We start from the raw sequence: 144,179 nt of genomic DNA, 5'->3' as shown, positions 1-144,179 counted from the left end.
ACCACAGTCACCCCCTCTGCTCTGCTCCCGTCTTTTACAAACCTATGGGCTTCATAATGTTAGTTTCATAAATGCACGCATGTAAGGTATTTGGAAGCTCTCTCAACATTATCTTAAAGCTACAGATTATTTACTCAGGGATTCACTCAGCCATTTTTCTTCCAGAAAGTGTTCACTGTTTGCCTACACCAAGCGCTGAGCAGCGGAGGACCGCACATGTGTTTGGGTGGTGGACTCTGCTCTCTGAGACCCCACACCTTCAGGGAGCCCCAGTCCACCTGTCTCTACCTCCTGAGCAGCTGGGATTATAGGTGCTCACCACCATGACTCTCAAAACTTCATTCATAGAACTCGGGAAACCATAGAAGGATGCTCTTCTTTCTTATGTCCTTCTCTCTTCTTCCTTCTGTTCTTTCTAATAGGACCATGAGGAAGCTACCAGACAGGCTCCTAGGGAGATGTGACCACTGGGGTATGTGTGTGTGTGTGTGTGTGTGTGTGTGTGTGTGTGTGTGTGTGTATGTGTGTCTAAAGGATAAGATCAAAATATTAAAATGTGAAATCATAACTGATTTAACAATCCTCTGTCTCTTTTCCCCAGTCCCGTGGCACAAAGATGATGCTGAGCTGGGCTCACCCACTGGCTGGGTGATCCCTGCTAGACACAAGGAGAATTTGTGTCCAAGGTGAAAGCAACATTGGCAGCACAAAGTCACATGACATGGCGGGGATACAACTGCTGGGGATCCGAAGATGACTTGGGAGCTCATTTCTGCTTCTCCTGGCATGTGAGTATGGTAACCGGGTATGCACCTGGCTTGCATCTGCTACAGAAAGTGTCTCCAGGAAGGCTTTCCTGAGCCTGGGAGGGGGGTAGTTGTTCAGTGCTAGTGAGGCCCCTTGTGCCCTGGTCACACCCAGGCACTGAGTTTGAGTGCTGAGTTTGAGTAGTGCAGAGTTTGAGGCTGCCTTGTGGTGGGTAAGGGGGAAATGGTTGGAGCAGCCTTTGCAGACACCAGAAGTAGACCTTGAGATTCTCTCAGCTCTCTAAACTCCACCCCACTTACTCTTTCCAGAAACACAGAGACAGCCTTGTCCCCACTCCCCCCATACCTTCGAGTCCAGTCCTGTTCCACATACATAAACTGCTCTGTCTTGTGGTCGCCAGACCTTGAAATCGGTTACCCAATGTATTATCAAATGCTTGTTCAAATTCATGGGAAGGCCCCAGCTCTCCATGCCTTCTAATCCCCAGTCCTTCGGGAATGAAAGGGAAACAATGGATTCATTTCACACGCAAAAAAAAAAAATCATCACATTTACATATTTTTATCATGAGCTCAAGGAATCATTTTAATTAAACCATTTTTAAAGAGGGTAGAGAGGAAGAAAGGCAAGATGGTAAATATTTAACACCTAATCAAGGGGAGAGAAGCGTGAAGCTGAAACCCTCATTAAGCTGCATGGGTGCATGGTGGCTTTGGAGGCGATCTGGGCTGCAGCCCCACCCCCTTTATCAGGAGATGACACCGTGCCAGCCACCCACCTCAACCGGGAGCGTCGGAGGGGTGCCAATGTCACGGAAGGATGCCCAGGAAAGCCTAGTGATATTCATAATAATAATGACCAGCATTGTTGTGGGATGGGACCTAGCACCAGGCTCTTCACCGGTGGTCACCTGAAGTCCTAGCAAGGCCCCTGCAAAGCATACATGACTAATTTCCTCAGTGTTCTTAAGAGTAAACCAATGCTTAGAAACTTACTGTCCACTAATAGCTTGCCAGGCTGGTCTTCATATCCTAGCAGTTAGGGCACACACACAACTCTAGCTGTTATTTTATTTGGCCTTCTCTGTAGTGCTTGAAACATATATATGTCTGTTCTCCTTTTTCCTAAAGTGCAGACCATAGAAGAATGTCTCCAAATGCTGTCCTGTTTCTGTTCTGGCTGGGTCTGCGGCTGTTACGTTTGCACTGGATTTTGCAAGGTATATTTGAAAATATCTTCCATCACACCTACTGAATATCTATGCTCTGACAATTGAGACGTGAGAGCCAAGATTCCTTCTTTTGAAATGATGGCAAGTCTTGCAGTACCATGTTTCTGTGGCCGAGCCACCTGCCTCCGAAGAGAATGAGGACCTGAGGGACAAGAGGACTTTTGAGATTTCATAGCCTAGAACTTGGGTATCCCCAGGTCGGTGGTCATAGGCAGCAGGTCAGCTTTCAGACATTTCTAGACTGATCAGATGCACGAAATTAAACCATGATGTAGGAGACAGGGGAAATCTTGAAGCACAGCCCTTTCAAGAGCTGAACTTGGTGCTCTGTTGAGATAATTGTATGGCTGTTTCTGCAATCAGTTCAGAGAAAATTGCTATCCCAATTAGCTTTTCCTATGCAATCCTTTTCAGTTGATGGCACTAAACTACTGTGTGTGTGTGTGTGTGTGTGTGTGTGTGTGTGTGTGTGTGTGTGATCAAGTACTAGACAAATAGCTTGAGGAAATACTAACAGAAACAGGTATTTCTTACATGTTTCAAACATATCTAAATTGCAGATACATACCAACACATATATATCCTAACAAATAATGGATTCCCTTTCTCTTTCTTTCTGCCTTTCTGCCTTTCTCTCCTTCTTTCCCTCCCTTGTTTTCCTCCCTCCCTCCCACTGTCCTATTTTTCCTCCTTTCCTTCCTTCTTTCTTCTCTTCTCTTTCCCCTTCTTTCCTTTCCTGCTCTTCCTCCCTCTTTCCTCCTTCATCCTCTTTCTCCCATCCCTCTCCCCCTTGTCTTTTTAATTAATAATGATCAGTATCCAGTCTTCTAAATCTGGGAGGCAAATTTTCTCTTCCAGGCAGAGTTCTACAAAGAAAGACCTCCCCCATGAAGCCTCTCCTTTAAGCGATCCTCCCAATCGTCTTTCTGTAGGAAGTGTCTCTGGTCTTCATACTCTCTACGGCAGGCTTGCCAATTCCTCCTGCCAGGAATAGGCAAAGGGAATGGATAGGAGGAAATGGACTCTTTTGCAAACTCTTCACTAAGTCCTGTATGACCAGGGATACAAGGGGCTTTGGCAGCACTGAACAACTACCCCCCAGGCTTGGGAAAGCCTTCCTGGAGACACCTTCTGTAGCAGATGCCAGCCAGAGCCCATGCATATCACGTTACCATACTCACATGCCAGGAGAAGCAGAAATGAGCTCCCAAGTCATCTTCGGATCCCCAGCTGTTGTGTCCCCGCCATGTCATGTGACTTCGTGCTGCCAATGTCACTTTCACCTTGGTCACAAATTCTCCTTGTGTCTAGCAGGGATCACCCAGCCAGTGAGTGGGCCCAGCTCAGCATCATCTTTGTGCCACGGGACTGGGGAAAAGAGACAGAGGATTGTTAAATCCGTTATGATTTCACATGTTAGTATTTCTTAGTTTAATTATTAATTTATTAACTTTAAATAGTTGTACAAAGGAGTTTCGACAACAAATCATGAGTACAATGTGTCCATGGTCAGCGTCACTCTTCCCATTCCCCTCCCTCCCATCTGTTCCAACCCCACCCATCCTCTCATTACTCAGTTCCATTTTCACATACACACATTGAGTATCGTGTTTATCTTTTATCCCCTTCCCCCAGTCCTCTTATTCCTCTTTCCATTTGTCTACCCCTTCTCTAAACCCCTGCCCTAGTGGTCTTGTTTCAGCTTCCTGGTATTTACTTTGTCAAACTGTCTGTCTAACTGTTTCAAAGAGTTAAACCAGGCCAGGCACCAGTGGCTCACACCTGTAATCCTAGCTACTCCGGAGGCTGAGATCTGAGGATCATAGTTCAAAGCCAGCAAGGGCAGGAAAGTCCATGAGATCCTTATCTCCAATTAGCCTCCAGGTAATCAGAAGTGGTACTGTGGCTCAAGTGGTAGAGTGCTTGCTTTGAGCTGAAGAGCTGAGGGACAGCACTCAGGCCCAGAATTCAAGCCCCATGTCCAACTCAAAAAAGAGTTGCACCAGGGAATCCATCCCCAGAGTATACTACCCTTTATTCATTACATGCATATGGCCCTGTATATATTTTATATGTGTTTACATTTTTAGATCTAACTTCCACATAAGAGAGAAAACATGCACCATTTGTCTCTCTGATCCTGACATTTAATTCAACCTATTTTTCTACAAACAACATTATATTGTTTGTCCTGATAGATAAATAAAATTGCTTTTAGAAGCCTTTGGATGCCATCAACAGTCTGACCCCTCACCACCTCCACCCACTCGCAGGACCACTGCTCTTTCCCTGAGCTGGAAGCTTTTGCATGGCAACCTTTGCCATGTGTTAGGAAGACAAGGCTAGTCCATGTGAGTAGCCACATAGCTAAGTCTGGCAATTTCTTCTTCCTCCACTACCCCTTAGCACATCTGCTTGGATTTCCTTCAGATCACAGCGAACCTTCCATTTTTATTTACAGCTTAAGGAAGGAAGACAGTGAGAAAAATGCCTCTTACTTTTTTGCAGTCTTGGGAAAGAATGGATTGAAATTGTGAAACATTGCTCATCTTGAATGGGAGAACTCCAAAGGAGAGAAAAAAATGGGTTGTGGAGCTCAGTAAGGATGCTGTTTGTCAAGTGAGACACTTCTGTGTTATTCCCAACAATTTAGCCTAAATTGACTTGTTCTTCATGTATGAGGTATGTATTTGTAAATGTACGTTTTATTTTTACCAAGAGATGTTAAGGGAATTTTATTATTGCTGTTGAACTATAAAATTTGAAAATAACTACAAATACTTTCTTCTCATTCTGTCGCCTCATTCTAGCTTTGTAACCTGTAAAACAATACAAGCTGTGGATTTGGCTATTTGGATACTAATCCACTGGACAGTCTTGAGGAATTTCAATAGTTTCACAAGGGTCTCTATAAAACTTCTCCTTGACCAGATGCCTAATTTATGAATGAGTAGCCACATCTACACTAGATGAAATTTGTCTTCATACACCTTCTAATCTATTGGCTGTCACCTAGCAACAGGTCAATCACACCAAGATGTTGCTGAAATAGATTAGTAACCTTGTTGCCATAACAACACCTCTGTTGGTTAATTAGATTCATTTGGTTCAGACTTGGCATTTGGGAACTATTTACATCATAAGAAGTGGTCATTAAGGCTTAACTACTGATTTATACTTAAGATGGTAACATCTTGCAAGGTGAGTCTAGAAATGGGATTGCTTTGAGTCTAGTTATAGTAGGCTACTTTCTGTTCACTTGCTGTCTGCCATTTCCTTTTTTCCAACATCAAGAGAGGGACCATGTTTCCACCTTGTTGGTAGAGGATCCACAGAACAGTATCAGGTTAAAATAATTTAAAGTCATGGGCAAGCGCCTGAGGAGTTCTAGCCAAAACCAATCTTATAAATTGTTGTGTGACTGTTTTCCCTGATAGTTTAGAAATCTGTTTGGAGGAAAATCCTAATTGCATTTTCTTGATAAAATATTAAGGAAATAGCTTAGGATAATACACATTTTCTCTGCCTGTGATTGACGTAAGCTCCACGTATAGTGGATTGCATGAATCTTCTTCTTTCTATGAGCAAGGACCTTCCAAACAATGCCAGGGAAAACAGCAAATGTGATGATTTATTCAGAATAATAAAGAAAAAGAAGTGAAGTCAGGACCAGACACAATGCTGTAAATGTCAAGGTGTTGTAGGAGGCAGTGCGAGGCACCCTAACTATTCAAGAGAGGAATCTCTAGAACTCTAATTCTGCTCACTTTAAAGCTATTGAACTCCCGGTCCGGGAGGAAAACAGTTATGCTTCTATTGATTTATTACGGATTTTTACAATTTCCAGAGCTTTTGTTATGCAAATGTGCGGTCTATTGAATGTCTCTGGTATGACATATGCTTTTAAAATACCTTGTGAAATCTTAACTACATGTGTGGAAGATAGCTGGAGGTATGGTAACCAGTCAGAAAGCCAGTGTGGTGTTGGAAACACATGGTGGGGTTCACCTACAAATCTCACCATAAGATTGCCCTAGGAGTGAAATGCCAGAAAGCCCTGGGTAACTAAGGTCAAGCATCATCCCACCGTACCCTGGTGGGACTCCTCCTCCCCCTGGCAGGCCTCCAGCAGCACCATCTGCTCCCAGAGGCTCCACCAGAGGCCTTCTGGATGCTGCTCTTTCTGAGTCCTCCAACCATGAGACTCCACCCTTGACTGTCTCCCTAGCCAGCTGTCTCCTATGCCTGCTACCCGACTGCTTTCTGAGTGGCAGTCATTGCTACACTTTCTCTCCATCATCTAATCTCCTGATCGAGCTAGACCAACAGGATTATTCTCTAGTGCAAATCTGATCTTAAGCGTGCTGCTCACGGTCTTGGAGAGCCTCAGTGGCTTCCTAATCCTCTTAACCTTCAGCCTGACAGTCCTACATCCCAACTTTCCCAGTACGGTTCCAATTTAAGCCTGCTGTCCATTGTAACTATAAACAACCTCTGCCCCCACCACCTCGAATGTCCTGTTTGAGGGACACATGCTGCTCTGACCCTCGTTTATAGCCACGTGAAGGCAGAGTATCCCTTTAGTCCTCTTCTTGTTCTGTCTGACCCTGTAGCCCCTTTGGTCCTCTGCCAGCTATTGGAAAGTGATCCTCTCCTTCCTGACTCCATCTTCAGTGCTCTGCTGGTCCCTGTTTACCCCTTCCAGATGCTGACCTGAGTCTCAGGCAGTCCATGGTGACACCTTTTCACCCCTGATTCTCCTTTGACCTCAAAATCTAATTGCATGCATTTTTAGCACATGTTAATTGAACACAGAATGGCTAAATCTGTATCCAGTATCTTTCCACCTTTTCACTGGGGTAGAAGGCTGATGAAGGCCTAAGTACAGAAGCCCCACACATGCTGCTTGATAGCACTGGGTGTATACATAGATGATGATCAATAAACAAATGGATAAATGCTGTATCCGTGAAGGCAGACATGACTGAATACATCATTGTACTAGGGGGTGAAAAAAATCTGTTTATATACCTTTACAAATGTATAACATAGCATGCCACCTTCTAGAATGATGTCCACAAATATTCATGTAGATTGGTTCATCAAAGAAACTATGAAAACCAGGCTGATGAGAAGGAAGGCAAGTCGAAGATGAAAGGCAAAACACGATGTGATACAAAAGTTTTCCTTTCCCACGTACAAAGCTGATAACGCTTGTCTAGGTTTCCAAGAGACTCTCAAAATAACCACCCAAAATGCAGAGGTTCAGGAAGAGCTATCTCCATCAGCTGTGGACCTAATGGAGTGAGAGCTACAAGTCAAATCTCAGCTGCCCATCTCCCCGGTCCTACAATAATGCCCTCCTAAGTCAGTAGTCGGAACCAAAATAAGACTTAGAAAGGTAGTTTGAAAACAAAGACAAAAGCTTGCACTGTCATGCTACACAGTCTGAGCTTTAACCTGTAACCACTGGTCCCTGAATCCCACCAGTGGGATTTATTCATTGAGAAATACGTGGAAACCAGATCTAGCTTATAAACTTACAAGTAAATGTGTTGGATGGTGTGCAGGTGTAGGAGTATACAAATATATTGACTGAAATGTGATAGATCCGAGGGAGAACACAAACAGTGTAATTCCTTAGAAAGTGAAAGTTCAGCAAAAGTAAACAGCAGGAAGTGGCTATTTGAAAGCAGTGGTGTCAAAGGAAAAGAGGTAGACAAATGAAGAGGAGAAGAGGGGGAGGATGCAGCCAAGATGTCAGTATGTAGACTACAAAATTAAGAGGAGTGAGGGCAGGGGTGAGTAGGGGAGAGATAAGTGATCATGTTGAAAGGGGTGACATTGACCCAGATGCATTGTATTCTTCAACTGCGTTCTTAAGTGTAACTCCTTTGTACAACTACCTGAAGATAATAATTATAAAGAAATCCTTCATAGTTGCAGGGCTCAGTGTAGTAGCTGCCCAACATGTATGGCCATAAATCCTTTGTAAGGCCACTTGTGCAAGTGAGGAACGGAGTTGCTGCAGCCTATTTTGTCTTAATTCATTTATGATAATTCAGTGGCTAAATATTGGACAGTTCAGGATAGGAAGCAATAATCTAAGCAGGGGTTGAGAAGAACTGGAACTAATACATGGATATAATCCTGGCTTCTTGGAATTGTAGAAAGGTTCTAAAACACAAATAGTTTGTTAGCCAGCAGGGAAAAGGTATACAGAGGAGAAAATGTGTACACACACACACACACACACACACACACACACACACACACACACTCACACACTTATGTCTATGCTTAAAGACAATTAATTCCACAGCCGGGAAGGGAGGGGAGGAGAGAGAACGAAGAGAAGACAAGAAGTAAGAAAGGGAGCCTATTACTTTAATGTAGTTTCTTGAACTTGATAAATTAGCCTTGACATCTGAAATCAGTGCAGTATTAAAACATGAACCCCAGAAACTCCTTTTGCTCGTGGGAAGAACTACAGGCAAACCAGAAAGGCCAGGAGAGGGGGGACTGTAGCTGCTGGGCAGCATAAATCAGAGATTAGCCATTAGGCTGCCAGGCTGAGACCTGGAAAGACCAAGAGCCATTCTATTAGCTTGTTAGAGGATGTGATAAGCGAATCACAGACATCTTTTGTCCAGGCCCTTGGCCACTTGTGTTACTGCAGGAGTGTTTTCCAAACTTGTGATTCTGGGTGGGCATGGTCCTGTGAATGGCTTGCCTTTCTCTTTGACCTTCCAAGACATCCATCACTAACCCTCTGCATCACAATAAAATGTGAGTGATAATGGTGTTGACCTTGTAGTATTATTATGGAAATTAAATATGCTATTTATTTCATACCTAATGCAGAGTTAGCTGCTTACAACAGTATGCATGTTTTATATTAGCTATATAATGTCCATTCATGAGCTTTATCTCTTTTCATTATGATAGCTATAATCTGTAAAGACATTACAGTGCTCCCACAGTACTGATATATAGACATAGTGCATGGAGGTAGCTAACAAAATCTTCGCCAATATGTATGAGTCATTAGGCAGGTAATTATTTTACTTTACATGAGATGATGGAAATTGTTAAAATAAATAACAGAATATGAAATAAGTCACCAGTGTCCCAGATAATAATAATAATTGTTAGCTATAATAGTATAATAATAATCATAATAATAATTAACAATAATGTAGCTCTTTCTGAATTAAGAAGATTTATTTTGAAGGCCATTTTCCTCAGCCCAGAGTAAATGAGTTATTTCACTAATTTAAAATTTTTCTTGCCTTTGGGTGGAACTAAAGCTCTGTGGCCAGAACCTAGCTTCTTGATTCTCTTTCTACTTCTCTCCCGTCCAGTCTCAGACTCTTTTCTCTGGCGGGTTCCTTCTTCACAATGCCAATACGCATGACTGCATATGCCTCATTTCCAATGGGCATAAGAGAACCTGCTTCCCAGTAAACCAACCAGCATCAAGCCCTCAATGCTCCTCCTCAGCCTGGCGACAGCCTATCCAGACTGTGGCCTGGGATGAGCCGCTTGAGCAGTCTAGAGGCCCAAAGAACTTGCCATTGAGGTGCAGGAGCATGTGTCGGGACTCCATTGTGGACTCCTCAGGACTACATCCATCCAGAAGCTCCGAGTTGATCTTATGGAGAATTAAAGCCAATGTAAACAAAATCAAGGTAAATATCAAAGACATGAGCTCATTTTGGAGCCTAGGTGTACACTAAATTGTCCTCATTAGAGATGGCAAAGCAGACCACCACCTGCAAGGCTCAGAGACATGTGAAGATAGAGACAGGGCCTGGAGTAAGGCAGCTGTAAGCCATGGAGGGTGTCCAGCCACCAAAATATGGAAGAGGCCAAGGGCCAGGAGGTATTGTCCATGAGAGCCTTGTGGGCGAGGCGGGGGAGGGGGTGAGGAGGGACCACAAGGATCAGAGCCCCAGTGACACTTGGATTTCAGACATTTATGGTGAGAGAATCAATCATGCCCATTGTCTTAGCCCCCCCCCTTCCCCCCCCCCCCACCAGCTTTGGAGTGAAGCGTCATCTCAGACTTAGCAAGTGGATGATGTGTTGAGGGCAGAGGAGTCCCAGGAGGCTGCAGAATCCCAGCCTCAAGCTCCCAAGCTGATGGGAACCAGATTAGGAGTAATTCACCTACCAAATAGCCACAAATACCTATACTTTCGATAGAGCAATCCGCAATACTAAGTCCCTGTCCTTCAGGGGTCCAATATTTAATAGCTAAACAAACTAAAGCAAGAAGGGCCCCAACACAACAAGAACAGTGCTGCGAGAAAGGCACATGCAGATGCAATAAGAGGACGGGGAAGTTCTCCAAACCCAGCCTCCTGGAGGCTACAGTATAGGGATGACGGGAAGGACACTAGCAAATACTGCCTGGGCCGGGAAGGGGGGAGTCTAGGTTAGTATCCAACTGGCTTGGAAAGAGTTAACCAGCAAATGAGAAAGCAGAGGATCTCCCCCGGGCTCTCAATGCTCTAAGGACCTCCCAGCTCTCCAAGGAGAAATATGTCAATCTCAGAGACCCTCTAGGGGAGCCGCCATCCTCCCTGCACCATTCGTTCAATGGGAGCATCCACACCTCATCCTGGGGCACACTGTGTCCCGAGGGCTTCTTCACTTGGAGGTAAACATTCCCCCAGCACACCTTCCTTTTGCTCCTGATTTTCTGCGCTCCAGCTCTTCATTCTGACAACCAGATCCGTTAAGGCCGCCGGCCTCCATTTGCCTTGGACACATCTTCTGCATATAGATTGATGAGTTTAATCAGCGAATCAGGAGAAACCCTCGGGCATCAATCACTGTCAGCATGCCTCCTTTCTAATTTCTGATTTGCTGCTTGCAGTTATGAAGGCAATAACACAGCTTCTCTTAAAGGTGAAGCTGAGATGCACACATATGCATCTGGTAGAAAAGTTCTAATAACAAGTGTTCCTTTTAATCAGTCGAGGAGAGGGAGGAGAAAAAAGGGAAGCCAGGGCAAAGAAAGAGGGAAAGAGGGAGATAAAAGGAAAAAGAGAGGAAGATAGAGAAGAATAGAGAGGAAGAAAATGAGGATTAGAAAGAGGAAGAAAGTGGGATTTGAAAGAGAAATAGGTTAGATAGAGAGGAAGAGGTTCAGAGAGGAATAGAGTAGGGGAAGGAAGGGAAGAGAGATAAATAAGGAGAGGAACAGGGGAGTGGAGATAGAGATGGAGAGGGAGAGCAAGAAGGAATAAGAGAGAGGAACAGAGAAATGAAGAGATAATCTTCCTCCATGGTCCTACTTTTCTTGAGTTTTTATGCTCCAACCACATTACTCAAGTTTCATCCTGAAGGAGATCGTGCTAGTGGTTCTTTAAATAGTGGAAGGGGAGGGTTGAAAGGGGTGAATGAGAATGTTGAAAGGGGTGACATTGATCAAGATGCTTCTTATTAACAAACTGAGATAGTGAATGGCAACTCCTTTGTACAACTGCTTAAAGATAGTAAAATGGCTTACATATATATCTATATACACACGTGTGTGTATATGTGTGTATATATATACATATATATATATATAGAGAGAGAGAGAGAGAGAGGTGGGGGGCAAATGTGTTTACTCTCATGATTCAAGTTTAGAAGAGCATTTTGTCAGGACATTTGAGAAAATACTCATGTTTCTTCTCTTAGGATAAAAATATATTTCCAAATATCTCTGGTCATAAAAGAAATTCAGATCAAAACAACATTGAGATTCCACTTTACCCCAGCTAGAATGTCCATAATCAACAAATCAATAACACCAGATGCTGGAGGAGATGTGCTACTACACTGCTGGTAGTTAAATCACTCTGGAAAGCAGTATGGAGGTTCCTCAAAAGACTAAACATAGAACTTCCCTATGACCCAGCAATCTTACTTCTGGGCATTTACACAAATGACCACAAACGATGACATACTAAAACTACCAGCACAACCATGTTCATTGCAGCATTATTTACTATAGCTAAGATATGGAACCAACTCAGATGCCCCTCAGTAGATGAATGGATCAAGAAAATGTGATATATATATATATGTATATATAATGGAATTCTGTGTTTTCATCAGAAAGAATGACACAGCCCCATTTGTAAGGAAATGGAAAGACTTGGAAGAAATTGTATTAAGTGAAGTAAGCCAGACCCAAAGAAACATACGTCCCATGGTTTCCCTTATTTATAATAATCACTGTATGCCTAGGATAGTCCTAGCAGATGAGCAAAATAGTTCAATAGCTATGTACATATGACCATATAAGATGATGCTAAGTGAAATGAACTTCGAGACATGGAAACATGAGGTTTTCTTTGTTGTTTTTAACATACTATGTGATTTCTTCTTTCTTTTGTGTGTTTTCTTTCTTTTTCCTATTGTTTATCCTCTGTTGTCACTGTATTTGATTTTGGTACCCTGGGTATTGTATATACATTTATCTGAATTAGGGAAGGGAAGTGGAACAACAAAATGGTGAGACAAAGGACAAGAACCTATTCGACAGTGATACTCACAAGACAATATGTTGGAAATGATCTGTACAACTTGGAGAGGAGGTCGGGGGGGAGGAAAAATGAGAGAAAATGAGGGAAGGGGTAACAAGTTGGACAAGAAATATATTCATTACTTTATTTTTTTTCAATGTTTTTATTGTGAAAATACCATACAGAGGGGTTACAATTACATGAGCAAGGTAATGAGTACATTCCTTTTTTTTTTTTTGGTCAGTCCAGGGACTTGAACTCTGGTCCTCAGTGCTGTCCCTCAGTTCTTCAGCTCAAAGAAAGCACTCTACCACTTGAGTCACAGTGCCACCTCCAGCTTTTTCTGTTTATGTGGTGCTAAGGAATCAAACCCAGGGCTTTATGCATGCCAGGCAAGCACTCTACCACTGAGCCACCTTCCCAGCCCCAGGTAATGAGTACATTTCTTATCAAGCATCGTTGCCTCTTCCTCCTTTGTTTCTCCTTCCCATCCCTTCCCATCTCCCACCTAGTCCAGCCCCCCCACCCCACAAAATTATAAAGTTCATTTTTCTACATAACATCTTGCACATCTCATTGTTGCAATGGGTCCACCTGTATCCCTATTTAAACAATTTGTTTTTTCCACTCCCCTCCACAAAGTATACCAATATCAAATACAGTGAAAACAGGGGTTATACCATGGGGGAGGGATGTACAAAGCAACAAAGAAATCATCTTATAAATATGTTAGAAACAATTGCAAGAAAAAAAATTTGAATCCTTATCTTGGGGTTCATTTCTCCTAACATCAACTTATCTGACCGTTTCTGCTTGTCTCAGACCTATACCAGTTATTGCAAATAAGGGAAACCATGGGACCTGTGATTCTTTGGGCCTGGCTTGGAATTCTATGTCTCCATCAGAAAGAATGACATTGCCCCATTTGTTAGGAAATGGAAAGACTTGGAAAAAATAATTACTTTATGTATGTAACTGTAACCCCTCTGTATATCAGCTTGACAATAAATACTTTTTAAAATTTATTTCCATGAAACCTTTTCAAAGGGGAAATCATGTTACCTATCTGGTTAGTACATCCCTGTTTCTTTCTCCTCTCTCTCTCTCTCTCCCACCCTCTCCCCCCTCTCTCTTTGTCTTTTTCTTTCTATCTTTCTCTCTCTTCTCACTCTCCCTGTCTCATCCCTCACTTGCAGCTTGAATTTTATTTAATTATTTACTTGTGCTTTAATTTTTTAACCTTTCTTAAGTAGCTGTACAAAGGGGTTTCAGTTCAACATGTCAGTTTATAAATATTGTGTATATGGTCGATGTCACCCCTTCCATCATTCTCCCCCACCTCTCCAGACACCACCCAGCCCCTCAAGTTACTTAGTTCCATTTTCACATGCATACATTAAATACTATGACTGCATTGACCTCGCCCCAGCAACACAAGGCCCAGCTTCCCGGCATTGATTCTCTTGTTGACAGTTCTGACACATGGCAACTACAAACCACTTCTAATGGCTACCACACAGCCACTGGGCACCCTCTGGAGTCTGAATCCATGGATGGCATGCCACAAAACCAGAGGTCGGACCTTGCAACAGAGTTCAAAATTCTTGCACTGCTGTCCTCGGTGATTTGTTCACAGAATCATTGCTCCATATGAGCTACTGTCTCTTAAAAATTAGTTTAATTTACTTCTAGATGCTTCTCCTATTGCCTGGAAACTAATTTTTAGGAGAATTTTGTATTTTCAAATATTTCCTCCCAGAGTTCACTGACTTTTTACTTCCCTCGTTGCTGCTTTCAAAACAACAGACGTGTTGTGGGAACAATAAGGCTAATACTAGAATGGCCCCTAGGAAGGATTGAATGCAAAGCTGTGAAGTATTTGATATCACTTTCAAAAAAATTCTGACATTTTAAAGTTACAGCTTTTCTAATGCTATGGTTTGTGTTTTAGTTTGTGTTTCCCACTGTAATCTTTGCCTCCTCTACAGATACTTTATCTCCATTCCTTCTAGATGTTTATGAGCTATAGTACACATTGCTGTCATAGTCGGTTCCGATTTGATTTTTTTTTTAGTGTGAGATAAGTATTCAGTTAGAAGAGCATTACTTTTTAAAAAGTCCTTTGGCAGTTGGGGTCCGGATGACAATCCGCTGTTGAAGTGCATGTGGGTTTATTTCTGGTTTGAGTAATTTTTTTCATTGATCTTGGCATCTGCCTCTTTATTATCATATCACCTTAGGTTTCTAAGAATATCATTTTTTGTAGGTGTGGAATTTTGGATTGATTTGTTTTTCCTTTTAGTACTTAAATATGATATTCAATTATCCTCTGGCTTGCATAATCTTTTGACAGAGATTCTACAGTTGTGTTTTAACTTTCTCCTTTGCACATGTTTTTATCTAACATTACTTTCTGGAAAAAAAAACTTCAAGGAAAGTAAAAGGGGTGAGTCTGAGGGAATGAATATGTGAAAAGGGCTAACACGGATCAAGATGCATTGTATTTATAAACTCCTTTGTGAAATGTCAATTCCTTTGTATAATACTTAAAATGCCAGTCCTGGGGCTTGAACCCAGGGCCTGGGTACTGTCCCTGAGCCTCTTCATGCTCAAGGCTAGCACTCTACTTGAGCCACAGCACCATTTCTGACTTTTTCTGAGTGGTTAATTGGAGATAAGAGTCTCACAGACTTTACCCAGGCTGGCTCTGAACCAAGATCCTCAGATCTCAGCCTCCTGAGTAGCTAGGATTACAGGAGTGAGCCACAGGTGCCAGGCTTAAAAATAACTTTTAAAAGAAAAATTTCACAAATTATTTTATTAGTGCTTTGTTCAGGACTTTTGTTTGTTTGCTTGTGCATATTCTGACATGCTTTATTAACTCCTTGTAATTATTATGTAAGGATCTTTATATATATATATATATACATATATATATATATATATATATGAAAATCAAATTTCCTTGGAATATGCCAGTGAGTTTGATAGATAAAACCTGTGCCTTCTGAGACCCTATATGCTAATAAGGATAGAAAATAAAATCCTAAAACCGCTTTGAATTTACAGAAGGTTTGAAAACCCAGGGCACAGAGTTTGTGGATACTCACTCCTGTCTTTCTTTACTATCAGTGCCTTAGTTAATACAGCAAAGTTACCAAGAGTAATGAGCCAATGCTGGCCTGCTCCTGTTGGAGAAGTCTACATTTGATTCGTATTCTCTCAGACTTTCCCAAAGCGCTTTGTGCTCTCCATGATCTCATGCATTAGACCGCAGTGTAGGCAGCCCCTCTTGACTGAAACAGTACTCAAACTTCACTTGTTTTGACCTTGATATTTTTGAGGACTACAAGTCAAGCAGTTTGCAAAATAACTCTTGGTTGGTAGTTCCCTAATTATTATTATTATTATTCATAATGACACGAGTGTTGTGATCTTGGGGGAGAAATACAGAGATGAAGAGCCATTCCCATCCCAGCCTTGCACGAGAGCATGGTGGCAGGATGAGCCATCAACGTTGACATCCGATGCCCAGCTCAGCCAATGTCTGTCAGATTGCTCTGCCTCTGTTATGGTTTATAATGCCAAGCGTGTTTCCACGGGTGTTCAATTCCTGCATCATCTGGATTGGTGCTGGAGATGTGTGCATGTTGCTGCAGCTCTCTCACTTCTCTGTCTGTCTGTCTCTCTCTCCGGTTCTATCTCTCTGTCTCTGTCTGTCTCTCTCTCTTTCCTGGTTTGCAAAGGTTTCTTGTCCTTCTAGCACTGTGATTTCAGAGAAGATGCCTGCTCATCTTCTGCTTCTCCTAACTCCCTCCAAATTCAAAGCAAGCTACTGGTCTGCTTAAATTTCTTTCACATGTTTCCATTTTATTGGGGGAAATGTTTAGAATAATTGCCATAGCCTATGAGACCAGGCCCGTTGGTATCCCTGCCTATCTAATCTCAGATCGTCCCCCATCTCCTACATCATCTGCATCTCCTGTAGGCCTAGAGCCAGCTTCACTGCTGGGGACTGGAATCCCTTATGCTATGAACATAGCACACTCTACAGCGCAGTAGATTGTGTGAGTTTGTGATGCCCTTGTATACAGGCAACAAACACTACAGTGAAATGTGCTTTTGATTACACAATAAGCATAGACTGTCCTAGGAGTGGTTGCCCACTGTATTCCATTCTTCATCTCTATTCTGTTCAGCACAATGGCTCTCCATGACTAGCCTTATTGCCTCCTGCTTCCAGGACGGCTGCCATAGCTCCACATATGATAGGATCACCCCAAGCCTAGTCAAAGATGGAAATCAAAGGATAACCTGAGTAGTGAAAACTGGCACTCCTCATGAGCCCTTCTCCTTTAATAATGGGAGACTTCTATTTCCCAGGAGCCATTCAATAGACTTTCCCTTATATCTTATTTTCTGTTGATTAGGTGACTATCTTCACTTGGCTAGGAAAGATTCTGAAAACATGGCATTCTCTAAACTCTATTGTGGGATATCTATGATCAAAGGTCCTGAGAAGAAATGCAGGATAGCAATCAGATGTGCAGTACATTGGGTGTAGATGTTGAGGATACAAGTGAAGCATTTGTTTAAAACACAGCAACACTGAGGATGATGTCAGGCTCCTCTTCATGTACATCATTGGTTATGCAAGTTTATTCATTGATGCTGGAAGCTCAGAGCTGTTGATTGGCTGAGATCTGACCTAGGTCTGCCTGTTGTTTCTAAGCCTTTGACTGTCCACACCCTAAGGCTGAGCTCTTATCTGTAGATTGAAACATGGCTGTCTTAGGTCTTCCAGAGATCCTTGACTTTGGAAGGCAGTGAATATTTGTTCGAGAGAAATTCTAAACACTGAACACGCTCAGAGCTTTAGCTCATTGCTGCATTTTGTCATCATTATCAGGCAATTCAAACATATTTCTGGCACCAGCTGAGGATATATTGAATGCAAGTCACTATAGTTGCTCTTGCAATTTGTGTTTTTAACTTTGAAAATAGTTCCTAGCTACTATGGTCCAAAGAAGGGTGTGGGTTTATACATAAGCAAATATAGCATTCGGGTCCCATCTTATTGTAACTAACAATAATGGCTTTACTCATGACCATGTTGATAGCCCCATGACAGTGGCCACTGGATTATACCCACTCCTACAGATGGAAAGATGAAAGGCAAATGATACGTGTGGCATATGACAATCATTTATATGCACATACACACACAAGGGCCCACACATAGCCTACAAGCACAGAGCCACACATACCAACACACACACTCATGCCCAGAGCCTCAGTTTGGCCACGTCATCTCACTTTGCTTCCTACACTTTCTTCAACCACCAACATTTTCCCCAGCCTTTTTCCAATCTGAAGGACTGAGGACTGAGTTTGAAATGAGCTGTTTCTTTGTAAAGTCAATGATCTTGTCTGTCTCCATTCTTTTCACATGCACTTGTCTTCTGCTTCATCTTACTTCTAGAAAACAAAACAAGTTACAGGCCTGCTTAAAATTCTTCCAAATATTTTCTGGTGCTTTTTTTATTAATATATTTTATTGCGATTGTATAGGTGATATACAGAGGGATCATAATTACATGAGTCAGGTAATGAGCACATTTCCTTTTGTACAGTGTCTTCCCTTCCCTCAGTCTCTCCCAGTCGCTCCCTCCCATCTCCAACCACATGTGTATAGTTCACTTCCATCTGTGCCCAGTGTGTTCCACTACTACACTTTTTCACTTTCTTCCCTCAAGTTCTGTGCCCTTCCCCCGCCCTTAGGAAGATGTACAATTGAATATACCATACATAAGGTAAAGACGACAGAATCATTAAAAACTAAAAAAAAAAGAAAGAAAGGAAAAAGGCACTCTTCTTTCCATATCTTGGAGTTTGCTTCAGTTTGTATACTATTTTATATAAATCTGAGAGTCACTTAGGCATTGCACCTTGGTGTTTTTCTCCTAAGAGTGTCTTCTTTTGGTCTCACTTTGTGTGAGAATCTAGAATCCTGTATAATTTATCATGCCTTCTGTCTCCCTGATCTTGGCTTACCTCACTTAACATGATTTGTTCTAGTTCCATCCATTTCCCTGTAAATGACCTTATTTTATTCTTTCTAATATCTGTATAAAATTCCATTGTATATAGGTACCAGAGTTTTGGATCCATTCCTCTATTGTGGATCATCTGGGTTGTTTCCATATCTTTGCAATTGTGAACAGTGCAGCAGTGAACATGGATATGCAGGTGTCTTTATATATCCTGGCTCATGATGTTCAGGTAGATGCCCAGGAGTGAGTGGTGTGGCTGGGTCATAGGAAAGGTCTATGTTTAGATTTTTGAGGAACCTTCAGACTGTTGTCCAGATTGGTTGTACTAGTTTACATTCCCACCAACAGCACAGAAGAGTTCCTTTTCTCCCCATATCCCTGCCAACATTAGTTGTTGTTCAAATTCAAAATGTTGGACAATGTTAACAGGAATGAGATGGAATCTCAGAGTTTTTTTAATTTGTATTTCCTTTACAGCCAGGGATGATGAGCATTTCCTCATTTGTTTCTTTGCTATTCTTACCTCTTCTTCAGAGAAGTCTCTCCTTAGTTCCCTTTCCCTTTAGTGACTGGTTTATTAGGTTTGGAAGGGGTTAGTTTCTTGAACTCTTTGTATATATTGGATAGTAGGCCTTTGTGTATTGCTGGTAAAGGTCTTTCCCCAGTTGTTTGGCTGTCTTTCTAGTTTAGTAACTATGTCCTTAGCTGTGCAGAAACTTCTTTGTAATCCCCCTTGTCAAGCCTTTCTCCTATTGGTTATGTCCCTGGAACTCTACTCAAGAAGTTTCTATCTATACCTATAACTTCTGATGTTTCTCCTGCTCTCTCTTGCAGTAATTTCAACATTTCTGGTCTGACATTGAGGTTTGACCCACTTTGAATTGATGTTACTGCATGGTGCCACACAGGGATCCACTTTTAGTTTTCTGCGTATGGAAGCCCACCTTTCCCAATACCAATTCTTGAAGAGGCTATTTTTTTTCCTACTGTAAGTCTTTGGCTTCCTTATCAAATAGCAGATGACTGTAAGTATATGATTTTATTTCTGAATCTTCTAATCTATTTCACTGATTTTCAGGTCTTTTTGTGCCAAAAACCAAGTTGTTTTTGTCAGTATAGCTCTGTAGTAGATCTTGAGGTCTGGTATTGTGATACTACCCACATTGCTTTTTTTACTCAGAATTGCTTTGGCTATTTGAGGATTGTAGTTGTTCCATATGAATTTTTGGATTGTTTTGTCTATCTCAGTAGAGAACGTCATTGTGATTTTGATGTGGATTGCATTGAATTAGTATATCATTTTTGGCAGTATGGCCATTTTCACAATATTGATTCTACCTATCCATGATGTTTCTATTTTGTTAGGGAAAACAGAAGAGCTTGGGCTAGAACTTGGGTAGAGAGTGAAGAAATGTGAGACAGGCTGGGCAAAAGAACTCTCTCATTTGTTCTGACTCCGGTGGATTAGCTGTGATCATAGAAGCCATTCTTTCCAGAGTCAAGAATCTCTGTGGGGCTGGGTGCCAGTGAACATCACCCACAATCCTAGCAATGCTAGAGGCAGAGATTGGGAGAATCATGGTTAGATACCAACCCAGGCAAAAAATTCATGGAATACCATCTCACCCAATAACTGGATGTGGTGGCATGTACCTGTCATCCTAGCTAGACAGGAAGCTGACACTAAGATCAAGTTTCCTGCCTAATTAAGGCCAAAATAAAAATTCTCAAGACCTCATCTCACCATCAAAAGCTGACTGTGTTGGTGCTCACCTGTCATTTCACTTATGATAAAAAGATAAATGGATTTTATCCAGGCCAACCCAGGCAAAAGTGAGACTCTCTCAAAAAAAAGAGAGAGAAAGAGAGAAAATGGCTGGAGGTGTGGCTTAAGCAGTAGAGCACCTGTTTGACAAGAACAAACCCTTTAGTTCAAATTCTAGTGCTGCCAACAAAAGAATCTGTGGTTTTCTGTGCGACTCTTCAGTGCCATCCCATGATGACCAGGTGTCTTCTGTGTCACCCTGGGATTCATCACTTTGACTTGATATTGTTGTTTATTTGTTCTTGTTTTCGTTGGTTGTGGGGCATGAACTCATGGCTGGGTGCTGTCTCTGAGCTCTTTTTTATTTTTTTTATTAATTTTTATTTTTTTGCTAGTCATGGGGCCTGAACTCTGGGCCTGGGCACTGTCCCTCAGCTCTTCAGCTCAAGGCTAGTGCTCTACCACTTGAGCCACAGCATCACTTCTGGCTTTTTCTGCTTATGTGATTCTGAGGAATCAAACCCAGAGCCTCATGCATGAAAGGCAAGCACTCTACCACTAAGCCACCTTCCCAGGCCAAATTTTTCTTAATTTTTTTTAATTTTTTTTTTGGTCGGTCATGGGACTTGAACTCTGGGCTTGGGCGCTGTCCCTCAGCTCTTCAGCTCAAGGCGAGTACTCTACTGCGTAAACCACAGCTCCACTTCCTCTCTGAGCTCTTTTGTGCACCACTTTGAGACACAGCTCAACTTCCAGTTTTCTGATGGTTAATAGAGGTAAGAGTCTCACAAACTTTCCTGCCCGGGCTGGCTTTGAACAGCAATGCTCAGATCTCAGCCTCCCGAATAGCTAGGATTACAGACATGAGCCACTGGCACCCAACTTGTTGGTCTTATTTTGAACAATAAAATGCTAAAACTGGGCTGGGAAGGTGGCTCAGTGGTACAGTGCTTGGCTTGTCTACTTGAGGCGCTGGTTCAAATCCTCAGCACCACAAAAGCAGAAAAGGCCAGAAGCAGCACTGTGGCTCAAGTGGTAGAGCACTAGCCTTGAGCTGAAGAGCTGAGGGACAGCGCCCAGGCCAAGAGTTCAGGCCCCACAACTGGGAAAAATAATCAAAGCCAAGTGCAATCAAACAAGGAACCTTTATCCCTGCACCAGCCCTCCTGAGGAACAAGGAGAGAGGATCCAGCTCCATCTACCCCTGCTCCACACTCCTGCTGCATTTCCCAACATTTAGGAGCAGACGCAGCCTCAGTGTTGTTCACGGTTTTCACAGCCACTGCAGGCTGACGAGTGCATATGCACACAGTGCTCCGGGCAATTTATGTTGCCATTTGATGAAATATATATTTAGAATGCTTAATATGCATATTAATTACTCCCTAAATGGCAGTGACTTTTTAAGAGCAATTTCACTCCATTGTATGAGAAATGTTTTTGAGGAGCCTGAAGAAAACTCGCTGAACACATGCTTTCTTTTCATTCCATATGTCAGGAACGAGTCCTGCCGTACCATAGAATGGTGACTCTGGATTTCAGGTTTTGCATCCGTGAATGGAAAGCATCAGCCCTCCCACACTGCATCCGTCTTATCTCAGACCCTAACTCTCCAGCCAGCCACATAGAGAGATCTTGGCAATGAATTCAAACTCAGAGAATATTTTTTTAGGGCAGAACCTCAAATGCACTTCTAATCACTTTTGTATGCATGATGGTAATTTCTCTTATTTGTCTAAAATTACATGGGATGGATATTTTTATGTTCATCTTATTCATGCAGAAACTGGGTCTCGGGAAGTCTATGTGACTTGTGGTGACTTGTGAGTCTTGCAGCCAGAATTTCAAAGCAGAACATTGTAACCTTGAAGACTGCATGGTTTTGACACTGGCAGATATGTTACAGCAGAAGAGTGGGTACCTGCCAGGCCTTTTCTGATAAACAGAGCCAATATAACATCCATGTACTCATTTGCTAATTTGTTTCAATAAATTAGCCCATGAAACAGTGACGGCTTGTAAGTCTGGAATCTACAAAGCCAGACAGCAGGAGAGACACCCAAACATTATTCTAAAACCTCCTGTTTTGCATTTGAGGTCTACACTTTAGGGAATAAAGACTCCTTAGTCAAGACTAACTGCAGAAAAGTGAATAGATGCCAATAACATCTTCAAAATACCTTATATAATACCGTTACAGAAATACCTAGACTCTTGTTTGATTGAATAAATAGCTGTTATTACCTAACCCAGTTTAAACTAATCATCAAAAGGCCCAAACAAACAAGAGAGCTACATTCTTTTTTTATTTTTATTTTTTTATTGTGAGAACACCGTACAGAGCAGTTACAATTACATGGGCAAGATAACGAGTACATTTCTTATCAAGTATTGTTGCCTCCTCTTTGTTTCCCCTTCCCATCTCTTCCCATACTCCCCCCTCCCCCCATCCTATCCTCCCCCTAACCCCTACCAAAGTTGTAAGGTTTGTTTTTTGACATAACTACTTGTACATCTCATTGTTGCAATGGGTCCACCTGTATCCCTAGTTAAACGATTTGTTTTTTCCCTTCCCCTTCACAAATTATACGAACACCAAAAATAAAATACCTAGGAATTAACTTAACCAAAGAAGTGAAGGACCTCTATAATGAAAACTTTAAAAACCTGAAAAAGGAAATCAAAACAGAACTTAGAAAGTGGCAAAAACTCCCATGCTCCTGGATTGGAAAGATCAACGTCATGAAAATGGCAATATTTCCCAAGGCTAACTACAAATTCAATGCAATACCTATCAATATTCCAACCTCATTCTTCAAGGATAGAAGAGGCAATCCAAAAATTCATATAGAACAATAAAAGACCCCAAATAGCAAAACGATCCTTAACAGAAAGAACAGTGCTGGAGGAATATCAATACCAAATTTCAAACTCTACTATAAATCCATAGTAATCAAAACAGCTTGGTACTGGCACAAGAACAGACCCTAGGACCAATGGAATAGAATTGAAAACCCAGAAATGAACCTTCAGACCTATAACCATCTAATCTTTGATATGGGAGCTTAAAAAGTAGAATGGAAGAAAGACTGCCTCTTCAGTAAATGGTGCTGGCAAAATTGGTTAACTACTTGTAGAAAACTAAAGCTAGATCCTTATATATCACCCTGCACCATAATCAACTCCAAATGGATCAAAGACCTCGGAGTCAAAGCAGATACCCTGAAAACATTACAGGATGGAATAGGAGAAACCCTAGATCTCCTCGGCACAGGCCGAAATTCTCTTAATAGAAACCCAGAAATACAACAAATCAAAGAAAGGTTGGACAAATGGGATTGCATGAAATTGCAGAGCTTCTGCATGGCAAAGGACATAGCTAGGAAGATCAACAGAAAGCCCACAGATTGGGAGAAGATCTTCACTAGCCATACAACAGACAAGGGTCTCATATCTAAAATATATCTGGAACTCAAAAAATTAAATGCCCCCAAAACAAATCATCAGAGAGCTACATTCTTGACCTTCATTAGAAGTCTTTGTAGTTTGAAAACAAGCTGGAAATGACCACAATTCTTTATTTTATTTTATTTTGTTTTGTTTTTGTCAGTTGTGGAGTTTGAACTCCGGGCTTGGGCACTGTCCCTGACCTCTTCAGCTCAAGGCTAGAGCTCAACCACTTGAGTGGTTTATTGGAAATAAAAGTCTCATGGACTTTCCTGCCTGGGCTAGCTTTGAACCTCAATCTTCAGATCTCAACTTCCTGAGTAGCCAAGATTACAGGCATGAGCCACTGGCACCCACCTGACAATTACAATTCTATCTGGCCAGGAACTATAGTGACACTCACACAGATCATCACCACATTATTCATGAATTTTAATGATTTGATAATAAATTGTGAACTTGTTTATGACTCTAGCACTGTCTTGACCAAAAAGGAATTCTATAAAACTTATATGAGAATTATAGAAGAATTATAAGATATTCTTCATCACTAGATAAAGCCAAGTGTAACTAATAAGACAAGGAAACTGCATTGGAGAGAAGTTAGCAGTGTGTCTTTTTGTTGAGTATCTCATGGCCAGTGACTTTTGCTCAGTGATAAAAACCTGTAGTTTATTTGCTTTCTGAAAAATTGTAAGGGTTTCCTTCAGTGCTCATTATATGTGGACATACTGGGATGATTCAATGGGTGTTTTAACAAAATGTATTTGGTTTATTGACTAAATATACTCATATATTTATATTTGTGAGACTATGTCTAATGTTTTGGTGTGTTTCACGTGATGTCTTAATTTCGTTAACTGTCTTCTTTTTTCATCTTTATTTCTATTTATATTTTGAACACGCATTCCATTACCTAACACAATTACATTTGTTGTTTTTTCCTTTATTCCTACTTGTACTATTTTATATTTTTAATCTATATAGCTAATATAATAAAGATTTATGCATGTCATATTTTTGGTGTATTGTCCTATTGATGTAAAATATCTCATTCTGGCCTGTAAAATACCTTCTATACTGGGTTTTAGTCTCTATTAATATGTCTGTACAATATATATCTGTTGTATATTTTCCTCAGTTTTCTTCTATTTTGTTTCGACTGTATCAACTATTAACTAAAGTTTAACTATTTAATTTTGTTTGCATTCTCTTCTATTTTTTATTTTTACTATCGTTAAGTCTCTCTACAAAGAAGTTATCCTTTAATATCAGTTTATGAGCACAATGCACATTGATAGATACCATGCTTTTGAAACATATGCACAATGTAATTATCTTCATCCATTAGGAAGAATGATATTATATAATTTGCAAAGAAATGGATAGATCTAGCCAGATGCCAGTGACTTTTGCCTGTAATCCTAGCTATTCAGGAGGGGCTGAGATTCCAGGATCTTAGATATGATATCAAAGCCAGCCTGGACAAGAAAGTTTGTGAGACTCTTCTCTCCAATTAACCATAAAAAGACTGGAAATGGAGCTGTGGCTCCATTTGTGGTAGAGTAGTAGCCTTGAATGCAAAAGCTCAGTGACAATGTCTAGACCCTGAGCTCAAGCCCCAGGACAGAAAGAAGCAAGCGAAAGAAAGAAAGAAAGAAAGAAAGAAAGAAAGAAAGAAAGAAAGAAAGAAAGAAAGAAAGAAAGAAAGAAAGAAAGAAAGAAAGAAAGAAAGAAAGAAAGAAAGAAAGAAAAGGAAGAAAGAAAGAATGAAAGAAAGAAACGAAGAAAGAAAGAAAAAGAAAGAGAAGGAAGGAAGGAAGGAAGGAGAGAGAAAAAGAGAGAAAGAAAGAGAAATAGTGAGAGAGAAAGAAGGAAAGGAAGAAAGGATAGAAAGTGAGAGAAAGAAAGAGAAGGAAGGAAAGAGAGAAAGAAAGTGAAAGAAAGAAAGAAGAAAAAGAGAGAGAAAGAAAGAAAGAAAGGAAGAAGGAAGGAAGGAAGGAAGAAGGAAGGAAGGAAGGAAGGAAGAAGGAAGGAAGGAAGGAAGGAAGGAGAGAGATAGGGAGAGAGAGAGAGGATGGACCTAGAAAAAAGTTAAGTGAATTAAGTCAGACCCAGAAAGACAAAGGACACATGATTTCAAGATCTTTTCAATTGTTAGAAAAGAAAAGAAAAAACAATAATCTGACACTAGAACAGTAGCTGCTCTTTCAGTGAACTTTCATGGAGGAGGAGGAGGAGGAGGATACCCCCAGCTGTTTGCTGAAAGACTGGTCGTGTTTCAGCACCATGGACAGTAGCATGCTGACCGGAGTCTAAGCCTTCTTAGCCTCCTGGATCAGAATCCTGAATCCTTCTTCAGTTTGCTGCCATAGGAGAGATTCAGAGAATGGCGGTAGGGGGGTGGGGGGGGGCCCAGAAGCCTTCACTCCAGAGCCATGTGACTTTATGTATGAGAGGTGGGATGCCTCAGAAATAGAAGCAGGCACCAGCACCAGAATACGTGTAAGAGACAAATCCAACTGGAAGAGTAGAACTCACTGTCTAGGGGGCAGCATGTTGCAAGGGTAGCTGTGAGCCCACTAATGAACTGTGGAAGAATTTCATCTTCAAAGCATTGCACTGTATTTGGGAACCATTGACTCGGTAAAATCAGAAGTTCGAAAGTGACCAAAGTCAAGTTCAGAGAAGCAAGCTGGCCGCCTGAGGAAGGGCAGGGAAAAGACGAATGGAAGAGGAGCTCTGCCCAGCATGAGAACCGAGGAGAGAGGTAGCAGGAGGGGCGTTTGCTACAAAGGCAAATGGCTTCCTTTCTGGTGCCTCTTTTGTAACCCCTTGACCTAAGTTTTTAATTTTTGTCCACGTTCATCCTCACTGTAGGATGTCCCCAAACGTGGGCTTCCTTTACCTCCTATCTACTTAATCATATTTAATCATTATTCCTGGCTGTTGGCTGGTTATTTTCCTCACCCAGGCAAAAAGTATTTATTCGACATCTTAACGTGCTAGAAATCCTTCTAGTCCCTTAAAGACTTTCCAAACCATAGACTACCTTGCTCATCCTTTATTTGCTCAACTATGACTTCAATCACTATTTATGGAAACATAGGGTAGTGCCCTGAGCCAGGCCCATGAGTTCCAAAGATGAGGGAGACATAGCTCTGCCATCAAAGCAAATGGGTGAGATGAGAATGAGAAGTGAGTTGGGATGAGTCACCTGGAAGATGAGAGAAAATTGACTGCTGCACGAAGAGGATTGGGAGAGGGGAGGCGGTAATGCCTTAACCATAAACCTACCTTGAGCATTTCCACACTATCGCGTGCTGCAGTCCTCCAAACACTTCTATGAAGCTGATAGACAAAGGGAAAAAGGAGAAGGGGCGGGGCCATTTTTCTCTAAATCACAGAGTGGAAACATAACCTCGTGGGTTGTTGTTTTGTTTTTGTGGGTTTTTTTTTTTGGTAAGACTCAGTCTCTCTGCAACCCAGCCCAGTTCCCTTCCCCAGGGCTCCTGTCGAGGTGGCATTTGAGATGATCCTTGAACAACAAGTGGGACTTTGTCACTCTGCCACCTGTGAAGTGGCGGGGAAGACAAGGAAGCCAAGCCAATGAGGGGCTGAGGGACCCTGGCCAGGTGATGAGCAGCCCCCAGCCGCGCCCCAGGGGTGTCTGTGTGTCTGTGATCCCCATCATGGCCCCTGGGCTCCAGGGCCGTTTCCCTGGCAGCATGACCCGCCCCACTCCCGGCACCCAGCCCACCTCTGCCTGTCTCATTCCTCTTCATAATTGGACCAGCTACTGCTCACTGCTTACCTGATTAGTGGGTTCACTAACCCAGCAGAAATGGGATCTAAGAGGATTAAAACGTGGGGAAATAAAAAAAAAAAAGAAGAAGATAATACAAATTGAAAACAGCAGCTTCTCCAGCCGAGTTTTGGATTAAAAGTTGAGAAAGTGAATCAGACAATTATTTAAAAAAAAAATTAAAAACATGAGGTTAAAATGGTGATGGCGACAAGGGCTTTTGTAACCAAGTATTCATGCGCGCTATTGTTTCTGTGTCCTGTGTCTGCTCTCTGGGGGGAGAGGGGGGCGCAGAGGGAGGGAGGGCAGCTCATACCTGTGCCTGGCTCTCTGGGGCCTCCTAGACTCCAGATGCAGCCTGGCGTCTCTGATCCTGCTCCCCACAGCCTCCCTTTCTGCTCTCTCTCTTGTCATGGCTTCCTTCATCCCTTCTTAGGTTAGCTCCCCAGAGCCATCTTTACTCCCTGCATCCACATGCTGAAGCACAACCCACTTGCAGAGCTGTCTCCCAGCTCAAGTCCTCGCCCCCTCCTCCCTCAGCCCCCGAATATGGTGAACTTTGTCTATCTCGTCTTGCCTTGCCACTTTTCTGCCTCCAAATAACGTGATTTATGTCTGCTCTCCCCTGGTGGATTGTGAACCCAGAGGGGTGGATAACTCGGCCCCTGCAGGCCCACGGCGGTCTGTCTGCTGTCGTCTAGCCGTCTCTGGTGTGTGAGTGAGTGAGAGAGGAGCCAGTGCTACCAGCTCAGCAATGACCCATGCAGGCAAGGATGGGAAGTCTCACAGCTCAGCTTGAAGCCCCTTGGAGGCACTCTAGCTGCCCTCCCCCCATGTGGCTGAAACTCAGCCTCCCTGAGGGAGCATCTCTGCCTCTCTCCTCCCCTTCCCCAGACACCCCTCACCAGAGCCTCCAGCAGATGCTGTGCATGCAGGCCCCAAACACTGTTCACACCTGATTCAGCTTGTCTGGAATTGTAATCCCCTCTCTCTCCCTCTTCCCCTTGTCCTGAAAACATACTCGTTATTATAGACTTGAGTCATTCCCCATGCCTCTCCCTCCTGCTGATTCAGGTGACCAGAATGCAGACTGACACTAGCCATGATACACAGTGAGCACACCTCCCGCTCCAGGGGTCATGCACACACCAAGCACACCTCCCGCTCCAGAGGTCATGCACTGAGCACACCTTCCGCTCCAGGGGTCATGCATGCACCGAGCAAGCCTCCCGCTCCGGAGGCCACGCACCCTGTGTGGCATGCAGTGCACTAGCTCACCCTCTTCTTTCACTAGGGCAGAACTGGGGCTGCCCTAGAGGCTGGCCACATTATTGTAGAGATGAGTAAACAGGTATCATCTAAGCTCCTTTCTCCATTGACCATGCACCAAGTATGTGCTGGTCTTTCCTTTCTTTTATGTATGGAGAAAATAGGGCTAAATGGAGGATAATTAAGTTGACTGAGGCCATGCAGCTATAAATGAGAAAGACCACAACCATACCCCAGCCTTCCAGGTTTCACAACCCAGCTTTTAATGTTTCATCAGACCAACCAAGTGGTAGTTTGTTTCTGCTTAATTCATGGAGAATTCCAACTAAATACTCAGGTGGTTTCACAAGACAATCACAGCTTGATGTCCAAAGAGGTACCCAGAGGCTCTTCTCAACACCTCCTAGGACATATGTCAGAGGTGAGGAGCCGCTCCTGCATGAAGCCACCTCCCAATGCTAAGAAACCCTCTTCCCAATAAGAGAGGTTTAGTTGCAAGCAAACATCTTCAGATAGGAACCAGGACCACCCCTCCCCAGGATGCTCCTGAGAAAAATCAGAGTGCAGTCCCGTGCCAGGGGGTTGGTGCAGGCCTACAAGCCTTCCTGGGGGTTATGTGGAGAATCAGTGGTGCACAGTGGCTCAGCCAGTCACTCTATGGCAAAGACCTCCTTGGTGCTCAGTGTTTTCATCTGTGCGATGGGGCCAATAGTTAAACCTCTGTGAAGACCTTGCTGGCCATCAGACCATGCGTATGGAAATGTGTTCTGGATCTTTAGATTCTACTTATGACTTGCAGAAGGAGGGCATCATCTTCCCAAAGCTCCTCTTTATGGTAAGGTGGGTGCAGACAAAAGGCCAGGGAGGCACACAATAGGCAGGAGACCCACATGACTGGGGTTAGGAATGATCAGGGCAAACCTGGGAGCAGAAATGGGGAGAATCTCACACCCAGAAGGGTGCTAGGGTGGAACCAGCATAGCCAACTTGCCCTGGGTAGGCATTCAAAAATTGAAATCAAAAATTGAATTGGGGGGCTTTGAGGAGAAGGAACTGGCAAGATTGAAGGCAGAAGGTTTATTTTGAGGCCAGAGCAGCCTCCAGCGAGACCTACTGGCATCCAGAGAGAGAACGTAACAGATCGCAATGACAAAGCAGTGAGATTCCGGGTGAGAGTGGGAAGTCAGGCCTGTTGCATGTCCCTTCAGCATACCCAGATGAAAGACTAATTAACTCTCCCTGGAAAACCGGGGATTAAAGGATCACTGCCTTCTGTGGTAGTGCAAAGTGAGACCGAGGTCCCTTTGTCCCCGGTGAACTCACGGGAGGGCACACATAACTTCATCCTGGGTCCTGAGATTGCAGACACAAGCTGCAGAAAGGGCTTTGGAGAGCACAAACCTAATGTCCCCATTGGCTCCTTAGACATGTGAGGTCAAGTCCTTTGGGGAGCCTTCCCGTGGGGAGTAGCATCATCCAGCTCCCGCCAGGCAGTCTCATTGCTTGTCCCACACATAACCTAAGGAGATGGACATTAAGGCCCGTGGATACCCAGACGCTCCATGTTCTCAATGCAGCTCAGATGGTATTCATTCACTCAACACCTACTGGAAATCCTCCAATGCACACACCAGCGCCTGTGCTGGGACACCCCCAGTGCACACAGCTGATCTGGCTCCTGCTTAGCTGAGTTTCATCAATGGCACCACACACAGTGTTCGGTACCTTCAATGCAAGGAATAGAAAAATGAGACGCGCTCAGATTCAGAACCCCAAGAAAGCCCCTCTGGCCTTGAATGAAGAACCACTCTGGGCATGGATGGAAAGGCTGAACAAAGTATCTGGTCATCATTTGAAGTCTCTGTCAGCTTGAGAGGGGTATATTAGGATTCTGGAGAATTCTATTCTGGCTCCGGGGTGGCGGGTTGGGACAACGCCATCCAACAGAAGTTCTGAGTTGAGGAAGGGAAAGGTCACAAGGACCTCCACCTTTGCTCTTGAAACCATTAGGAGTCAGAACATGGAAGGGTGGGCTGGGGCCCAGAGGGAAGAGAGGAAGGAGCGAGGAGGGGCAGGACATGGGAACAGGAGAGAAAGAGAAAGCCACATCCGGAGAAAGCGCCCCAAGTGAAACAGGAAGAAAGGTAATTTGAGAGCCCGGGCCTCCATCTGCTCAGACTCACTCTGAGGATAAAAGCAAAGGAGGATTAGGTGACCTGAGGGGCTGGGCTGTGGTGGGGCCTCCGGCCCCCACAAGCACACACAGGATAAAAATGCCATTTATGAGCCCCGAGCATGGTAATTATATTTAACACTGACCCCGACTCCTTTTGTCCTGGGCCGTCATGAAAGCGGCTCTGTCTGAGTCTGGGGACTTTGCCAAAGTGACCTGTGAGCATCCCCCTCTTTCCTGGTCAAAAGAGGGCAAGACAGACCCATGAACAGGAATGCTCAGGCTCTGTATGTGACTCACCCCTCCCAGAGAAGGATCTGGAATCCCACCATCTAATGTGGAAAGAAGATATGGCAAAGCAGAGACATGAACAGGGACCTTATGGCTTAGGTAATCTGAGTAGCCCTGAACCTTTATTTTTCAGCCTGATATTTCCAGTATAAAACCTCCCTTGCTGGGGCCTAAGGGCTTTAAGTGAGATGTTTTGGGGTGAGCGGAGGTGAGGGAAAGCAATGCCGTGGGCTTTGCCTCCTCCTGCATCAGCATTATGTCACCCTTTGCCTCTAGAAACCAGCATTCCCTCTCTCGAGTCTTGCTTCTGCAGGCATGGATCTTATGATCGGACAATTCACTCTTAGTTTTCCCTTGGTTTTCCTGTGATACCTCTGTTTGTGCAATGTTTATGGGCAATGCATGGATCTTTTTCTGCTCCCTATCAATTCAGTCTGAGAAAGAAGTATGGTGGACTGTCACCAGCCCGGAGAAGACAGAAATGAGAGGGAGTTTCTGTCACTGTTGCTGAGTCTGCAGAGCGACGAGAAGGACACTCACAACCCGTGCCCTGTTCCTTCGGCAGGGTTTGTGGGGAACCCATCAGGTTTTCCGGTTGAAGGTAGCTGGGGAAGCAGCTAGTGTGCCCCCAAATCACTTGCTGGGCTCATCAAAGTGGCTGCTGAGACCCGAGATGGGTTGAAAGCCGGCACTGGCAGAAAAGTCCTAGAAACTCAGTGTGCAAAATAACCACCAAGCGGGGCATCAGTGGCTCACAGATGGTGGTTCAAAGCCAGACCAGGCAGAAAAGCCCATGAGACTCTTACTTCCAATGAACCACCAAAAAATACAGAAGTGGGGCTGTGATTCAAGTAGTAGAGCATCAGATAAAAATAAAATGATAACAACAACAACCCAAATCTGGGCTGAAGGCATGGCTCAACTAGTAGAGTGTCAGTCAAGTAAGCAAGCCTTGTGAGCATGAGGCTCTGAGTTCAGACCCTGGTATTACAGAAAAATAAATGTAGCTGTTGGTGACACCGTAGTTTGGTTCCATTCATTCAGAATCAGAGTTACTGTAGGAAATTTTGAGTAAATTATTCTTCTAATTGCAAAATTAACACCCACTGTAGTGGAGAATATGTAAACTCAGAGGCTGGTGGATGTCAAAAAATACTGTGACTTCCAGACATCATCTTTGCTCATGTGTTTGCGCTCTCATCTCCTTTAAAGGATTTAGTGAAAGCATATTTTTAGTCTTAAGAGGTACCAGGGGCTAAAAAATAATTATTTTAAGGCTTTTGATTTATACTTTAGAGTCATGTATTACAACTTCATTTTATACCACCCACCATCTTGCAGAAGATTTATTTATCCATAATATCTTTTGGTTGTTTGTGCCAGTTCTGGGGCTTGAATTCAGCGCCTTGCACTCTTGATTGGCTTTTTTCTCAAGACTGATGTTCTACCACTTGAGCCACACCTCCACTTCTAGATTTTTTCTGTTGAATCAGAGAGAAGAGTCTCTTGGATTTATCTGCCCAGGCTGGCTTTGAACCACAATCCTCAGATCTCAGCCTGAGTACCTAGGATTACAGATTCCAGCACCTTGCCAGGCTTCACATAATCTCTTGTAATCAGCACATCATCCCTTTGAGAGGACCAGATCATCAGGTGTGTGTTACATGTAAAGATTGTGAAACTCAGAGAGCTCATTCATGTCCCTATACAACACACTCTTAATTGCTCAGGATGTTTGGGTACCACTGGTCCTTAATCCAAACTCCTCTTTTTGCTTTCCAAAACTGTTATATTCAAACGCAGTCATTTCTGGCAGGTGAAATAGCTCAGCTGTGAGGCCACCTTGTGGCTTGTTTCCTTGGATGTACTGAAGGGAGGGGTGGCATCCTGGATAATATGGGGTCCTGGGCCTTCTTTTTTTCTGGTCAGAAGGAAATTACACTGGATGAATTTACTAGAGCAAGTCTGATGTCAAGGTACATTTTCATGATCTTCTCAGTGAGAACTTTTTTTATAGACAGACTGTATCCCTTCTACCATGTAACCTGGAAAGAAAGATGCTGAACCTCACTTCTGAAACCTCCCTTTGGCCGCTCAGCTAGTCAAGGGCAGACCTTGACCCATGACCTCAACTTTAACCCTTCTCCACAAAGCTTGATGCAAAAATAATTAGGAATGAAAACGTATGTTCACACACAAACCTGGACATGAATACTTATCACAGCTTTATTTATAATTGCCACAATCTCAGACAATCCAGATGTCCTTCAACAGGTGAGTGGTTAAAGTCACTCTGAAGCATTCAGACTGTGAAATACCACTTTGCAGCAAAGAGAGATCAACAATGATCTGAAAAATGGGAGACATCTCAGAGACATTAAATTGTAACTCAGTATGGTTATATTTACCCAGCATTCTTTAAAAAAAAAAGCAAAGTGATAGAAGTAGAAAACCCCACTGATAAATTCCAGGATTTACTGATGGGGAAACAGGACAGAAGGAAGGTGACAGTGGTTGAACACTTCAGGGTCTTGAATACAGTGGCGAATATATGAGTTCATGCACCAGATAAAATTTTACACATGAATGTATACGAATCAATCAGGGAGCTATGGATAAGATGTAGATTGGATTAGTGTCCACGTCCTCATTGCAAACCTAGATAGCACTTTCCAAAATGTCCCCCCAGGAAGGATATGTAGCCTACATCAGATTCCTCTAAATTATTTCTCATGGTATTTTTACATATACAGTTCTCTCAATGAAACTATCTATTAGTTAGTTACAAATATATTAGAGGGATGAAACTGTTGAGTATTTTTATCTTCAGTGAAACTGATTTGAGTCATTCATTATAACCATGAGAACCTGACCATCCCATGCATTTCAATTTTGCTTCCCCAAGCTGGGGGCTCTGGATAAGCATAGAACCCACCCCAGCTGATCAGAAGGCCCAGGTAAGTTACCTCCTTGTCTTACAGCCCACCCATACCATTGCTCACAACCTTGAATTTTAAGAGGTTTAACCTATATATTTATATGTTATATGTGTGTATTGTATATGTGTGTTGTATATGTTTCCATTTATATATATATATAAATAAAAACACCCCATTGATGTATAATATATATATATGAGGATTCTGATTCAGTGTTTGCTGTAACTACTGCCAGCTGTGGGTTAATATAGAACATATTCCAAGAGGCATTCTGAAGCCTTTTCCTGTTTCTGAACTACCTCTACACCACCATGGTTAAATACGTGGGGAAGATGGGCCTTGGCTCTGCTTCCATCATCTCCAGAAGCTAGAGGGAAGGTTTCTGGCCCTGCATCATGGGGACTTGGCATAACTCTGGTTTCTGCTGCCTTCATTCAGGCAGCTGTGAACCAAACCTGAATCTTGATCAGTCATCCTGAGTTATCTGGGGGATGGTATACACCTACCAGGGCCCTTGGAGAAGAAGGAAGGGGAGGGGTGGGAAGAGGGAAGGGGAGGAGAAGAGAAAGGAAGGGAGGGGGAAAGTGAAGGGAGAGGAGGGGAGGAGAGGGAGAGGAGAGGGAGAGAAGAGAAGAAAAGGGAAGGGAAGAGAAGAGAAGAGAAGAGAAGAGAAGAGAAGAGAAGAGAAGAGAAGAGAAGAGAAGAGAAGAGAAGAGAAGAGAAGAGAAGGGAAGGGAAGGGAAGGGAAGGGAGAGGAGGGGAGGGGAGAGGAGAGGAGGGAAGAGGAGGAAAAGGGAGGGGAGAGGAGGGAAGAGGCAGAGAAGGGAGGAAAGGGGAAGAGAGGGAGGGGAGGAGAAGAAAGGAGAGGAGAGGGGAGGGGAGGGGAGAGGAGGGGAGGAGACAGTTGTACAAGAGGAATGAAAAGTTGCATGGAAAGCATTACTGGCCATTGAGCACTCTCATGGGAAACTCCTGCAGCATGGAGGGGAGGGACTGGAAGAGACAGTCAGCCGGCAGGAGGTGGCTGGCACCAGTGAGGCCCTCTCTGGTAGGCAGTGGGTTTTACCAGGTCACCCATCACCCCCTGGGAAGTGTGGTACCAGCACAGTTTCTCCAGATGAAAGGTATTGAATCTGAGCCTGGGGGAAGCTAATGTCTCAGCCATGGTCTGGAAGAAAACAAGAGTCCAGGTGAAGGGACCAGGATGTCAGGTGCGGCCCACCAGCATGGGTCACTGAGGGGTGCTCTTCCTTTCCTGAGTCAACTGAACACCATGCCTCACGTCTTAAATTGATGTGAATTCAGTCACAGGGCATGAAAGGTGTCTGTGCAAATACTCAGCAGGATGCCTCTGGGGCATAAGAAGATGGAATTGTCCACCCGGTTCCCAGGGCCAAGTGCAGCTCTCATGAGCGGTTGGCCCTGGGGTTGGGATTGGGCCTTGGGGTGAGTCCAGGGCCTGGTGTCCGCCCATCTCTGTGCCAGGCACACGTGTGCAGGGCGCGTGTGCATTCACCTCCTGCGTCTGCACAGCAGGCACTTGACTTGTTGCCTTCTGCACCCACCCTGGGGTGAGGAGGGGCACTGGCCGGCAGGCCTTTCCCTTCAGCACCCCTCCCCCAGGGGTCAAGTCACACACTCCAGGTCACATGCGCCTGCGCTCCTGCCAGGGACCGGGAAGTAGACACTGTTCAGGGTGCCACCAAGGTGGTGAAATGCCCAGAATGCCATCATGCATTCCTGCCAAGTCTCCACGCCTGCTTCTCTCTCTCCCCCTCTCTCTCTTTCTCTCTCCAGTCCTGTTAGCGCCTTTCTCCCCTGGTCATTCACAATGCCTTGATGCCTGCTGCCCCCTCACCTCTCTCTCTCCTCTTTCTCCTTTCTCCTCTCTCTCTCTCTCCCCCCCCCCCCCCTCTCTCTCTCTCCCCCTGCCTTTCATTCTCTGTCTCCCTGTCTCCTGGGGCCTCAGCCTGGGCTGTGTCTTCCCTGTCCCCTCCTCTCCGTGCTCCTCCTCCCTTCATACTGTCTGTCCTGCCTGCCTCTCAGTTGCTCTGCTTGCAGTGCAGCAGCCCTCCCCGCCCACCCCAGGGGATCCTTCCCACTCTACAAGGCAAGGCCTTTCATCCAGGCCCCCGCTACCCTGACCTCTGCACAATGTTTGCTTTGTCCTGGGGGTTCAGAGCCAAACAGAGACAGGGGCACAAGTGTTCATCTCAGCCCTGGCTCCCCACCGCCCCCCTCTTCAAGCCTCACATTGTTTTGTCTGTCTGCAAGTGCTGCCCCTAGGCAGATGCCCAGCCCAGCCAGCCACAAGCAGCAGCCCTTCCCAGGGAAAACAGGGCACCACAGAGCAGGAGACACACCACGGGGCCTACCATCCTGTGACTATTTATTTTTAAAGGAATCCCGTCCTCCTGCTGCATCATCTCTGAGTAGAGAAATAGTGACCAGGCCATTCTCCCAAGGATGATTTCCCTTTAGAACATGCCCAGTCCTGAAGCATTCCCTTGGGTGTCATGCTGGCCCAGGTAGAAACCTCCTGATGGGCCTTCCTTGGGACTGGAGGAGAGTCGCTGGCTCTAGCTGGTGATTCAAGTGTTGAAACTTAATGGCTAATGTGATGGTGGTGGTGGTGAGGTGCTGAGGTCATCAGGCTTGATCCCCAGTGAGAGGACAATCTTCTCACACAGGAGGATTTGTACAACAGCAGCCCTCTCCCTTCCTCCTCCTCCAGCCACCATCCTGCCCTCTAGACGACCATGTGTCCAAACACTGCTTGAAGTCAGAGACGGAGCCTTCGCCAGACAGCAGAGCTACTGGGCCTGAATCCCAGGATTCCAGAGTCCAGTAATGTAAGAAATAAATTTCTGTCCTGCCTTCCCTCCCCCTCTCTCTGTCTCTCTGTCTGTGTCTGCTTCTATGTCTGTCTCTGTCTGTCTCTCAATCTGTCTCTGTCTCTTTGTGTGTGTCTCTGTCTCTGTGTCTCTGTCTCTGACTCTGTGTTTCTGTGTCTGTGTCTGTGTCTGTCTGTCTATCTGTCTGTCTGTCTGTCTCTCTCTCTCTCTCTCTCTCTCTCTCTCTCTCTCTGCGCAGTGATGAGGACGAAATCCCAGGCTTTCCATATGAAAGACAAGGGTTCTACTGCTCTGCCATTGAGCTAAAACACCAGCCCTAAATGTGTGGCTACTAGCCAGCCATTAGTAGTTTTTATTACAGCCGCACAACATAGGCAAGACAGACTTTCTCCAGCAAAATGCCAACTGCCGTCATAGTGCTGCATGACAAAATTAACCATACATGAAATTTAAAAATTAAGAACATACTTGCAAGTAGGTGTTAGCTGTGATCTCAGTGTGAACGGAAAACACTAATAGAGCTCCTAGCCTGCTCCTAACAAGAGTCAACTGCACGTCACTCTGGGGTGCAAGCACTGACCCCAGGGTACTGATGAGAAATCTGACAGGCAGAGGGGAAAACCAACATGGCTGGGAGCCCACAGCAGGAAGCAGCAGCAGAACGCAGCTCCAGGTACACGGCTGCGGGACCCGGTCGGTTGCTTTGCCCTCTCCACTCTTTTGTGTATTTAACTTCAAACAAAGCTGGCTAGAGGACACAGCCACTAAGAGCCAGGTCTCACTGTGCCCTTGTGTCCTCCATGCTGGGTTGATTGTACATGAACTTGTCCTGGGAACAGGCTCGGCTGTGAATGGCCCTCCAGAATGATACCACAGGCCAGTCCCTGGTCTAGCGTGGAGAAGGGGATTCTGGCTGACTCTCACTCACTCTGAACCAAGTATAGCAGGAAACAGCACCCAAGGCTCAGTAGCCACATCTTCCCACATCTGCCCTCCTGAGAGAGGCTGTTTTCTCTCCAGCTCAGATTCCCACCACTGAGGGGGTTGTAACTGCCATCCCAGGGGGAATTTTTCTTCCTCTTCTCAAGTTGAGCGTTTCTCCTCTTCCGTTATCAAAACATCAAACCTTTGATCCCATCAGACAAATCCAGCTTAATTACCTCAGTGGGCCCAGGCGTGGAAATCAAATAACTCCCCGGGCCTGGAACACACCAAGTCCTCCCAGCCCCCAGGATTATGGACAGCCCCAGAGCCAGGAACAAAACCTGGTGTCCTGTCTGCTGCCAGAAGGGGCGGGGCAGGCAGGAGCAGGGCTGGGGCGGGGTGGGGGGGGGTACCTGTCACTTCTTTAAGGAGCACCTATATGGAGATGAGACAGTACAGGCTGCTTTCTAAATAACTATTTCACTGAGTTAAGAAAGACACAAAAGAGAAAAGGAAAAAAAAATGTTCAAAAGTTACAGTCAGCCCAATACAGTCACAAAAGGTAGAAACGTAGAAGCTGAGGTGTAGCTTTCACCCCTTCTGATGACAAGCTATCTTTGAAAATTATAATTGGCAAAAGCGTTGGAAAGCAGGCATTGTTTTCAAAGTTTGTTAGAGTAAAAACAGACATTATTTTAGAAGGGCTGCTTGGCTTTTCCATAAAAATTCAGGATATGTATACTTTGGGCCAAAACATTACATTTTTATTTTTTTTTAACATTTGAAAAGTAGATATGAGATAATACACAATTTGTTTTACAATGTTATAACATAAAGCACACACTTGGACGCTAGTTTCAGAAATGTTTGTGGAAATTGTAAAAAAAAAAAAAAAAAAAAGCAGAAAATAGGGAAATGGTTAATGAAATCTAAATTAAGGGATTGTCTGCTGCCATTAATTAAACCTAAACTAAGGGGCTATCTGCTACCTTTGTGAAGCGTACATCATAGTCCCTGACATGACAAAGATGACTGGGTCCTACTATTAATAAAACAACATTATAAACGAAAGTATATGCAGTAAATAATGCAGTTTGAGGGAAAACATAAAATATATGCAGTACTCCATAAATTAACTCACATACAGAGATAAGACCCTCAGAAGTGTGTCTCATATATGATATTAAAATGCAGCTATGAATCCACGCAATTAAACTCGTCCATATGTGTTTATTTGTTCATATTAAATATGTGCTAGCTTGGATACCAAAGTGTTTCTCAGGTTCATCTCTGTAGTCAGTTATAGGCTTGAGGAGTGGGTGGAGGAGAAGAGAACAAAGGCGATGTGGAGTTCCTCTGTTTGTTCCCCATATGCATCTTTAGAATGCAATAATGCACTCGCTTTCCACTCTGATAAAGTCTTTAACAGTCTGATTCATTTGCCTCTGTGAACAGATGCTTGCTGCAGTCATCCTCATACACGCCCATCCAGGACACATAGCTGACTCTCTGCTCATCTCTCATAGCCTCTCTGCAAACCTCCAAGGGTTCAACAGCCTTTTCTCGGCCCAACCCAACTCACTCGACAAGAAAGCTCCTCTGCTTTCCTCAGAGGTCCTGGGTTCTTTGTCCACAGCTTCCTCCTTACAGAAGGCAATAGGACATAGATCAAAGCCCTTCCAGAACAGAGACAGGAGCAGGACTTGAGACAGGCCAAGATGCCTTGATTCATAAGCCATGCTTGGACACAGTTATCTCAGACAATCCCCAACCCGTGCTTTCCTTGGAAAATACCCACCAGGAGTTGGTTGCTTCTGTTTTTGGAACTCTGCCTGGGAATTTCTAACCCATTCCCTGCCTTGCCTTGGGGCAAGTGTGTACCGCACAGGTTTGGAGTGTCTGATTGGTGAGACTTCTCTGGGCCCTGTGGCTCACTCCTCACCAGGCCAACGGCTTCACCAGTTGCAGTTTTAAAGCATCTCAGTCTGAGGTGAACGGCTTATCGTCCTGCAACCACGCCTCTTCCGGTGCAATGAGGTTCTCTGCTGGGCCTCCCTCAAACACAGACCGCTTCCCTACGTCCCTGCTCCAACTCTTGCCCTGGGACTCAGGGCCTTGGGGACAGAACCCCAGCTCCTCCACTCTGCCTCCAGACCTCTCACCGTGCCTCCCCTGCCTGGGTCTCCATCCTACCTGTGACAGCTGTGTGCAGTGACAGCACCAAGAACAGGTGGACCTGGCCTCCTCCTGGGGGGTTGCTCCTGCCCGATGTCCTCTCCCCTCTTCCCCCTCCCTGCCCCAACCACGGCATCTTCACGAGGGCCTTAATCTACCTGTCCCTGAGGACTCAGCTTAAATGTCATCACTCCTAAAAGCCTTCTCCAGGCTCTGGAGTGGATTAGAGGTCTTCATCTGTCCCCAAGCCCTCTGTCACCTTGTCAGTCTCCAGTACAAGACAGTGAGTGCCATAAGCATCACATGCCAACTGCCTGTGCTTGTCACCCCCAAATAGCCCAATCAACCCCATACAGCCCAGCCACCCCCATACAGCCTGGCTACTGTGTCTGGTACACCTTTGCTGACAATGTGAATGAACGAGCAAATGAAAGAAACAATGAGAAATAGGGCTGGGAAGGTGGCTCAGTGGTACAGTGCTTGCCTCGCATGCATGAGGCCCTGGGTTCGATTCCTCAGCACCACATAGCAAAAAAAAGCTGGAAGTGGAGCTCAAGTGGTACAGCACTAGCCTTGAGCTGAAGAGCTGAGGGATAGTGCCCAGGCCCAGAGTTCAGGACCAATGACCAACCTAAAAAAGAGAAAGTGAGAGATAAACTCATGCTTCACGTCACCCACACAGATCAGAAGCAACTCAGAGCACAGACCTGCAAAGGCACCTTCACCAAGCCAGACACTAGACTAAAGTAAGATGTACTGCCACCAGGAGCACTGATCCAAGTGCTGCCCTCCCTGCCCAATATTGCCACCTTCTGACCTTTTCCCAGGGGTAATCCTTGAGTTGTCACTTCAGATTCTCTCGGCATTCTCAGGGCCTTCTGCAACCAGAAAACTACAGTCTTCACACTCTGCCTCATTCTCTCTCCTCCTATCCACACTAAAACTGAATGCACCAGAATGCAGGCTTATCTGAAATCAGCCCCTGCTCAGTCCCAACGACACCAATGATTCCCACCACGCCCTGCCTTGCTCATTGGGTGCCTGAAATTCCTTCTAATGAGAACAAACTAAGTAAGAAACCAGGAAAGAGAGCAAACAGGGCAAACAATGCCAAAATGCAGTGCACCTGTGAATGAAAGTGGAAAATACGACCTGGAAAAATTATCTCGAGGTAAGTCGGGCTGACAGAGGCAAAGGATGCCTCTCCTCTGTGGAAGTTAGATCTGAATTACAAACATACATGAAACCATGACAGGGTCCTAGGTAAATATACACAAACATGTTGACTGAAGTATGGTCTGCCCAGAGGGCTATGCAGGGGTATAACTCCTTCAAACAACTAATGTACAGTTTAACACAATGAATATTGGGAAGCCTAGAGAGGTGTTTCTGGGAGGTGGTGAGGTCAAGGGAAGGGATGGAGAATTCAGTCATAATACCCAATGTATGTATGCGAGAAGGGAGCAGGTTACTTGAGAGGATGGGTAGAGCTCAGAGATATGGGAGAGAAGAGTAGAAAGGTGGCATGGATCAAGATGCATTGTTCTCATAAACCCATGTGCTGAATTGAAAACTTTTTGTAAAACTACTTAGAGAAATTTTTTTAATCACATAAATTATAATTAAAAAAGATTCCAACCGGGTGGCTCACGCCTGTAATCCTAGCTACTCAGGAGGTTGAGATCTGAGGATCAAGGTTCAAGGCCAGCCCAGGCAGGAAAGACTATGAGACTCTTATCTCCAATAAACCACCAGAAAACCAGAAGTGGTGCTGTGGCTCAAGTTGTAGAGCACTCGCCTTGAGCTGAAGAGCTGAGGGACAGCACCTAGGCCCAGAGTTCAAGCCCCATGACAGACAAAAAAAAAAAAAAAAAGATTCCAAAAAGAATCTCACTAAGAGCTGTAGGATGGAGGGCAGAGGGGAAAAGTGAAAGGAAGCAAGAGCTCACACTGATTAAATTACTGACTGTGTGCACGTGTGAAGTACCATGGGGAGATGCCTTTGAACAATTAACATACACTTTAAAAAATGAGTGACAGGAATGAAGACGGATGCTGTCAAGAGCTGGAGTGGGAGTGGGGAGGAAGAGCAGGCAAGAAGGGTTCATATGGTAAAAATATTTTATGTGTGTGACATACATGTGTGCCAATGAAGAGCTGAAGCTGTTGAGATTGGTTTGGACAGGAGAAGGAGGGTGATTGATAGAAGGGGTGAGGCTGGTCAAGATACATTGTGTGCATACATGGACACATCAGAATGAAATCTTCTTGCACAACTAATTGATGTGAATAAAAATGTTAAAATGTTAAAAAGAAAAGGTAATGACCCCATTGGTAGTGTATTCATGAAGCTCATCGTCAAGGAGAGTCAGAGACAAGTAAATAGAAACAAGTTAGAAAAACAAAAGTGTGCATGAGACAGCAAAAAGAGGAGAATTTAATCTGTAGGGAAATTTAAGCTGGCTGGGGGAATAATTGACACAATATAGACTTCTAGGAAAGAAAAGCAGGGAGGGGCCTGAGCAGTCTAGAACAGGAAGAGTTGAGAGGGCATGAAATGCACCGAGCCACCACCGCTGGCCAGAAATTCCACTCCTGGCATTTATTCAATAGATCACAAACAAGGTTACAGTAAAGCCACCAGCACAAACATGTTCACTACAGCACTTTTCACCATAGCCAAGATGTGGAAGCAGCTTAGAGGCCCCTCAGTGGATGAATGGACCAAGAAAATGTGATATACACACCAAAAAAATGGAAGTTTTACTCATCTATCAGAAGGAATGATATTGCACCTTTCATATGGAAATGGAAAGACTTGGAAAAATTATATTAAGTGAAATATGGCCTTTATGTTTAAGTACAAGTGTTCCTACCAACACATTTCAAGACAGTGAACTGTCTTTTGAGGTCCTCTTCTTTTGAGATAGCATGGATAGTGACTCCAAGTCTACAAAATTACTAGGATTCCAATGATCACAATTATTCTGTGGAGAAATTTGCTTAGAAGACTAATTTACTTCCACGTTGAGATTGACTTTTAAAGGAATGCTTCATAAGTATGATATTTGCCTCTTGAACATGCTGACCTTTTATGTGTTTGATTTCCTAACTCTGAACCTTTTGTATGTGTCTGTGGATGTGTGGGTATAAATTACTAAATCATAAAGAGATTTTTAAAACTAAATGAGAAATCAGCTAAATCTTCACTAGTAACTTTTTCATATATAATAATCCATTTGTTTTTCTTTCTCCTAAATGCAGCACCTGCTTTAAGGCAGAGTCCAGACAGACTGAGTTATTTTGTTCTATGCTAGACTCAAGTGTGTTGGCAGTGTGAGTAGAGATGGCCACATGGGCTCCACAGCCCTGCTGATTACTTTCCTTCCCAAGGCAGAGAAGGAATTTCTACATTCGATGTGCAGTAAGAACAGGTCTTGCAGAGATTATCCTGACACTCAAGATCCAGCAGGAACAAAAACACATCTTGTTAAACATTTTGAACTTCATAAACTTAGCTATGAATTCTAGAGCATTCAGTCCAACACAGGATTCCACTCAATACAACACGATAGTACAAATGACTTGCTATCGAAAGGAAGCTTTACTAAAGGTCTTTCTGGCCAACTGAAAACAGAGGGCACCCAGAAGGAGAAAGCTTCACAGCTAAAACGTAATCATGGAGTTCTGATGCCTCTTATAGTAACATACTATGATTTTAAGGGCTCAGTGTGTCTCTAGAAGGCTTCAGGAGATGTAAATACAGGTTGAGTATTTCTTACTTGAATCTCAGGTTAGAGAAGTTCGACCTCCATCACTCAATAACCAAGCCCAAACCCTGAATAGCCCAAGCCCTACTGGGGTGAGGATGCTGGCTAGAAGGGGATGTTGGACACTAAGGTACCCCGATACTGAGGAAGCACAACTGGCGCATTTGAGATACATTCTCCTGAACAGCCATTACTTCTGAGCTTAAACCAAGGCCTTTCTTAGCTTAGAAAGTAGCTCTCATGTTAGTGATCATACTTTGGCATCATCTAGTAGAATAGCAAGCTAGAGATCAACCCTGGAGAATGCCGCTCTTCCTCCTGCCTCCACCAGCAACAACTCAGCTCTCTCTCTGAAATGGATGGTGCTCATGACGCCAAGTCTGAATGTGACACAGAAACAAATCCCTTCCACCACAGTGCAGAGTGAGATGACATAAGGACTACTTGTGTGGGCAACCCTCACACTTCTCTGAGCCTTGGTTTTCTTACCTGTAAAACAGGAAGAGCAGCTTCTGGAGGCTGGGAGTTTTGATGTCAAGAAGAAATGTAGGGAAGAACACCATAAATTATAAAAGAAAACTGAGAGGCAAAGCATCATGATTATTTATAAGGACCCAAGGGTTGTCCCACAATGTATTTTTCCACATTTCAATTCTTCTTTGGGACACCTCATCTCCCCTCCTAAATGCCTCCCTTTGCTGGGATACAGCCTCCCCTGCTGGTCTTTAAATTAGCACACACCCCCTCCCACTGCCTCCTGAGAATTTCAATTCCTTTAATCCAATGAAATTAGAAGTGCAGGCCATCATCTTCAAAGAATAAGAATAAAATTTGGGGACCAAAATTATACCCATTGGGATTGCTTCTGTAGAAATACTTTGGAATTCCTTTTCATGCCCTATTAAATAATTAAAATGTTTCTTTTCTGCATTCAATGTTAGTTATTTAAACCCTACTCCTAAGCTCCATTAGCAACTCCTTATTAGCACAAAACTTCCTATGTCACTTGGATTAGTTTTATAGATTTTTGCATAGACAGAATGCACACAGATAAATGCAAGTGCGTGGCTATGGATAATATGCCACAATCCTAGGAAACAGGTTAAACCTAATCTGACATGATTAATTTTACTCCATTTAATAGCTTATTAGCATAACCAATGCCCTCCATTTGTGGTTGGGGGAGCTATTCGTACATCAGAATCATCTTGGTGGATGCTGGCAGCTTGCAATGGCCCCCACCCTCCACTTCTGTCTGACCATGGGTGCTCAATGATAGTGATTTGGTATGTCATAAAAAGACAGAAAACAGAGCCACAAACTATTAAGTCTGGAAGAAAGTTGGGAATATCCTAAAGGCACAAAGCCCACGCAATACACTTAGAGATTTCAGCCATTGCCTTCAATCTTGCTCCCAAGCCCCACTCACTGGGAAGGTTCAGGTCTAAGGTATTCCTGGAAGGTGAACCCAGAGAGGAAGGAAGAAGCTAATAAACATCCAAAACCAAGGAGGGAGGAGGAGGAGAGGAAGGTATTGGGGGAGGGGGTGTGGCTCATGAGGCCCATCCCTGGGGCCAGGTGGAGTAAGGGAACATTGGGCTGGACACACCTACCATGAGACCTCAACCCCCACAGGCAGGGTCTTGGAGGCTGAAGTTGGTCTACTGTGGGTGGGAGTTGCTACAACGTAATCTGCAGGCTGAGAAAACTCTAAGCCAAAGGCAGAGGCAAGATAAAGACTGAGATCTCTTGGAGCAGACCTGCCTAGAAGACCAAGCCAAAGGAATGACTGAGACTCTCCAGCACGGACATGTACAGGCAGGAAGCTGCCTGGCAACCTGTGCACGGGGGGCGGGGCTGCAGCTGTGCAAAATCCCCAGCAGCCCCGGCCTATTCCTTCTAGAAAGAGGCCCAGGTTCGGCTTCCTACCTGAGGGAACGTGAGGGGCGGGGCCTCTCTCTGCCCCCTGCTGTGTCCTATTCCTGTCATTGCTGGTGTGTGACTCCAGGGCACCATCCAGTGAGCAGTGCCCCAAATGTTCTTCATTTCAAGTAACATTAGCTTCCCTGTCTCTGCCTAGCAGAGACCCTGGTTTTTTTTTGTTTTGTTTTGTTTTGGGTGTTATTTTGTTTTTTTGTTTCCCAATTGCGTTTTCCAAGGAGGCCGTCTGCATGGAAGGTTGATTCACACGGTTGTGGGACTGGAGGGGAGAATTCTGTGTCCATGGCTATGTAGAAGCTATAGAAGCTAGAGACGGGAGCCGGGGATGGGGGAGCGGGGTAGGGAGGAGGACAGGGGATGCTGGGATGGACAACATGGGCCTGGGGTGCTGGAAGCAAAGACTGGGCTCGGATACTGGCTCAGGTGACCGGGCAACCCCAGGGGACTGCAGGCCAGATGCACACTGCACCCTGGTCAGAGGAGGCAGGGCCGGGAATGGAAGTCCTAGGATGCTTCTGTTTCATCAAGGAATCCAGGAAGCAAAGTCTGCAAGGGAGTTGGAGCATGGAGGCAAGAGCTAAGGAACATGCGAGGAATGAAGTCAGGGCAGATTGGAGGAAATAAAGGCTCCACTGGAGAGGGGCTGGTGGGCAAAAAACAGAGGAAGAAAGCTCGGCAGAGACTTGTACAGGCAGGAAACTGTCTTGCAGCTTGTGCGGGGTTGGGTGAGGGGGTGGGGGTGGGCGGTCCCACGGATGTACAAAATCCCCAGCAGCCTGGGCTCACCCGTTCACTGCTGCTTCACAATGCAATGGTGTGGCAGGGCCTGGATTGCCCTGTCCAGGTGGCTTTTTGAAGTCTTCCTGCCTCCTGCTTCTGGAGTATTGTGGGCCCTCCCAGATCACCTCTGCCTCAGAGCACCACCTGGCTGGAGACCACAGCCTTATAATGCTCCCATTTTGGGAGGCAGGGGTGGGGGAGGTAGGAGAAGAGCCCTGGAAGCTCAGAGGACAGTCTGACACCTCTCACAAGTGCCTGTGCCAGGTGGGGTATGTACTGTCAGGGCCTGAACTCTGGGCCTGGCGCTGTCCCTCAGCTCTTCAACTCAGGGCTAGCGCTCTACCACTTGAGCCACAGCACCACTTCTGGCTTTTTCTGCTTTTGTGGTGCTGAGGAATCAAACCCAGGGCCTCATGCATTCAAGGCAAGCACTGTACCACTGAGCCACCTTCCCAGCTCGAGGAGCCCTAAATTTGCTCTCACTCCTACAGGCTTTGGGCATCCATAGGAAAGAGACTCCACAGGGACAAGGCGGCCAGGCCACCCTGGCTTTCATGCAGTCTGCTGATTAGCCATAAATACCAGCTACTAATCTCAGAGTACTTCACTGTGTCTGTGCTACTTTGTTCAGGACTTTGTGTGTACTTTCTCATCTAATTCCCTCAAAAACTCAATAAGCATCATTTTGCCACTTTACAGAGAGACATCTGGAAATTAGGAAGGGATAATGTCATAGATTTCTTGGTTAATCCATAGTACACCTCTTGATTGGCAGACCACTTACACCTCCATCTCCCTTCCTCTTCTTTTTCTACATCCTTCCACCCTCCCACATTCCTCCTCCTCCTGCTCCTCTCTCTCTCTTTCATTATACAAAGGAGCTCACAGGCACAAGGGAAATCAAGACACTGCTGACAACCCAGGGGGTGAATGTCAGACTTTATACCACAGGCTGGAACCTGAATGGACCATTCTTTGATGTACATGTGGGGGGAAAATGATGGTATGCAATCGCTGAAGGTTTATTGGAAAACAAAGTCCAGAAATCACCTGTGGGCTCTCCAGGGTACTTAGCCAACGGTAGATTTAATACAACAAGGGATTATCTAGACCTTAAGATTGATGGCCATGATATGTCACTGGATTTATTTATTTATTTATTTATTTGAATTGTGAATGTCTGATTCTTCTTTTTTGGAATTCTTGTGTTTCCAAACTTTTCTGTGACATGCATATGTTAACTTGATAATCATGGGGAAGGGAAAATACCCCAACTTGAAGCTTATGCAGAAGCAGACAAAATTGAGTATCCATGAAAGACTGTTCCTAGAAGTGATGATTTCCTGACATCTCCCAGGATCCCTGGGGACACATGAGTGACCAGTGGATGAGAACCAAATCCATCAGCTAGAGCAGGCCTGGGGGCCACCCCCAGACAATACAAGAGGAAATACACTCTTTACCTGACTTATGTAACTGTAACCCTTCCATGTATCACCTTTAAGTTAACAATTTTTTTAAAAAAGGAAATGGTAGTCTAAGGTTGCACTCAAAAACTTCATCCAATGACAAAAGCTCTGCTTCCAGAACATTCCACCATGCTCATAGTGATTGACTTTCCAACACTTCCAGCCAGTTCCTGAAGCCAGAGGCCATTGTGTGTGTTCTGCTATGTGCTAGTAGTCATCAGTACACTGGTTACTATTATATATTGACTAAAAGGATCTATGTAACACGCTTTAATAGTTGCATGCCTGGATTTTAAGAAAGGGGCTACTTCACGTGAGAGCAGAGACCACATAGAATCTTCAGGAACAGAGAAGCAGGGGTGGTGGCTTTCTTCCTCCATCTTTTTAGCCATTCCCAGCAAATCCTGCCATCCAGATTGAATGGACAGAAACACCCTCTTTGAAAAATAAGTAAAGCAAAGAGAGCTGAGCAGCATAGCTCAAGTGGTAGAGCACCTGCCTACAACTGCAAGGCCCTAAGTTCAAGCAATTATACCATACAAAAGCCCACAAGAAACTCACCTGTAATGTGAGAATAACAATAGGTGAACATGGAGGCAGCAGAATTGCCTCCCTGCAAAGTTGTGTTACACATGTGAGGACGGAGCAGACACAGAGCTTGGCCCTAAACAAGACAAATCTTCAAACTGTTCCTGACAGTAACAATGCCAACGTGGTTCAGGAGTTGAGCATCTACCTAGCATGCTCAGGATCCTTGGATCAATCCCAGCACTACCAAAAAACAAAAATTGCCTAACATCAGTATAGTCCCCCATCATTTGCCAGGTGCTTTATTTAATTTACAGTAAAATTGTGTAGCAGTTCCATATGGTAAATATCAATTATTCTCATTTTCTAGCAGAGAAAACTATGGAGGAAGAGCTCACACATCCACCAAGACTGCATATCAGCAGTGCCTGAAGTAGAAGTCAGCACAGGCTAAGCCACTACTTTCTGTTCATGTAGCTGGTAGCGGAGGCAGATGTGAATCAGGGTGAAGTTGAGTAAGCCTATCAGTTCAGAGCCAGTTGTTCCAATAGAGAAACTGACAATAATTGTCATAAAATGACCAGTAATTGTAGCTTGTAATGTGCATAATTCGACAGCGATCAATGAACTAGAATACAAACATAAATAAGCTTTTAAGGAACTCCCAGCTTAGCCGGAAAGGCAGGGCATGCTAATAAATATCTATAAGGCAGAGTGCACAAAGCGACACGTGTGAATAGCACAGTGGGTTCATGGAGAGAGATGAGCTTGAATCAAGATGTCTGGAGTAGATTCAACAGGGATCTAGAGCTGGAAAGACATATAGGCCTTCAAATGAGGAAAGCCGATTTCAAGAGATGGATGGCTGGGGCCTGCTAGGTCATCCAGGAAGGAACTGAAAGACAGGGAGGAGAGGATGCTAAGGTGCAGGATGCAGCCAGGGAACGAAGGACTAGAAAGGCCAGCTAGGAACTCAGCTCCAAAGAGGAAACCCTTCGGAACCTGGATGTTGGCAGAGGGCATGCTGGCAGACTCTGAGCTAAGCCACCGGCTGGAGCAGGGACCCAGGGAAGCCAAGGGTCTGTTGAAAGTCAGAAACTGAATTTTGCCACCAGATAGTGCCAAGATGCATCTACTGATTATAATGAGGCTCTGAAGTACTGGAGGGAGGGTGCACCCGGCCTCTCTGCACAGTGAGTTTCAGAAGGTATTTGGGGAAATGGGATCTGTAGCTCCTTGAGCTGGTAAGAAACCCGCAGTGTGATCAGTGACTTGTGGCAGGGCTTGATGGCAGGATAAACCACAGGCTGCCGGTGTGCGCCCAGTCCACCGGGAAAGTCGCCTTGCAGGATGCAGGATGCGCTCAGCCAGCCGTGAGAGACGCGGGTGAGGCAACCACACATTCCTTTCCATGAGCACTTCCACACTGTGTGTTCCTCTCCTTAACCACGCACTTCACTCATTCATGAATCATTCACTCCTTCGCTCCAACACTCCTCCAGTCACGCTGGCCTCAAGCCAGTCATTTCTTGCTCCATGAACGGTGAGACAGTGTGGTTTAGTGGTTACACACATAGGACTCAAATCAGCTTGATCATTCTACAGACTGACCATCCATTTACTCAGAGCAGCTTACCAGGAACATGACACAACTATAGCCAGCCAACACCTTATACTACTCATGGGCTATATACGTCCAAACCAGACTCTACTGCCTCCACCCGCAGAATGTAGGCTCCTTCCTGAAGGACTCAGAGGTGGCCTGTTGAATGCAGTAAGACTTTAAGTTGGGTAAGGCCATCAGAGCCAGCAGCAGGCTATGTGTGAAGCCCTGGGCCCCAGGAAGCAGAAGCCATAAAAGAAGAACAATAATTGCTTTGTAACTTTCCATGAACGTCTCCACAACAGTTTGGCACCACAGGGACCAAAATCCCTGAGCTTCCTGTCCTCAGAGATGGAGGTCACAGCCAAGGAGAGCTGGCACCTACCTAAATCCACAGAAGCCTACCTATGTTCACAAGCCTACGGAGTCTACAGCAGCCCAGGTAACGCTAATAACCCACAACTGTAATTTCTTGAAGGAATCGGTATTGGATATTTTTCACTAACATTTTGGGAAGATGTGTTTGGATGACATGGTTCTAACTACCTGTGCATGTTGTGTGAAAGACGGGCATTTTCCTTGACTTGGGCTTCCTTTGCCTACAATGTCTCTAAGCATTTCAGTGCCATTTGTAAAATGGGAACAGTATTCCTCAAGATGTAGGCTGTCCTGTGAATCAGATAATGGATTGAAAGGAGAAGGTTGTTGTTGGTATGGACTTAAGCATGGACCCTTTTTAGGTAATATTGCTATTACTGATACTACTACTAACTAATAACCTCTCTAGCTGCAATGTTCCTTTGAAAGTAGTTCCCATGGTTGAGAACAAAATATTCCAGTAATTATATGGTGTTTGAGATTCTGTGATAAATATATCTTTAGGAATTGGAAGGCAGGCAGATTTACATAGCTGAGAAGAATTGGTTCCATAATGGTTCTGCTGGTATTAGTTAACATCCTTAAAACTTGTGGCCATTAGAAAATAAGAAAAAAAATAAGTGTACTTAATGTAGTCATAGGCCACCCAATGACATTGTGTGTGTGTGTGTGTGTGTGTGTGTGTGTGTGTGTGTGTGTGTGTACTGGTCCTGGGCTTGAACTCAGGACTTGGGAACTCTCTCTTAGCTTTTCTCCTTCAGAGCTCAAGTTCTACCACTTCAGCCACAGCTCCACATCTTTTTTCCTCTAGTTAATTGGAGGTAAGAGTCTCGTGGACCTTCCTGCCTGGGTGGCTTTGAACCTTCATCCTCAGAGCTCAGCTTCCTGAGTAGCTAAGATTCCAAGCAGGAGCCAACGATGCCTGCCTGGAACACACGATTTAATCAACAGCAGCCCATAATCTCCTCTCCAGTGTCCTATCCAAGCAAAATGGTAGTTGAGAGTACCAGCTACCACAAAGTTTCCATCCACCCCTATTCCTTACATACCTCGCTTGACGCTTGGTTTTCTTGTTACAGGTCCCTGTCCTGTCATGATAGTGGCACAAGTTTGTAGGCCATAAGGGGCCATACTGTGTTACTCAGGGCTGCAAGGCAAGCAGGTAGAGAGCCATGGAGGGCAGAGCAAGGGCCATCTAAGTCAGAATCATGGTACCCATCCAGGCACATGCCCTTGGGCAGAGAAAACTATGTTCCAATTTCCTAGTCACAGTTTTCTCAGTTTTTGCTCGCTGCTTTCACCGTGAGTACTGAGCCTGGCTCAAGCCCAGGCAGTCTCCAGAGTGAAGGAGATATTGCTCTAGCAGAGAGGAAGGAGGGCAGAGAAGTCTCCTGACAGGAGCTGTCTGGTTTGCAGGGGTGTTCAAATGAGTCGCCTAGAAATGGGAAAATGACTCCCTCTAGTTTGTGCTGTTCAGTGGTGCAGCTGGAGGTTTCCAGGGAGGGAACTCGTGGTCAAGCCCATTATTCTGTGGCCAGGAGCCTGCCCCATGCTGTCATTTGAGGGTAGTTGTACATGGACCGCATAATCAAGCTGGCTCATGCCTTATCTTTGCAGTTTTGTTCTCCAGGAGGGCTGAGCCCCATCTGAGCCCAGCCATGCTCCAGCCCTTCACTTGCAGGACCTGGTCCAAAACACTGCCTGCCCTTTGATAAGCCTTCAGGTCACTCGGACACAGTAGGCAGCAAAACACATAAGACAATGTGGTCCTAATAGGCAGAACAGCTTCGGGGAGCCAAGAGAATATGGAATACCTGCAAACAAAAGTTCTGGAGAGGACAGGTTCTCTCTTTTGTTGTATTCTCTGCCATCATCGCCAGCTCAGCTTTCTTAAAGAAGTACCATTTGCTCCCACCAGAGAAGAGACCAGATAGCGATTCTAACGTCCTGAGACCTTTGAAGAGACTTCTCAGTTCCTCGATGACCAGCCAACCCCTCCCCCACCCAACCCCACATTTGATCCAGATTTTAGCTGGATTTGATCCTCCCTGCTGAGAGTCCACTTCAGGGACACTTGGGATCTGCCTGCTGCCTGCCCAGCCTGATACCTGGCCCAAAAACCTGATCCAGTCATGCTGGTCAGCGTCCTATGCTGCTTTCCACCCAAAACATTCACCTGCCAATAGCTACCTGACTCACCTCTCATACCGTGGACCCCATCATGGCTGAGTGATGATGGGTTCCGCAGGCCTCACCTGACTCAGGCTCACTGAGAGCGCTGGATCATTCACGCGTCTCTCTTGGAAGCGGATTCTTTGAGGAGTACCACTGGGTCTCATTCAACATCTGTCATTGCTCTTGGTACACATCAACAGCCAGTAAATACTTCCTGTGAATCAGTTACTAAACACACACTTAGAATCTTTCTTACAAATAAGATGTGTTGTGACACCAGTGACTACATACTTCTTATTTTATTTTTGTCGGTCCTGGGGCTTGAACTCTGACTTGGGTGCTTCCCTACACTCTTCAGCTCAAGGCATGTGCTCTACCACTTGAGCCACAGCAGCACTTCCAGTTTTCTAGTGGGTTTATTGAAGATAAGAGTCTCACAGACTCTCCTTCCCGAGCTGGCTTTGAACTGTGATTCTCAGATCTCAGCCACCTGAGTAGCAAGGATTATAGGTGTGAGCCACCAACGTCCGATATTTCTTTGTCCTTAAGTTCTGTGTTTCACCTGCCATGATCTGCAGTGCATGATTTACAGAACTGTATTTTTTGGTGTGCTTTGAACCTCTAACTGCTTAAATTTTTTTTAAAAAAATGCAGCTTCTGTCCAGACATAGAGGTGAATGCCTGTAATTCCAACCACTGAGAGGTCTTTAGGTAGGAAGATGGTGGTCAGAGATCAGCCTGGACACAAATGTGACACCCTATCAAAAATAAAGCAAGCAACGGATGGAGGTGGGCTTCAGTGATAAAGTGCCCGCCTGGCAAGCAGGAGGTCAGGTTTAAACCCCAGTAACCATTCTCCCCAAAACACACTTCTAATATTCTAGAGGGGAAAAATAGTAGACTGAACTAATCTGACAAAGTTCAGAAAGAAAAAGAATATAGGATGAAGCAGGGTAAGTGGAAATTAAGAGTATTGGTAAATTCAACAATACCAATAATTACAATAAATGTGAATGGGTCAAATCCCCCTTTGAAAATGTAGCGTTGTGCTGATTGGTTATTAAAACTTTACAGAACAAAAAAAAATCCAGCTATATTTTGTTGATGAGGATTGCCCTTAAAACAAAATGACAAGGGGAGCTTGCAAATAGACAGATGGAAAAAGAGAAACCAACAAATGCTTCCATTAAAGAGGTGAAGAAAAATACATATCAGACAGCAAAGAATCCAAGTCAGAAATATTAAATAGGACAAGAAGGGATTTCAATATTATTAAATATTACACTCCATCAAGAAGAATATTCACACATCCAGTAACAAAACTCCCAACGACATAAAACAAAACCTGTTGGAGACGCAAAGGAAGAACTAATAAACCCACAATCATAATAGAAGATTTTTAACACATTCCTCTCGGATCAAATGTCACATCAAGTAAATGAAAAATAAGTAGAAATGTAGAAAAACGAACCACTAACACGTATTGCCAATTGCGTACCGGGAGCCTTTTCAGACTTCTCTGACAGAAGAAACAAAATTGACCATGGAGAATATGTCAAATAAAATAATGATATATCCACAAAGGCAGAAAACTCTCCATAGCAATCTTTTAAAGTAAGAACTTAAAAGCAGACTAACAGTTTACACATCAAAATGAAAAATGATCCCTTGACCGCTTTCTTGATTTAAACAACCTAAACACTCTATATATAAATAAAATGAAAGAAATATGTAATAAATCCTTAATGATAAAACCAGAGAGGTATAGTGAAAAGAAAAGAAATACCTCTTACTATAGCTGTGTTTATTAGGGAACAAAGATTCCAAAAGATGAATGGGGGTTTTAACTTAAAATACCAAAATTAAAATAAAATTAATTAAACTCACCAAGTTAAAAGCCTAGATATCTCACATAGGAAATCAACAAAACTAAGGGTATAATCAATAAGTCCTAAGTATATTACGTGAAATTATAAAATAGCTTAACAACTTGTCACAAAATCTAAAATGAGAAGAAAAGAAGATAGACACAAGCAATTTCTTGAAAGTAGACATTACATAAAATTACAGGATCAGAGGATGGTTTCTAAATAATATATGCTTATTGCCAATGAATTGTGACAGCTTACACCATGAATAATTAACAAAAAGAATAGCAATTGCAAAATTAATTAAGAAAGGGAAAGAAATATCCCAAAGAATTAGAAAATACTATAAATTTATCTCAAAAAAGTATTTGTCCTTCCTCACAAATAAAATAATTTGCTCTTTGGAAGATAGTGTTTTGTGTGAGTGTAAACATATATAAGTGGTTCATAATAAAATGCACAAAAACAATCTTACCACTAAATCCTTAGGAAACCCGTATAGAAAAGCAGAAACAGCCAAAGATTTAAAGAGTTGCATATCAAAGGATTTATCTGTGGTCTATAACCATATAAAAATGTTTAGTACTACTAGTCATTAAATAAATGAAAATGAGTCTTCAAGGCAACACTCCCGTGCCTGAAGTTGGAGACAGACAGAAGCAACTGCTGACAAGGTCCACTCGAGAGTACCTGAAAGGTGCACACATGCTCCTGTGATGAACATGTACACTGTGACACACTTTCAAAGTCAACTTGGCAATCAAGGTAAGTGTTCCCTTACCACACAACTTAGCATTCTGACACTTGGGTATTTGCCCAAGAGAAATGAAAACATATGTGCACACAAAAACAAGAATGAAAATATTTATGATAGCTTTCTTCTTAAAAACCTGGGACTGGAAACATCCCAACTGTCCACCCATGGGTGAATAAGCAAAATATACTATATCCACCCTGTGAAATAATATTCAACAATGAAAAGAAATGTATTACTGATGCAGGCAACAGCTTTGTGCAATTTCCAAAATATACTAAGCCATAAATGCCTGATGCAAAAGATAGATCACTTAAGCTTTCATTTATATGATTCTTTTTAATGTCAACCGAAGTTGTAGTGAATGAAATTGGAGTGGTCAAGGAGAATGGGCAGGTCTGGGAGAATCAGCGACAGAGGGACAGATAAAAGCAAAACATGTAGGAGTGAAAGAAGTATTTTTTAAAATTATATTGATTGTGATGTATTTGAAGACTCACCAAACCCAACAGCTAAAATGGGTTTAATGTAGTACCACATTCTTTTTAATGATGGTCATGAAGAGGCAATCTCTCTATTTTATTAACTATACCATATTAAAGAGCAAGATGTGAACATCCTGAGCCATTTTATGAGGTCAACATAGGAGGCTGCATCCAAAATAACTGCAGAAGGTAAGTGCACAGTCTTACATCTATAGACTGATGTCACTCCCGAACTTTCATGTGACTGTTGCGCATGTGCTAGTGGGAGAGCCACGCGTGGGTAAATGGAGATTGATGATCCCAGGTGAAATAAGAATGCAGGCAGTAACGGCTTTACCCCAGTGATCCCCACCCAATAGATAAGCATCATGAGACCATGGTTGCTCTTATTTACACTACAAATAATAAATGAGATACAGACCAAATGGGCCCAAATGGACTATGGAAACATTAGTCAAAAGTGTGTGTGTGTTTTTTTTCCTACCACAGTTTTCACCAAAGTAAAAGTCAAATGTAAGAGTCAGAGAAATCTTCGAAACAAAACTAGCAAATTATAATATCAACAGTATTTAAAAGCTCTTTCAAATGGATAAGAAGAGCATGAATTTCCATTTAAAAGGGGCTGAGTTAATGAATATTTTCTCCAATAATAGGAAAGAGAAACAATCTGACCACATGCTGGCCAACAAGGGACACCACCATCCATCTTCCTCTTGTTTCCCACTTGTTTTAAATTGACATCCATTAGTTGTGTAAGGGGGCTGCATTTTGACACGTCATTTAGGTATGGAGTGTTCCTGGATCAGACACATCCCCTCTGTCCTCTCCCTCATCCCCTCACTCCTTCTCACATACCTGGCTTTATTATTATTTTATTTCACCCACATCTTGGGTGAAAATATTGTCTGTGGAGAATTTTTTAGTAAAAAACAAGTGTAACATATCCTTGAGACCAAATCTTATTCCTTCAATAAGTTGTTCACAAATGAAGGACACATAATCTCATGTTCAAATCATGTCCTCGCCACCTCCCTCGAATTTCTCTTGTGTTTTGTTAGGCATTGCTCATTCACTCACTCTGCCTTCCAAAAGCAACCCTGGCATGCCTGGGAAGGCAGGCAGGCAGGTGTGCCCTACTTCCTGGCCACAGATTCCTCGAGTATGGAATAACTTAATCTCGCTTCACTCTGCACCCACCCAGTTCTTTGAACACAACAGGTGTTTGCCAGATCTGCATTAGAACTTTCATTCTTTAAAAACTTAATTGATAAGTAGTAACTACACATATTTACAGGACACAGTGTCATGTCTCAAATAAATATACACTATTAGAACTTTCATTCTTTAAAATCTTAATTGATAAATAGTAACTACATATATTTACAGGGCACAGTGTCATGTCTCAAATAAATATACACTGTGGAGTGAGCAAACCAGGCTACTTAACATACCTATCCCCTCATGGTTCACTGTTTCTCTTGATACCCTTCATGATGGGTAGAGCAGAACAGCCATACATGTAGCTCTGAATGAGTGGTTGTTTTTGTCATTGTTTTTTTAGCAAGATAATTGTTAACAAGGCTGTACAAACTCCTTCCAACACATATGCACATCAGTTCAAACTGGAAATTCAAACCAGGTCAGTCGAATTGGGACATCAAGTCACTCAGATTAGTGTTGGACCAGCATTCCCCAGCAAAGTGGCAGGACCATCAGACTGCTCTCCAGGCTTTAGCTTTAGGGTTCTATAAGGAAATGGCAGCTGTTCCGCAAGTGTCATGTGGTACAAAGTGTCGGTGCTATAGCCAAACCTTTTTAATCTAGACTCTGTCACTTATTACCTTTGTGAGTATGGAAGAATTGCTGTGCTTCTTGACAGCTTGTTTTTGATGTTTGTTTTTAGTGGTTAACAATACATATCTTTTAAGTCTCTAAGGAATTTTTAACAATAACCTCCAAATAACTGATATCTATGCAAAAGCATAGAATAGAATAGACCTCTGTCATATGCCAAAAAATTAATTGAGGTAGATCAGACACTGAATCATACATCGTAGCTGAAATTATACAACTCATAGAAAAATACAAAAACAAGAAAATACATCTAAAAATTTGAAATAACATACAGAAAGCACTAAGCAAATAAAATGGACCTGTTGACATAGCTCTTCTTATGCCCTCTCCAGAATTAACCAGACACTTTATTTTACTGAAAAATGCCTGAGATAGACAATTTAAAAGAGGAAGGACAAATTATGTCTCTCAGTTTCAGAGTTTCAGTGTGTGGTTGGCCGACTCCAGCACCGTGGGCCTCCATGAAGCCGAACACCACAGGGAGCAGCCTGCCCCACTGCAGACTTGCTCCCCTCATGGCTGCCAGGAAGCAAAGAGAGGAAGGAAGGGAATGAGGATCAGATGTAACCTTCAAATGCATGCCCTAGTGTACTACTTCCACCTGCCAAGCCCCATCTCCTAACATTCCCACCAGCCTCCCAAAGAAGCACCGCCAGCTGGAGACCATGTCTTCAATGTACACACTGATCAGAGTCATTTCAGATTCAAGCTCCCTGGGCTCTGGAACCTCAGCGTTAATGAGAAGAGCTGGTTAAGAGTTCAAATACAAAGAGGCCTCCTGTGGCCTAAATATGTACAGCAATTGTACATATCAAATAGACTAAAAACTTGGGAAATAAATAAATCCTGAAAAGAAAAATTGGGATACCAAAGTAATTATAAAAATCTTCTGCTTGTCAGATGACACCATTAACAAATGAAGATCCAAGCCATGGGCTAGATGAAACCCAAAATGCACAAGTATAATTCTCCAAATCACTAATAGAAACTGGAAAATAAAAGAGGTGAATATCTATTTTCCCATACGCAGGAACAAAGGAGCAGCCAGCAGGTATCTCACTTTAGCCATGCAACCAACGTTCCCAATGAAACCCGTGAGGAGGTACCTCAGGGTGCCCATGACTACAATACAGTTTGCAAACCTGACACTCGCACAGAACAGGAGGATGGGGAGCAAATAGAACCTTCACCCACTGCTGCTAGAAATGGACAATAGTACACAACTTTTCGAAGCAATGAGTCACTCATTCGCTGCTTGTGGAGGCCAGCCCAGACTGCTATAGCATAGTCTCACGGATGGCTTGTTTACACAATAAGCATTTATTTCTCACCCCATTCTGGTGTTTGGGAAGTTCAAGATGAAAGAACCAGTCTAGTCCATGTTTGGTGCAGGCCATTTCCTGGTTTTCCAATGGCCAACTTCTAGCTGTATCCCTGGCTAGAAGAAGGAAAGGGATCACCGCTCTCATGTCTTTTCTTATAAGACTAGTCCTCCTTGTGCATGCTCTCTCCTCATGTCAAAGCATCTCCACCTCCAACTACTGTCACATAGTGGGGGCAGCGACAGCTTCAGTATATGAATTTGGGGGAGACACAATCATTTGATCAGTGGTACTACCAAATAGCTGAGGGTCTCCACTCCCCAGGTATCTATCCCACAGAAATTTACAAAACAACTTGTCTTTCCTTTTCCTTTCTGATAGCCAGAGCAAATGGTTTGCTTTAGAAATGTCTACCAACAGGACAGATAAACAGATTATGCTACACACATTCAATAATTTAAGACTTAGCAATAAAAAAGAAGAAGAAAAATTAACTCTGGTGGAACGACAAGATAATAAATCCTCAAGTCATTATAGTGAGTGAAGGCATCCAGAGATAAAAGAGTGGATACAGTGTGACTCCATGTATTTGATATCTTCGATATCGTCTACTAGACAAAGAGACTGATGGTGAGAAAAATCAAAACCGTGCTTTGCTAGTGTGGCAGGAGTTAGTGGAATTTGACTGGAAATGTGTGTAAGGAATATTTTTGGGATCAGAGAGAGATTCACGATTTCAATAGTGGTGTGAGTTACACAGATGTGTTAATTGTAAGTCTTTAATGCCCTACTTCTCAGCATTGGTGAGACACCAAAAAGAGATTGTGCTTGTAAATTAGTGACGGTCAGGGGTCTGGCTGCAGCACATACTTAATGAATTGCATCACTCTTGGTAGTACAATGTTGATTAAATCAAGACATCAAAAAAGTGCTAGCTCAAGTCATCGCAGCTTATCCCCTCTCATATACATGGTAAAGTCAGAGCAGGAGTGCTTCTAAAATCTGGATTTAGCCACCAGTCTAGTCTTCATATTCTCCCTTCTAGTGACCTCCAATTCTAGGCAAAACTCAAGGTAAGCAGCCTGTGGGCTTGGCTAATCCAGCAGGCCAATTGATTAACCTTGTTTCAGAAGGGATTGTGTGGTTCGAGTCTAGATGCAATCACCAACTGGTTCTTCTTTCTCCTTTGTATCTGGCTAATCGTGTACCCCTGATATTTCCCCACTTTTGCAAGAGTAGAGCACCAGTGAGATTTTAATTAATCCCATTCTGCCTTCATGTCTAAAATCTAAAAGACATTTTAATGAGAAGTCAGTAGCAGCAAAAAAAAAGAGAAGTCAATAATAAAAAATAAATAAATAAAAATAAATAGATGCTGGAGCTCATAAGTAGCCTCAGATGGAAGCACTCAGCTCCATGAAATACAAGATGAATTTATTTGACTAACATAAATAGGGAGAAGATGAGGCACTTCCTCGGAGCTCAGGCTGACTGTGAATGGATGAGTAACGCCGCCACATCAGAACCGGGTCGTAACCTCCCAGGCGCCAACAATGGTCATGCCCGATTTAATGAAAAAACAAATGAAACGCTACATATTACTGCTTACTGCTCCTGTCAAGGGAGGTGTCTGAATATTTTATTCAGTGTGTAGCGTTGTATATACGAGAGATAATTAAATGGTGTATGAAGGAAGTCTGTTCTATGAGGTTAGGTTTGAGGAGAGTGAGCACACAGCGGGGTGAGGAAGAGCCGGTGAGCCTCACTGCCTTCTACAGTGTGGTTGAAATTCTGATGGGTGGCTTCCCATGGGCCTGTCACCAAGTGGCTAATCTCACAGTTTGAGATTCAATTGCAGGTATGTGTCGAGCACCGAGAGACACCTACGGGTTGCTGTACACCAGCACCAAGAGACACCTGGGTATCAGAGAGAAAACACGGCAAGGTGGAGCCTCCCTTGTTACCGGTGCTGAGGCAGGCAAATGGAGCCAATGAGAGTCCTAACGTAAGTAAGTCACAGATTAACACCGCCAAGCACCAGAAGGAGAGTATCAAAGTCTAGTGCACTCTCGGACCATCCTCTGCTCTTCTTGGGTAAGATTAAGTGAGCTATCTCTCCACGGTTAGAGAGATTTAGGTAGGACCGGAAGAAGACACACTAGCTTTGTCAGGGTTTCTCAGCCCTGACGCTCTTTGTTACACGGGGATGGCCCTGTGCATGAGAGGTATCTACAGCATCTTTGAACATTATGCATGAGATATCAGTAACAACCCTTCCTCAGCCCTGTCACTCAGAACCTCCAGATATTCTTCGATGTTCCCCAGAGGTGAAAATGTCCTGTAGCTGAAGACCGGTGAGTTCAAAAAGGCTTCTGTAGTCTAGGTCCTCCCATCTACTGGTAGAAGTCTGGTAAGTGATTTCACTCTCTTCCAACACTAAGTCTCTCGTCCATATCCAATACATCCAACTCTGTTGTTACTACAGTGATAAACTGAACAAGTAGATTCTGTTTTCCACTTTCTCATGCATCTCTGACTTTGGCCTCAGTTGTGCGGCAATGAAGCATTCACTTTGCTCATTCCCTCGTTGTTGTTGTTGTTGTTTTGCCATCACTTTTTACTCAACAAAAGCCCCAAAGAGCCTATTATCTTAGAATGTCTCGTGTGGCCGAGACCCAGACCCACAGAACTGTAGCCTGAAAAAACACTACCTGGGTCAACCTGCAAAAGGATGGGAGATTTCTGTTTCTACATTACCGAGAATCAGGCTACCTTGTTATGCAGCATGATTGTAGCAAAGGTTAAAGAAGAAATTATGTAAATCAGCTAGCTATCAAATGACCAACCCCAGTGGGTGCCCTCTTCCCTCCTCCCCTCCACTGCCTTCAAAGATCCGAGTGCCCTTTGGTTTTTCTCAGCCTACACCTATGGTCCAGTGTTATCATAGGATCATTTCCTTCATTGTTGGAAAGATGATTAAAATAGCAATGGAAATCACAACTGGGATAGCACAAAGAAAGCTGGAAATGAATTCTGTATCTCCTGCAAGACAAATTTCATCTTGGCATAAACTGGTTTGCAAAAACAAGATTCATTGTTACACATGTTTAATCATTTAAGCAGACTCTTTCAAGGAGATGTCTGCATCTCTTTTATCAATTAAAGGTGGTATGTCCACATGGAGTTGAATCAAATCCCTGTAGGACTCACTGGCCAGACCCACAGATAGGCGTAGTCCACCCCTCTTCTCATGACTTTCTGAAGAGCTCTGTGGACCTTGTAGTGAGCGCCTCATTCAGAAAAAGAAACCATTCTCACACTATCATTGGGGCATTTTTACCAGCTCAGGGCCTTTCTTTCTCCCATCAGACAGTCCAAGCTGGTTTTTGAGTGGAAGACGCTGGAGGATGTGATGGTGGCTTCACTCACACATCAAACCAGTGTGACAACCTTGCATATGATGAGAACCAGGAAGGCTATTGGGATGAAGTGCTGACTCTCACACATTCCACTTCAGCATCACATGAGTTCATGGGAAACAAGAAGGTGTAAGACAGTATGATAGAGTATAACACTATACACACTGTAATTCCTGAAGCAACCTGTGAGCAGGATACTTACTATACAGGGCGAAAAGGACTTTGCATATATGATTAAGGCAAAGATCTTGAGATTGGAAGATTACATTGAAGTGGTCCAGTGTAATCACAGTGTCCTTATAAAAGGATGCAGGACACAGACACATGACAACGGAAACAGAGGCGGGAACAAGGCAACCACAAGTCAAGGATTACAGGAAGACTCGGCAATGGAAGAAGCCAGGGACGCATCCTGCCTCAGAGCCTGTTGGAGGAATCCACTGTCCTGGACCCTTGAGTTTAGTCCCAGACAATCTGTGATGGATCTGACCTCCAGAATGGAGAATAAAACTGGATTGTTCAAAGTCAGGGAGTAAGGGGTTTATTTGTTATAGCACCAACTATAGAGAAGAATCCATTGAGAGATGGCTGGCCTGAGTGGAAGAGATAGAGAAGAGACAAAGAAGCGATGAGGAGGAATGAGGGGCAGGAAAGGCTGAGCCAGAGACCATCCATCTAAAGGAAAAAGCTAGAGGAGGAGAAACATTACTTTGAGAACCTGATTTGTTAGGACTAGTGAGGACCTAGCACATGGCAGTCATTCAGCACTGGCTGAATGACTCTATTTAGACATGTACAGACACATGTGATTCAGAGTTATGTAAGGCAGACTGACTACACACAGAAGAGAGCAACACTAAATCCAAATGGGGAGACCCGGGAAAGTCCCCATGGAGGATGGATGTTGGATGCCATCTGTGGAGAATGGGAAAGAATCTAAGGAGCTGGACCTTTGTCCCCTAGGAGATGGGGAGAATTGAAAGCTTTTCAGAGGGGGTGTAGCCGTGTTGAAACTCAGGTTATAGAGCAGTCACTATGACATTGAGGCCACGGGGAAGAGGGTGCCAGGGCAAGCGGCTGGTTTATTAGGAGCTGCTGTGATCGTCCTGGTGAGAAGGGAGAAGCCCCGGGTTCCTACCCAGGACGGAGCTGTCCAGACCTCTGTCAAGTCAAGGCACCTCCGTGCCACATGGAGCATGCAATGTGGTGGCCTTCATGGGCTGGCCTCCTTCCACCCAGCCTTCACTCTCCATGCCTAGGAGAGTTGGAGATTCTCTTCTCCATGCCACAGACAACCATCTTACATGCTGGAGGTCAGGTACCTTGTTAGGTATGCATCTGTATTTTCTTTTCCTCCTCCCCAAGTGCTCAGCAAAAGGCCCCAAGAAAGGAATGTTTTATTCAGTCATCATGATAACCAGAATCCTAGCAAACACTGTAAAGTATCCTATGCAATAATTAGCGTTTATTAAACATTCTACTTGCCAGGCATCAAGATAGAATTTGAACAGGTAAGAACTGGGCTTACATTATTAAAAAACAACAACAAAAAACAACGAACTCATTCCCAGATTCTGGCTTGGTATTGGCATTGATCCACTGTTTGTATTCATGGAAACTGATCACACCACACAAGTGGACCCCCAGTTCTCATTGGTTTCACCCAATAGGAACTACTGTCTCCCTACATCATATGTCCAGTTTACAGTTGGCTTGTGGAAGGACAGTTCACAATCCTGATCTCCAGGACCTGTGAAGACATTGCTTAGTTTGTAAAGCATATCTTCACAGATGTGATCAAATTAAGATGAAGTCTTTCAGGTGGGCCTCGATCCAATAACCAGTGTTCATATCAGAGAAGAATGCCATGTGATGGTGGAAGCAGAGACTGAAGCAATGCAGGGACAAGCCTAGAAACATCCAAGGTCAGGAATAGCCATGGTTCGAAGTAAAGAAGGCCTCTACCCAGACTCCCAAGAGACCCCAACCCTGTTGACTTCTGGCTTCTAGCACTGATGGGCTTTGCTTTAAGTCAGCCATTCTGTGGAACTTTATTATGATGTAATTTATCAGAGCGAACCAATGCAACTGGTTCAAGCCTCTATCTACTGAGGCCATGCCTCCTGGGCCAGCCGAACCATCCTGGTTTCTGCTACAGTGACTGAGGATACAGAAACCTCGCTTGCCCTCATGTTCCCACTCACCCTCCCAGAATTGCAAGGGAGACTGGGAATTCGCAGCGGGTGCATGCAAAGCTACTGCACCACAATGGCCTCTGGTGTGGTGGCAGCAAAAACCTGTAGACTGATTCAGGGTCTTCCTACTCCGTTCAGATCTCAACAGGACCCTCATGCCACTCAGTTCTATCATCTTCCACATGTTATCCAAGAGGAGGCTAAGGCCCAGAGAGACGGACTTCTCCACAGTCACACAGCTGATCTAAAGCCACCAGAAGGCAGTGTGCTGGCTGCTCAGCAAAGGAGTTCTGAAGGAATAAACATGGCTTGTCTTTGTGACAAGGCACTGGGTACCACATCACTTAAAGGTGTTCCCCAGGCAAAAAGCTTAAATGCTTCAAAGTACAGAAAGTTGCTCTTGCAATTAAGACACATCTTGTGTATAAAGCTCCCTCCTGCATGCTCAGAAAGTCCACACACCCCCATCTAAATTAAAGCAGGCCATTTGGCACACCTCCATTTTATTGCCATTAATTGAGTCATTCTGGGCTGGGGAAAACAAACAAACAAAAAAAATGGAAAGAAACTATCTTGAGCCTTCTAGAAGAGCTATATGTAGGACTGGAAAAGCAATGAGGCCTGCAGGTCAAAGCCTGCAGTTCAGCTGCATCCTGTGGCTTGAGAACGTACCTGTCATGTCTGATGTCGTTCATCCAGTGAGATATTTTATTCAAATGGTGCCAACCGGTTTGGATGTCTCCAGGTTGGCGAGCACAGGTCCTCGGAAGCTGGCAGAGCTGCTGTACTGCCTCACTGTTTGATTGTTTGTTTGTTTGGACTTGCCAAAAGAATACCATTCGGATGGAGATGGCAGAAATCAGGTTTGCAACTTAATGCTGATTTTGCCCAGAAGTAATTAGTTCATTAACTGTGAGCACACAAGCTCATTAAAGGGGGAGGTGGATGATGCAAACCAGTGGTCTGTGGAAGTCCATCAGGAGTGAGAAGGAACTGGAAATGGTCTGGCTCAAACCTCCTGCCCAACACTTTCATTAACTAAAGAGGATCCTGCAAACCCAGGAGTCCCTGGAGGTAAGGCCCCAGCTAGGTTGCTGGAAGGTGGCAGTGGGGGGCGGGGGCGAAGAAGCAGGGAGTGGGAAAGGCTGGGAAGCGGAGAGGATCTATCTTTACAGAATACTTCCCAGCAAGCAAGCACTACCCAGCCCTTCTTCTCTGTGAATCTCGCAGGATTCAGATTAGTAACCTCCCTGTCTTTTCCACATAGGAATACAGGTCCCCAAAACCATGGCTTTTGTTGCCTTCAAATTAGTTATTATCTGAAGTACAAAAAGTACAAATTCATGAGAGAAAGATGGTAAATTCATGTGTGTGAATGCACACATATGTAATATATTTGTGTGTACATATATCCATATATCCATATATTTGTGTGTATATGTGTATGTATATGTATATTCACACACATACACTATAATGATCAAATCAGGTTAGTTAATATTTTCATCTCCTTAAATGCTTCAAATTCTTGATAAACATACAGTTATTGTACATACTCATGGAATGTGATAATTCATGCCTGTATAGGATTTGTACTGATCAAGGCAATTAGCCTTTCCGTCTCCTTCTCCTTACTTTGTCTTTGGAGCCTTTGAGCTTCTGTCTTCTAGTCATTCATAAAACACATAATAGGCTGCTGTGAACTATGGTTACCCCATGGAGCTGTACAACATTAGAACTTATCATTTCCATATGACTGCATTCAGGAAACCCCTCACCTTTATCCAGCCTCTCCCTCCCCATGGCCCTTCCCCCTGCCGCTCCCTAGTTATCACTAATGATCCTAACGTTCAGATTCATAGTCACATGACCAGATCTGGTCCCTTTCTCATCTAATCTCAGAACATATTTGGAAGCATTCCTGGACAGTGCTATATCGAGCATCAGTTTGCAAATGTTTATTTACAGGGGATTAATTAACTTTGCTATTTGCAAGTACTGAACTAAGGGAAAATTGGCTTTCTCTCAGAGTAGGTGTAGTGACATTCCAACAGCCCTCATCCCCACATTCAAAATGTCAAAATCCTTCCAGGCCAGACCCTAAAGAAGAAGAAGAAATGGCTTGCCTGAAAAGCACCAAATACTTGGACAAGCATTGTGGTTTCAAATCCCTGCCTGCTCCCTAAGGATCAGGGAGCCTGGGGAAAGATCCTCTTATCCCTGCCCACTGCTCCTGCCCCAAGCCCCAGGCTCCTTGTCTGTCAATCTGAGAAAGAGAGAGAGAAAAAAAAACCAAATGGGGCCTTTGGAGGCCCATCTGGTTCTGAGAGTCTGAAAAGAGGTTCAGAGTGTGACCTGACTCCTCACCAGCAGTCTGAGTCTCAGTGGAATGTTGGTTGGAAGATGGCAGACCAAACTAAGGGGTCAGGAAGAGGAGCCACTTGCATCTGCTCTAGAGGCAATAGGGAGCAGAGTTGCCCCGTGCAGTGATGTATTGGGTGGTTTCATTCCAGGATGGCACAGGGAATCGAAATTCTCCCAGTACTAAAAGTGCAGGTGACAAGGACAGACATAAGGCTCTGAGGAAGGGATGGACAGGATGCCCATGGCAAGCACAACCGAAGACCACGTCTGCCCCCAAGAAGCCTACAGAGCCTCAAATATCCATTCTCTCCTTTGCCCACTCATCCAACTTCCACTCCTCCATCCATTCACTCACTCCCTCAGTACCTGCTGTGGATAGAGTTCAGTGTGAGCTAGGAGACTCCAATCGTGTGTGAGAATAAACAGCCCTGCCATCTGAGGAAGTACCACAGCGCCCCATCTTGTGAGAGCATTGGCCAGGAAAGAAAAGTCCAAGGAATGACCCTGAGGTAATCTGAGCTTGGAGTCAAGCTCCCTAAGGAGAGACCCTGTCCCTCCTCTTGCTGCCCCTGAGGCGTATTAAACACCTCTGGACCTGCGCAGCTGAAAGCACTGGGCTTTCTTTTTCCTCTTCTTAGCTGAACATCTTTGAAAGCTCAGTTGAACATAACCCCTAGTTGGATTCCTCTCTGGTCTGCCTGCTAGGGTATGAGATGTGAATGAGAACAGAGAGGCACAATGCTTGTAAGCAATGTGTGAACTGTTACCAATCCCCAATGTGAGCAATCTGGGAAAATGTCTCTGGTGGAATTTCTAGAATCTGCAGGAATGCAGGGTTGCTCTTGTGCCTGGGTAGAAAATGGGTCTGGGTTCCATCAAGCCAGGTGGTATCAAAGCAGCTGGAGGCAGGTGCTGGGCAGGGAGGCACAGGCTGAGACCACAGGGGTGGGGGGAGAAGGAAGGCAGGGAAGGGAAGAAGGGAAGGAGGGAGGGGAAGGAGGAGAGGGTGTCCATGCATTGTAGAAGAGCAACCACATATTGCAGATCCCAAGGCTCAGGACAGGCCCAGCAACCATGTCTGGGCAGAAGGCCAGGAGCTAAATATCCCAGGAACAGGTGAGAAAAAACACTTCCATGTGGGAAAAGGTGATAACCGGCTAAGATTGCTTGCACTGATTTAGAAGGCTCCATGGAGGATACTCTGCTTCTTAGCTGGAAGTCTGGTTTAGGACAGACTGGTGGCTTCGGAGACCCAGATCGTCATCCGCGGACTACTCACCCAGTGTCGGTGTGTCCAGTGACCTCTCTTCTGGTCAAGATCATGTGATCAGCGACAGCAGTTATACACTTGCCCAGATTTGAGTGAAAACTGGGATGGTAATAACTCCACTCGGTCTGTGTGGAGGAGCCTGGGTCGTATGTAACTTGAAGATTACACCATGAGGGCATTTGGAGAGTCATCTTGGTAAGCACCAGGATCAATTTGTGTGTATGTCCTGGTCCTGGGGTTTGAACTCAGGGCCCAGGTGCTGTCTCTGAACTTTTGCACTCAAGACTGCTACTCTACTACTTGAACCACAGACCCACTTGGGGCTTAGTTGGTGGTTAGTGGGAGATAAGAGGGCTCATATTCTTTCCTACCCAAGCTGGCTTTAAACCATCAGCCTCAGATCTTGACCTCTTCAGTAGTTGGGATTCCAGGCATAAGCCACCGGGACCTAGCTCAAGCTCTCTTATGAAACTCCCAAGACAAAACTCAGGATGGCATTCCATTCTGCAGGCCTTCCAGGGTCAGCTGAGCGGTGACAAAAATTTTCCCAGACACGGCTTGTGACGACCTCTTCCCACCTGCCCGGAGGGAGTAGCTCTGTACCTCAAGTCATGAAACAAAAATGTCTGTTGGATCCGTCCCCCACTTCACTTCAGATTCAGAGAAGTCATCTGTCTTTTCTTTGCCACCATGGTCAGAGCTAAAGGGAAGACATAGAAAATAGATGATCCAACATTTGGGGTGGCGGGGTGAATTATTTACAAAACATGGATGGAGCCTGGGGTTGAGGGTAGGGCTGGGCAAAGTGGGAGTGCTTCCTTTGTTCTCGCAGCTGGCCTTTGGAATTGCATGGAGCCAGGGCAGTAAATAATACCACTATTGTCCGCCGGTGTCGGAGACAGACAGAAGGTACATTTGGCCCACGTCCAAACACCACAAGGGCCACTCATAGTCAGAGTCCAATTACTTGCTGGCTTGACTAGAAAATGCACTTCTTTTTTTTCTGAGCTAATTTAAGAATGGGCAGTGTTAATAGCCTCTGCACAAAGAAGGATTTTGCTGTAGCCTTCAACACGGGGGAAATAAAGTTATGTTCAGAAAAGAAAAACAATTCGCGTAGACTGTCCAAACAACCATCTATTGATAGAAGAGCAAACCAGTGTCTTGCTTTCCCTTTAAGAAGAAGTAGGGAAAAAGAAAGAGAAAAAAAAAAGAAAAGAAAATCTGCTCAATTCTGAGTTTCCCGGCAAGGTAGATTTAGGGTGTCAGGAAGATTCACTGCAGAGAAGTTGGAAACGGAAGCACTGGACATTCCTAGACCTTGGACAGAGAGCCACAGGCTATGGATGTGATACCCATCTCCCAGTGACTGACCGGACGATGGTCACGATCATGAGAGTCAGCATCTAATGACTTCTGATTATTTGCCAGGCACTGTGATGAGCCCTTTCTCTTCTAGACCATTCTCTATCCCAAGTGAGTCAAAAATGAAGAGAAAACTGAAGATTCTACCGTGACAACTCACTTAGCTTTCCAGGTATTGGTGGCAGGTTAGCAGGTGTGGAGCATTGGTCTGTTGGGGGTCCGGAGGGTACCCATGGTCATGTTCTGACACCAGCGCTGCTCAGAGATCCCTGGCAACCTGATGACAGTCCACAAATAGGGAAGTCCCCTCGGATGAAGCTGCGGAGTCTGGACAGCACCTCCTGATAGAGCCGCTCTCAAAATCAGTAAGACTCACCCCAGCTCATAGACTCCACTCACCAGAGGCCACCGTCTCTGCCAAGATTTGCTTCTCAGTCCCTTGAAATCCTCAGGTTTAGTGTAATCCACTTACAGCACTTCCAAGGTCAGTAGTTTTGAATAATCTCCCTTTGTCTACCACTTTCCCAACAAGGAAACATTAATTTGTACTTTGGACAGAAAAAGGACAAAGGGGAGGGAGCAGCGGAAACATGCTTTTGCATTTACAAAAAAAAAAAAAGAGGGAAAAAGAAAACCTGGCATTTCAAACTCTCCGGATTTTCTTTTTCTTCTTTTGCATCCAAATTGCCACTTGCACACTGAAAGTTCAGGAAAATAAACCCCAGGTTTTCGTTCAAGGATGTCAGAAAGCAGCCCCTCACCCGAGTCTTTCTTTGCAAGAGGAAAATCAGATGCATCCTTCAGATGTATTCCCTCCACCTTGCACAGGGTTTTAAATACACACGTCCCTGACCCAGTGAAGTTATCAATCAAAAAGTTCACTCCTTGATAGGCTCACTGACAGCGAATTCGACCACTGTCCCTTTCATCTTGCGATGTCTCACCGAGGGCTTCATTGGGAGAAGACCAAAAAGCCACATCGGGGTAACGAGGAGGGATAAAAAGGAGAAACCTTCCGTTTCGATTTGCCGATCAGCAACTTGGAAGAGCTCAGCGTGTCGTCTGTCAAGGAAAATGAGGACGTTTTTATTTTATTTTTTTTTCTGTGTCTCTTTGAATCCTGAAAAGATACACCTTCTTCGGAAAGGCAAAAAGTGATGTCTCAATTCTTCAGGCAAACTCTTCAAAGAGCTGAAAGTTGGAGGGAGCCAGGGCTGACGTGGGTAAATCACAGACTTGAGGGCTGGTAATGGAAATGGATGACCTTGATCTTCCAAATGGTGGTGGCATCCATCAGGTCTCTGCAGAGCAGAGCTGTGGGGTCAGGGGCTGTTCTCAGATGCCACAGAGGCTGGACTCAACTCACAGGCACCTTCCTGACTCAGTTGCCCCTGAAGGCTCTCTCCCCGAACTCATTCTAAGCTCAGAAGTCTTCCTCTACAGCTTGCCAGTGTCCGTTTGGACCTCCGTCTGTGTACGTCAGTTAACAATTCACATCACACCACCATTCAGATCATTTGCTTGACTCTGTACACAAGCCAATCACCCTGGGTTGTCCTCCAACTATGCCTGAATTTACCCATTCATTTATTCCTTCTGCAAAGTGACTGGGGACTCAGTATGGCTCATGATGCCCAGACACAGGATGGTGGCATGGTTTAAACCCGAGGGAAAGGACAGGGGCCATGCTTGGAATGCATACTAATAAGTGCTCAGAAAGAACAAAGCTGGGGCCCTCAATTCAGTTTGCAGGGGCCAATGGAGGTGTCATTGGAAGTCAACCAAGAACAGGGCTTTATACGTATGTTAGGGCATGTGCATTCTCCATAGTATCTCACCCTTGCAGACACAGCACTACTTGTGTTTCAGTCCCCGCCTCATCTCTACCATACCCAAGAGTGATCACTCACTCTTGTTGGGCCATTCAAGGTCAGCCATGCTTCTCCCTTTGCTCTGTCTCCATCCTCCAGGCCTTGCCCACAGGTCCTATGTCATGCCCATGTCATAGCATGCCTCACCAACCACAGAGCCTACCTTAGGACCACAGAGCCTGTGTCAGTACCACACACAGCACAGAAGCTGGCTCCTCTGCTCTGGGACATCTCCTTGGTGATAACCAAAGGATGACAAAAGAGAGAAAGGCAGAGCCAAAGATGGACGCCATGGTTGTTTTGGTACTAAATCCCAGAAGTGACATCCCTTCCCACCTAAGGTATGCCATTTGACAAAAGTCATAAACTGGTACTCATAGCGGGAAGGGGGCATGGTGACTCCTCAGGGGACAGCATTGGACAATCTGAGGCCTGGCGTTAAGCCCACCATAGCCCCCTTCATGCTAAGAACACGTAGGATTCTTGTCTCATAAACACAAATCAGGCATCATCTATGCCTCAGGGATTATACTACGAACCTGTCTCAGGGACTATTAAGTACAGTTTTGGAGAATCGGCTATAACATTCTATGTGTATTAAGAATAAATATAAAACAATGAGAAAATAGGACATGCTCTCTGAGTTTTCACCAAAGCTTTGGAAATCAAAAATGTTAATATGTGTCTGTTTGGAGTTTGCTGAAGGGACTCTGAAACCATGAAAATTATGGGCCAGGAGTTTACAATGTTGTCTTCAAGGTCCAAATAGAAAATATTCTCAGCCCTGTGGCTCTTGAAGCTCTAGTCCTAGGTACTCAACTCTTATTACAATAGCACAAGAGCATCTGTAGATAAAACCTAACAGAAAGAGCAGCTGTGTTTCAAGAAAACTTTATTCCATAAGGTGCCAGTGAGTCTCACCTGTAATCACAGCTCCTCAGGGGGATGAGATCTGAAGACCGTGGTTCAAAGCCAACACTGGATAGAAAAGTCTCCATTAGACTCTTATCTCCAATTAACCACTCAAAATCTGGAAGTGGAGCTGTGGTTCAAAGCGGTAGAGCATTAGCCTTGAACAAAAGAGCTCAGGTACAGGTGAGTTTGAGCCTCACGACTGACCAAAAGAAGAAAATACTTTATTCCATAAACAGACAACCACTAGTGAGCCACAATCTTCTAAGTGTGGTCCTAGTTTGGGAATGTCTTAAGACCTTCGGAAATTGAACTCTTAGAGAGCCAGGGCTCTGTTTCATTTCTCCCTGAAGTCCCTCTGCCGAATATGGCTCGTGCATGAGCAGGCAGGCACACAGGTTGTTCACAAATGCATGAATGAATGGACTAGTACCCAAGCTACCATTGAAAGATATAGTTAATACAGTGAAAACATGCTTCTTTAAGACTTGTAAAGTACATTTGATATATATAAAATGCCTTCTGAACAACTATAGCTCACTATCCAACTAGGCCGCCAATCTCATGTCTGGGAGATACCAACGCCTGCTTTCAATAAAAGCCTGTCGTGTCTAAATTATTGACACAGTAGACCATTGTAACTCCTCTGAACTCATTAGGCCTAATTATGTCAAGGTCTCTTTGAGGACTCTTTAAATCTGAAGATTCGTGAGATAATAAAGTATAATAGCTCCTTCGGAGCCATAAAGGTCTCTTTATGTCATGGGCTATTTGGAGATTCAATATTCCCTAAGATTAATATCACAATATTGTAAAAAAAAATGACAACAATTACCACACCCTCAATGCCTACCAAGTGTGAGTTAATAATGGGGATTTTGATAGGCCCACCTCTCAATCACTCAAGGAAGAAAGGCAATGGACTATGTGAACCCCAGCTCCTCTGCCCAAGTGAGATCATCACCTTTCTCAGCCCTGCCTCTCCATGCACTCAGGTACCAGGAGACAGATCCCTGGTTCTCAGTAATCTCAGGAGAATCAACCTCAGGAAACAAATCACAGATAGTAGTCATGATCCAAGGCTAGCTCAGAAGATGCTGATAAAGAGCTGTGACTGAGACAATGTGAATTTTTTTGCAATAAAGAAAAGAATGGAAAAAAAGAACATTTGCTACATTCACTGAGAGACCATGGAAAAGTAGTGAGCTTCAAGAATAGGTCATTTAAAAAGAAATGACTGCAATGCTATGTGTACTGACACCTAAATTGGACAGTCGATAGTGCGCAATAGTGAATCTTGAAATTTAACACTTTGCTAAATTATAAAAGGCACTGCAACTTCACAATAAATAATGTTGAAAAGTAGAGACAAGAAACTTAACTGCAAATACTCCCCCATCCAAACTTATGACTAACAGACTTTGAGATGTCCTCATGACCCATTGTCTAGTTCCTGCCCTTCAGAGTTTCCTCTCATTGCCCAATGTGGGCAGGGCCAGACTGCTTCTAACCAACACAATGTGCCAAGCATAACAGGGCATCATTCCCACAACCACGTCACATTCCACAGCAAAGGCGAAGGGACCTTCTGGCCACTGTGACATCTCAGTAGTAAGACTGCTCAGCAGATAGACTTACCCTAGAGTCTTGCTTTCCCTGCAGGCTGTGGAAATCAAGCTCCGACAACTAGGAAATGAATTCTTCCCACAGTTCAAGTGCACATGGAAGGAAATGCTTCCCCAGTTGAGATCCAGCCGCTGACATCTCAATGATCATCTTGCCAAAGGACCAAGCTAAGCCTGGACTCCTGAGCCACAGTCTGGTGGGGTAAAAGCCATCTGTGGTTTCTTCAGCCACTATTTATCATAGACAAGGAAAAGTGTGAGCAGACTTGGGCATTCGGTTCCAATAAATTTTGTATAAAAAGTACAGGAATCCATCTTATCTTCCCCTTTCTAAAAAAGTATGTTCAATCTTATAACTTGTAGTCTCGGTGAGAATGTGGCCCAGACGGGGATCATTTTCTTCATCATGTCTGCTCCAATGCCAAGCACCTAGCAAGTGATTAAAAAACATCTGTCTAGTTAACAAATTAATAAAGGTTATTTTAGTGTATAGATAATATTTTCAGAATGTTGACAAATTGTGGTTCACCTAGCTAATGACTAGATGATGGGTTTCTAATTAATTTGATACTTACAGGTGATGAGACAAATATCCTCAGTCATACAATATGAACCATTTGGATATTACTTCCAAATAATGCTATTTTATCCAACTCCTATATATGTCCACATATACCAAAAGTATGACTAAGTCTCTTTAGAGTAGCATTTTTTTCTTCCAGTAAAAGTTATGGCCCCATCTCTTAGCACTGTATCTAAAATATAATCAATACTAAAAATAATACTGAATAAGTGAATAAATGAGACTTTTTATTGCTCTTAATTAATACGGCTCAATTACTTTCAGACTGCATTTATTTATACATTATTAAATTCACTTAATGACAGTATTATTATTTGAAAGTATAATTATATCCTACCTTTCCCAGCATTGATAATTAAGATTTTAAAAATATATTACTCGATTAATATCCAAAGAGATGCATAGTTGCTTTATATTTCAAGTTACTAGAAAAATTCAGCAAGCAGTTATTAGTTGAATTTCCTCTTCAATGAATGCTCTGTTCATGTTCTTTGAACATTTATGTATTGGGGTTTCAATTATTTATTAAATTTCTTGACACATTTATGTGATACTGACATCTATTACTGGCCATGCATATATGTGTACCACAAGTGTACCATTATGCACTACTTAAAGTTGGGAATCCTCAAGATTTTGTCCTTGTGCCAACAATGTGGTATGTTTACATAAACTAAAATAGCTACATTGTCACTTAATGATGTGATTTTTATGGGCCCTCCTTCAATGAAAATATCATTATGTAGTACATAACTTACTTGTTTCTAGACATTTCCAAGGGCTTTAGAAATTCATAATAGGAAAGATTTTTATAAAAATTTCTTTTGCTTAAAATACATTATTTTTAAAATTTCATTTTCTTTCATTTCCTACTGAAAACATCACCCAAAATGGCACAAAGTTGAATGTTGAAATAAATAATTCCATAATCATAGCTGGAATCGTCAACATTTATCTCTCAGTAATAAACAAAATGTGAATAAATAGAAAACCTAAAAGGCACTTTGAACTGTTACAACAATTATGAAATATTTCACTCCAAAATGGCAAAATAGATAAGGAGTATTAGATATAGATGATCAATAGACAAATACAGATGGGTAGATAGATGAATACACAAATATATATAGATGATAATTAGATGCTGGATAGATAATAAATGCTTAGAAAGATGGATAGAGAATTAGCTAAATACGTGTAGAAAACTAATATATATTAGTTATATATATATTAGTTATCTATTACTAATATATATATATATATAGTATATATCACCATGCACCACAATCCAAATGGATCAAAGACCTCAAGGTAAAAGCAGATACCCTGAAAATATTACAGGAAGAAATAGGAGAAACATTAGGGCTCCTTGGCATAGGTCAAACTTTCTTAATAAAGACCCAGAAACTCAACAAATCAAAGAAAGGCTGGATAAATGGGATTGCATTAAACTGCAGCGCTTCTGTTTGGCAAAGGACATAGCTAGCAAGCTACATAGAAAGCCCACAGATTGGGAGAAGATCTTTACTAGCCATACAACAGACAAGGGCCTCATATCTAAAATATACCCACAGCTCAAGAAATTAAATTCCCCAAAAACAAACCCTCAAAGAAACAACTGCCCCATTAAAAAGTGGTCTAAAGATCTTAAAAAAGACTTCTATGAAGAGGAAATACGAATGGCTAAGAGACAAATGAAGAAATGTTCAACATCTCTGGCAATAAAGGAAATGTAAATGAAAACAACATTGAGATTCCACTTAACCCAGTTAGAACAGCCATTATCAAGAAAACTAATAATGACAGATGCTGGCAGGGATATGGCCAAAGGGGAGCACTGCTTTACTGTTGGTGGGAGTGCAAACTTGTCCAACCACCACTCTGGAAAGCAGGATGGAGGTTCCTCAAAAGACTCAACAAAGAGCTCCCCTATGATCCAGCAACCCTACTCCTGGATATTTACCCAAATGACTGCAAACAAGGCCACACTAAAACAACCACCACAACCATGTTCATTGAAGCATTATTTACCATAGCTAAGATATGGAACTAACCCAGATGCCCCTCAGTAGAAGAATGGGTCAAGAAAATGTGATATATATATATATATATCACATATATATATATATATCATATTCTTTCCATTGGAAAGAATGGCATGGCCCATTCCGAAGAAAATTGAAAGACTTGAAAAACTTATATTAAGTGAAGTAAGCCAGACCCAAAGAAAAGTAGGTTGCATGATTTCCCTCATAGAATACTCTTAACAGAGGATCCCAATAACCCAAATGCTTTATTCATAGAACCATAAATAATGAAGCATATCAACATGAACTGCAATATAGGAAAATAAGAGGTTATTACTATGTCCTCTGTGTAGGCTTTTTTCTTTTTTTCTTGTTTCCCTTAGTTTTTGGTACTATGTGTTTTTATGTAAGATTGTTCGATAGGTGGAAGGGAAAGGGAATCACAGAAACAGAGGACAAAGGATGAATCAATGCAACATCAATACTTGACACTATGTTTGATAAGAACTTCACAATTTAGGGGGAAGGGGAATAAGGAAGGGTAAATGGGAGATAACAATGGAGGGGGTAACAGGATTTTTTAAAAATGTACTCATTAACTTACCTATGTAACTGTAACCCCCCTCCTCATTGCCTTTTCAATTAAAAAAAGAAAAATGGATAGAGATCTATCCAAAGATAGATAGATAATAGTGAAAGGATGATGGGTAGATGATAGATGCATAGAAAAGCGGATTGATGATAGATGCACAGAGACATAGATGCATGGATGGATGATTGATAGATGTGTAGATAGATAGATGATGGATAGACAGATGGGCAGAAAGATAGACAGACAGACAGACAGACAGGCAGGCAGGCAGGCAGGCAGGCAGATAGATAGCTCTCTCTGAATGATAACTCTCCATACTGGACAATCATTCCTATTATCATAAGCTTTCCTACTTGAAGCATTATTTTCTCATTGATTTTTCATGCACATTTTTCCTGGGGCTGCTTGCAAATGTAGAAATAATACAATAGTCCTTAAAATATGTAAAATTATGTCCAGGTGCCCTGCTCCTGCTATCACTCCAACACTGGGACATTTGAATCGATTATCTTGTATTCTTTTATGTTCCACTCTCCAACTGGGGAACATCTGTATCCCAATCGCAGATGGGCTGACCCATTTTCTGATCAAATTTGTCTTACTCTCAGCACCATTAAGTAGGGGGAAAAATCAGCATCAAGTGTTTCACCTCCTCTCAATTTTCCTCTCACATATCACTCCGTATTTCTACATCATGCATTGGGAATGAGGCACTGGAGACACACCGGCTTGGTAATACTCTTGAGAATTTCCCCGGTGATGTGATTGCCTGGCTTTCTGTGTCCATTAAGAGCCTTCATTCCTACTTTCAAATGCAGGAAGAGTTTGCAAGCTACTGTATCGAAGGACGAAGGTTTCAGGACATCACTAACCTGTCTAGACACATAACCTACAGCTTCCTTTCCTGAAGCAGAGGAAAACAAAATGCTGGTAATAATTCAGAAAGTCACTATGTCATTCCCCACTGTATGTGGGCTTTTGCAGAAGAGATGGGAAATAAACTTAACCTCCAACTGGAAATTGCACTTGCCTGTAGGAACACCGAGCAAATCGACTCAAAGAGCAGAACTCAGCTTCAATGTAGTCCCTCTTTCATGGGAGACTCTGTTAGTCTCAACCATGTGCTCAGAGAATATTGGGTTTCTTGACCCAGGGGAATGCTGCCAGGTTTTGAGGTAACATGGTCTAGGGAGCCTGAATTTGAGAGATAAATTGCAAAGGTTTAAATCCTGCTTATCCAAGTCCAGTTGGGAGACCTGTGGTTCTGCTCACAGAGATGTGACCCAGGTAGAATGGGGATTATTTAAAATCACTAAATTTTGGCTGATTTGTTACATAGTATATGCTAACCAATACAAGTACAAAGCCTTTTTCTCATTGAAAGCTTATGCAACTAAAACAGTATTTGGGACCATGTAAGTGTTCAATCAAAGCTTCTCTTTGGTTGAACATTTTAGGTGCTAGTTTTGAAACAGTATCTCTGTTTCTCAATCTTCTACTAATAATAGAACCTCATAAAATTGCTTCGATAATTAAATAGAACACTGGAAGTACTCAATATACTGCTTTTATTATTGCAAGATACTTATATTTTCCTTAGAAAGTTGGGTCACAATTAACACCACAGTATAGACATAATTGTTTTAGCACCAGACTGTCTTCAACTTTTTTTTCTTATTTTAAACTTTTGTGTTAAACGTTTTTATTTGCATATCATACTCAGACATATTATTTCTCTCTCTTTGGACTGTGAATGCTGTAAAAAAAATGGGCATACATTTTATTTATTGTTACTAAGGACGGCCAAGGTCACTCGTACTGAAGATGCTGACAATCGCTCATTTTCATGTAGTCTACAGAAAGAGAACTGACTAGCTACCTGTTGATTTGGCATATTCATCTCTGTTTTTTCTACAGATAATTGATCCTAGTGACTGACCTACAATAATTTTTTTCAATAGCTTATTTGATGTCCAGTTGCATTATAACATATCTTTGTTTCTGTAATCATTCATGCATCTTGAGGTTTATTCTTGGAAAAATAAAATAATGGATTTTCTAAGCTCATTTGTATGTGAAATGAATTGAAAACAAGCTAGCTCTGGTTATCAAAACTGCCAAGATGACCCAGAGCTCTTCCTCCAGAGTGGCGGGGCATGTCAACCCTTCACTCACATTGTGAATGTGTGTGCGTGTTTGCTTTCTTTGGGGGAAACATAATTCTAAGAATAAGCTCTGGTTTCGTTTTGTCCAGAGCAGCCCAATCTCTGCCCCTAGGTCTGCGGGTGGTCCCAGGGGAGGTAAGTGGAGAATGCAGGACCTGCTTTTTTTTTTTTAATGTGCTGTCGTAAAGCTGAGATTTAAGTAACTTAATCGTAATGATAGGCAGGTATTGCTCCTATGCAAATGCATGCAAATCGATGTAAATTTCCATTGGCCCCTGGGCCATGGCCTCAAAGCATTCATGCCAGGGGCAAGAGGAACTGTGAATACTGTGAATACTAATGGGAATGTGACTGTGTTATACAGCCAGAGCCTCTAATTCCTCCCGCTCCCTCTCTGCCCACTAGGCCCAGGTCACATCCAGTCTCTAGGAAGCCATTGCATCCTGTTTTTAAACTGTGCCAACCAAAGACCAGAGAGTGCAAGTGACATGATCAAGATCACATAGCTGGAAATCCACGTGTCTGCTCCAGGCAGACTTGACCTGCATTCCAATCCAGATCCATACAACCCAGAGAAGTGTTTTCATCACTATAGAAATTTGTGAATGAACTCATTCAATAAATATTTATTGACCATGTACCACACGCCAAGTAAACCACAATTAATGAGAAAATCAAACATGCAAGCACATTCGTCCTGGAAATGCTTGTCACAGTGTTATTTAAAATAATGAAAAAGGAAAGCAGTCTAAATGCACGATAATAGAGAACTGGTTGAACAAATCGTGAAAAATTCACAGCTTGGAATACCCTACAGCTGTTTTCCAAGTGGATGGGAATGCAACAGGGGCATTGGCACTTGCAGCCAGCCCGAACTCTGCGGGAGAGTTCTTCCGGATGCAGCCGTGCTGGTTCCATTGTGACCTCCTTTCCCCAGTGCCATTGACAAGTTGAATATTTGTGATACAGAGCAAATAACCCAGAGAGCTGGAAATATTTATGATGACTCTTTCCCTGAAGTTTGCCAACCCCTGATACAGGCAAGGGTTCCACCAATGGCAGGTGAGAGAGGCCAGAACGCACAGGGAAAACGTGCGACTGGATGTTTTGACTGAGATTCCTTTCCTGCCGGTAGAGATCCACTGGTCCTCTGCCCTGACAAAAGGATGGCCTGTGAATCAGGTTGTGTCCTGGGCACCAGCCACTGCCCTGGAGGACCAGCCAGGTGACTTCAGGAAGTTCAAGGTCTAGACAGCTAGAAGAAAGTAATAGCAACTGAGAGTCAATGGGATCCATTCACACCAAATTCATAGAAAGGGAAAATGACAGAACCTGGAACATTATAGACAGCATCCTCTATTGTAATGACCCAATGCAAATGAACCCCAGTCACAGACCCACAAAGAGAAAATAGACAGTCCAATTTAGGGAAGAATGTTTAATATGACTGTATCTGAAAAATAATAACCAAAACTGCAAAATGAAAAAAGGACAATATGATGATTAGACCAAAATACAGTCTGCTCAAACAAGAGTGCTTGTGCATGTGTGTATATGTAGTGTATGTACATCTGTGCATGTATGAAGTACTCATACACAACAATAAACAACCTTACACGTGAGGTGAGAGAATATGCACGCTTTTCCAAATTATGGAGTAGGTAACACAGAAATAATAGAACATAGCCCAGGTTTCTGAACCACAGTGCATTAACTTTTGATAGGCAGTAATAAAAGCATACTTAATTCCCTTTTTCCAATATACTCGCAAATAAAATACACTCATAAAGAAACCACAATTTAAAAGTATTTAAAATTGAAGAATATGTAGAATTAAATGAAAATTAATGTACAACCTTTAAAAGCCTTAAACATTACTATCTGGAGAAAAATACATAGCTTTGCTGAATTTATTTTAAATAAGAAAACTTCAAATAAATATAATTAAAATATGCAGCTAGCTTAGTGAAATTAGGAAGAGAATGAAGCAATGGCCAATATTCAAGAAAGGCGTGGCTGTATTTACCAATAGTAACCAATAACCAAAAAATCAAATGGAAAAACATCTGTTTACTGTAGCCACAGTCCTATTAGATACAGTGATCATCCATCAAAAGATGGATTACAAAAATGCCATTAAATTACTTCAAGTAAGACCTAAATAAAACATAATCAAAACTTTAGCTCACAAGAAATTGACAAAGATGTCAATTTCCCCCAAAATAGTTGTTATTATAGATGCTGAGTCCAAGTATAATCTGCCTTCTTGGTTAATCCAGGAGTTAGTCTTGCTGTTACATAAAAGAGAATAAAAAGAGAGGCCATTAAGTTTGAGACAATTTTGGAGCAAAGTTAAGATTGGTGCTTTTCTTATCAGATACTAAGATGTTTAACAAACTTCTGGTAATCAAAACCAATATAGTTAGAAGGCAGGATAGAAAACAGATCATGAAAGGCCTATGATCACATAAAAATCTGAGATGGAAATGACACAACTTTTAACATCAAGTTCAGAGGGAAAGCTATTGTAAATAAAAATTCATATATATACACACACACATGTATATATATATATATATATATATATATATATATATATACATAGAGAGAGAAAATACAGTGTCAGAAATCTGTATCATAGTAAATTCAAATTCTAAGCAATATGTACTTGAAATAAAAATAAAAGCTCAAAAAGCTTTATGAGAACACATATGAAAATATCTTTATGTTATAACCAGAGTGAAGAATTTCCTAGATATGAAATCACACCTAAGAAGAAAACTTACAGAACAAGGAAACAAGCTTAATAGCTCTTAAATCTACATGAAAAAATAAGATGATTTAGACTAGCCAAAGGCATTTCAAAAGTAGAGCTTGGATAATGCACTTCAACTTCCTGACTTTGGCAGGTACAATAGAAAAGCGCTAATAGATAAGTGCATTGTTGGTTTAAGACAGGTATATTTATAAATTAAGTAGAATGAAGAGTCCAAACACCATCCTGTATTGTTACTTATTTGTTAACCAAAGATGTTACTACGGTCTGCATGAGAAAGCAGTAGCCTTCCAAGGGTAAAATGTGAGATTTTCATTGTGAAATATGAGATGAACATTGACATTTACTTCATTCTAGAGAAAAAACTTCACCTCACATGGATCATACACTCCAATATGTAAGCTGGGACTATTAAGTGTCTGGAAGAGACACTAGAGGAAAATCTCCAGGATAATAGATTCCGTCATACAAGGGCATATTCCATAAAAGAAAAAAAAGTTCATAGGGAGGGCTTAACCAGAATGCGACACATTTCATTTGAGAAAATAAAAAGCCATGGTGTAAACCAGAAAAAGATATTTGCAAATCATGCATCTGACAACCAACTTGCATGGAAATTGTGTAAAGTATTTTTATTACTCAATAACAAGCAAACAGTGTTGGCAAAATATCTGAAAAGATAATTCATGAAGGAAAAATACATGAATGACCAACCAGCATATAAAAGCATGCATGACATCAGTAACCAATAAAAGTACAAATAATTACAGAATTCATAACATTGAAAAAGATGTAAAGAGTACATCTAAAACCATATGTACAGGGGTATGAAAATATATTAATGTATACAGATAGGCATGCGTAAGTATTGAATATTAAAATATATATATTTGTGTGTATACATAAAGGTATTTACATACACATCCATATATATACATATATATGGAGAGTCTCTTAGTACTCCAATTGGTACATTTCATGTATTTTAAAATCTTTGATGAAAATAATAGACACCAGTCTTCAAAATGCATATTTTGAGGAGGAAAAAAGAGAGACATTGTTGAGGTAGAATGACAGATAAAATATTTAAAGTACTTTGCTGATATTTACTATTTTTAAACCTGCTAGAATTTAAGCCTGTAAGGCATATCACACGATATGTACATTGATATACAAATCTATAATCCCTTGCTGACACCTTTGGGGAAGGTGAATATATAACACATATGTGTTTGCATATGTATATATATGTATATTTACATGCTTCTGTGTGCATACATACATATGTGTCTTTGTGTACCTATACACAAAAGTACATACACAGAGGCACTCCCTGTCCTACCTCTGACCTCACGGCCCCAGCAGGCTCTGCAGCAGCAACCTGTAACTAAGCACAGGCATGTGTTTGCTGCACATGATACAAATATTCACACAAAGCAGGACCTTTGCAGCTCAGGTTGAGTTCTGCTGCCAGATGAGTTGACCACGGAATTTCCTGAAACTGTGGCTTGCAGAACTTTTCAGATTTTGTCACTGCTGATGGGGCACTGTGGATCAAAAGCAGTTTGGAATTGGTTTAATGGACTCAGTAAGAAATGGGTAAACCTAGCCAGGCACTGGTGGCTCATGTCCATAAGCTTAGCTACTTTAGGTGGCTAAGAACAGGGAGATTGTGGTTTCAGACCAGCTGGGACTGAAGACAATGAAGTTCTGCAAGACTCCTCCTCTCTACTTACAGCTGGGTATGGCCATGTGTACCTGTTATTGCAGAGACAACAAAAAAGCTAACCATAGGCAGATCATAGCTTGGGGATACACTGGGGCTGGAAATGAGACTTTATCCCAAAATGGCCAGCAAGAAACAAGGCTGGGTGCATGGCTGGCTCAGCAGGCTCAGAAGTCTAGCAATTACAAAGTCTTGAGTTCAAACTCTAGTACCATCAAGGAAGGAAGGAAGGAAGAAAGAAGGAAGGAAAGGAGGGAGGGAGGGAGGGAGGGAGGGAGGGAGGGAGGGAGGGAGGGAAGAAGGGAGGGAGAGAGGAAGGGAGAAAAGAGGGAGAGAGTGAGGGAAAGGGAAAGGAAAAGGAAAAGAGAAAGGGAAAGGGAGGGAGGGGAAGGGAAAGCAAGTAAGCAAAGATAAGACCCTGTAGTTCCCTATGCAATTGGCCCCAGGATGCTTGAGCTGAGTTTCTGAGACTTTGAGCCCTGACACTGTCCAACCTTCACAGCAGAAAGCCATCCTGTGACCCTCAGGCCCTGTGCTGTCTTCACTAGGCTCAGGCTCACTGCATGGTGATCTGGGCCAGGCACCGCTTTCTCCTTTCAAAATCCACTGTGACTTTCGGGTCTGTGCATCTGCCAATTTCCCTGTAACGTGCCTGGGCTGCTCTTGTGATCTTCTCACTGTCATCAACACATTCTGGTTGCTGTGGTGATAAAGAGGCCATCGGACATGCCCTCAGATTAAGAGTCACTTTCTCTGTGGGTCCAGCCTGGGACACATTGCACCTTTAGTCCGTGGGAGAGACTTCCTGTGTAGCACCATCAGATGTCCCCCAGGAAGCAGCAGTGGCCGCTCACTTCCTGTCTGTACCACATAAAAATCAGTCATCCCTAAATCTGGGAAGTCTATAAAGATTCATAAAGAACTTTTCCGATGGCCATCAAATGGGCATTAACATATATGCCCACTACCACTTCCCATCTCTTGCATTCCCAGAGGGGAGCATATGTTATCTCTTCGGAATATACATTTCTCCTTATATCAAGGAGTCGTCACATGTAGACTATGTTGATGGACCACTGACAGACCCCTCCATTAACCTGCTCAAGCAAAGACTCTTGTCCTGCTAGTTAACAATCTGCTGATGCATTAGAAAGTATGTAGCTAATGACAAAAAGTGACAGAGCATTCAACACTTTCTCCCATAAGGTGAAAAGGAGAAACAGCTTTTACACCAATGATCCAAGTTTTTAAATAGCTCTGACTTCATTCTTGTAAGTCTCCTTGTAGTCACTTGAAGTACCTTTAAGTAACAGGAAGTCATCAGAGATGTAAGAAAGAGGTGTGTAGTGTGTGGTGTGTGTGTGTGTGTGTGTGTGTGTGTGTGTGTGTGTGTGTGTGTGTGTGTGACTGCTTCTTGCAATGCTATTTGTGTGCATGCACACACACAGAGGAAGCTTCTATATTGCCTATTTCGCAGAAATGGGGAAATATATACTGAGACATTTTATCATGGAAAATTATGAAGCCATTAGACCTGACCCTTTAAAGAAATACTTGCTCACAAAGGAAAACATATTAGGAATTAAACAAAGACAGAAAACAGTCCACTGGACGGCTGGGCCCCCAGTTTGGTGTTATTAGGAGGCCTGTGAGAGATGGAGCCCATGGGAAGTTTTAGGTCCCTGGGCGGAGGTGGGGGGCATCCTTTAAGAGGAGGTGTCCTGCCAGTCTCCTCTCTTCTCTCTTCCCATTTCCAGACATCGGAGAACACTGCCATGAGCCCCCACCCTGCCACCACAGGCCCAAAGTGAAGGACCAAGGGGTCACTGAACTGAAATCTCCAAAACTACAAACCAAAATAAACTTTTCTTGCTTGGTAGTTGATTTATCGTGTTTTGGTTAGGTGATAGAAAGCTGACCAACAGAGTAAGATATTTTAAGTATTCATATGAGATTATGTCAAAGATACAATGTACATATAAGCACACACTTTCTCATATATATTTACACACACACAACATATGCATATATGATATGTGTATGCATATGCAATGCATTAATGTGTAACATATAGATATAAAATAAATGCATATACAGGATTGATGACAGCTCTACCCTCAGAACTACAGTACTCATCCACATCCATTTTCATGATAACCAATTTTTCAAAAATTAGTACAAATTACCTTCTAGAAATAGAATAAATAGGCTTACCTTCATTTTTATCAGACACTATCTGAGTCATAGTTACCCACTTTTGCTGCTCTTGGCACTGGGACCTGCACCCCAGTTCCTAACTTCTTCCCCCGTGTCCTGCCATCCTCAGCCCATCCATTATTATAGTCTCACTATTTTACAAATAAATCACATCTGGGCTGGGAAGGTGGCTCGGTGGTAGAGCGCTTGCCTTGCATGCATGAGGCCCTGGGTTCTATTCCTCAGCACCACATAAGCAGAAAAAAGCCACAAGTGGTGCTATGGATCAAATGGTAGAGCACTAGCCTTGAGCTGAAGAGCTAAGGGACAATGCCCAGGCCCAACTTCAGGCTCCACAACTGACAAAAAAAAAGTTTGAAGGAATTCAGGTAATTTTTCATACATTGCTACCTCTGCATATGGTTGGGCAGGCAGTATTACCTAAAATATTTTATTCAAGTCATGCATTAAGTAATTCTTAATTATATATGGCTCTTTGGTATTCATTATAATAGGTCCACTCTTAGGATAAAATTCTTAACTAGTTCAAGGAGAAATCTAGCCACATCGCTAAGTTCCCAAGCAAAGGCAGCCTGCCTGGATGTGGATGTTGGCTCTATGTATTAGTGGCAGTTTAAATTTTGGCAAAATTACTTTTTGCCTTGGTTTTTCATTGCAAAACAGAGCTGATAAGAAAACATCAACATCAACATCAATGTGACAGCATTCATTCACTTATTCATAATTTAGGACAAAATTGTCCTGGACACTGGTACTGGTGGAGGTAAACCTATGACTTTAACTGACCAAGTCTCTGTCTACATGAACCTTTAGCTTTATGTGGAGAAAGACAGTAAATCAAAGAACAATGAGATGAGAGAAAAGGTCACAAAGTCAAAAAAAAGTTTACACTATGGCAATAGAGAATGGAGAGAATGGTTGCCAGTGGCTCAAAGCTGTAATCTTAGCTGAGATCTAAGAATAATGGTTCAAAGCCAGCTCAGACAGGAAGTCTATGAGACTTTTATCTCCAATTAACCACCAAAACCCAGAAGTGGAGCTGTGACTAAAGTGGTAGAGGTCTAGCCTTGAGAAAAAGAGCTGAGACAGTGCCAAGGTCCTGAGTTCCAGCCCCTGTACTAGCACATAAAAGAAGGAAGAAGGAAGGAACAAAGGAAGGAAGGAAGGAAGAAAGGAAGGAAGGTAGGAGGCAGAGGAGGAGGAAGAAGAAGAGGATTGTGAGTGTACACATTTTAGATAACATGATGAATGCAAATCTCTCTAACCATGAGGTGAAAGAATGTTCTAGAAAGCACCTCACTGGGAGGTTACATACAAAGTGTTTTCATAGAGGTTCTAATGAGATAAAAAGTACAGCTCTCAGTATACTGCCTGAATGTATTACCTGCTCAACAAGTATAATGATGTGATAAAACAACCAGGATCAAGTTTTCTTTAAAAATCACAGGAGAAACATAACCTTCATGGCCTGCCACATGCCTGTCTCCAAGGTCTCCTCTGATTCTCACTGTCCTTTCCTTCATTTTCTCCATCCCCACTCACCCCCACATACATTGTGCTCTTTGCCCACCTTCTTTTTACTCACCTCAGGAATACTGAACTGGACTGCAGGCAACTTTTTCTTGAAGACATGCTTCTATGCATGTAGTTAGCTCTATCGATATTTTTAATCGTGAGCAACCACATGAACTCCAAACCCTGGAGATTACTACAGCTAACCAAATACTCTCACAAATCACCTGACCACCACTCCTACTCCATCCTTAGATCTTTTTAACTCCCTTTTAAATGGAATTGTAATATTTGCCTAAGTCCCTAAGAAGCACATTTAATTTTACTGATTTCAAATGCTATAAGAAGAACATCATGTTACTACATGTATTCAGGAAGTTTTCTATACATAAGAGTCACAGAGTTAATTGACTTTGATGGATGTCTAGTTCTCTTGTTTGTGAAAATACCTTCATTTATCATCCACTTCCTCACTATGTTCCTAGATTTTTGTAATTCTTATTGGTATAGCTATGATGCACCTGTATATTTCTGCCATTGAATATCTACAAGAAATTCTCCTTTCCTACAAAGAGAAAGTTAAAGGGTATTGATTTGTCAGAGTTGTGGCATTAGGAGTTAATGAACGAATGGTTTTCAAGATATTTGCACCAATTTCCTCTCTCACCAGTGTTATAGAGACTATCCAGTTGCTTTCATTTTATCCACCAATTCAAATTCTGATAACTTACATCATTTGCAAAACATGAAAGTACCAAAAAACAAGCATGTTAAGTGAAGTCATTCAGGCCCAGAATGCATGTTTTCACTCATATATGAAGCCAGAATTCATTTATAAAGATGTAACAAATGCTTTGGGTGGTATGCAAGTCTGCACAGATATATTCACTGAAATGTGGTAAGATTCAGGAAAGAACGCAAACAGTGTAATCCTTAGAAAGTCCAACAAAACAAACCCCAGAAAAGGTGTACTCAAAAAGAGTAGGTAAGGGGGAGGGAGGCAGATAAATGAAGAGAGGAAGGAGGGAAGAATGCAATCATAAAATTCAATTCATATCCTACAAAATTAAGAAAATTGGGGGAAGAGGTGGGATTGGAAAGGATGGGGAGAATGATGAAAGAGCTAATATTCACCAAGATGCATTGGATTTATAAGTTCTTTTTTGAATGGCAATTCCTCTGTATTACTATTTGAAGATAATACACACACATATGCATATATATATATATATATATACATATATATAATTTTCAATAAAATAAAAAAGAATTTGAAAATACTGCCCATTGAAAGTACATAGAAGAACATGGCATTGGGGTTCTAGTTAAAATTTCCCAATTACCAGGTATGTTGATCATCATTATGTTGGCTTTCTCTCTAGCACTGTGACAAAATACCTGGGTTAATCAGTTTACAAAAGAAAAGACTTCATTTTAGAAATTTTAGGCCATGCTTACTTGACCTGTTATCCTGGGCCTGTGACTAGGCAGGATATTGTGGCAGGAGTGTGTTGTGGAGCAAAGATGCTCACCTCAGAGGTCAGGAAGCAGAGAGGAGGGGACAGGGTTCTCTTATTCCCTTCCAAGGTACATGCCACGACCTAACTTCCTGCCACCATCACTTCACTTCCTGTTGCCATGACCGCATTTCCTGCCACCATGACCTAACTTCCCATGCCATGACCTAACTTCCTGCTGTCAGGCCCAGGCATCTTACTGTTCCACCACCTCCCAATGGAAGGAGGTAAGCAGCCTGGGAGCAAGCCCTCAACACCCAGGTCTTAGGGAACACTCCGGACCTAAAAATTCCACATTATTTTCATATGTTCATTGACCTCATGGTTTATACATGTTTTATCCATTTTTTTAATGTTTGGTATTTATATTAAGCTTTGTTAGATATTTATTACAAAGATATCCTCTCAATTTGTAAACTTCTTTTACTTTCTCTAAGCTGCGTTTTGATTCATTTTAATAGACGTACACTTCTGCTATATATTGTTGTATCTAGATTAAATATCAACCCAGTTCTTGAGATAAAAACCACATTGCCATTTATTTGCAACAAACATGTTAGTGCGTTACCTTATCCATCTAGAGTTCACTTTGTACATTTCATGAGGTAGGGGTTCACTTTTCCCTGCTAACTTGTGGACGTCCTTTTTTGTTATTTTTTAAACAGATTCCTGCATCCATTCTCTTTCTGCAACCTTGCATGTTGCTCTCATGCTCACCCAGGTTTGCTGGCATAGGTTCCTTCTCACTGCCAGTGGTCCGAGTGCTTCTCTTGGCCCTGCTCCACACTCCTATAATGTGGTTTTATGGCAAATGCTATTATAGTAAGCCTGCTTCATTGGTGGAATTATGACATGCAGTTTTGACCAAACATTGTAAAATATAAACATTGACTTAGAAACCGAAAGAAATTTCCAACACAAAGTTTCTGGATTCCTGTACATGTATTATGCAGCTCAGTTGAATGGGAAGAGCTCTCCATTGGTTCTGTTTTATCCTCAGTCATGTGATCTGATAGCCATTGTGGTGCCCAGGGGTTCCCTGTCCTATGTATGCCTCCCAGAGAGCAAATGATGCCCAACCAGCATTATGATAATCTCCCTAAGATGAAAACGTGCATGAAGGTGCTTAATTTGAGTGGTAAAGTGAAAGCTTTAGATTCGTTGGAGGGTGGCATGTTTTGAGCAGAACTTGAGCATAATTATGGGGAACCTCCATCAGGCATCCACGGTCTCAAGATAAAGACCATGAAATCAGATCTAGGTTTTGGTAAGTAGCACTGATATGAACAGCCATGATTTTTGTGGCACTAATGTGACCTCCTCTACGCATTTTCAAGTTTTGGGTATTCAGACCTACTCTGCGTATACTAGACAAATCTGAGTGATTTTAGAGGACTGAGCTCTCTGCAGCCTGTGTACTGATTGTTTTGTCTTAGTGGTGCTCTCCCTGGAGCCCCATCCTCATGGACAGCAAGGGCCTACTGTATCTAATATCACCCGCTCCTACTTATCCTCTTCAAAGCTGTCCCGGTAAGATTCTACCTTCATTCTTTACTTTGCATTTAAGGGATCATTTTCAAATTTCACTAGGGAATCTATACTGACTTGATTGATCAACAAATTTCTCTCTTGATAATATCATGATTTCATATTCCTTTACCTGACCTATTTCTCTCTTTGCTCGTATCAGAATTTCTTGATGCCATCTCTTATCGTTTTCTCCTCTGACTCTTACCACTCCCCCAACCTCTGCTTGAGGAAAGGATCCCACAGCCACATTTATTCAGAATCTCAGCCACAATCAACCCAGAAGTCCTCCTGCCTCCCACTCTGCTTTTCTCCCTTGAACTATAGTGGTTATCAATGTCAGCATTCTTGGTAGCACTTCACACACAGTTGATCTGCTTTGAATGCCCTCCATTCTCCTCTCCTCCTGTCCAATGTGTCATCCTTTACTTCATACATCTCCTGCTGAATGAGGACTTCTCTGACCTCCCAGCCCCAGGCTTTCCCATAACACCATGTGTTCTCAGCTCACACAAAGCCTTTCAAAACTCAATTGAACTAATCTGACCATTCATTTGTCTCTTCCATTAAACTATAAGCACAGAAACAGATTTTTCCACTGGTTTTGAAATACCTAATAGAATATACAAAGTGTTCCTTAAATGTTTGTTCAATTAAGCTACCAATTATCGTAATAATCTAGAGGTCACAGAGCCGCAGATTAAGCTAAGTCAACATCATTACAAGAGGAAGTACTCAAAAGGAGTCGTCAGAGGACCTGAGTTCCAGGGATTCTTTTTTCCTGAGGCAGAGAAGTGGAATGACAGCCCTTTCTACCTCTGGGTTGAAGTCTTTTAGCAGCGTATTGGGTGCAGGCTTGTAGCTTCATACCACTTATAAGGTTGTTGTTGTTTTTTAAATTTCAAAAAAGGAAAGGTATTTGGAGAGAAGTGCCCTGCAAATGTAAGGATGGTCACTCCACAGGACTGGACTTTCTCCAGAGTCCCACCACTCTCAGAGAATCTCAGAGAATCTCTTAATTGTTTGTCAAAGCACTGACGTTCTGCTAGGTCACAAGAAAGAATTGTCTGCTCATAGGTCAATGAGTGTTAAGAAAACCTTAGGTAGCTAGGTAGGTAGATGACAGACAGACAGACAGACCAGACAGACAGACAGACAGACAGACAGACCAGACAGACAGACAGACCAGACAGACAGACAGACAGACAGACAGACAGACAGACAGACAGACAGATAGATAGATAGATAGATAGATAGATAGATAGATAACCTTCTTTGACCAGTAGTTTTTGCTAAAGACTCTTTAAATATAGGACAGAAAAAAATGACTTTTTATTTCAAGAATGTAACAACTATTTAAACAGTTAAAAATTCATTGCAGGCTGTTGTTTAATAGTACTTATAAGGATCTCTTTATAGCATTTCAATGAAACAACCATCAAACCAGGACTGAGCTCTATGAATCCCAAGTACTGGCTAGTTAAAGAGCAAATTATATGATGTCTCTAAGCCCATGATTGGGGACACTAAGCACCAGGTTTCCTTTCTACAAAACCTCAGTGACTTTTTCAATGAAGGCAGTTGGGGTACCAACCACAGTGTGGAAGAAGATGTCTAGCTGAGTCCATGGGCTCGAGACCCAGTCCTGGAAAACCCACAGACCTGATGTAATGGCTCAACTTAGGTCCAGTGCAGGGGGAAGACCAGAAGACAGGCAAAATAATAATTTAACACAATTTAATAAGAATGAAGTAATTGTGAACCATTTCTATCCTGTAGTGAGAACGTATCTGTGCTCTTTCAATAATTACAGAATATTTCAAATATTCATAGAAGTAAGCATAATGAGTTACATCTGCTCATACACACACCCAAATATGACAAGTGAACCAGCACACTGGTATATGCACTGTGGTTCTTTAAATGTCAAACGGGATGTTAGTTCCCCTGATTTGCTCCCTGGCCCCCTCCCTTTTACCAGGAAGTCATTAGTGTTTCCAAGTTCTTCACATCTATATTTTTAACACTTGCTCTGCATATTTTTTCATTTACAAATAATAAAAGTGGTTTCTTTTCTATGTGTTTCAAATGTACATGAATGGCGCTCATTGGATCTCATTCCTCCATGTGATTTTGATTCCCTCCAGCATGCACACACCAAGCCCATTCATCCATGTGAGTGGCACCTCTGTAATTGCCAGGAGAAATGGACTTTCCTTAAGTTAAGCAGAAAGGGCTTCCATTAGAAGGATGCTGGAGAACTGACAGGAGACACAGACAAAAGTAGTAGAAGAAGTAGGCTCAGGCGGGGGCCCTGGAGGGGAGGTCAGAAGCCAGGCAGCTAAAAACATCAGCTCAATGTGGTTGGGGTCTAACGTGTTTCCTTGGGTGATGCCTATGGCCAGCACAGCCAGAGCCAGCTCCATGGAGCACCCCCACCCTGCCCCAACACCCCACATCACCTTGTCACACCAGCTGACATGGCTGCCTCCATCTGCACCCTGGCTTTCCATCAAGTCTCTTCCCAATGTCACAGCATGGAGCTACAGGACACATTTGCCATTGTGGGACTTGGACTCTGGAGGGGAAAACTGATACAGAAGCCCACAGCCTGCTAAGGATTGGAGCTGGGGCAGAGTTCAGGTGGAACAGGCCAGTGCAGGAGCAGATCACCCCCTCCCTAACCCAGAGCAGTCAGGAAGATGGAAGATGGGATCGCTGCATGTCTACCTCCTGCCTGGGAATTGAGTAGTGTTTGCTCTCAAAAAGATAACATTGGTGCTCGGTATGGCCATTGATTTTCTCCTCTGTCCCTGCAGCAGGGTTCCAATGGTGGTCATGTGTTTGACTCTGCCTCTTCTTGAACTGTCTGTGGACTTCCTATCCTGTGAGGTGTAGTGTCTGTGATGCTCCCTTCTAAATCTTTGCCTCCTACTGCTTGTTCTGTTGGTTATTACAGTATAGGGAAAAGTATGTATCTCTGTCCCAATGTACCGGCCCTGGCAAGGTCTCCCAGGCCTCCACTGGTCTGTCCACTGTATTGATGTTAAAAAACATATTTTATGAAATACAATTTACATGAAATAAAACCCACTAGTTTGAAGTGTATTATTTGATGAGTAAAAGTTACACAGTTACAGTTATAGCATGGTGTATTCCATCACCACCAAACACGAGGAAAGCTCCCCGATGCTCATCTGTTGTTAATTCCCTCCCCCATCCTCAGCTCTGGATAATCGTAGGCCTTCCTCCTGTCCATACCATTCTTTGAAAGTTCTCATATAAGTAAATCACATAAAATAGAGTCCTTGGAGACCTTTATTGATCCCGATGGCTTTGAAAGCCGTCAATGTCATTGCTTATATCAGTACCACACTTTGTTACATTGCTGAGTAGTATTCCATTGTTTGGATATAGCAAAATGTGTTTCACCCAATCACTGGTTGACAGATATTTGACTTTTTTCCAGTATCTTTCCAATTATAAGTGATGCCACTAGGTGTGATTTGTGTACAAATCATGGGATAGGTAAAACCACCACCACACCTCCCTCCATCCTTTTGGGGGCCCTAGATTGCTCTAAAGTTAAGTAGGCATAAAATGGATTAGAAGGCAAAAAGCATATAAGTTTTACACCAAAGAAGAATCATCATAAAGAATGAAGGCCCAAGTGAGCAGTGGGACTCATTCTACATGGAATTGGAGGAGGAATATAGGACATAAATTATGAAAATGGGCCCATCATGCAAACCAGGTTTTGTTTGGTGATGTGCTGTATTTAGTTTTGTTTTTTCCCTCCTAGGCTTTGATCTTAAGGCATTACATTTGTGAGATTATGATGTGCTATCATAGTCATGCCTTCAGTTCTTCTTCCTTTAAGTTGTTTTTCAAGAGGGTTCTTGTGCTTTAGTCTCATAACTGGCCTCTAATCATGATCCTCCCAAATTCTGCCTCCCTGGAAGCTAGAATTACAAGCACCTGTCATTATGTCCAGATGTTTTCATGCAAATTCTGCATAGCATTATCTTGGGCTCAAGTTCTTCAGGATAAGTATGTTGTATGTTTTACAAGGGAAATTCATCTTTAGCTTCTAGAAAGAGCACCAGGGAAATAAGGATACTGGGTTCTAGGTCACATCTTGTCCTTACTGCTGTCCTGGCATTTTGTTGGGTGGGGGAGGCTTTTTCCCTCAGTTCTGAAAAACTTAAGAGATAAAATAGACATCCTTTGAATTGCCAGATGTGTCATGAAGTTTTGCCCCAGAGAGTGCTTGGTCTTGATTGTTGACCTTTATGGTTTGCTTTGCTTATATATCACACTTTCGTGGGGCTTGCGTCCCCATCCCAAACACATGGTTTTCACCATTAGAAACTTTGTGCTAATTTCTTTCTGGGCTGCAGGTCTTTGGTACAGGAGTCTATCTGCAGTTGCTGATTTTCTAATAAAGGCTCCCAATTCACCCTCTCAAAATGTGGCTTCTCTGTAGCTCACGAACGAATTCCCGTGTAACAGAATCAAAGAGTTCTTTCCATACTGGCACTTTTTCAATGAGCTGATATAATCAATAAACTATACAGGAAACACTAAACTTCCTTGGGGTCTCCGTGTGGCATGGTTTCACTTGCTTTGGGAAACTTGAGCAGGACTGGTGGCAGTGTAATAGTATCTATGCAACTCACTGGAAAGCATTTCATGCACTATCCTCTGTTCCTCGCAACCATGAGAGAGTTGCTATCTTCCTGCATCTTCCATACTTGCTATCTTAACTAGTTTTAAAGGAAAGCATGCATGCCCTGGTACAACATCAGAGTTCCAACTTCCTTTTTCTAAAGACAAATGATTTTAAAGGTGTTCAGTTAACACTGCTGTACCTTCTAGCTACACTTTTCAAAACCAGTTTATTTTTCTTCTTCTCATTAAGTTGTGAGCATTCTATGTCCTAAATACATGCTGCTTTTCAGCTCTTTTGCAAATAATTCCCCCAATTCATTTCCCTGATATATTAGGAAGCAAAAGTCCTTCATTTTATGAAGTTCCATTGATGACTTTTTTCTTTCTCTGTTTATTTTTTTTGGGGGGGTGGTACGTGGTTAGAAATTTTTGCCTGCCTCAAGGTTGTCAGTATTTTATCCTGTGCCTTTAGGTAGAAGGTTTACAGCTTCGCTGCTCTTACCTTTCTGTGGGTGACTCACTCCAAACTCATTGTTTGCATCCTGTGAGGCAGGGTTGAGCCCTATTGTCTTCCATCTGGACATCCAATTGTTCAAGGACGGCTTGTTGAACGGGCAGCTGTTTTCCTTTCCAATAGTGTTGGCTGCTTTGTCGAGATTCAATTGACTGTATAGGTGAAGATCTGTTTTTCCATTTCCTATTCTTTTCTTTTGATCTATTGTGTCTGTCTTCATACCAGTATCACAATGTCCAGATGACTGCTCTTCGTGGTAAATTTTAACTCAGGTAGAATAGTTCTGCCAAAGTTGTTTTTAAAGTACTTGGTGTTTTTGTGGAAATTTTAGCATCAGCATGCCAGTAAAAAAAAATTCTGCTATAATTTCAAGAGGGATTTTTTGTTTTCTTTTCAATCAGCTGTCCAATTTAAGAACATTAGATTGAATGGCACTCTTCTGATTGATCCATAACAGATCTTCCCTCCCTTTGTTTCATCAGTTCAGCCATGTTCTCTAGGTTTTCATGTGTATGGATCACTTAAATTTATCTCTATGCATTTTCTTTATCTTTTTTTTTTTTACTTTTTGTGGTGGTATTAGGTCTTGAATTCTGGACCTTGAGCTCTCAAACAGCTTTTCCACTGAAGGATGGAGCTCTGCTACTGAAGCCATACCTTAGCTTGGCTTTCTGCTGGTTGTTTCTAGATAAGTGTCTCCTTAGATTTGTCTTCCCTAGGATGCCTTCTAACTATCTTCTTCTCAGATCTCAGCCTCCTGAATAGCTGTAACTAAAGCTGTAACACAAGGCAACAACTCCTGGCTAGCTTATGATGTCTATTCTTGATGCTCTGACAAATAATATTGTTTGCCTAAGTTTCTATTTTTAACTCTCCATCCTTAGGGTGAAAAAATAGATTTTATTTCACATAATGACTTTGATCTTTGTTAAATTCACTTCTTAGTTAATTGTAGGATTTAAAATATTTTTCATAGCATTTTTCAGTGCAAAAAACATAACACACACATATATGTGCAAATAAAGACAGCCTTACTTTTCCTTTCAATTTGGGTGTGACTGTTTTTTTACCTGTTTGCACACACTACCACCTTCAGTGACATTAATGGCAAACATGGGCATTTATGCCTTGTTACAGTCTCTGGCCTTTAGACATTGAGAATGAATAAACTCTTCTAAAACCCCTTTTGTAGGGTGAGGAAAACTTCCCCCATTGCCAGATTTCACAGAGGCTTTAATTTGCAAAGTAGGCATCCAACTTAACAAGTATTTGAGGGTATTGAAATTATTATGTTTTTTTTCCTTTTAAGCCTGTTTATTAGTTTCAGAATATGAACTCAAACCTATGTTACTGGACTAACTCCTTTTGGCTAAGATACATTATGACTTTTTTGTGTGCATTTAAGTACATTTTTGATGTCATAATGAAATAGCTAAGACAGCATTCCTTATAAAGAAAAGAACTTTATTTTGACTTAAAATCCAGGAAATGCAAGAGATAGGGGCCTCCCCTATGATGTCTTCCTGTTAGCAGGGTCTGAGGGCACCACTGAGCATCACAAACAGGAACATACATCTGTGTGTGTGTGGTCACTCTCTCATGCTCATTACTAAAGCCTCTAGGATTCAATTTACAGCTTCACCCAAATGACTTTCTAGGTCTAATCACTACCAAATAGAAACACTATAGTCAGATTAAGTTTCCAGGCTCTTCATGGTCCACTTTGGGGCTTAATTTTCCAACTCATGAGGTCTTGAAAGACAGACAAATCCAACACCTAGCCTTGTGTGTTTGGCTGGATTTAATTGGCAAATTTATTTTTTAATGGATTTTCCCATCTTTATTCAGGAGGCTTATTGCTGTCAAGTGCTTTTTTTAAGGTATCATAAGAATTGGGAAGTAGTCTCCCTCTATGTGAAAAAGTTCCATTAGAGCTGGCAGATGTTAAATTTAAATATTTGCTTATATCTATCAGTGAAAGATTTGGACTAAGAGTTAATAGGCAAGAAGTAATGAGGTTAAGTACAAATCTGAATTGTGCAATGAATGTGTGTAATTTTAGTTGGTTTACTTGGTTAGTTTAAAACTTTCTGTCTCCCAAACTGTATGGGCTTTACACCTGTTCCTAATACTTCATTATTTTCCTCTTGTTATTTTTAGCATTGTTGAAGATATCACCTTAACATTCTACTATGATTAATTTCGGTCTCCTCCTCTTCCACTGCCTCCTCCTCCTCCTCCTCCTCCTCCTCCTTCCTCCTCCTCCTTCTTCCTCCTCCTCCCCCTTCCACTCCTCCTCCCTCCTCCTCCTCCTCCTCCTCCTCCTCCTCTTCCTCCTCCTCCTCTTCCTCCTCCTCCCCCTTCCCCTCCTCCCCCCTCCTCCCCCCTCCTCCCCCCTCCTCCCCCTCCTCCTCCTTCCTCCTCCTCCCCCTTCCACTCCTCCCCCCTCTCCCCTCCTCCTCATCCTCCTCCTCCTCCTCCTCCTCCTTCTCCTTCCTCCTCCTCCTTCTTCCTCCTCCTCCCCCTTCCACTCCTCCTCCTCCTCCTCCTCCTTCCTTCTTCTTCCCTTTCCCTTCCTTCGCCTTTTTCTCCCCACCCATACATTCTCTCAAGTGGTTACTTAGTTTATTGAGCCTCATAACAACAGATTTTGGCTCCGTCAACTTTTTTCTGTTGCTTCTGTTTTCTACATTATTGAACTTGATTTCCACATCTTATTTTATTCTTCATCAGAGTCACTTTTTTTCTTCAAGTTTCTATTCTGGAGTATTAGTTCACTGATTGAAGATACTCTCGTGCTAAAAACACTGCTAAATATTCCCTTCTACTAGCTGCTTTTGCTGTATCACACACATTTTGGTATGATTCAATTTGCATTGAGGTGATGATATTCCCTAGCTTCCATTGCCATCTTCTCTGATTCATAGTTACCTACAGGTATATTTTACTTTCCAGTCTTTGGATATTTTTCTGTGTGTTTTCTTTTATTAATTTATAGTTTAAGTTTGGTTTGTTAGATAATATATTTCACATTATTAAATACAAATTTATTGAGACTAACTTATGGTTTATTTCAATAGTAAATACTCTTGTTTTCTTAGTTCTTATTAGATTATGAGGAATTTTTATTATAAAGATGTGTGGAATTTCCTCCATTGTTTTGCCACCATCAATCCGAGTAATAATGTTTCTTCTCTGATTTATTGATACTATGTGTGGGGATGTGGGGGTGTCTAAATAGACTTTATCAATCCACCACATTTTTCATTTCCAAGATAAACCTAACATGAGATATCTTAGTACACAGCTGAAATTGAATTGCTACTATTTTAGTTATGATTTTTGCCTCTGTCTCAGTGGAAGTAATTTATAATTTTTCTCTTCTTCTGCCTCCTCCCCTGTCCAATGGCTCCTTCCCCACACAACAGTTCTACCTTATTTTTTCCTGTCAATTTTTAGGTCTGCATATGGGAGAAAGCATGATATCTCTTTTTGAGTCTGCTTTATTTCATTTAACATGATGCTCTCCGCTTCCACCCTTCATCCTTCAAGAAACATAATTTCATTCTGCTTTTTATTGTGGAGAAAAGCTATTCAAAACCCTAATGGAAATACCAATGTGGTGGCACCACACCCAGAGTGGATACTCCTTTTTAATTGACATTCTTCTGATACACCTTCCATTCTTTCACTTACATTCTGCATCATTTTAGTTTTAGCTGTGCCTCTTACAAATGGCACAGAGCTAGACTTTGAGAGAACTGGGCCATTCACTTATGTTTACCATTTCTCAGTTAATAATAGGCAGTGGGGTGCGTGTTTAATAAGGACATACCAACACCTGAAGCCTGCGGTTAAGTAGAGATAGGTTTGACTCTAGAACTCACACCTCTCATATTTTGTCCAGGGCTTTGACTTTATGGTTCTTTGGCTTAACTGAAGCAGAAGAAAATACTACAAAGAAGAGAAATTGCAGCAATGAAGCAGGAAAGCTGGGCAGGCGTCAAGCCCCTGAGCCCACCCAGACTGTTCAGCTTCTCAGCAAGAACTCAGTCAGTTATCTGACTCTAAACCTCAAGTTGGCATTTGCTGGGCCAATGAGAACATGCACGTGTTCTTCATGGATGTAAAGTCCATTTGGAAGGTGAAAGAGAAATGTATTCTTGGCTCAGGAAACGGTTCATTTGCCTAACAAATGCAGGGCACTGAGTTCCTGACTCTCACAGGTGAAAGACCAAGAAAGCATACTAGACTATACTTCAGTTTTTGTGTTATGTTGTCTTTTTTTAAGGCATCGAGTATAAATTAAATGGTGTTCCATCAAAATACGAGTACATCAGAGTCTGAACCCCAGTACCTTTGGATGTGATCTTATTTGTTCGTAGTACCTTGGAAAAATGTAATCATTTATGATGAAGCTGTTAAGGTGCTCTTAGTCCAACATGGCTGGTGTAACAGAGGGGTGCTTAGACACAGAACCACATGATCATGAAGGCAGGAACAAAGGTGTGCTTTATAAGACATGGAAGAGTAAAGATGGCCAGCAAGTCATAGAAGCCAAGAGATAGATATGAAACTCATTTCTTCTACACAGGGATCAAAGGGGACTTGCTAACACCTTCATTAAGACATCTGGCCTTCAGAATGGCGAAAGAATCCATTGCAGCTGTTTAGGTCCACTTAATTACTGTGGCCTTGGTAAACTAAGTCCGCATCTTCATATTGTGGCTAGAAGTCTTCTTGTTGAGGAATCACCCCTAGCTTCTGTAAATACGTACATGCATGCACATGTATGCATGTATGCATGCATGCACATTCTTGCATATTACACACAAGGATGTAAATGCCTACACTTAGTACATCCTTGTGCACACACATGACCACACACATGCACATGGCTGTGCATGTCCTTGGATGCATACGTGTGTGGATAGTTGCAAGTATAGACACATGCACAATGCACTGGTACACAAATATGTCTACACTCATACATGCATGCATACTTACACTGGTGCATGCCTGGGCATAGGCATTCATGCATGCCTGTACATATGTCTTGTGTGTACACAAGCATGGACAGCATATTGCATATGTGTCCCTGTACATATATGTCTTCATAGTGCATGCATGCATGTATGCATACATATATGAAGATTTTGCACGCACATATGGCATCTCACAAATGCTCTGTGGAGAATTATGATGGAGAAGTGAACCCTCTCCAAAGCTCTTCCTCAGTAGTTGAGTGTAAGGGGAAGGGGCAGGTCTGTGTCAGGAAACTTGAATCTGAATATTGATTTTGAGCAAAGTCTTAGATGCTGGTTCTTTCTCTCTCCCTCATGGTCAGCTTAGAACTCTGATCAGGCCTCAGTATACTCGACTTCATGTTTTCAAAATACTTGGCCAGCCTGTCTGTACTTACATGCTCATAATTCATTTGATTGCCCAACATTAATTAATCAAAAACATGTATTATAGAATATGCAACAAAATAATTTTCCCCAAATGCCTGTGATGTCACCAGCAGCCAATCCGAGTAGAAGGGGACATTCTTGTGGATTACTTCTAAGCTTATGCACAGCTGTGCCAGATGAGAGGCTGGAGGACCCCAGTAGGATAGACCTGAGTGGCTGAGGGCCAAACTCTGCCTGGAAACACCCTCTCCCCCTATGGCTTCCTGAATGGAGTGGTGGCTGGTGGGGGGAGGGGGGGAGGGGAGGAGGGAGGCTCTTGCTAGGCCTGAGTGTCAAGTGTGGCTGGGACAGCAGTGAAAGTGAACGCAGACCTCCGTGGGCTGCTGCTGCCAGATGGACTTTCTCACCTCAGCGTGGCATGGGAGACTGCACACGGACAGGGCAGGGGTAGAAAATGGCTTGCCCAGGTAGTTGCACATAACTCAAGGTTCAGTGAGAAGAGAGGGTGGGGCTGGATTAACAGCCATCTCTGTAATGTCTGTCAGCATGGGGCCCTCAGCCTTCCCACCATGTTTATACTGCAGTGGTATTTATCTTAGGAGAATAAGCAAGATATTGTTTAAGGTGCTATACCTCCACACAAGTTCTGGGCCTTCCTAATCGTCCCTCTATTCAATCTGCAGCTAAATACTGGGGGCCTGAGAGATGCCAGGATGCAAATCAGGTGCCAAGCATGGGGAGCCCAACAGACCTGCAGTCTAAAAGGGAGCAGGAGAAATGGTACCACTCAGGAGTGGGTTGCCTGAGCTCTCAACATGGCTTCGGTAAAAGGGGGCCCAGGCCCCACTCTGCAAAGAAGATCCTAGATCAGCAGCTCTCAGCCTTGTTCTGAGCAGGACAGAACACCTCTAGGAGGTGTCAGCCATCTTTCCTCAAGCCTCCATCCCAGCCTCCTGTGGATAGCATCTCAGCTAGGGGAAAGCAGACAGACAGACAGAGCCATGCTCCTCAAGGCAGCTGGGAACAGACAGGGAAAATTGTGCCTAGTCAGCCTTACTTTGTAGAAAACAAAACTAAACATCCTCTAAGCCCTCCAAAGCACCCTAAAAATAAACTTCCACAGCCATTTTTGTTAACTGTCGTCGGACCTGTTTGCCATTAAACTTGGAGGATGCTTCTAGAAAGCTATTTCCTCCCAAAAATGTCTCGCACCTGGTCCTCAATTTCCTTTGCACCACACCAGCATGGGTAAGGGACTAGGAAGGGCACAGGCAGACAGACTCACCCCTGCATTTCATCAGGCAACTGGATAGTTTTTAATCCATCCCAAATTGGGTTTTGAGTTGCTATAAGTCAAGTAGCCTAGCACTGCTCATTCAGCCTTGGCCAAGGGAGCCTCCAACAAGCCACACAAGTGCATTTTCCTATGATCTTCCTCTGGGCAAACTAAGCCCACAATGATCCCAAAGGTAAAGCAAAACTGACTTGGCGCTCAGACAGCGTCCTCCAAGCTGGGGGTGTCTCCCCTTGGCAGGTGATGGCAGTGGGCCCTCCACGATCTTCCATCCTAGGGCAACATGGTAGGTGGGTCCTTGGTTTGTCCCCACTGGGCAGGTGAGGAAAAGCAAGGCTTTGAGTGACAAGGAGGAGACTGGGAAACAGGCTGAGCCCCATGGGCTGGCCCGGGCTGCTTGGCACAGCTTTGCCTGAGAAGATCAGACGCCATACACAATGCGGGAAGCCACTCTCCTCCCAGGGGCCGGGTGTCTTGGCAGGGAGGCGGCCAACTGCTCAGTTGGCTGAGGAGATAATAACGCTTAGAGCTGTTTATCAACCATCTTTGAATGGCAGGCTCCGAATTCCTAATTAACCAACATCCCGCGCTCTGGTAGTGCTTCGAAGAGCCCAATCGTATCAGATCACGAACATTCTACATGGATCTATCTCTCCCCAAAACCTGTGCTCTGTGCCTGATAAATAGAACTTCCTGACAACAATAATTAATGAATGGAAGGAGAGGAAGGGGCAGGCTTTGTGAACTTCCCCCAAATCCCTAGAGCTCCCAAGAATGAAAGTTGATTTTTCTGCCAAAGACAGGCTTGTGTGGACAATGTGCCTGGAAGAAAGGGCCAGAGATACTCAGCTGTTGTGAATTTTCCCAGGAACGCAGGGGCTGAAGTCCCGAGCCACCTGGCACCCAGCTGTTCATCGCATCATGGGCCTAGACTCCTGCCCTGGAGGGGTCCACAGACACCCGCCAGCATTACCCTTCCCTGTCCATACCATGTGTGTCCACCTCCTTGTAGATGACTGAGACAGGATGGGGCCCAGGGCATCCTGGAGGGGCCTGTCTGTCAATTGCATGCCCTGTCTCCTGGATTCCACCTGCAGCTGGCGGCTGTCCCTCCACTCAAACACCCTTCCTTCCTTTTCCTGTAGGATCGCAAGCCATTAATCATGCTTAGTCCCAGCTCACTGCCCATGGGGGTGGGGGGGGGAGGGAACTTCCTGTACTTGTTCCACCTCTTCCTGCACTTGCTCTACCTCTTCCTGCACTTGCTCCACCTCTTCCTGCACTTGCTCCCACTCTGTGCTGAGCCCACCCTCCTCGTCTTTGCACCTGTCTAGCTGCACATTTCTCCATCACACCACGTCCCCTTTAACATAAACCTTCTCCTCTCTGCGTTCAAGCTCGACCATGAACTTTTCAGAGCGTTGGGTAGACTCTTTCTCCATCACCCTCGAGACAGGCAGAAAAAAAAAAATAGAAGGGTCTTGGTGGCCAAATAATTCCTAGCACACAAAAGAATTACACTTTGTAAATAGTAATAGTTCACACTCCTTCAAGGACAGAGGTGCCCATTGGTTGTTAATTAATTAGGCCTGGTGAGCTGTGGCTCTGGCCCAAAGGAGAGATGCCGATCTCTGAACTCCGACCTCTGAACTCTCAGAAACCCAGTGAGGAGGCAAGCTACTGTCTCCTGACTGCGCGGCCACAACAAAGGTTCACTGTTTCCACCATTGCAGAAAGACGCTGGTCCAGTGGAGAACACGGAGGCCTGCGCCTCGTCCACGGTGGAAACCATTACTGGATTTTCTTGGATCCGGTGATACAGTTCAGAGTTCAGCTCCTTCGTACTTTGGATCTGAATTTCCCTCATGGCTAAGGATATGGAATCTTTTGCTTTCCTATGTGTTTATTGACCATTTGTAACTTGGGATTTCTTTTTGAGCACTGTCCTTTCCATTTATTTGCTGATTGATCGCTTGGATCATCTGTCCTGTTGTTATTAGATTCTTGAGCTCTCTGTATAGTTCGGGATATAAATCCCTTGTCAGAAGACTAGCTGACAGAATCTCCTCCCATTCTGTAGGCCATCTCTTCAGCAATTATTTATTTGCTTTTTGATTGGATGAAGGCCTGCTTGTCAATTATTGCTCTTAGTCCTTGGACGATTAGAGAAAGTTATTGCCTGTTCCTATTTATCTTAAGTGTTTTAACTATGGTTTCCTTTAATCGTTTCGAAACTTCGGGCTCTACCTTAGGGTTTTTGATGGATTTTGAACTGATTTCTGTACAAGGTGATGTATAGGGATCTAATTTCAACGTGTAACATGTGGATATTCAGCTTTTACAACACAATTTGTTGTTGAAGAAGCTGGCTTTTCTCCAATGAATGTCACATGACACACAAGGACAGCAATAACTACTGCAAGGGTCAAGTGGCTTATCTCCTGGCTGGCACGTCGGGCTGGTACGCTGGGTGGGCACGCTGGGGATGTGTGCTACCTGGCATGTCACTGGAATGGTACCCTGGGTATTAATCCCTTGTCAGACGAATAGTCATAAAAATGTTCTCCCACCTCTAGGCCATTTCTTCACCCCAGTAACTATATCTTTTACAGTTCAGAAGCTTTTTAACTTGGTTCAATCCTACTGGTGGATCTGTTCTGTGCTTTAAATTTGTGGCTACCTGGGAGTAATCCCTTCATCCAAGAAGCCTCATTACACTGTAACCGGACCTGTTTCCAGAGACCAAGCAGGACAGGCCAATAGCAAACCCAAATACTGTACTGGGAACCCAGAGCATGACAAGAGAAGGCTAAAGCAGTTTCTGGACATAGACAGCCCAGGTGGCAGGGCCTCTCAAAGGACCTGACACTCAAGCAGCCACTGGATGCATCTAGGAGGAAGATCTATGACCACACAGCAAGTGGAAAGGCACAGTGGTCAAGCCATGCTGGGCACTGTGAAGAACCAGGAAACTGGACCATGAATGGATGGGAGTGAGGGAAGGCAGATGGAGGAGAATTTGAGTGCTTATCAGAGAGCAGACCTTGGGCCTCCCAAGATAAGGGCTTTCACCTCTCCTCTGAGGTAGGAGAGACACAATCGTCTAGGTGAGACATTCATTTTAAAGTATGGCTCCGTAGGGTAGAAAGGGCTTGAAACTAAGCAGGACTGATATTCCAGCTGCCTCACGGTTCCATTATATGAGGAGGAGGGACTGTGGGGCTTTAACCCGAGGTGAGGCTCTGGCTGGGCAGTGCAGTTACCACGCTGCCTCCTTGTGCCTGTCTGTGGAGGGGGAAGCCTACTCCTGAGAAGACAGGCCGCCCTGGTGGCTGGTGAACCTCCACGGTCCACAAACGCCACAGACTGTGTGCCACACACCACCAGGACAAGAGCCATACCAGGCAAACTCTAGCCCTCGCCACCCTTCTCCATCCACAGGCCTTGAGCTACCCTGAGCGGCTCACCTGCCACCTTTCCATGGAAAGTTCACCCGGTGAGCCACCAGGCTCTTCCAAAGTCTGCTCTAGCATGTTCCTGCTGCCGCTCCTCAGCCATAGTTTGGCAGAATATGAACTCCAATGCCAGGATAGAGGATGGCCGACTCATTTCTGAGGGTGGCAGAGCTTGCTGTAATTATTCCCCCACGCTTGTTTCAGACTTTGCCCTTGCAAGTAAACCCGTTTCATGTAGACAGTGGACATGATGGGAAAAGAAGCATGTGTCTGACCTGCTCCGTTTCCAGAGGCCCAGCTCTGTCCCTGGGTCCTCGAGGTCAAAAGCCTTTCATTTAGAACTAACCCGTGCAGGCTTCCACAAATGGTTTTCAAACTGTGGTGGAAAGGGATCTCAAGGAGTGGACAAAGATGCTCCTCCCCCTCTTCCTCCTCCTCCTGCTGCTCCTCCTCCTTCTCCTCCTCACACCCCCCCACACACACCTTGATTTGCTGGCTTGAAAGGCAATTTAGGATCCTCAACAAGGGCACCTCACTTTGCACCAAGCGTTGGCATGACTATTGTCTGATGAGTCTTGGCAACCACGTGCTGTCCATCAATTTTGTCCAGGCAGAGAAAAAACTCTGCAAGGAACCTTGACTCCATGAGCTCAGAAGGTCAACTACTGTGTGGACCACAGCCAGCCCATGTCCAAGCTGAAACCTGAGCCCAGAACCCCTGCGCTCTCTGCTTACCCCATACTGTCTGTCCCATGAAGCACTTGCTGGGCACTAGCTGGGTGTTAGGACATCCCCGATCAGGCAGACAGGAAAGAATTCTCTAAACTCACAGGCTCAGTTTGACTTCCCAGAGAAACAGAACATGAGAGACCGACTGGCAAGCAAAGAGCTCAGTGGGGAGGTGGTTCCAGGAAGTACAGGAAAGGAGCTGGGACCCAAGACAGGGACAGGAAATCAGTGACAAAAGAGCATGTCACCCAACAAATTTCCCAGAGGGCAACTGGGCTCCATCTCACTGGGGAATTCTGGGAAGCTATGCCTCACCTTCCTGGAAATCATCTACTCAAAACCAGGAATGAAGGAGGCAGCCAGGGTGTGGAAGTGGTACCAGCTCTCCATCCATCATGAGTTGAGGGTGTTAAGTGTCATGCACCTGGACTTCTCACACAAGAATCAAGTGTGATCTCCCTGCCAGCAAACATCCTCAGACACAGTAACTGCATATAAGCAAGGAGATGGGTGTGCTGCCTGTTTATTTTGTTTCACATGTTTGGCTAGTGCTAGAGATCGAACACAGGGCCTCACACTTGGTAAGTCTTATACCACTGAGCTACGCACCAGACCCGAAGAGGTGACACTTTCCTGAGCAGCCCTTGCCTGCAAAGCACATGGGTATCTATTCACTTGTGTCATGGAGGTAGAGGAGCTCCACGGAATAACAATAGTGGAGACAGATGTTTGGAGTCAGGTTTAAAGTGGAATGGTCAGGAATGAAGATCCTGAGTATCTACTGCAGACAAAACAGTTACAGTGCCCACCATACAGAAGGAAGGCTGGACTGAAAGGGACGGTGTGTATAGACTGGAGCATATCAACCTGGAACCGTATTCTGAGCTGATCTACTCCTTACAATGACCCAGGAGGAATCTGAGCATCCCAGAGGTCAAATGTGTCCAATGTCCTCCAGGCATCGAAGCTCAGAGCCTGATCCAAGCTGCTGACAGGTCGGCTCATGGGGTGTGTGCCGTTGTGGCCTTCTGGCTGTGAGCTCCGACTTCCTGTGAGTTCCACCCCCACTCCAAGGGGCACATGACACCAAGTGGGGAGGAGCCCCTTACGCGACTGTCTGGCATCTGCCTTGCACTGAACTTGGTGGCTGTGCTTCTTTCCAGATCACAGTACATCCCTTCTCCCAGACTGCTTGACAGAGCTGCCTTGAAGATGTGAAGGCTTTCTCAAAAACCCAGAAATCTGTGATTAATGTTTTATTGGCTGGTGGGCAGCAGAAATGCTATTCAGGCTCAAGAGAAGTAATTCAAATCGGAGACATTGTCTGATACAAAAATAAAGCTTCATGTACAGATTTAAAAAAAAAATTTAAGTGACTTTGGAAGGAAGCTTCAACCTGAGGAGAAGGATCAAAGGCAAACTTGATGGTTTCAGGGTGGAAATTCTTCCCTCTGTAACTTCACCATTCCTACAGAGATAATGATGTCCACCTGTCAAGACAGGCACGCCACGGAGAGAGAGAGAAAGCAAGGACTTCACAGAGCTCGAAAAAGGGGCTGGGAGGAAAAAAAGCAATTGCTTCTCTCCTGCCTTCACACTGTCCTCCACGCTGGAGAAGATGGCTAAGGCCACAGTGACCCTGGAAAGCTGATGGGGACAGCCTTTGGGCTCTGCGTGGCCCTTCCACTCGGCCAGGTAGCACACATCTTCCTGTGTGGCTGCTGCAGGACAAAGTGCTGAACTGGACACTGCCCCCTACAAAGGCACCTCACACAGCTCGAGCTCCCACCCACCACGCATCCTTCGGCACTTTCTCTCTCCTGTGACCCACACCATGGAGCTGCCGGAGGCCGGGCTTCACTGAGGGAGATGATGGCCCCCAGGGCCCACAGGTCTGCAGACATCAGCTCCACCTGGGACACGCAGGTCTGTACGTGGTGAACTGGGGGGCGTGTGAAAGAATATTTCTCTGGTTGGTTTTCCTTACGGGTTCATTTCGGCTACTGACTCTGGTAGTTTGATAGTTTTTCTCAGAACTAATGGCTTGTGCTGCTATATTAATAAGAGTGGTTTAAATATCCTTGACAATTCATACAGTCTTAAAAATAAATAAACACCTGGATACAGTGGCTTATGCCTATAATCCCAGCTACTCGGAAAGTAGAGAGCAAAAGAGCTGCAGTTCAAGGCTAGCTTGATTGGGCAAAAAAAAGTTTGTGAAGCCCAGTCTCAACCAATGAGGAAGCTGGACACAGTGATGTGTGCCTGCCATCTCAGTGGCAAAAGAAATACTCATCCAAGAGCTTGGATTTTATATCTGTCCATCCCAAACTAATTAAATTAATAGAACAATCACTCATCCTGCAGTGAGCTATATATGTTAGAAATCCATCTTCAGACATAAGCGAGGGTCCAGCAAAAGGTCAGATCTCTAGTTACACCCGTCAGCTGACCTTGGCCTTGCTACTTGACCCAGAAGACATAGTTAGCAGGTTGCCTGCCGCAGGCCACTGCTCTTTCCCAAGCAGGTTCTCTGCCTGCCATTGTTACTAACCCAGTACAATTCTCTTCAAAACTAGCAATGACAATTCACCAGCAACATGCAAGTTCTGCTACGTCCTTCACTTGCATTTCAAGTGTGTGTGTGAACCAGGACACCTTCCTTCCTTTTTGTTAGGATCCACAATTGCAAGTACATTAAAAGAACTTATAAGCAGATTCGTTGTGAGAGCCTTCTCTTAATTCATCCTTATTTTCCACACGTGTGGGAAGAACATTGGATGTGAGTCCCTGGACTCCATCTCTTTCTCAGCCATGACGTCTGTGTCTGATTCAATTTAAAGCCTAGCCTCATTCATACTTTTCAAATCCACCAGCTGAGCATAAGCACAGAACAAGCATTAGCAATAGGATCACACCTTTGTGCCCCTTGGATTTTTAGATGGTCTACCTCAAGACCAGGGAGGGAGAGGGATGCAGTGAAGCTCCACGCCAAGTTCACAGTGGAGCTGGAAGTATTGCCAAGTAAGACCGATACGGTCTTCCATCCCGCCAGGCTGGTCTCCTTTGCCCCCACTCAGACATACACACACCCCATGAAGATGCCATTGCTCTCCATTGCAAACATTCCCCAGACATCCTCTTCCCTTCTGAGTCCAAAACATCCATTTCTACAAGACTTGCCAAGCATAGATCTCATCTTAGAAGAAAATTAGACTTTGTGTCAGTGCCTATTACCAAGAAACAAACCTGGGTATGGCTTAGATAAGAGTCATTAAAATAAGAGCAACGTGGGCTGGGAAGTTGGCTCAGTGGTAGAGTGCTTGCCTCTCATGCATGAGGCCCTGGGTTCAATTCCTCAGCACCACATAAGTAAAACAAACACACAAAAACAAGCCGGAAGTGGCGCTGTGGCTCAAGAGGTTAAAATAAGAGCAACGTGGCAGGTGAGGCCTATGAAGTTCTTCAAACATGAAACAAGAAGGTGATGGAGCACAGGTGATCTCTACAGGGCAAAGCTGCAGCCATTCAGGTGGGCGGTCTTTATAGTGTCCATCAAAAAGTTTTCTGTTCACAATTATACTTGGCCGAAAAATACATCATGGAACAGAAAAAGTTGCCTCACCCACGACCAAGATAATCCACTATACCAGGCCAGACAAGGCTCAAGTCTTACCTGAGCTCTGACTTGAAAGCAGACTTTGTAATGAACCAAAAAATCAACATGCTGGAACATTTGTAAGATAATGAAGAAATAGGAAAAAGGAAGAGGAGGAGGAGGAGGGAGAGGGGGAAGGAGGAAGAAGAATAGGAGGAGGAGGGGGAAGAGCAGGAGTGGGGAGGAGGAGGAGAAGGAGAAGAAGAGGAAGAGGAAGAAGAAGATGTCAGTGTTGAGAACTCTGTAATGGGGAAGACAAGCCTATGCTAGCAATGTGAATAAAGGTTGCTTCTGTCAAGGGTGAGGCATAAGAGATTTCTCTGGACACGAAGTGGATGAGCCAGATGGCTTCTACCACCTTTCTCCTCTGTGATTCTGTTAAATAAAACAACAAAGCTTTTGAGTCAGGTCAACAGCAGATCGGATCCAGTAGGTTTGAACCACACGATCTTAGTGGGATTATTAGGGCCTTTAAATAAAACACACTATAATACAGCAATAAAATATCTATCACATAGAGTGGTGGAAAGAATTGATACCTTTTAATTTTATAAAGTGCCTTGTCACAACTCCCTGCCTTTGAAAAATCACTCGGTGAACATTAATCCATCTCTGAAGAAAGATCAAAGACACAAGCCAGTGTTGACCTAGAGTATGGGCAGCCCAGGACAACATCACTCAAAGGACATTTCTCAGGGACAACTTGAGAACCATGCACTACAGATGCAACTGAAACCTTGAACTCCTCAGTCAAATGGCCATTTCGCACCCACCCTGCCTCCGTCTCTCCCCACTTCCATCTCCCTCCTCGACTTCACTTTTCCACCTAATATTGTTATGGGGAGTGTGCACCATTTCCCCTTTGGCTGGGCTGAAGGAGGCTTGTTTGCCCTTCCTAGGCTTTCCTCCTGAACAAAGTCTATTTGTCTGTTGAGGTTCACCTTTCTGCTCTCTTACTGTTTTTACAGTTTGGTGCCAAAACCTGGGACAGAGCTCTGGCTTGGGGGAGGGAGAGGGGAATCCCTTCCTCACCCCTCCTTGCTCAAGTCTCTGTCTGTCTGTCTCTCTCTCTCTCTCTTTCTCTCTGTGTGTCTCTTTATTGTGAACTCCAGATCAAGGCCATTTGCTGTTTTGCCTATATTTTGGTACCCAATAAAGTCTGTTGGTTTGTTGTTGACCACGCTTTCTGCTCCTTTTCTTTTCTTACACTAGATGGCTCTTCCAGAATGTCTTTGCTGATCCTCATCTCTCCTGGTTAGGCTGGATTTTATTTCCTCATGAGCGCCCTTCCCTGTTACTGTGTGTCACACTGTGTGCCAGACAATTGGCCCCTGGCCCAATCACTCATAAAGTGTCTGCCTGTTTCTATAGATCACAGGAGTGGGATAAGGCCACCCCACAGGTGGAAACAGCACGTGAAATCATTTGGCACATGACAGGACAGACATCTAAGTTTCTTCTTAGTTACACACAGCCTATGCGCTACATTGATCATTCTGTATGTTCTGTAATGATGCTGTGAATATCCAAATGGCTCTTGGCAGAGAAAAGGCCTCAGATCCCTATTAGGAGCACTTGACTATGAGTCCTTGGGCTTCATCTCTCTCTACCTCATCTGTAACTTCATTCATGCCTCTGCCAGAGCTGACAAAGTGTCCAATAGATGTATAATTGATGAATTTTCTCTCTCAAGAATAGAGCTGTACTAATAGGTGGAGATCCTCTCCTTATAGAGTCTTTACACAAGGAAAACTTCCCCCCTCCCACCTTCACAGATGTGGAAACTGAGAGTCAAAAGGCGGAAGCCCAGCCTAGTCTGTCCCAAGCCCACAACACTGGCCCAAGACCCCTGCCCTGCCAACAGGACCATCTTTCTCTGAGGACACTGAGCCCTGGGCCAGCCAAAAGTAGCCCCATAAAACCCCAGCTTGCCATGAAGTAGCTTCATGGAAGCTAAAGCATCAGCCACAGAGCTCCAGCTTATCAGGCTGGAAGTTATAAATGGTGAGCAAACCCATCACTTCCCAATGCCCCTGTTCTCTGAGACTTCTCAAGGCCAAGGCCCTAAGTTAAAATCTGACTCCTCTCTGCCTCTCGTTTGAATGCATTTCTTATCAGATTCCAATTCTGTTACCTATATAGAACCACCCTTGACTCACCTACCGCCCTGTAGGGCCCTGTGAGCACCCCTTGCACCCCAGTTATCTCTTCATCACCACTGCCTTCAACTGTAGTGAACAGACGAGCTTGTGTGAGATGATCAGGGAATCTCCAGTGAAAACATCCACTCAGACTCTCAGAATGAGGCCACGCCCATCATGTGACCATGCCTGAGGTAGGCAGATCAGAGTGCATAGTTTCCAGGGCAACCTGGGACACCAGCCCACAGATCCACTCATGGGCTTCCCTGAGACCCCTTCCAACTCCTCTCCTCATGACCAACCCAACACATGGTGAACAGACAGACCAGGCCACGTCCTGATGAGGAGTTACTTCCCAGCAAAACAAAATCCCCTTTCCTGGCACATTTGCAATAAGGCACTTGACTGTTTTTTAAGTGAACTTTCAGGAGAAACCGCTAATTAAAGCTTCGTGTTTATGCATGGCATATCATTAGTATTGTAACAGAATGCGTTGTGGAATGGGCATGTGCAGTTTTTAAACTTCTATAACCACCACCTGCCACTCAGAACTGTCCATCACAAAGAAGCCCTCCTGTAGGAGGACCCTGCTCTAGACTCCTAGATTCTGAGCAGCCTTAAAGTATCCCAGACTAGAGCTCTCTTACTCAGGGCCGACTACCTTGTCAGAGTAAATTCACTTCCACTTCAATCCATCTGTGCTTCTGTGATTGCCTGTGTGTGTTCTGATCCATTCTTTGTTCACAACAGTAACACCCTGGGAAGATACCTGCCTGAAGCCAGGACGCCACAGAATATGCCCTTCTAGAGACAAGCTTGCGGTTGAAGGCAGTCTGCCTCACTCAGGGCCCCATCGTGAACACTGCCAAGAACTGACACTGAAATCTGCTTGACCGCTGAGCGTGAATTCTTTCCTGCCATGTATTAATACTTCTCACCATTGGTCATTCCTTAGGTACATGCTGTGAGAATGAAGTCACACCATCTTCAAACACATGGGCTTACTTTCTCCCATCTATGATAAAATAAAACAAAGTTAAAAATAAATAATTAAATCTGGAATGTAAGGAAAAAAAGACACATCTGGAACTATAAGAGATCAAGAGAACAGGAGCCAAGACCCACATGGATTACACTTAATTAATGAATGTATTTTTTGTCTTCTTTTCTTTCATCCTTTTCTCCCCTTTCTCTCATGGCTGAACTGTTGGCTTGTGATGTCTAAAGAGAAAATTGTTAATTGGTTTATTTAGGCAACTATAGATGTATTCAGTATTATTCTTCATCCTGTGAATTAAATTAAATAGTTTATTTACCCCATGCAATTCATTCCCTTCATTTAATTTAATTTCATAGTTATAATATGGAGAACAAGCTAACTAGATTTCTCCCTTTGGGATGAAAATGGGCAAATATTTTGGTTCTGAATTAACAAGCAGCAAAGCTGATATTTATAATAAATCATCCATTGTTAGCCATCCTGATAATTATTCTGTGAATGGTCTAAAACAGACATGGGCATGTAATAGACACATTGTTGGCTTTTACTGCAGTTTAGTTCTTTGTGTTAATATAAACAGCAAACTCAGAGATGGTTTCCAAGCAAACAGACTTGTTTCACAGATGTCACTTGAGCACCTACTATGTGCCTGGCATTGTGACATTGCTTCTAAGGCCTCACACGCACATTCTTAGAACATGCCAATGTCTTACAGTTCCTACATGATGTCTGTGCCTAGAGAAAAGCTTGCAGAATCCACAGTGACCAGGACCCTTTCACTTAGAAATGAAGTTGACAGTCATCCTTTCTACACAGAGGTGTTTGTTTTGAGGATTAATGGAAGTCTCCATGTGCAAAGGATTAAATAACAACATGCCTAAGAGGAAGTCTCTGATAAATATTAATTATCACTTTCTATTTAGGAATCACACTTCCCTCTAGATTGGGAGTTGCTGGAGACTCAAGACTTTGATCTCAGTATTCCTAGTGAGTAGCATCGTGCTTTGAACAGAATTAATTTTTCTCCTATAAAAGCGCATTTATGGAGATCTTTAGAGAATTTTGAATGGCAGTTTCTATATATATGAGCAATGGAAAAGGAGAGGAGAGAAGCAAGGACAGGTTTGCCATTTGTAGAACACGAAGGGCTGCAGATAAAGCTCCCTTTAGCAGTTTCGGAAACCTCCATGGAGGGCCTGGCTAGATGCTAGGTCAAGGGGCTGGGGTAGGCTCCGGCCTGCAGCTTGAATCCACTGCAAAGTTTTGTGAGCTGAAGTTCAGATTCCCACTGCAAAGATACCAATGTCTGGCTTTCCCAGCCATTCAATCCCAGGTTCCACTTCTAAGAATCCTGTGCTGGAAATACAGAATCTGAAGAAAGAGAACGGATGTTGTCTTTGGATAAGGAGCAGGCTCACAAGGAAGAAAAGCTGATGGCGTCACAGATCACATTGGGACTCAGCTCTGTTAAAAAGTGTGTCATTTGGGCCTGTCACCACCTCTCCCAAGCTGCAGATCCCTCATGGCGGATCGTCTTCTGCCTAGGAGTTTCGAGACAGTAGTGAGCTGTGGTCTGAAAGGGTCCGGGACAGCAGAGAGGAAGCAGAGGAGCTGGCGAGGACTCAGTGCTTCCCACACTGGCCTGTGCTGGCAGCCCTGTGGATCCGGCACAGCAGATCGGCCCTGTGACGAGGAGCCTGATGTCAGTGTGATATGCTTTCCTCTGTAGGAAATGTGGCTCTGGTGTGTTGTCATTGTTTTTTTTAATATTCTCCAGTTGCTCTTGAGATTTTCCTTTCAGCAGTTACATGACTAGGGCTTTCCTGCAGACATGGGTGATGTGGACCATTGCTTAGAGGGCGTGCCTGACCACAGTACACATTCAGATGGTTTAAATCCATCTTCTACTCTGTTCCCTTCATTCTCTTCCCCCAGGAGCACAAAGGAGGGTGTTCTGGCTTCTGGGAGGTGTGTGTTCTCCTCCCGTCCACTTTTCCTGTTTGTTCTGCGTCTGTGCTGCTCTGATCTGGGTTTCTCTTACTCTAGGCACATCTTTTAAGTGTACTTTTTTTTAATTTTCAAAAATGTATGTTTCCATTTTTGACATTTTTATAAAATAAGTTATTGCGCTTGACTGTCATTTAAAAAAGCAAAAAACAAAAACAAAATCTCTTCTCATCCAGCGCATTCTTTTTAAATCTTGGGGGATTATGTATATATTTTTATTATATGTATTTTTATTATATATATAATATATATATATTTATACTTTATATATATAAGTATATATATTTTATATATATATATAAAATACTATACAGAGGGGTTACAGTTACATGAGTAAGGTAATGAGTACATTTCCTATCAAGCATTTATACCTCCTCCTTTGTTTTTCCCCTACCATCCCTTCCCTCCTCACCTCCCCAACTCCTCCCTCTGCCACCCCCCCTAAGTTGTAAAGTTCATTTTCAACATAGTGTCTTGTACATCTCATTGTTACAACGGGTCAACCTGTATCCTTATTTCAGCATTTTGTTATTTTTCTTCTCCCCGCCCCCCAAGTTAGATAAATGTATATATAAGATGCAGGGCACCAACATCAAATACAGTGACAACAGGGGTTATACCATGGGGGAAGAACACACAAAAGAGGGAAGAACATACAAAAGAAACAAAACGCATCACATAGTACACATTAGGGTGTCTCTCCCTCTCTCCCTCCCTCTCTCTCTCTCTCTCTCTCTGTCTCCCCAAAATATTTCAGACTTCTTTCTACATTCCGAAGTGTCTTTTTCACAGAGGGGGGTCCCTTTGTGCCCCCCACCCCACCGTCCCATGTATGGTGGTGCTTGTCTCAGAGGCTTGCCGCTGTCTCCAACGTTTTGTGGTTCTTCATTGTGTGTTGCTTTCCCTGGGAGGTTTCTCTTCGCTGCAGCTCAGGAGCCCCTCGATGCACTGTCATGGCTCACACATGGATTACCAATGGCACAGCCACAGGTAAACAGGGTTTCTGAGTCCCACCTCATCCTGTGGCCTAGACTTCACTCAAAACAGCCTCCATGTTAGAGTGGCTCCACACACTGGCACATGCAGAAGACACTGCTCAAGTCCTAAGACTAGAGCTCCAACCACACCACAGGGCAGGAGGTATAGAGCTCTACAGACTCCCAAAATTTCAGGGTCCTGGAGGGAGATTCCCACAGCCCACTGAAGACTCGCAGCCTAGGTGTCGGCCTCACTCCCAGGTGCCCTGATGGGGCCCTCAGACCTTCCTAGGGCCTAAAACCCATGGTCTAGCCTTGTAAAATAGGTCTCAACGACAGCTCTTGCTAATCACCACAGCCTTCCCTTTCAAGCCATTTTCATTTCTGATCTCTATTCACTGCCAATTCTTATTTTAGATCACTGTTTTATGTTTGCTAGACCTTAGGAATATGCTCATCTTCCACACATGCTCATAGAAGTGAAGAGATGTTGTATTCATTCAGGGTACCATATTGGATGAAAATTCTCATTGCTTTGGGAATATGATGAAATAATTATACCCATCTCTTTGAATCATTTTGAAAATCAAATGAGAAAAATGAGTATCAATGAGAGAAATTAAGGTTTTAGCTGTGAGAAACATTTTTTGTGGATATCTGTGCTGTGAGAAGCTCTATGAGAGAGGGGCTCCAGACTAAAATAACTTAAAGAAAAGCACCACATTTTCTCACCCTTTGGAGGCTTCTAAATTCCTACCCATTTACTCTAGGCTGCAAGAAGCCCTGTTATAAAGACAGTGACCTCACTTTTTTTAGTCTCCTGTTTACAAAACATGTACCACAAAAACTTCTTCAGTAATATGAGGACTGATGATAGGCAAGAACAGGCAAATCGGGTACTCATTAAGGAATTCTGATTTCCTAAAAAAGCAAATTGCTCTAAATGGGTCTTAATGAATCTCAGACACTGTGTAAAGAATCAACTCTAGTTTAAGATGGCGCCCAAACACCATCGGAAATGCGTTGTTGAAATAATTGCAACAACCAAAGATAGCCTTCCCCCCAACTAGTCTATCACAAATAAGAACTTCTCTTATACATAAAAGTTATTTAATGATCAGTAAGTTGAAGACCTACTATGGAAGTGCTTAATGTGCCTTTTAATTAGAATGGAGGTAAGAGTTTGAATATTAATTCCAACTTTATGTATTTGGCAATGATGCAAGCTACATCAGCCAGTTGTGGACATCTGCCTCTGAGTAAATACACATTCCCAGCTTATGATAATCTACGAAGTGGAAATCATATGTATCACCTTCCAAAGGAATAACAGTCACTAGTGAGAGAAATTCTTGCTGAGTCCGATATCACATCTCAGATTTTGCAGTTCTACTGTTAGCCCCCAGAATTATCATCACAGCTTCTCAATTTCAGGGTAAAGATACTGTGGTTACTGGACAGCTCATGACTTGTTGTAGCAAAGCAGGTGGCAATTAGAGGCCCTGGCTCTTTACCCAGTGGTTTTCATCAGGACACTAAAATACTTCTCTTTGTGTGGAAAAAAAAAACAATAAATCAGAGTTCAGGCGAGAAACCTAGGCTTTAAAGCAGTGAGAGTTTTAAAACTTCTCATTTTCTTCGCGCAGGTCTTAGGACACAAAAGAAAGATGCACTGATTCTTGCCTTTCTTTATGTCCCATGCTTCTTCTCATGTCTTTAAGGGAATAGGAGTACTGCACTGCTTCAGATGGCCAGCAAGGAAAGTGAGCATCAGTTCCCTACCAAATGCCACCAACACGTAACTCATCTCTTTCCTGACAGGCTGGGCCAGGCGCTAGAGGCTCTGGTCAAAGCTGATCACGTGAGAAGCCTCTGTGTATTTTTAGAAGGGTTTTGTTTTTTTTTTAAGAGAGAGACATCCAAAATATTTTTACTGCACAGCAGGCATGGTTTCATGTTGGAGGATTGGAAAGAAAAGAGAGAAAGAGGAGATTTAAGACCGGCCAGCAGATTGAAATGGTTAATGCCTTTCTAAGCACAGAGAGCAAGGTCTCTCCACCTAGGAGGTCCCATCAATCTCTAGAATGCCCACTCAGACTCTGAATCTGCACAACAGAGGGGCACGCCACCAGGCTGTGTCAGAGTCTTGAAGACCAGGTAGGGCTCAAATTCAGCAGGTAGGGCTCAAATTCAAGAAACTTCAACCAGATAGGACTAAGCCATGTAAGGGTGGGAGGTCACACAGAAGGCCCCAGAGGAGTTTGGGCAAGGGCCTGCGGCCCAGATGGAGAGAGTTTTCAGAGCAGGCTTTGGAGTGTTGGTGTTGTCCTGTGGACAAAGTAACAATGAAATAGCTTCATATTTTGAATTGTCATGCAGCCTTTGGGCCCCAAAAAACTCTGTGGGTTGGCACTATTACTCTCTCCATGGCATGGATGGGGAAACTGAAGTATAGGAGAGTCATCATACAGCTCATAAGTGATGGAGCTAGGACTTGAATCCAGATCTTCACAGACCACCTCAAGGATGTCTTCCTTCCATGAAGCATGGAGATATATACGCTCTCTTAGACAAAGTAGAGTAGAACCTTTGTAATTGGGCAGGAAGATCTGGAAAGATGGTCATCAAAGGTGAAGGGTCTCAGCAATTCCATCCTTGGGTATTTATCCAATAGACCACAAACAAGGCCACACTACAGCTACCAACACAATCATGTTCACTGCAGCATAGTTTACCACAGCCAAGATATGGAATCAAGCCAGGTGCCTCTCAGTGGATGAGTGGATCAAGAAAACGTATATATACACAATGGAGTTCTATGCCTCCATCAGAAAGAATGACGTTGCATCATTCCTAAGGAAATGGAAAGACTTGGAGAAAAATTATATTAAGTAAAGTAAACCAGGCCCAAAGAAACTTAGGTTGCATGGTTTCCCTCACTTGTTGTAACTAGATTGTGTCTACAAATCTACAAGTAAACCTACTGGATGATAAAAGACAAAAAAATTACACTTGGAAATGATACAGGAATCTACATATTCACACTGTGAGACAAAGGGAGGATATTCTTAGGAGAGGATCACAAAGGCTCAATCAATAGCTATGTGCATATGATCATATAAATTGATGTTTGTCAAAATGAACTCTAAGAAATGGGAACAAGAGGCTTTGTCATTTTGTTGTTTTTTTCTCCTTTATTACTTTTTTTTATTGCTGTACCTTTTTCCTGTATGTAAATTTATCTTTTTGGGAAAGGGTAAGAGGGAGCACAGAAATGGTGGGACAAAGGGGAAACAAATGCAGCAGAGATACTCATGTTGAAAATGAATTCTACAACTTGCGGTGGGGAGGGGTTGGGAGAGAAAAACTAGGAGAAAACAAAGGAAGGATGACACTGTTCAAAAAGAAATGTACTCATTACCTGATATATGTAACTCTAACCCCTCTATACATCACCTTTCAATAACAATTTTTAAAAAAAACATTAATAGAGGGGGAAAAAGGTGAAAGGTCAGCAAGGCTGAAGGGTTGGCAAGGGTTAAGGGTCAGAGAATAAATAGCTTGTGGACTTCACTCTCTTCATTATTTGTCATTTGTTTGTTTTTCAAAATCTTTTTAAAAGTATAGATATATTCTCAATTCTCAGGCTGCAAGAACAGGTGAAGGGCCAGACCTGACCCTGGCTGTAGTTTGCTGACCCTATTTCAGAGTCTGTATATAGGCATTCATTCAGAAAACATTCTAGAAGAAAAACAAGGGACTGAGCTGAGATGGACAAGAAAGATCACGAATTAGTACCACAAAGAGCCCAGGATAGGCAGGGCTAGGAGAAGAGGTCCAGTAGCTGTAGCAGGGTGAGATGATGAAGATGACTCCCACCTCTGGGCCTGACGTGTGAGGACACAGTGGAGTCCACACATACAGGGTCCATCAACGAACCATCAGGGTGGAGGGAAGAGATCAGTGAACCCTGAGCACCAACACAGCATAAATGTAACAAGTAGCACACTCGCTGGCACTTACCCTGTCCTGCAGTGCAACATCTTTTCCAAGCACTTGCTTAAACTTCCACCACATTGTGTACAGAACAAGTATAACTACCCCTGCTATTGTCTGTCCAGGGAAGTAACTGCAGCTCACTGTCCTTCTCAGGGTCACAGAGAAGGACAGTGACATGTCCCGCTCTATGTCCCACAGCCCTGCCTCACAGCTAGTCCAGGAGGAGCATAACTTCTTCATTGCTTATGTGTAAAATGAAGACTGTAATGGTAAGTTGAGTAGAAAAGGAGGACACAGAAACTTAGGGAGGGAAGCACTTGGCACCATAATCCCCCAGAATCTGGCGGTCCTGGAGTTGCCACCGATTGTCACTTCATAAGTGGTAGAGTCAAGACCTGAGTCCTCATAGACCACCAGTGGGTCATGGAACAACAACAACAACAAAAGATGACAATTTTAAAGTTCCATGTGTCCTCCTGGAGAAAATGAAGCCATGTGTCCTCTTGGTCTTTCGAAGAGAATCAAAAGGAAATAGATGTGTGTTAGAGTACTTTATCAAAGCAAAGAGTGCCCTGCCCGATGAACATTTAATATTAACATGCCAAAACATTTAATATTAACATGCCAGAGAGGGGATGGTCATTAAGATGTCCAAGAGGGAAATAGGGACGGGGCCACACACACACACACACACACACACACACACACACACACACACACACACACACACACTTTCCTATCCAGCCATCATCTCCATATACTTCCATCCTCCTCCAAGTGGGCAGTCCACCTGTTTTCTTTCAGAAAAGAATTCTGAATTTCAGAAAAGCAATCCAAACACCAACAAATACTCTGTGACTTGGCAACCCTGCCCTGTGTGCTGCCTCTGGATATGAGCTGTTATTCAAAGGGACAGTGCAAGTAATGTCACAGAGGAGTCAGTTCCACAGACAAATCCTGGCCTCCTCCACACATTTCTTCCATCCTCATGGTGCTAGATAAGGGGGTTTATTGTCTGAGAGGCAAATGCTTGTCACAGAAAAGTTCCACAACAGAGTCATCTCTGAGGCTGATCCCACTCCCCCAGGGCTTGGAAAGAGGAAGGTCAACTCATGTTGAACTTGGAGAATATCCTCCACTTCGAGTGCTTGTCAAGTGATCATGAGAGAGCTAGAAATCCAAGCCATGCAGTGATCACATAAAATCTGATGAGGGAGAAGAGTCTCGGGACACCCTGAGAGTTAGTTACACCTGCATCCCCTACAGCATCTATCTTTCTTCCCAGATGGACCAACAGCAAAAGTCTTCCCTCTTGCTGTAGTGTTCCTCACTGTTCCATAGCAATACTGTTCCCCTCTATACACACAAAGATAATTTCCCAAACACCCAAGCAATCCACAGATGGCACCAAACCTTCTATATATTATTTTTCTCTTATCCATACATACCATATGTTTTACTTATGAATTAGGCATAGTAAGAGATCAACAGCAATAACAAATTTCAAAAGAAAACAGTTATAACAATATAGTTGCATTACAAGTCTTACTGTCAACTTTTCAATGGAAGCAAGTAGTACTTTATGGTTTCTCTTTGGTGTGCCAAGATTTTCAAGATCCAAGTAATTTGGAGCATTATTAAGTAAAATAAAGATGATTTAACACTTTTATGGACCAGGACAATACTACTACAACAGTCCATTTGAAAACAGAGACAGCTACTAACAAAAAGATAAACATACAATGTGGATACTCTTGACAAAGGAGTATTTGTGTCTTGGGCTACATGGAGAGAAAGGGTCAAGACCTTGTCACCAGACCCAGGAAAAGGTACAAGTTAAAGTAAATGAATTTGTATATTTCTGGAATTTCTTTTTTTAATACTTCCAGATTCCATTAACCTTGGGCTGCAGAAACTGTAGAACATGACATATAAGCCTGGTGAAAATAGCAGTTTGGACAGAAGAAAGAGAGGATGCAAGGTAAAATGGACCAAGGAGGTAACATGCACTATGCAGGGCAGGAAGAAGGTGTTTGGGTTGAATCTGGTATTTACCTCTGGGCAACTGGCACATTATTGATGATAATTACCTAGATGAGGAGTGCAGGATGCACCTATACAGCTATGAACCTAACAAGTCCAGGTAGGGCCATATCTGCTTCCTCCACATCCTACATGTGAGAGGCTCTAAATAGTTGTGGAAAAAGTGAATTCTGATCTAGACATGAATTCTGGGGTTGTTGAGTTTGAGCCCCATGAGATATGGAAGTGGAAGGTGGAAGATGTATCTCAATGTGCATTCTTGGAATTCAGAGGGGTGGGGTGGGAGAGAGGTATAGATCATCTGGAATCTTCAGGATACAGAATGAGTGGCTGTGGAGCTATTTTAACTATTAGGAGTATGGACTGACAAAAAGTAAGGAGAAAGGAGAGAACGGAAAAGGAGGTGATTTATGGGAAAGAGAAGAAGTGAAGAGAGGGCAAAAAGAGCAAGATAGAAGTAAAGAGAAAAAGAATGGGAAAGCATAGAATCATGGTTCCTATTTAGACATGGAGGCACAAACTTGGGAAAGCCTTGGTCTGAGTGGTAAGCAGTAATGGAATAAACAGGCTCTGAGGAAAGCTGGACCTAGCTCGAGGCCAAGAGGACCCCAGTGATCCAAATTGGACTCAATGCCAAAGATGGACTCTGAAAAAGGTTTTTCATCAGGAGGAAGCTATTACTCATGATGGAGTGCAGTCTATATTCTCCCTTAAATTACAATTGAACTGGTGAGGGGTAATTTATGGAAGACCTCTGTGGTGTCAGACACCTTGTAAATATTATCCATAAAAATAAGCCTCCATTAATTGCTTCCCATTGGCAAGGCAAGATACTAGCCACATTAGATACATTATTTAACCTTAGCAGTAGTGCTGTAGGATAAGTATTAGCCATACTTTTCACCGATTAGAACACAAACTATTGGAAAATTTGATTTAGCCAAGTTCACACAGACAACTGGTATACCTGTAATGAAACTCCCCAGACTCTTCTCCTTCAGGCATGTTTCTTTCTGCCAATGTCTGTGAGCACCTAAAGAGAGCAAATACCCTGTGGGTATCAATTAGAGATAAAGATATTCAACAGTATGAAGGAAAAAAAAAGGCTTTATCCCTTTATGGCGAAATAGAGCTTTGGGAAGCTGGTTTTTCCTCCCACTGGTTGGTCTGAGCCCAGCCCTGTCAAGACCCCTCAGGCTTCCCTGCTCCCTGCTCTGGTTCTGAGGCATGTCCAGTGCCAGGTGGGCTACCAGAGAACCTTCTCACCTGATTTATGGGTGTGTTTGTTGTGCTGAGATCACAAATCTCCACCCACTCCCTCCCCCTCCCCTACCCCAGGACCTTTCTGCTGAGGTATTTATTGACCAAAGACAACTTGTATTGAAAAAGAAAATGTTTTGAGATTTTGCCAGATAATCACTATGGAATATTTGAGAACACACGGTGTCCTCAATTCTGCTCCAAGTAGTCACTGTTGCTGGTGGGGAAGTGTCTTGCCTGTCTGCTGCTTTATTACCCTTTTTGTTTTGTTTTGCTTCACAAAGCAAGGCAGAGTCTTCCTATGTGTCTCTACCACCTCGCCAGTTCATCAAGGGAAAGCTGAGAAGAGGAACTGTCGAAAGACATTTCCCTGGGGGCAGAGAGAAGTTTTGATTCCTTTGAACCAGAACTTTGGGCCAAGTGCATCTCAGAAGCAGTCAGGTGGCAAAACACCTGGAAGAGAGCAATGAAATATAGATGCTTCCAGCCTAGAAAACCAAAGATGTTGAATGAGAGCTAAATCTGATACCGGCTCCAGCTTCTAGTATAGACAAGCTGAGACTTTAAAGAACAACAGTGAAGAAAATTCAAAAATTCCCCATCAATTAGCTTTCCTTAGTGTCAGTGCAAGCATGCCCTCTGTGAGGGATGTAGGAGGCACTGTCCCAGCCCAGTATGAATGGAGGACCATTCTTACAAGTTGGGTATGGTTTCAATGTGTTCCCAAGGTTTCATGCGGGAGAGCCTTGATCTCTAAGGTGGTGATATTGAGAGCCATGGGACCTCTAAGGGTGGGGGCTGTTGGTCATTAATCCACCGGGGACACTGCCCTTGGAAATGATTGGGGTAGTCTTTCAGGATCCACGTTTATGTTCCACGCCCCTATTCTCTCACTATGTGCGGTCCTCTCACTTGTATTCCCAAGATTAGGATGATATCAACCCTGTCCAGTTGATGCTGGCACCATGTCCTGGGACTTGCAAAATTGTCAACTAATTAAAAAAAATTGTATATTGTTACCTATCCTCAATCATTTTGATATAGTAATAGAAAACTACCTCACTCCAGTTTATATTATCCATTACAAAAGAAGATAGGATTTTTGTTTAAAATCTAGTTGGGAAACCAATATTTCAGATAAATATTTCCCAAATTCACAGGGGTGAAGGAAGTTAAAGAAGAGAAGCTGGCATTAGAAAATGCCAGAGAAGCCAGTGGCTCAGGCCTGTCATCCTAGCTACTCAGGAGGCTGAGATCTGAGGAACACAGTTCAAAGCCAGCCAGGGCAGGAAAGTCTGTGAGACTCTTATCTCCAATTAACTACCAGAAAACCAGAAGTGGCACCATGGCTCAAGTGGTAGAGTGCTAGCCTTGAACTAAAGAACTGAGGCACAGCTGAGCCCAGGCCCAGAGTTCAAGTCCCATGACCATCCAAAAAAAAAGAAAAAGAAAAAAGAAAATGCCAGAGACATGCTGACCATGGTAGCTTGTATCTATAATCAGGATATTACTCAGGAGGTAAAAATAGATAGAGAATTACTTAAGCAAAAGGTTAGTGATACTCTGTCTCAATCAATAAAGCTGGAATGGTAGAATATATCTGTTATTCCCTCTATGTAGGGGCCAGAAATAGGGCAATCAGGCCAGCTTAGGCAAAAATGTATGACCAGCCCTATGCGGTTGATGTGGTATAGCAGCTGCCTAGTAAATACAAGACTCTGAATTCAAACTTCAATATCATCCACCAAAGAAGAAGAAGAACAAGGAGGAGAAGGAAGAGGAGGAAGAAAAGAAGGAGGAGAATACAGAAGCCATTGTCACTCTGGAGAGCAGAGTTTCTTTTAAGGGAGATAGTCATTCCAGAGATACAGGCTTTTGTAGCTGTGTTGGCATGTGAATTCAAGCTTTGTCAATCTTCTGGCATCCAGATAGATGTTTATTTTAATGTGGTGAATCTAAGTCTCAAAATTTATTTCTATCTGTTTTAAATTAAACAGCAAATAGGCCAAACCAGACACATCTGTGAGTTAGATCTGATAAGGACTGCCAACACAACCCTGTTCACAGTTAGACGATTGCTGTAGATGCAGAACAATGGGTCTTTGTTTTCAGTGTGGGCAGTACTAAGGTTTGAACACAGAGGCTCAGGCTTAGCTAAGTCAGTGAGGTACCACTGAGTCTTGCCTCTAGCTCTGGTTTTCACTTATTCTTTAGGAGTCTCAGTTCCTGCCCAGGTGATATGCCCAAGCCATAGTCTGCCTGCTTTTAGGGTTTCTGTGTTTTGCTACAATGCCTGAAGCGAGTTTCACAGACTTTTCTGCACTAGAATCTACCCAATCTCAGCCTTTCACGTTTCTTGGGGTGACAGGAGTGTGCTTTTATACCCAGCTAAGGATTGAGAAGGGGTCTAGTTGACTATTCTGCCTGAGATGGCCTCAAACACCAATCCTCAGCCACTCAAGTAGCTAGGGCTAGAGGTTAGGGACATGTTTAACAAATATGACTCATAGTAAGATGACTTGTGGTTGGTCAGCGACTTGTGGTTGGGCTTAGAAATCCAAGGCTCTGAGAGAGCCGAGAGTATGCAGAAGCTAAGCTCAGCGGTGAGAAACCTCAGTCTCCTGGGAAAGCCTGGGCCTGTGCTTTGTGCTGATGTCCTCTGATCCTGGGCTGCCCTTGGGTGCTGCCCCCAAATTTTGCTTTGGCTCAGATGTGCCCTGGCCATGTTAGTAATGATAGAAGCAGCTGTGCTGAACACCTGCCACCTCTGGGCTGTAATGCTGATTCTTTACTCAGTCTTCACTTGAGGCTCACCCTGTGGTTATCTTCACTCCTAAGAACAGAGGCTCAGGTAGGTTGAGAGGCATCCCCACAGTCACTCACCCAGAAGGGTCACGTTCTGGTCAGCTTCCTCCTGCGCATGCCTGGGTTCCATGGCTCTCCTTCAACCAGCAGGCCTCTTCTGGAGTCCAGAAGTGCCCAGGCCCATTTGTCCTTAGTGTTGGGTTTTCTGCCCCAGCATGGCTGGCTCACAGCAGCCCTGCCCTGGAGAGGTTTCATGTCCCCACTGAAGGTGCAGAGGGAACATTCCTCGAATTGTCTTTCCAAGTCCCCTGGGAGGCCCTCAGAGCAGTTGTATGATGTGTGAACCCTGGGAGCTCAGTGTAGACAGCATCCTCTCTCCTTTACCTTCACTCCCCTATCCACTCACTCTCCAAACCCTGCGGGTTCATGCAGGAACCTCTCCAATGCGCTAGTCTTGCTGGTCCCCGTTGCTGCCATCCATCTCAGCAGCCCAAGCTCACATGACCTCCCATCTGTCATCCACAGCTTTAGAACCTGGGTCTGATTCACCCGACCTGGACTACATCCACACACTTTGCACTCTCTAACCAGAGTGGCACACGCCTGGGGTCGTGGCATTGCGCTCTCGATTCAGTGTGATGCATGGTTTAGGACTGGAATACATTACTGAAGTGCACTGCCCAGCAATTTCACCACTGTGCAAACATTGGGCAGCATTGAGTTTCCATGGGTCCCTCCTGCTCTTAGAATCACAGCTCCCCTCCAGCCTCCCCTCCATTTCACATGGAGGAACTACCCTACCCCGTTACACACACACACACACACACACACACACACACACACACACACACACACATACACACACACACACACACACATTGCAGTTACATATAGCGAAGTTCTGGAGTTGTCCTTCACAGGATCCCATCATCCTAATAGCATAACTGGAGTAACTTCCTCTGCCTGAGCAGTGTCTGTCAAGAAGGAGAGCAATGGGGGAAAGTGAGGTATCAAGGATCCTTTCCTCTAGACGCACGTAAGAAATGAAGGGAAGGGAAGGGAAGAATTTCGTTGGCCAGAAATTCATTGACACACCTGAGAGACACATGGCTCTTTCCTCTGAGATTGTGGCCATCTTGTTGCTCCCATGAGCCCTGCATGCTGGCCATCTTACGTCCAGCTCACTGCCAGTGAGGATTTTTCTATTTGGTGAGGCCCGATCTTTCATTTGGCAACTTTTTTGTTTTCCATTTGGATTTTTGTCAAGAACTTCAGCACACGCTTCTCTGCAAAAGGAGAAGATGCTGTTCGCTTTGAAGGCCCATCGTTAGGCACCCATGGTCCGCAGGGCACAGAATGCCTACTCTGCCCAGTAGACCATGCATCAGAATCAGAAAGAACCAGTGTGAGAGGCCTACGAAACTGCCTCATGGATTGGCTCAGGCTTCTTGCTGGGCTTGTTTTGAAGTCATAAATTAACCTAGATGCCTTGCCTAACTTCTGTCATTACAGAACACTAGGACCTTTCCCCCAGATCTAATGTGCCGGGAAATTCAAGAGCTGTGATGATGTCACCCCAGGGTGCCTGAGGATTACAGAAGAAGAGGCCAAAATCCCTTTCTGAATGTGAGCATGCGCAGTGCATCTGACCAATGACAGCACCATCCACTTCAACTCTGTAGATTACACAGCTCTGGTCAGTTTGCTAGGGAGGTGGTGAATTGGAAAAGAGGTTTTACATTATTCCACCACGGAGGTGAGGGCGCTGTGCTGGGGAGTGGGGCGGGCTGGGGGGTGGGGGGGGTAGCCCAGTGCTTATAGGGCAGGAGGAAGACAGAACTGCTGATCAACCAGAACATTTGCACATTGCAAGTGCAGGCACTGCCATTGCCTGGATATGTGTGTCATTAGCAAGCAGCTTAGGAGGGAGCAGTCTCTGGCTGAAAGCCACAAAAACAGCTCTGCAGTTCCTGGAGAGGGGCTCTCCCTCCCCTCATCCCTTTCCAGATGAAGCAATGCGTCTCAGTTACCTCCATTACTAAGTGACTACTTACTTACTTTGTTACTAGTAACTTTCTTACCTGACAACCTTTGGGTGGATCTCTTGTTCTCACTGATACCTGGGATAAGGATTGATTTTGTTGTCTAATTACTTCATTAGACTGGCATTCTGTTTTACGTCAAAAATTCTGTTGCATAGGGAGTAGGGAAGGGCTTGTTGCTCGTTTAGAGCCTGGGGTGGTGGGGGGCGTCTGGCAGCTTGCATGGTCGAGGGGACTTTATTAATTGGCCGAGTAGCTAGCTCTCAGTGAAGCTGATCAGGGAGGCAGTGTGGATTTTCTGGTAGTAAATTGATGTTTTCACAGTGTAAGGTTGTGTTCAAAATAAAAACACCTGAGTGCAGAGACCATCTTAGTGGAACAGTTTCAATCGCTGTTTCATTTCATGTTTATCTGGCAATTTACAGTGTGCCAGGGCCGTTCACTTCAAATAGCTCATTCCGTCCTAACTAAAGAGGCTTTGGAATGCATTTTATTGCTGCTAATGTATGAATGGGCCAGCTGGGGGCTGGATAGCCCAGGACTGACTTTTGTCCCCCCTTGCCCTGCTGTGTATGCTGTCTATTAAATAGAGGAGGAAAGGGAAGTGGAAGAGGGTAGACTGTGGGGCAGAAGGTACGTGATGTAGATCTGATGATCCATGCACATTAGCTAAGCATCTGTCTAGTCCTGTGATGTAAGGTGCTGGACCCAAAAGCAAACCACAGACCTCTGTGCCTCTTCCAACCACTGGAATAACCCTTGGGACTTCAGCAAGCTTCTCTGGCAAAGGGAGAAGATGCTATCCACCTTGAAGGACCATCATCAGATACACAGCCTATGGGATGCAGCAAACATGTCTGGGGATCCTGGTTGGTGATAAACAACAGAGCTGCTTGGATTTGACCCCACGCCCACTCTCCACTTCATTAAGCTGCGGGCAGAGGCTCAACCACTGGGTGAATGATCTTCCTCCAGACCTTTCTGGACTTTTCTGCAGCTTCATGCTCTGGCTCTCTGCATTGCCCTCTCTACTCCATTCTCTCCCATGACTCTAGTCATTCTGATGCTCTATTTCCAGAGCTTTTTTTCTTCCTATACTGATATGGTGGGCTCAAGGGGCAGGCCCCAAGTACTAAGTGATCCTACCTTCTGGCTTTCATATTCTCTGAACTTACCTTTACAGAACTCTAGTCAATTGAGTACAGAGGCTGAGTGGTTTGGAAATAAAAATAGTAATATTCTCTCACAGTTTTGGAAGCCAAGATCCTGAGGGGCAGGAGCTCCAGGCCTCACTCTCAGCCTTCCTTGTCATGTGCATGCAACGCGCCCTGACCTCTCTCCCCCAATCTCTATGCAGCCCTTCCCTTCCTTTATGACTGCCCCTCCCCTTCCCTTAAGAGCACAGTCCTGCTGAATTCAATATGACAGTTGACCAAGTTAATTTCATCACAACCTGCAAGCACATGGTTTCCAAAAGTGCTCTGTCCTGAAGTCCTGGGGATGAAGGATCCAATGCATGAGTTTGGAGGACACATAGTTCAACCCAGAACAGTGCACATGTGGTATTCTTTTATCTTCTTTGGGCATCTGATCATTTCTTCTAGAATATCATAGAAGTTTAACCGAACAAAGTTAATGAATTATACATAAACAATATTTAAATGCCATTAGGTAGAATAAGAATGGAGAAGCAAATTTTAAGGTGGTTTCTTAGAGGTTTATGACAATATATTAATTGGATATGACAAGCAAAACTTTTATCTGTGTATGTGGTGCTAAGACTTGAACTAGACTTAGGACTTGCACATGCTATGCTAGTACTCTACCACAGGATTGCCCAGCCAACCCTGGAGCCTTCTTGAAATTAATGAATACTGTTATTCTCTGTGTTCACTTATTTGCTATGAGAAAAGCACAAAGAAGACTGCTCACAGCAAACATGGATCGTTTTTATGTTTCCACCCTTGATAATAAATCCTTTCTTCTGAGACATAGAGGAAGTTGAACAATAAAATATTTATTTCTCTTCCTTTTATGGATTCTTTTTTGTTTTTATTTTTTGGATAACAGCATGCAATTGAGTTGTGGTAATGACATTGTTTAGAAAAGAATAATCGTATAAACTGATGCTTAGAAATATCTTGGTAGTCCTTGAGATGATGGCGAAAAGATAAAGAAGTATCATCAAACTCTGACATGGCAACAACAGAAAACTTACATGTATATGCACAAACATTCTACTTGTGCTTATCCACCATGTGCTAGACAAAAGGGTGCAATGCTCACAAGTGTCAGAGCTGCTTTCCAGCACCTTTGCAGCCAAGTTGCAGACAGTTCCAAGGATCAGAGACCTTCTTCAACACACCACCTTGTGCCATGGATGGAGCCCTGGAGAATGGCAGCAGGCTCCCCATGGCTGGCATCAGCCGACCCTGCCTCAGGCTTTCATCACAGGAAAGTCACCTTCTGTGCTTCAGGAAAGCACAGGCCATGTCTTCTGAATGACTGGTAAATTCGTACCACCTCTCAAGTCCATGCTCAAGGCCACAGACAGCCATCTCCTTGCAATCCAGGCCTCCTCACTCAAACGTGTGTTCACCTGGCATTGGCTTTCTGGGCACCTTTGAATTTCATTTTTACTTTTTCTTAAGTGGAGGTGTCCATGAGCTGTTGGTGAGGCTCTTCCCAAGCTTAGTGAGTGCCCTCTTGGCCTTTCAGAGACAGCCAAATGCCATCTCTCCCCAACACCAACTCCTACAGGCCAGAATAATGCCCACATCAGCTCTCAGTTGCATCACCTCCTCCAATGCTGCAATGGTATATTCTGGTTTCTCTTCTGGAATCCACCTTTAGACCGCTCCCTGCTCAGACAAATACACTGTCTTTGAATTCAAATCGTAAAGTCCCTTCTAGAAGGTTTGCCCATCTTTGTATTTTATTCACCAGGCCTTGGTAGATCTTACAAAGAACAGGGCAGAATAAGTGTCATTTGAAGAATGTTGTGTCCCTATCTGGGCACTGACCCAGAAGAGAAAGAATCTAAATCTGACTCATAGGAGGGACCCACCAAAAGTTGGCCAGAGTTCTGCCCAAAGAACAAATGTCTACAACCACAAGTGTCAGCTCTGAAGGGTTGTGCTGGGGCAGAGGGAGGGGCCATGGCCCAACGCACCAGGAAAATAGGCTCTTTAAGAGTCTACAGGAAGTCAGGTGTTAATAAAACAGGGGAGAGTTGTCCTATGGGGCTGACAGAAAATGGAAAAATAAAATAATGGGAAAGAATGTGATAAATCAAACAGGAAGGCCATGTCTCCCATGTCTAGAATGAGCAGTGGGGCTGCGGAAAAGGTCATCAGCAGGAGATGACCTTGTCCATGGCCTTCTGTCTGTGTCTTGAGACATGCTCAGTGGTTATATTAGGGGCCCAGGGTGCTCCTGGAAGACGCTGCTGACATTGTACAGTGGGTTCAAGCAGAACTGTCAACCCCAAATACCAGTAGTGCTGAGGTGCTTGTAGTTAAACCTCCCACTGCACAGGTGTTTGAGCCTAAGCCAAACGATTTATCAGGATTAGAGCAAAAGGTGGCAGAGCTTTCCAGGCAAGCTCTCTAATGGGCACAGTCTTGGGTCTTAGCTTCTTAGTTCTAGGACCCTGGGTGGGGACTGAGGTGCTAGCAAGCATGCGTAGCAACCTGTGGCCCGCACTTTGAAAAGCAGCCTTTCAAATGACCTGGGAGCTCCTTCCACTTTCTTGTCTCCTGACTCCTAAAGAGAAGCTACAGAAAGGTAAGAGGCATTTACCTCATCGCTCACCTTGGGAAAAAATGCTGGTTGAAGGCCCCAATTAATTAGTATTTTTAAAGAACTTGGAGATCTAGGATTTTTCTTTAATAAGAAAATGAACATAAGTGCAAAACATCACGACTACTCATTATTTAATTTAATGATTTGTGAAGATTCTGTTGTCATGGCAACAGGGCACTATTTATAAAAGTTAGGACCACAAATTATAAATAATAATATTATTACAAAGCAGAAGGGACTCAAAACTCTCAATCAGAAAGGAATAATTTACAGATTGGTTTAAAAAAAAACATTGTTTGCACCCATATGGGGTAAGGTGCTGGCAAATTTGCATTTACAGAGTGACCTAGAGGGAGAAGTGGGGGTCAAAGAGATAACCTTCACATCCCTTGTGTGACAAACTGTCTTTGTATCCCAAGGGGTGTGTGGGAGCTGCTAGTGGTTCTGGAGAACACCAGTGAGGCTGGTAATGGTGCCAGAGAAAGTCGAGAGGCAAGGTGGAATGATACTTCCAAGATTTGAGTCTCCCCAACTAGCCTCCTCTAGGCATATTTACTGCTGATTGGGCCAGTTGGGAATCTACCCATGGACCCACATTTATCAGTGTATTTGAGCATTATGTCTACTATAGCTTGAGAATTTTTGTCTTCTCCACAATCCCCAAAGCAGCTAATGTTCCAGGCTGGACTTTCTTCGGCAGGTGAATGATTCATGCAGGAGACTCTTTTAAGGATTAGGTGCCCTTAAAAATGGGTTCAGTCAAGGAGGTCATCTTTCCTATCTTCTACCTTCTGCCACCCAAGGACATAGCATTCGAGGCACCGTTTTGGAAGTAGAGCACAGCCCTCACCACCTGTTGGCTATGTCCTGGATTCCCCAGCCTCCGGAACCGTGAGGAACAAAGGTCTAGTCTTCATAGGCTTGGATATTTTGTTACAGCAGCACAAAGAGACAGTGCTTCAAGGTAGCTGATACCAAGGGAGGCAGGGAAGCCAAAGACCTCAGAGTTCAATGGGATAAAATTGTCACCCCAGAGTTCTCGTCAGACTCTACTGCCATGTGTCATCAAAAGATGACACTGTCAAGTGTGAGATCCCGATATGGGAGGGGGGGGGGAGGCGATCAGTCCCACCGAGAAGCTGTGGGGTTTGGGAGGGGGACAGGGGTAAAGGAGACCATGAGTTCAAACACCAGCCACCAGGAGAGCCAGGATGGGAAACAAAGCATCAGAACTACTCCTTGAACACCTTCTCCCTGACCAGTAGTTTCTGCCATCAGACACTAAGCAGTATTCTTGCTCCCATCCTGGTCTAATTGGACCACCACCTACATGATTCTGCTTCAATTGTCCTAGGTGGCCCTGAGAGATTGCTCTGGTAGGGCTCATGAGATACCAACTCTAGTTAGACACTTGTCTCCTAGCACTGTTGGTGGTTGATGACTAACTGTGTTAATACCAGGTATTTCCATGTAAGTGCCACTCTCATTATATATTGTGTAGACAAAACCTGTCCATCCCCAAGGACTAAAACAAGTGACTATGGACTCCAGACATCGTTCCTGATGCCCCCAGTCGGTCCCTGTTTTCGGAGGCAGAGTTGCAGAGCAGTTCAGACAAGGTGTGATCACTAAGTCAAGGTGCCTTAGAGTCTGTGTTTGCATTCAGGTTAATTCCAGACTAGCCATGGCACCCGGGCTAAATGTGGGCACCAACGTGGACGGTGAGCTCTGGCAGCTGGCAGCATGAATCCACCAAGAGAGGACCCTAAGATAATCCTCTCCAACGAATTACTTCAAATTAAGGTGCCTTTAAGGATGTAGGGTTCACTGAAACATATTCTAGGCACAGATAGTAAATGGAATGTTTACCGAGTATAATTGCCTTCACGGGCCACGAAGAAGAGAATGAGGTTTCCGCAGAGCCAGCGCTGTGATGAATTCCTGAGTACAGTCCCAGGGCACAAGCATACACACACCCAGCAAGCGTGTGTTCAGGAGCAAGTTCCTTGAGCAACTGAACTCTTGTACTCATAACTTCACCCCTAAACATTTTATTTTCTTAAAGTTAAGCTTGATTAGCAGTGACACAGTGGTATCTATTGTCCAATTAAAGGCCTCAAGGGGTGACACTGACATTTTCCAAAAAAGAAATGTATTCTTTACCTGACTTATGTATTGGTAACCCCCTCTATAATAACAATAAAATATTACCAAAAACAAGAAAAGATATGGCAAGCTATCTATTACCACTATTATAAAACTCAATAGGGAGGAAGAGGAAGAAGAAGGAGAGAAGGCCACTTGAGCTGCAGAAAGGAATTTTTTTCTGAGGTCATCTGGTCATCACATGTCATGATCTGCTGAGACTCCTGGGGTGAGTGCCAGAAACGTTGCCAAATGGGAAATTTAAGAGCGCACATCTGCCCCACTTCTTCCATCTTCCTTCTTTCCTCTCTGGTTTTTTAAGATCATAAACTATACCAGTCTGGATCCAGAAAAGTCTCTTTCTGGCTCTGGTAGTATGTGTGTGTGTGTGTGTGTGTGGTCTCATTCTGAGGCTTCAGTTTGAGGAGAAAACGGGGATCATCATATAGATGCTGTTATAAATGGAGACAGTGATTCCATTCTTGCTCAGGGTTACACAGAAAGCTGCGAACCTTGCTGTGTCCACCACGATCTCACATCTCCCACTAACCATTCTTTTCTTATCATCTGACCTCCCTCCACTCCTGCATGACATCTCCTGGCCTCTAATCTGGTCAGTCACCTGATCCTGTCCTTCCTCTCCCTTCTGAGACTGAGAACTGCAGCCCTTCCTGACTATACTTGGACCTCAGGAGGTGTCTCCACACTTACATTTTTTCTTTTTTTAAAATTTTTTATTATCTTTAAGTAGTTGCACAGAGGAGTTGCCATTTCATAAAGCAGTTTATGAATGCAATACATATCTTGATCAATATCACCCTTTTCAATATTCTCACAAATCCCTCCCCTACCCACCCTCTCCCTTACTCTTCTTAATTCTGTAGGTTATACATTAGATTCTTGACTACCTTCTTCCCCACTTCTCCCCTTTATTTTGACACCCCTCCCCACATCTTTTGATCACCTGCTTCCTGGTGTTTTATTTTACTGAACTCTGGCTTTGCCTTTCTAAGGAATGACAGTACTTCAGTTCTGCATTCACTTCAGAAAGCTCACTTTTCTGTGTTCTCACTGAGTGGAGCCCAAGTCACAGCTTGCCCTGGTGATGTCACCCATATTGCAAAGAACCTGATCTTGTGATACAGCAACAAGACCATGTGTTGGTTCCAGGCCAGCCTATGCCTTGGTGAGGAACCAAGTTTGCTGGCCATCTCCCCATGCATGTGCATCCTTGAGACTGCTTACCCCAGAGAACTCAAGCAAGATGATCAGCCATTTCCTAACCCTAACCCTAACCCTAACCTCTCCTGCTCTTAAACTGTTGTGTTTTCCATGCCCCAGGATCAGACATACTTCATGATGTTAATTAGGTTTTCGTTCTTCCTTCTTCTTCCTACTTCTTCCTTTCCTTCTTCCTTCTTTTTCTTTTTCTTCTTTTTCTTCTTCTTCTTCTTCTTCTTCTTCTTCTTCTTCTTCTTCTTCTTCTTCTTCTTCTTCTTCTTCTTCTTCTTCTTCTTCTTCTTCTTCTTCTTCTTCTTCTTCTTCTGCTTCTGCTTCTGCTTCTGCTTCCCCCCCCTCCTCCTCCTCCTCCTCCTCCTCGTCCTCCTCCTCCTCCTCCTCCTCCTCCTCCTCGTCCTCCTCCTCCTCCTCCTCCTCCTCCTCCTCCTCCTCCTTCTTCTTCTTCTTCTGCTTCTGCTTCTGCTTCTGCTTCTTCTGCTTCTTCTGCTTCTGCTTCTGCTTCTGCTTCTGCTTCTGCTTCTTCTGCTTCTGCTTCTGCTTCTTCTGCTTCTGCTTCTTCTGCTTCTGCTTCTGCTTCTGCTTCCCAATCCTGGGTTTTGAACTCAGGGTATGGACACTGTCCCTGAGCTCTTTGTACTCAAGGCTAGCACCACCTTGAGCCAGATTGGAGATAAGAGTCTCATGGAGTTTCCTGACTGAGCTGGCTTTGAACTGAGATCCTTGGGTCTCAGTCTTCTGAGTAGCTAGGATTGAAGGCATGAGCTACTGGTGCCTGGCTTAGTAAATTAGTTTTTCTGATATGAGAAAGTAGAGACAAGAAAAAGTTAATCCAGATAGTTGCAGGAACAGATTTGTGGAAGCTGACAATGTGGCCTCCAAGGTCAGGAGCATAAACCTTGTTGATTTCATCCCCAAATTTGGCCCTGAGTTCATTTCCTCCACATGATTTTTGTCCATCGATAGCCAAACTGCCCCAGTGTGGGCTTGTATTTGTTAGGATCTGCCTGCCTTGGGTGGACACTAAGAGATCTGTTTTTAGTTTTCCTAAAAGGGGAAGGAGGGGCAGTAAGAGGGAGAAAGGAGAGGTGGATTTGTTGGCTTGTTTGAGTGCCATAAATAATAATTCATCAAAGGTTAAAAAACGATTCGTTTTCCATGGAGATACGGCAGGCTCCTTGCCCGGTGTTCAGATAAACATTTGTTTAGGCAGATAGTTTATGAATTATACACAGCTTTGGAAAATGCGATAGTGGAGGAAATAGAGCCTCCTGAAGCATTTCCCTTGGTTCTGTCAGAAGCATGGAGGAATGGCCAGCAGAGAAGCTCCTGTCACGTAGGTTGAGGTGCCCTTGGCTCAGTGGCCACCCTCTTCACCTCCTCCATGCTTAATATATTGCCTACTGCTACCATCTGTGTAGTACTAGTCGAATTAACTAAGCACAAAGGCTGTCTTCCACCCTGAGCCAAAACATGATAAGAAAATTTCGAAAGGAGGAAGGAAGGAAGGAAGGAAGGAAGGAAGGAAGGAAGGAAGGAAGGAAGGAAGGAGTAAAAGGAAAGGAAGGGAGAGAAAATAAGAAAGAACAGAAGAGAAGGAAGGAAGGATAGAATCCATCAGCATGGAAAGGAGAAGATGTTATCAGGACCTAGAAGCTGAAAGCATCTAGAAAAAGCTAGTAGAGCTAGAATCACAGAGGGACAAAAACCATGTGGTAACTGACATTGAAAAAGGAGAGGAGACACTGGTGGTAGCCACCCATTAGCCAATAGACTACGAAGGAAGTGTGGACATACATCCTCTCTTCACCTTGCAGGGCAAGAGTTAAGATAAGGAGCTTTAAGCTCCTTATCAAGGGGGAAGTAGTGAGCAAGATACTCACACACACACACACACACACACACACACACACACACACAGAGTTCCTCTCCCTCAGAGGCTTCGCTTTATGACATTTCACCAAACTGCTCCCCAAATATTCAGCCTTCACTACCTATTTTACTCATTCAATTTCCCAGCTGTCTTTACATAATTCCTATTTTCAAATGGGATTTACTTCTCAAATAAAACTTAGCAGGCTCTTTGTTCTAATCCCAGCTTCTATCTATCAGAGATATGGCAAAATTTTAATCTTTCTGTGGAAAAAAATTAAAAACAACTTTTATTTGTGTTACCTTTGTCTGATAATTGAATGAAAAGTCTTTCTTGAGTAACTTCTTAAGATCTTATTAAGAGAATTACATTTCTCATACTAAGAGTGGAAGTTGTATTCAACCCTTAAGATGGGAGATCTTTGGGAAACATGTATGGACTATGCGCCCGGCCTGCGATTGTAAAGCCTCATGTTAATCTAGAATTCTTTCCATTGACAAGAGTTTAGCCTTTACCAGCATCCAAATCGAGATTGTTCCAAGCCCCATTGGCAAAATAGGTGCCTATGTTACAGGCAATTTGTGCTTCAAGGTTTTATCTTGGTCATTACTGCTGCTGCAACTGATTTAAATATTTTAATGAACGATGTTATTGTCTCGTGCCTGGGGGTCTTTTCAGGAGAGGTTGCAATTTGAAGGAGGAAAATAAAATAATACAGGAAAATAGCTCTAAATAAGTCAGTGATGATGAATGGCTCACTTTGGCTGGGTAGCTAAAGTCCAGGCTTGCCAGTCACTGCCCTGAGGATGAAGTGCTACCAAAGATGCCCTTACCTTGGAGAGAAGGGTGCGAGGTGGAATCTGGGGAGGTAACTACAGCATCTCCACCAGATTTGGCCCAAACCAAGGGAACATGTACAGGTGGCATACAAAGAATGCAAACAAGGGCAGAGCACTGTGCACAAATCCCTGGAAGCATGGAGAAAATGACTCACATACGCTGCATGGGCAAATCCATCCTTCCACTCAAAGAAAATGTGTTCCGGTGTGACCGTGCATTGGGAAGTAGCTTCTTTTCACTAAATACTTTCAACATGTGTGGCCATGTAGCCAGGTTGGACAGGATCCAGGTGTTTAAAGACAAGCACTGCTTGTGCAACCTGGACCTGAAACCCAGACCTAGTTCTGCCTCCCATGTTTTACCAAAGAAACAGCAGGATGATCCGCCACTGGAGATAAAAGTAGAGGCAAGCACTATTGAAGGCGCCTCAGCCACAGCACTGGCGGCCTCCAAACCGATGGTGCCCTGGTGCAATCTTTGCTCTCTGTGGCAACTTAGAATCTCAACACAGTAAGTACCATGCAGTAGGAACATTCCCAAGAGCTTCTGAGTCATCACAACCATGCCCTTGTTCGGTCATGTGTCACAGGTGTTTATTGAATGCTGTTTCAAGCTGTGGCCAGGCTTCTTGGGATGGCTGGGCAGTTGGAGCTTTGTCTTCTTAGTGATGCCATTCAGTGATGGATTTGAGCTGTCAGGAAGAACATAAACCAATTAATATCAATCAATCAAATCAACTTCAAGTAGCTTACAGTTATGGGAAGCCATGACACACATGAAGGAGACCAGGCATTGTGATTTTGGATCCTGGGAATGGAAGCCAATTAAGGGGGAGTTGTTCACAGGCCTGAGGGAAGAGAAGTCCTGAGAGGTGGCCCTGAAATGGAAGATGGCTGTGTCGGAGGTCACTGTACTCAATGTGAACCATCTCTCCTCCAGAAATACAAAGGTCTTAGAGGAGAGGAGATTAACCCCATTTTATGCATCAAGACTCAGACAGGGACTGGTAGCTGACTCCTATAATCCTAGCTACTCTGAAAGCCGAGATCTGAGGACTGAGGTTCAAAGATAGCCTTGGCAAACAAATCTGAGAGACTCATCACCAATTACCCAGTACAGAACTAGAAGTGGAGACATGCTGAAGTGACTGAGCACCAGCATTGAACAAAAAAGATAAGTGAAAGCATGAGACTCTGAGTTCAAGCCCTAGTAACACACACACACACACAGAACTCATGAAATCCATCTCCAGGGTGTGGAGATCTATAGTCCCCAGTCAGACAAGGAGAGTAAAATAGGAGGATGGTAGAAGGTCACCTGTCAGAAATGGGTCAGGGCCAGGCTGTTGCTGTTTGCCAGTGCAGATTCTGGAATCAAGAATTGGCAACCGGGGCTGGGAAGGTGGCTCAGTGGTAGAGCGCTTGCCTTGCATGCATGAGGCCCTGGGTTTGATTCCTCAGCACCACATAAGCAGAAAAAGCCAGAAGTGGCGCTGTGGCTCAAATAGTAGAGCACTAGCCTTGAGCTGAAGAGCTGAAGGGCAGTGCCCAGGCCCAGAGTTCAGGCCCCACAACTGACAAAAAGAAAAAAAAATTGGCAACCATGCCATGAAACGGTACAAAGTCCTATCCAAGAGCCTCCTAGGAGCGTGATTTCCCAAGATGTCATCCTGCCTACTTCTAAACCTACAAGCAGCTGCTGATTCCATTAGATGCCCATAGGAGGAAATTGTTGCCAAAAGGCTTAAAAAGAATGATAGAAGAGGAGAAAGTTGAGTCTACTGGAGATCTCAGAAGAGATCTGTTCTGTTTTATGAGAGAGGAATGTCCAGTCAGTAGCAGCCAAAGTAGGTTCTTGTTGGGGAATTTGCTAGATGAAAATAAATAAGAACCTTCCCTAGAACTTTGTCCAGTTCCAAATTTATTGTTTGCATCAGTGAATAAATGATGGCTTTCCTGACAGTAATCTCATGGCTGCAGTTGAGGTCAACGCCCCATGGGAGATTGCTTCTTCCAGGGTAAAGGCAGGATTCTGGCTTTGAAGCCTCACTGGTGTCAGAATCCTGGCTATTTTCTCAACCTTCAGTTCTTACCTGCAGAATTCCCAGGACCTAGCCAGACAGGGCAGCAGCCTGTCCTGGTCATCGAGGGGTGTACACTGGGCCTGCTTTGGCTGGTGTAGACTGGGAGAAGAGAGGAGCCCACAAAAGAAGGATCACTCACCTGCCTACACCCTCACAATCTCCACAGAGATTCCCTGCCTTGAGGATCTGGTCTTGAACAAAAAGAATTGTACAAGCCCATTATAATTAAAGTGTTTTTTAAAAAAAATTTCTGCTTCACTTACTTTACTCAAAAAAGCCTAATCTCTAGCAGGCTGCAGTGATGAAACTCATGTTTACAAAGACTAAACAGCCTTCCAGGGACAGCTCAGTAGTGCTCACGCTCAGGGAGAAGCCAAGGGAAGGACAGGAAATGCTTTCCACTCTGAGAAAGTTCTGGCAGGCAGCCTGCCCAGCTCACAGGAGCTTTGGAGGATTGACTCCACCACTCCCCATCCCAGCCACCATGCCGCCATGTTCCCTTCCGGGCTAATCCCAAACGTGATGCCTTGAAAAGACTTGGAAATCTCACCTCTGTCTGAAGGCATTTCAGGCACTCAAGGAACTCTGTTCTTGTTTACATTCACATTTTACCTTGTGCCTAGGTGCAGCCTGTATCATAGGCCCACGAAGGTGAATATGTTCTCACCAGAATAGATAGGGGCTGTGGTCAAGAAATTCATACAGCTAAAAACCATCATAACCCATAGAGGGGGATACTCTGGTTCTTCAGTTCAATTGAATCAACATTACTGGGCAGTGTGTTAAGTTCTAATAACACTAGTATCCAATAACTTCTGGGAAACTCAAATTGAATAAGCCTCTCACCCTCAGTCTTTCTTCCATTTGTGCCACAGGCTGTTCAGGTTGTAATTATTCATGCCATTTGACAAAGGACAAGGAGGCTCAGAGGCATCAGGCAACTTTTTTCTCTGGGTCAGACCAGGTATGAAGGCTGGAGAAATGGAACTTTCCATCTTGTGAACCTCGGAGCCATAGCTCTTAACACCGGCAAACAAAATAGGCAGTGTGTATTGATACAGTTCACACACACACACACACACACACACACACACACACACACACACACACACACACACTGTGTCTAACCTGGGCTTCACACTTTACACAGATCTTGTGTGTAACCTGGTCACTATCATAAGAAGTAAGCATCTCCATTCCCACTTTACAATGGCTAAGAGTAATCAATTAACCTGCCCAATCGCAAAACTAATGTGGTTCCGAGAATTTGATGCTTGATTGCTTTACTTCCAGAGTACAACCATCATGCTGTTGGTTGCTTACCTGTGTTTTCTCAGGCCTCTATAACAGCAGAGATTTATTGCCTTCTCTTGGTCATGGAGAAATCAAGATGTCGCAAGGACCTACACCCACCTCCAAAGCTTCTGGAGGAGGAAGATGCCTCCTCACCCCTTCCAGCTTCTGGTGGTCCTACCACTCCTTGGCTTGGGGTAGCATTACCCTAATGTCTGCCTCCAGCCATGTATGACCAACTCCTCCCAGGGTCTGTATCTTTGTCTCTCTTTATAAAGATTCCTATCATATTGGGTAAGGAGCCACATTAGTTTGAAATGACTTCCTCTTGATTACATTTGCAAAGATGTTAATCCTAGATAAAATGGGAGTCTCCAGATTAGGTCAAAATCATAGATTTCAGGTGTTGAGGGAGAGAGAGAGAAAGAGAAAGAGAGAGAGAGAAAGAGAGAGAGAGAGATTGGGGAGCACATTTCAACCCATACAGTATCCTTTGTCTTCCTCTCTTCTACACCATCATGACAGTTCAATCTCTCTAATTTAAAGGAAACATCATTGCTCATCTAGACAATTATAAAGTCATCTAAGGATGATATAAGGGGAAACTGATCCCCAGGGAAGGAAGGGATTCCACAAAGCCAGGACCCCAATCTGAACCCATTCCTACCCTCCAAACCTGCAGTCCTCAAATTGTTCTTCTCAGAAGTTACTGAGGCTTCCTTCCCAAGTCAGGAGAAGTGGAATGGGCCAAAGCTAACTCCTTGTTAAAAATCTGACTTCCAAAGTATCCATCTTCAAAAAAGAAAAAAGTTCTGGGAAATATTTAATTATTTGTGAGCTGGTGTCAAAATGAATCTCTACATTTGCTCTGTAAGTTCAATTTCCACAGTCCAAAATGGTGTTGTCTCCCATCCAGTCTTTTTTGATTGACTACACCAGTTTCCATTGTAAATGTTCTTGTTTATCTGGTCTAGATTATATTAGTCAATGTCATCATATGCAAAGCCAATATCCAGATACAAATGTTAAGGAAAGCATTCACTTTATCCCTTTCATGGCTATTTAAGTATCTAGCAGTAACAAGGTTGGATAAAATCCCAATGTACACACAACCTCAATGATATTCATATTCAGAAGTAAGTCAGAGCATCAAGTAACTCAAAATCTACACTGCCCAGGCAGAATTCTGCATTTCCAAAATAAATTGCCTGTAAAATGCAATGTCTCGATGAAATAGTCAAGTTTAAACCCAGTTTGCATTCCCAATTTTAAATACAGACACAAATGTGGGGCTGCACTTTCTCCAGCCATATCTGAAAGTGAGCAGGCGCATTGAATCAATCAACTAAAGCTGGCAGAGAGAAAAATAATCCCCCCGTCAAAGTAAACTGCAGAAATCCATAAATAAAAAACAGAGCCACAGAAAATCTCAGCCATACAGGAAAGTTTGTACATGTGCTTTTAAAGATTTAGCTCCCCCCACCCCGCACCTCCAGCTTGGAGATTTTAGGGTACTGTTTTAATAGACAAATATGTATGAACTTGACTTCCCCCAAAATCCTGTCCACAGTTGCACTCAAATGTCTGTAGTTTCTAACCACAGTTATACTTAGTAGCAGAAAATAGTTTGCAAGGCAATGGAAGAGGAATTAATTTTTTGTTGTTGAATCAGGATTAACTGTGTGCCAGAGCAGAAAAAAGAGGAAGAGGAGGAGGAGAAGGAAGAGGAGGCAAAAGAGGAATAAGAGGAAGAAACACAGAAGAAAAAGGAGGAGGAAAAAGTGGAGGAGGAGAATGAAGAGGAATAGAAGGAAGAAGAGAACAAATTGAGAAGAAGAAAACAAAGAAGAAGAAGAGGAGAAAATGGAGGAATGGAAGGAGAAGAATGGGGTGGGGGAGATGAAAGAGGGGGAGGAGGAGAAAGAAGAAGAGGAGGAGGAAGAAGAGTGGGAGAATGAGGAGGAAGCATAGCAGGAAACAAGGAGCAACAAGAAGGGGAGCAAGAAGAGGAGAAAGAGAAAAAAGGAGAAAGAGGCACAGGTCTGTTTTCACAAGCTCTTCACCTCACAGGCTGTGAGAGGCAGCTGG

This window comes from Dipodomys spectabilis, unplaced genomic scaffold (assembly GCF_019054845.1).
Source record: "Dipodomys spectabilis isolate Male_0828 unplaced genomic scaffold, ASM1905484v1 ptg000157l, whole genome shotgun sequence".
Lineage (NCBI taxonomy): Eukaryota > Metazoa > Chordata > Mammalia > Rodentia > Heteromyidae > Dipodomys > Dipodomys spectabilis.
This window is presented reverse-complemented; position numbering follows the sequence as displayed.